At 48.7% G+C, this 115,659-nt stretch overlaps 3 protein-coding genes, 1 non-coding gene and 1 pseudogene across 4 annotated transcripts; 3 read left to right on the top strand and 2 right to left on the bottom strand.

Moving 5' to 3' along the window:
- Positions 1–5,725: 5,725 nt before the first annotated feature.
- On the bottom strand, positions 5,726–30,939 carry TTC22 (tetratricopeptide repeat domain 22). Its single transcript, XM_061411828.1, has 7 exons — positions 30,220–30,939; positions 13,814–13,869; positions 13,506–13,621; positions 12,771–12,889; positions 10,850–11,011; positions 8,350–8,502; positions 5,726–7,801 (listed from the first exon to the last, which is right to left on the bottom strand). The coding sequence occupies exons 1-7, from the start codon at positions 30,784–30,786 to the stop codon at positions 7,265–7,267; spliced, it is 1,710 nt and encodes a 569-aa protein (XP_061267812.1). The 5' UTR covers positions 30,787–30,939; the 3' UTR covers positions 5,726–7,264.
- Positions 30,940–35,260: 4,321 nt separating this feature from the next.
- On the top strand, positions 35,261–68,023 carry CIMAP2 (ciliary microtubule associated protein 2). The gene is made up of 10 exons (XM_061411822.1): positions 35,261–35,855; positions 37,977–38,064; positions 38,518–38,682; positions 38,872–38,994; positions 44,874–45,011; positions 45,149–45,292; positions 46,982–47,143; positions 48,177–48,284; positions 50,977–51,110; positions 66,387–68,023. The coding sequence occupies exons 1-10, from the start codon at positions 35,545–35,547 to the stop codon at positions 66,451–66,453; spliced, it is 1,440 nt and encodes a 479-aa protein (XP_061267806.1). The 5' UTR covers positions 35,261–35,544; the 3' UTR covers positions 66,454–68,023.
- A 6,386-nt stretch (positions 68,024–74,409) lies between these two features.
- On the bottom strand, positions 74,410–108,682 carry DHCR24 (24-dehydrocholesterol reductase). The gene is made up of 9 exons (XM_061411821.1): positions 108,306–108,682; positions 103,701–103,856; positions 94,561–94,666; positions 93,793–93,911; positions 92,366–92,629; positions 87,400–87,543; positions 79,087–79,284; positions 78,739–78,917; positions 74,410–77,246 (listed from the first exon to the last, which is right to left on the bottom strand). The coding sequence occupies exons 1-9, from the start codon at positions 108,534–108,536 to the stop codon at positions 77,093–77,095; spliced, it is 1,551 nt and encodes a 516-aa protein (XP_061267805.1). The 5' UTR covers positions 108,537–108,682; the 3' UTR covers positions 74,410–77,092.
- On the top strand, positions 95,154–95,304 carry LOC133245453 (small nucleolar RNA SNORA8). Its single transcript, XR_009735710.1, has one exon. It is a non-coding gene; the product is annotated as a small nucleolar RNA SNORA8 (small nucleolar RNA).
- On the top strand, positions 105,888–108,307 carry LOC133244536 (large ribosomal subunit protein uL22-like; annotated as a pseudogene).
- Positions 108,683–115,659: the final 6,977 nt, after the last annotated feature.

Genomic DNA, 115,659 nt, shown 5'->3' with positions numbered 1-115,659 from the left:
AAAGAATCTGCCTGCAGTGTGGGAGACCTGGGTTCAATCCCTGGGTTGGGAAGATTCCCTGGAGAAGGGAAAGGCTACCCACTCCAGTATTCTGGCCTGGAGAATTCCATTGACTGTATAGTCTGTATAGTCCATGGGATCGCAAAGAGTCAGACACAATTGAGCAACTTTCACTTGTACTTACTAGTTTATTTGGGAGATGATCTCAGGAAACACTGAGAAGAGAGTAGGGAAGTGAGAAGAAAGAGCTTGAAATGAAAACAGACTGTGATAAAAAATGAACAGCTTACTTCTATGGGCCACTGGGCCTTAATCTCACATTCCTCCAAATTATCCTATCCCCCCACCCACCCCGGCTTATGAGGCTTAGGTATTTATGCAATTCCCATGCCCCGCTGGTTGAAAGCTACTCCCGGGGTGTCAGCTACCCAGTGCTTCCAGACAGGTGGAGAGTGTCAGGAGCTTGCAGTAGGATGACCTTACTGGGTACCTGGTGGGTGAGCAGAGAGGGGACACTGAAGTAATACATGAGCTAGTATTGGAAGATAAACACACAGACTTGTTTAAGATACTATTTCAGATCTTTGATGGCCACAGTTCAGTTTAGTCGCTCAGTCACATCCGACTCTTTGTGACCCCAGGGACTGCAGCACACCAGGCCTCCCCGTCCATCACCAACTCCCGGAGTTTACTCAAACTTATGTCCATTGAGTCAGGGATGCCATCCACCCATCTCATCCTCTGTTGTCCCCTTCTCCTCCTGCCTTCAATCTTTCCCAGCATCAGGGTCTTTTCCAATGAGTAATCCTATCAGGGACAGTTGCTAATAGCTGTTCCAGCAGATAGACTGAGAGCATCTTCTGTCCTTTGCACCCAATTGGAAAACTCTCTGGGAAGGACTCTGATTGGCCCAACCTTGGTCACGGCAGCGTTTGCAGTCAGGGGTGGGGTATTATGGTTGAATGGTTAGTAGCCCAGGAAGGAGAGGTGTTACTCCCAGCAGGGAGGCACACTGGGCAGATGATGGAGGTAATCGCTCTCCACCACAGTAGGGGTTCTTCTGTTGGTTTCTTTGACTTTGTGGATTACAAATAAAACTCACAGAAGACCTGCAATTTAATGAAACAATTTACATGCTAAGATAGAACAAGTCCCAGCATAGAGCTATTGACTAGTTTGGAAACAAACATGAAAAGTGCATTCAGTTTTTTTTTAAGTGTGCAGTTAATAGAGCAACATATGTGATAGAAGAGAAAAAGTAATCTAAACTCAAAACAGTTAAAAAGTCATTCATTAGTACTCTTTAGCCTGCCTGCCTTGAGGGACCTCAGGAAAGTTATTGAACCTCTCTGAACCTCAGTTTCTTCATCTGTAAAATGCAGGCAGTGCTAATACATAGCTCCTGGGCTTGGGAAGGTTAAAATGAGGTGAGGTGTGTGAAACATGAGCCATGGGGACTGGCCAATGGAGAGTTCTCAGTAAATAATAGTTTTGATGATGACAAGGACAACTTTAAAATGTTATAAAAAATTATTTATTTATTATAATTGGAGGCTAATTACTTTACAACATTGTGGTGGTTTTTGCCATTCATTGACATGAATCAGCCACAGGGAACAACTTTTTTTTTAACCTCCCTGTGGGAACCTTCTGCGCTCAAATTGTTCTTCTGTGGCCACCTAGAGGCCAGCCGGAGCTTTTCCACAGCTCCGCAAGTTTTTACTCACCACTGGTGGCTCAGATGGTAAAGAATCCTCCTGCAACGCAGGAGATGTGGGTTCGATCCCTGGGTCAGGAAGATTCCCCTGGAGGAGAGCATGGCTGCCCACTCCAGTATTCTTGCCTGGAGGATTCTTGGACAGAGGAACCTGGCGAACTTCAGTCCATAGGGTCACAAAGAGTTGGTCACAACTGAATCGACTGAGCAAGCTCTCTAAGAACCCGCCCCTCCCACCTCTGCTCCTCCTACCTCTGCTCCTCGTCATCTCCAAACTGGAGAGGTCACATCCCAAACAGACCTGGTGTACAGGAACGGTGCTCCAGGTAGGTGGAACACAGTGACCAGAGACAAGAAGCAGGCAATGGGGGCCAGAACTACCAACGACGTGCAACCTGGAGGGGTTGCCTGTGGGAGGAGCCGGGGTGGGAGGGAGCAGGCGGTGTCTTTCACCCCATCAGCAAACCTTGCCAGTAACTTCGGCCCTATGGAGCCAGAGCTAGAGCCAGGGAGGGTTTCTTGCTGGAAGCATGCCCACGATGCTGGGGATCTGTTTCCATCTGCTCATTTTACTGCTGAGTTGTAAAGTGCTAAATGTCATTATCCTCCCCTTCCTTAAACAAGAAAAAAGTTAACAGCCTGAGAAAAGGAGATATTTCACTTCATTTGGCATCCAGCCACCATCATCCACACAGGGTGTTCCCTCGGGGCTTGATTAAGGTTGGGAGAAGCCCTGTTCTGTTCTGCTTTCAACTGCTAGCACCGCTCTGTGTCAGCTCCAGGCTGGGCACCGGCGGCTGGAGGCAGGTCAGAGCTGTGCCTGGCTGCCAGGAGAATAGGCAGCTCCCACCCTCTGAACACCTCAAACACCTTACAGAGAGAATGGGGGCAAGAGCAAAGTGACTTGTTCAAGGTCACAGACTGCTTTTTAGCATCTGCTCCTGGTTCGATTCCTGGGTCGGGAAGCTCCACTGGAGAAGGGATAGGCTACCCACTCCAGTATTCTTGGGCTTCCCTTGTGGCTCAGTTGGTAAAGAATCAGCCTGCAATGCAGGAGACCTGGGTTCAATCCCTGGGTTGGGAAGATCCCCTGGAGAAGGGAAAAGCTACCCACTCCAGTATTCTGGCCTAGAGAATTCCATGGACTGTATAGTCCATGGGGTCGCAAAGAGCTGGACACAACTGAGCAACTTTCACTTTCACTGTGTGGTGAAGGTGAAACTTGAATCAAGACATACAAATTACATAAAATAAGGGTTCAACGCAATAGAAAGACAAACTCAGAAGACTTAAAAAAAATGGACTGATGCCTTCAAGAGGTAGTGATCTGCCTGTCTACCAGAGGCATGCAAGTGGTTTAGATACTCTCTCAGAACACTCACTGTTGAGAGGAGTTCTGATTTAGATGGAGAGGCTGGAAGAGGTGATGGCTGAGATTATTTTCAATGTTGAGCTTCTAGAAACCTATAACTGAAAAATCTCACCTGTTTTCATGATCTTAAACATGCCTTGCTCATACTGACTCACAGGAGTTTCCAGCATCTGATGTTGGCTGCTAGACACAGAGGAAGGAATGGGCAGGCAGCACAAGGTGCGATTCATCTTCATTACTCTGATTATGGGGTCATTAAGGCTTTTACTCTGCAGTGCTCCCCTAAGGAGTGCCTGCTGCTTCAGCTACGTGACAGACAGTTGTCCTCCCAGCCGCCCAGTAGGCAGGGGTGTTTCACAGGACTTGAAGCTGTAATTGAATAAAGATCACCCACCCACTAGCCTCCCACTACAAGCCAGAGCTGTGATCCCAGGTGCCTGCTAGGCCTGGCCTCTGCAGTGCCTTGCTGAAGAGGGGTGGCCAAGGCCAGGTCCTGAGCCCCAGGGATAGCCACCCTCTCCTCCCCACTGGGCTGGGGGAAAGGCCAGTAACACAGAATGAACGTGCCCAGGGTGAAGGGTGGGACACACCTCTAGTTTACACCTCCGAGAGCATCACATTGGGTCTTCCACAGTCCCCACTGTGGCCCACAAGGCCCTGCACGACCCACTCTACATACTCCAGACTTTGAGCTCCCCGAAGGCGTGGGCAGGAGCTAGTCTGCTCTCCACTTAGCCCCAGAGCCTGGAGCTATGCTTGGCGCTTAACCAGTGCTTGATAAATGTTAAGTGAGTGACTCGAAGGCCTATAGTCTTTCTGAACTTGACAGAAGTAAACTTGACAAAGGAGGCAGCCCAAAGGGCAGAGGTCACTGGCCCGAGAGTCTGGAGGTGGGGTTCAAGTTAGTATCTGTCATTGATTCATGGTTTGACCTTGGACAACTCCTTGCTCCCTTGCCTCAGTTTCCTTATCTGGGCCTCGGCTTCCTGGCCACAAATTTGGGGATTTCGCCTAAAGCTGGAGAGGAGGTGGAAGGAAAGCCCATGCTTTCTCCTTGAGCTCTAGCCTGCAAAGGTCCCTAGGGGGTAGTCTTGGTCCCATCCTCAGCCCTTGTGGACCTGGTGATGGAGTCACCTGTTTGGGACTGAGGTAGCCACGTCCCTGCTGTGAGTTTACTCAGTACAGTAACCCAAACTGAGCCTATCTTATGTGCCAAGCTCAGTGCAGGGCCATGGGGCTGGATCAGATGTGGCCCTTGTTGAACAGAACCAGAGTCGAATGGGGACAACAGACATGGTGAGATCATTATGGTGCAAGGATAAAGCAATGTAAGCAACACAGTGAGATACGATGCCCTGAGAGTATACACAAAACGGAGAGGCGGATGAGAGCTGCAGGCTTTGGCAAGACTTCCTGGAAGAGGCAGGTTTGAACTGAGCACTAGAGATAAAAATGATAGGAAGAAAAGTCAGTGGAGGAATAGGATGTACAAGGATACAGAAGTAAGGCAGTTTGTGAGCAGGGAGACTAGTACACTGTGGGGAGGGAGCAGGGTAGTGACAGGTTGTGTTGGTGATCCCAGGCCCAACTCTAGACCACTCATGACACACCTCCCAGGAAGGGCTGTGTCCCAGGAAGCAGCATACAACGGGGTAAGTCTGGTTCAAAGCCTGGCTCTTCCCATGCTTATCTGCGACCTTGTTCAGTGTCTCTGTGTTCTCATCTGTAAAATGATGATTGCAATGCCTACTCTTCAGGACTGGCGAGAGAACTGAATGAGTTTATGTGTATGAAGTGCCTTGCACATAGGAGGCAGTCCTGGAAGTGGGGTTTCTTTTCTCTTTTCGGCTTTTGGCTAGTATGCAGATACTCCTGACAAAAGCTCTAGTGGGTATTTGTTAGTCATTTATATGATTAATGTGAATGAGATTACCAGAAAGAAAGTTTATTGAAGAGTTTTGGCAGGAGGAAGAGGCAATGGAGGGAGAAATGCATAACCTTGGGGACAGGAAAAGCAAGAAAGAAAACAAACTAGGAAGCCTGGGGGAGGCAACAAACCTCACCAGCTTCCCAGCTTTACCAGCAAACCACTTTGATTTCAGTTTGACTGTCTGGGAAGTAGGAGAAGAAAGAGATGGGTTCCTGTCTTCCCTAGTGGCTCAGTTGGTAAAGAATAGGCCTGCAATGCAGGACCCAGGTTCCATCCCTGGGTTGGGAAGATCTCCTGGAGAAGGAAATGGCAATCCATTCCAGTATTCTTGCCTGGAAAATCCCATGGACAGAGGAGCCTGGTGGACTACAATCCATGGGGTTGCAAGAATCAGACATGACTGAGCGACTAAACCACCACCATCTGTCCTAGGGAAGGTCACAGGTCACTGTCACGGGTAGACAAGGGATGCTGGAGAAGTGGGCAGGCTGCGTGTGCTGCCTGTTGTCCAGTCACCTCCCGGACTCTGCTGCAATGGAGAGGAAGGAAGGAGGGAAAGGAAGTCTTCATGAGTCCTGGGATGGAACTCAGAGGCCTTGGGTGGCCTTACTTTCCAGATTTCACAGGAACCTGGAATGACAGTATTATGCCAATGGATATCACCCAGAGGGCCCTGGGTGACAAGCGACACATAAACACTTAATGCTTCAGTGTTATCAGTTTATTAGTAGTTTTCCAAACCTGAAGAATGCTGTAAGTAAGTTGGAGGGACAGGATGAGGAGGCTAGGGAGTGTGACTCTGAGCAAGCCTCTTCCCTTCCAGGGCTCTCAGTCTTCCCAGAAAGAGAGATCTCTAGGGACCACACTTCTCAGTCTGTTCTGCATCTATCACTGGGGACATGAGAACTAAGGCAGGGGTGCTGGCCTACCCCTGGTACTGTCTAAGTGTCAGGAAAATGAGTGAAGCAGTGAGTAAAACTTTTTTTTTTTTAAGTGGGGGAAGGAAATGCAAAATAAATCACAAACCATTATGGACCGGTGTGGGGGTGGGGTGTCTTGCCACTTCGATTACATACAACCAACAGTCTTGCAGTCTGGAAAGAACTTGGTTTTTTAGAGTTTTAAGTTAAATTAGCAATGGCAACCCACTCCAGTACTCTTGCCTGGAGAATTCTATGGGCAGAGGAGCCTGGTAGGCTGCACTCCATGGGGTTTCGAAGAGTCTGACTTGACTGAGCAACTTCACTTTCACTTTTCACTTTTATGCACTGCAGAAGGAAATGGCAACCCACTCCAGGGTTCTTGCCTGGAGAATCCCAGGGATGGGGGAGCCTGGTGGGCTGCCATCTATGGGGTCGCACAGAGTCGGACACGACTGAAATGACAGCAGCAGCAGCAGCTCTTGTTAGTAAGACCATAAGAATCTAGCTTGATGGTTCCCAGATTTGCTAACAATCAAAGCTGAAGTCTTTGACAATAAAATTCTACATCTATGATTCTATAACTTCGATTTCAAGAGTGTAAAATTCCAAGATTTTCTTCAGTGTCTGGTAGAAGGTTTGAGACTGGGCACAGGGGGCACTTCCTTGAGTGGGGCCCTTACATTCCCCAAAGAATAGAGAAGTCAAGGGAAGATTCTACCAATGGGCCTTATTTCAGGGAGTTTGAGGGTCTTTCAGACCAAGTTGGCCAAGAATGAGGCCTGCTGGAAGACTGCTAAGAGGGCAGGAAAGAGCGCTGAGCAGCCAGGTGTAGGCTGCGGCCCTGCCCTTATCTGGCAGCTGTGCCCTCTGCTCTAGCCACGACTTCTCCCAGTGCCAGACCTGAGACCTACTCCGGTAGAGGAGGCCTTATTATAAGGATAGAGCGTGGCTCACGGGAGTCCAGTAACAGGCTCCTGGGTACTAGAGCACCTGCCCAAATGGAGGCAATTATCTTCTGCATCTCTTGGGAGACGCCATGTTACTTTTCTGCATATTTGCACAATTTGGGCCTTCCCATTGGCAGTTTCCCACTGGCCCCTCGCGTCTGCCCCCAGCCTCCCTTGTTCTCCTGGATCAGGCTCTTTTGCCTCCGTGTACACGTCCAACTGTCCTTGTGTCTCAAGGTCCCCATTCCAACTCCCGGAAGAGTCTGATGGGCTCCACTTACCCGCCAGCCTATGGCACAGCGAGCCGGTTTCCAGCGCCTGGACCAGGTCCAACCATCTCCGAGCGGTGGGGAGAGGGGGAAGACTCAGGGACCCTCAGACGGAGAACGCGCGGCGGTCCCGCAGGGAGCTCGCGCCCTCGCCCTTGCGCTCCATGGTCTCGAAGAGCAGCCGCACCAGCGCCGGCCGTCCCTGGGCCACCAAGGCCCGGGCCAGCCCCAGCACCTCGTCCGTGTGCGCGCGCCACACGCGCTGCAGCTCCTGCCGCAGGCGCGCCGCCGGGTACTTGTCCTGGGCGCGCCGCAGCCACACGTCCACCTCTCGGCCCACCTCGCCGTCGCTGAGCTGCGCCTGGCTCCACTGCGCCAGCAGCGCCTCGAGCAGGCAGCCGAAGCCCTCGGCGTGGCTGCAGCCCGCGTCGTCCAGCTCCACGGCGCGCTTGAAGCAAGCCGCCGCGTTGGCCTCCTCGCCCTTGATGCGCAGGCACTTGCCGCGCAGCAGCTGCAGCTCTGGCAGCGTGGCGCCCAGCTCCGACTCGCCGGCCTTGGCCAGGAAGACCAGCGCCTGGTTCAGCGCCGCCTCGTCCACCGCCAGCAGCTCCTGCACGGCGTCCACGCCCATGTAGTAGTAGACCTGGGGTGGGGGCGGCGGCGTGAGCCTTCCTCCCCGGCTCTCTCGCTGCTCCCCCTTCATTCCAGTCTCACTACTTACTGTTTTAAAAATTCCATGCATTCATTCCCACCCTCCCCGCCTTCAACAATTATTCATCGCGAAGTTTGGTCTCCCTCTCCTAGAGAAGGAGACAGTGCTCTCTCTGATTCCAGCTCCAGCCCCACGAATCTCGGCCATATAACCTTGAGCGGGACCCTCTCAGGGCCGCAGTTTTCTCTCACAAAAGATATTGTAATCTCTCGGTGATTATTCCCTGGGCACAGAAGGAATCAGAATAATGGCCCACGCTTTCCGAGCTCTTAGAAAGAACTGGGCCCTGTTCTGAATGCTACTGGTGCATCACCACCTATAACCCTCCCTGTAGCTGTAGGAGGCAGGTACTACAGGCAGGTTATCAGGCACAAGGATGCCCCCATATGCTTCTGTGTCCTCAGTGCCCTGGCGTGACATAGAGTTAATAGTTTTTGTTTAGTAAGCCATTGACTGCCCAAGCCAAGAGGCTGCCTTACCTGGCCGATGTCCAGGTAGGTCTTGAGGCCTGGGCACACCTTGACCACTTCCTCGAGGTCCGCCTTGGCGCAGGCCAGGTGGTTCCTGTCAGGCATGCCCCCAAGCCCCAGCTTGCCTCGCTCCAGGTCGTGCAGGTAGGCTCTGATGTGGATCTGCCCAGAGAGAGTCAGCTGAGGGAAGATGCTCCAAGCCAGGACCCCTGCCCTCCTTGCTGTTGTCAATAAAGCCTGTGTTTTTTTCCTCGACAGCAACTCAGGGAGTTTCTGTGGTGCAGTTGAAAGCCCCTGAGACTGGGACTCAGAAGTGCTAGATCCTGGTCCTGTGCCAGCTTGGACCAGCCTCTTTCTGGGCATTAGTTCCCCTCTCTGTGCAATAAAGGGGGTTGGATGAAGTAAGAGCCATTCATTCATTCTCTCACTCATTCATTCAACAAATACGTCCTGAGTGCCCACCATATACCAGGCCCTGTGCTAGGTACTAGAGTGCAGTGGTGATAAGACAGATGAAGTCCCTGCCCTGGCAGAACTTAACATTCTAGTAGGGATGATGATCATAAACAAGTAAACGGTACCACTTCAAGTGGCGACGAGTACAATGAAAAAATAAACAGGTGATGGGATACAGCTGACTAGGGGAGGGAGTTATTTGAGATGGGATGGCAGCACCGATTTTGTGAGGGTCTGTGTAAGCAAGTAGTGTGGGAAGAATGGCAGGTGGCCCCAGCTTACAAGCATCAAATTACAAATGATTCTAGACCCTTGCTTTCATCACCACTTCCTCCTTTTCCCCCCACATCTGTTTGGAGCATTTAGAAAATCTAGAGGTTCGGGAGAGGTAGGGAAGAGGTGGAGAAAGAGCAAGTAAGAAAAAGGGGTTGTTGTCATTGAAGGTATTAATACTTTATAGCCATCAGTAGGCTCTGGTTCTAAGGTAGCTTTAAGGTGGGGGTGGGGTGGGGGTGGGAATCTTTGGCTTTGGAGCCAGTTGAACTTGGCTGAATTCCAGCCCTTCCTCCTCTTCATTTACATGACCTCTGTGAGCCTCATTTTCCACATCTGAAAAATCAGTACACTAAGATCTTCCTTGGAGAGTTACCGTGACAATGGAGAGAACATGTTCTAGCCGGGACCTAGCTATGGTGGGTGCTCAGTTTATTCACTCATTCAAAAGATCGTCAGGAGCCTGCTATGTGCCAGGTACTGTTCTAGGATATATAGTTGAGAGCAAAATGGCAAATTCCCTGCCCTCGTGGAGCATGTATTTTACCTGGAGGGTGGGGGGAGAGAAATAAACATAAACCAGAAAATAGTATGTTAGGGAATGATAAATGCTAAGAAGAAAAAATAAACCAGCACAGGAGGACACGATGTGCTGGTGAGAGGCTGACATTTTCAGGAGGATGGCTGCTAGCAGCTACCTTTTCAAGCCCTCAGTGAAGTGAGGGAGGAAGCCAATGGGACATCTGGGAGAAGAGCCTTCTAGGCAGAGACCCTAACTAGTAACTGCTGGCAACATGATTATGTCATCAGGACCAAGACCCAGGGAGCAGATTTGCCCTCATGTCCCATGAAAGGTAATAGAGAAGGCTGTTTAGCCTGGAGCAAAGTAAACTCAGAGGTCCAGATCTCTGCCCCCAAGCAGTGCATTCTGTGGGGACTCCTGAGGGCAGATCTGAGACCAGTGTGGGGAAGCCAGAGGCAGGCAGCTCTTGGTTAAATTAGTAATCTGCGGAGCTGAATGACCATAGTGGACTGCCTTAAGAGACAGTGAGCCAGTTAAAAATATACCTAATAATAGTAATCAACCACTTATGAACTCTTACTATGTGCTCAGTACTGAGTTTTAAACACAGAATCTAATTTAAGCCTCATAACAACTCTGTGAGGCAGGTACAATTACCTTCAGCCTGTTTATAGATGAAGAAAGTGGGGCTCGGAATTTAGGCAAGAGTGTAAGTGATGATGTGGGATTTGAACCAAGGCTAGCTGTGTTGAGAGCCAGAGCTGTGCTTTACGACATTAGATTTCCTCCAGTATACCCTCTGCCTTCTACGAGCACCTCCCATACTCCTGGCATCTGCTTTAGATGTGACCTCACTTAGTCTTCTGACAACCTGTTAACACAGATGTTATGATCCGTATCTTCCAGGTTTGGGAATGTAGGTTTGGAGCGGTAAGTGGCTCACTTGTCCCAGGTCCCACAGTGATAAATGGAGAGGCCAGAATTCTACCCAGGTCAGTCTGACTGCCCGAGGTGCTAATCAGAGAGGGGGCTGGTAGGTAGCTGGCCAGGTCATTGTAAAAGGGATGAGCAGTGGGTGGTAAGCTCCTTCATTCTCTACCTTGATAATCTTAGAGAACACAAACTGCGAGCCTTGATGACACCTAAGCGCCCTTCTACCATGAAGGCGCCCTGACCTCTGGGCTCTGGCCACGGAGCCTTGGCCCTTGCTCTCTGATTCTCAATGGCAGAATGAGGCAGAGCTGCAGGCTGACTCACCTTGGCCCTCGTGCAGTATGCCTGCCAGTTGAGCTCTGGATCTCGTAGGACGTCCAGGGCCATGTTGCAGGTGCCAATGGCCATGTCCTGCTTTCCAAGGAAGTGGAAGATTTTGGCTAGGCGATTAAGGATGGGAAGTTGGTCCTTGGCAATCTCGATGGCCTGAGTAAGAGACAAGGGTTAGAGCAAACCATCTGTCTGGCTGTTTGCTAGAACTGGAATGTCATCTCTCAGTAGGGCCATATCACCCCAAAATTTTCATCCACCTTCCAGCTCTAAGTGCAATCATATCATGGGGCCCAACACTTTGGGGTACAACTCATTGACACTCAACTCCCAAGAGCCTAACTCACTGCCATGCTCTCTGCCATTTTCATGGACATGTCCGGTGAATCCCTCCAGACCCCAGGTCAACCCCTCTCACTCAGACATATCAATGTGTGCTCCCTCATTTTTCCAGGACAGGTGGGAAGAGGGGCCAGAATCAGCCTCTACATCCCCCAAACTCACACAATGTTTCTACCCGGGCCACAGCACTTGCCCCAATCCTAGTACAGTTACCGACAGCTCCTGCCTTGTGTTTGTTGCTGCCCCTGAGACAGTGAACTCCTGCAGGGCAAGGGCCCCATCTCTCCGCCTCTGTGCTTGGCACAGAGTAGGTTCCCAAGGAGGGTCAAAGGCAGTGTGTTAAATCAGACACAATTCTTGGAGCACACGTGAACTAGAGTTTATGCTCCACTCTGTTCTGAGATCTCTCACCAAGAAACTGCTCATCACCCATCAGCCAACACTGTGACCTGCCCCAGGGCATCATGCTGACTGTACAGGGGGATGAGAATCACAGGGTCCCTGTCCTCCAGGAAAATCTTAAAAAACTGAGCTCAGTGCGAAAATTGCCACCGAAACAAGGTATCAAGAATAAGGCTTGAACAGCACTTTAAAGTTTACGGTAGACAGTTTCATCCACTACCTTCTTTGAACCTCTAAATATCCTAGAAGGTGGACAGATCACATAATCAACATATAAGGAGGTTCAGGGATGGAAGTGACTTGTTTTAGGGTCACAGGGCCTGTGAGCAGAGCTGGCATCCACACTGTGCCAAGCTCATTTTCTCTCCACTGTGCCATGGGGCTGCAAAGGGGAAAAGCCTGAGGGTTCAGTTCAGTTCAGTTGCTCAGTTGTGTCTGACTCTTTGTGACCGCATGGACTGCAGCATGCCAGGCTTCCCTGTCCATCACCAACTCCCGGAGCTTGCTCAAACTCATGTCCATCGAGTTAGTGATGCCATCCAACCATCTCATTCTCTGTCGTCCCCTTCCCCTCCTGCCTTCAATCTTTCCCAGCATCAGGGTCTTTTCCAATGAGTCAATTCTTTGCACCAGGAAGCCAAAGCATTAGAAAATTGCAACTAGCTTAGAAGATAGGCCTGGAAAATGGGGTAGGCCAGACCAGGTGTCGGAGAAGGCAATGGCACCCGACTCCAGTACTCTTGCCTGGAAAATCCCATGGATGGAGGAGCCCGGTAGGCTGCAGTCCGTGGGGTCGCTAAGAGTCAGACACTTCTGAGCGACTTCACTTTCACTTTCCACTTTCGTGCATTGGAGAAGGAAATGGCAACCCACTCCAGTGTTCTTGCCTGGAGAATCCCAGGGACGGGGGAGCCTGGTGGGCCACCGTCTATGGGGTCGCACAGAGCCAGACACAACTGAAGCGACTTAGCAGCAGCAGACCAGGTGTTGGGAGGGTCTGACTCACTTTGCTTTTGTTTGGGATGGAGAGAAAGGTGTGGTGTAAGGGCACTTCCTGAGCAGGGCGGGGAGGTAGGGAGAAACCCGGAGAAGCAGTTGGTTCCAGGGAGAGGAGGCTGGGGTGTCAGGCTTTGTCCAGGTTTGGAGGGTGATTGTAACCAGGGGCACATACCTTGCCAAAGCAGTCCAGGGGATCGGTTCCCGAAAACCCGCAGTCATGGACACCCATGGGCGTGGTGGAGAAGGTGTCCTTCCTCTCCAGCAGCATTCCAAGGTAGCACCAGGCCAGAGCTGGGGGGCGGGGGGAGAGGCGTCTCAGGGAGTAGCATGTGGGGAAGGGGAGAGCAGGCAGGGGCCAGCACCACCCAGGTGTCAGCCCTGGGAGGACAAGGTCAGGGGCAGGGGCAGAAATCACTTCGGGCCACCCAGAGAGAAAGAGAAACAAAGGAGGGCAGAGGGGACTTGCGAGTGAAGGGGGAACGATTCCAGTGCTTGTTTTGTGTTTTCTACATCCCCTAGGGGCCCTCACGGAGGGTGCCTTCTGCTGTCTGACCCCAGCTCTCCCCCAGCTCTGGTCCCTGTGTGACAGTGACCCCTCCCTCCCGTCTCCAGAAGGGCCTTCATTCCCCCACCACAAAACGGGGATAAGAGGCTGAAATGGGGAGAGCTCTGTCTCTCACACTCTGGGTTGCAGACAGGCCTGGACACGTACCCTTGGAGTGATGTGCAGGCGCATATTCGCTGGGTGTGAGCTCCTTGAGGGGAACAGGGAGTGGAGGGGACAGGCTGAGGGGGAGAGAACCAGAACTGAGAGGCGGGGACAGTGACAAGACTGGCAGGGCTGCTGATGCGTGTAGGGAGAGCCCAACCCCTTCCCACTCCCCGCTGCCGCCCCCATGAGCCCGACCTCGGGGGTGGGGGTCTGAGGACTTGAGGACTTGCTGCAGCAGGGCCAGTGTGCGGTTGAAGGCTGGCAGCCTCTTCTGCTCCTTGCTGCCCAGCTCCAGGAATATGCCATCTAACCTGTGCCCGAGAAGGGGATGTGGCTGATCAGGACCCTCCCAGTGGTTCCCAGGTTGCCTCGAGTCCTCCCCAGGGTAGTGGCAGGGAGGGGAACTTGGAGCACCCTTGCCATGGAGATTTCCCCCCTGGGTTCCAGGCCCCACTTTTCCCCCTCGTCCCTCCCCACCATCCCATCCCCACCCCCAGCCTGACCTGATGAAGAGCGTTGCCATGGTGAAGTACCAGCCCCTTTTCTCCTCCATTGGGATCTAGGGAAGCAGAGAATGGCTTGTGCTGCTGCTATTGAGGCACTGGGGACATTGTTCATAGAGTCCCATGCTTTCCCTGAACCCAAAGAAGCAGCAAGTACACTCTTGATCATAATCCTGCCTGGTTCTGCCACTGGCTGGCTGGGTGAGCCTGGGCAAGTCACTTCACTTCTCTGACCACAGAGAATTTGACAAGATGACCTGAGTGAATGCCCCAAGCAAGGGGCCCATCACAGAGCAGGGACGGGATCCATTTCCTCCCCTCCCCTCCCCTAGGCTCCTGATCCCCCCACCGCAAGGCCCATACTCCACTGGTCACCTTCTCTCTTCCCCGCCATCTACCTGCATCTCCTCTTTGGCCCCATCTCTCGCCTTCCACCTTCCTGAGAAGCCCCTTTGGGCATGTGAGTGAGTTCAGCTGAAGCCCAGGAAGCCCCCCCCCCAACCCACCAAACTTATTTCCCATTATTATTCTTGCCAACTTTGCTGTGCATTTAGACTGACTTGGGCACCAGATAAAATATTTATGCCGTTATTTATGGGAGTAGCTGCTCCTGCCTCTGGAAGGAATTTTAATGAAAACCAATAAAACCCCCAGTGCATATCAGCAGCTCTGCCTCAGGCTCTGGCCCCTCCCTCCAGATTCATCTCCCGTGGTTGATTTCCAGGCTCCATTCTGCACTCCCCACCCCCCACCCACCATGGCCTTCTCAGCTTAGGGTCCCATTATGCCTCCACCCCCCACCCTCAGTAGTCAGAACCAAGTCTTCAGTCAAGCCAGCATTTCTGGGTATCTGTGGTGTGAGGCCCTGTGTTGGGTGCTTATGGGCTGTGGCACTGAATGGGACCCACACCCTGGATGGATCACAACCTGCCTGGGAAGACAGACTCAGGCATGAATAATAGGGCTTGAAGGGGCACCTGCCATGTGCCAGGATCTGACACCCATCATCTCAATCTCACAACCCTAAGAGGTAGGCATCACTCCCACTTTACCAAGGCACAGATTGAGGCTCAGAGAGGTAGAATGACTTGCCCAAGGTCACACAGCATGCAAGTGTCAGAGCTGGAATTTGAACCCCATTTGTTAGTCTCCAAAGCCCTTGCTCCTCTCATCACACTGGCTTACCAATAGCTATAATATGAAGCAGAGTTTGATCAAGACCAAGAGGTGGATCTAGACAAATGGAGCAGGAGGGGGATGCCATTTCCAGTCAGAAGACTCAGAAGGTCTCACAGAGGGCTCAGATAGTAAAGAATCTGCCTGCAATGCCGGAGACCCAGGTTCAATCCTGGATTGGGAAGATCCCCTGGAGAAGCGAATAGCAACCCATTCCGGTGTTCTTGCCTGGAGAATTCCATGGCCAGATGAGCCTGACCAGCTATAGTCCATGGAATCGCAAAGAGTTGAACGCGACTGAGTGACTAACACACACACCACACACACCACACACACACACACACACACACACACAGGGTGGGCTGTAAGGTGGGTCTTGAATTGGAGTGGTATTTCAGAGGGTGGGGTGGGGCACAAGGGCATTTCAGATGGAGGCTCAGCCTGGACATGTGTGAGCAGTTGAGGAGCATGAAGCACAGTGAGTAAGAATGGAGGCAGTGGGGAGCTAATGCTGGCAACTTAGGCTGTGGCTGTTCTGGGGTGGCCTGTTCAGAGGAAGAGAGGAAGGGGGACCTGTGAGTAAATCCCAGTGAGCTGTGTGACTGCTCATAGGAGAGAGGTGTGAGCCCAGGCCCAAGCCAGGTCTGGTGGGAAAGCCAGACTAAGACACAATGAGCAGAAGGAATACCAGGGGCTGTGGGAGGACGTTTCCTATATGATCCAGGGGGACCCCCAAGGCTTCCAAAGGAGGGCATGCTGGAGCAGGATTCTCAGGGACAAGTAGGAACCACCAAGGTGGATACAGCGAGAGAGGACATCAGATGGAGGGCACATTTGTGCACAAGCTCAGAGATGAGTGAGCAGGTGTGTCAGGGGCTGCATGCAGCCTGAAGTGACCAGCATCCCAGTTATAAGGGGCGAAGGGAGGAGCCAGCAGGGGCACATCAGGAGGGGCCCCTGAATGCCAGGCTCAGAACCTAGAAGTCATCTGCAAGGCAATGGGGAGCCATAGCAAAGGTTTGAGCTGGGGAGTACCAGGATCCCATGTGTTTTTACATCCACATCACCTTGGAAAGTTACCCTGTTACTTATGTGGGAATATGTGTATGGGGGTTTTGGCTGGGAACAGGGCTGTCTGGAAGGGAGAGCGGCAGGTCTAAGGATTAAGGGGCATCCATGAGAGCTCAGTGGAGAACACTGACCAAAGCAAAAAGCTGGGATAGGCTGCTGGATAAACTTAACCTGCTGTACCTACATAGGACCTGGGACATGGGAAGGGGACTCAGGTTCATAGGCCAAGCTGGCCAAGGACCTTGGCACAAGGTCAGCACCTGTCCACATGAAGGACCAAAGCATGTGTGCTTCAGGCTCCCTGGCTGCCTGTGGGTATGATCCCATGACCTCTGGTTTCATGCCCACTTTGAGGTTGGCTAGGCTGAGTCATGGTGGGGAGACACAGAACCCGCTCCCCTTTTGAGGCTCCTGACAAGGAAACATGACCATAGAGACAGCAGTTGTACTAGACAAGGAGAGGGCTGCAGTGCCCAGAGCAGAGGCTCAGTGGCTAACAGGCCTGGCCACAAGAGGAGGGTGGCCCTGGGTGGATGTGTTACCCCTTAGAGGCTATATCCCTATCTGCAAAAGGGCACTGTGAGGCAGTGCCCAGCCTTCCACAAATATCCATAAATATCTGCCCCCTTTCTCCTGGTTTGGGTTAGAGACGTGCAGGGTTAGGAGTGTCTGGGAGGCTTCTTTGCCCTATTTCACTTCTAGATGGAGCGTTGAGGTCTCAGGCTCTGGCATACAGTCATTCTGCCTTACCCACTTTCTAACAGCCCCACCACCACCACTGTGCTCCTGGGGCTTCAGACGCCCCGTAGGGTCCACAGGTTCCCAAGGTTGAAGAGCAATGTGCTATTCTCAGGCTCTGCCTGGGTCATAGCCACCCTCTTGTTTGGTATTCAAGATGCAAGAAATTAAGTTATGTGTCCAAATCACACAGTTAATAAATGACAGAGTTGGGACATAAACTCATGCCTTCATAGTTCTAGCCCCAATGCCCGTCAACAGCACTCAGTTGTTTTGATCTATCCCGTTATTATATCCCTGAGACCACAAAGGTGAAGCAGCTTGCTCAGGGTGACACACTGGTTTACTATCAAGACTTGAAACCCAGTGGTTTCACCACCATTCTGATAGTCTTTAAGCCTGGTAATCGTTTGCACTAAGTAAGCAATACTACCATCTAGTGGCAGACTGCCTGAATTGCCGGGGCAACTCCTGAATGTTAACTCTCTTCCCTTCTACTTGAAGACTAAAACTGATCTTCAGAGAAGTAGCTAGCTGAGTGACATCTCTCTGATAAATTCCAAATGGAGCCCCTCCTCAGATCCCACTTAAGGTACCATTTGAAGGAGGACTTATAGGGTTGCAAATTAGAAGTGGAGTTAATGGTATAAACAGGCCTGGCTTGAGGCCTCCCTGTGCTTGGGTTCCAACCTTCCATCCCTAGTACAGAGAGAGACCATTCACTCTGCTGTGCAATTCTGGTCCTAAAATGAGCTGTCTCTTTAAAAATCCTTCTGGTTGTAACTGAAGCAGCAGCTGAAGCTGTTACCAAGGGCAACCTGGCAAGCCATGGTGCGTTAAATTAAATTAAACAGGCCTCTGACTGCCCCCCGCCTCCCCTCCTGAAGAAGGGAGGGGGTGTTCTTCCTCTCTCCTGGAGAATGAAGTTGCTGTGAAACCTCTGATGGCTGCAAGGAATTCACTTCCAGAGTTGATGGCTCCCAGAGGCAATATATTTGGAGGCAGCCCCCTGGGAGGGGGCTGACAGGACCTCTGCCAGGAGAAGAATGTTGACTGAGGGCCGCCCCGGGTGAGCTGGGGCAGGACACCCCACCCTTTCTGTTGTTCATCCTCATCAGAACCCCATGAGCTGGGGGCTCCAGGGTCTACAGGGGGTGCTGGCCAGTGGGAGAGTCCGCCCAGGCTTCAAGCTGTACGGGCTCAAGTTTGGTGGCTGCTCCGTGGCAGACCTGTGGGAGGGGATGCAGCAGGGCCCCAGCTCCAGCGCTGCCCTGCAGTAGCTGGGTAGATCCTGGTACTAGCTGAGGGTGAGAGTGAGGCACAGGCAAGGGTTCTCAGGACGTTTCCCAGCTCCGCTGAGGCCCTCGCCAATATTTCCCTCACTTTAGAGATGGGCTCACAGAGGCGGAGTCTCCTGATATTTCATGCCAGGTCTCCCTCTTCAAATTCCTGTTGTTACCCCCAACACCTCGCTGCAACTCTGTATGGTGCTTACCGTTTACAAAGTGCACTCATTGCAGATGCCAAGTGATCCTCAGAAAGCCCTGTGTGGAATGTAAAGTGGGTCATCATCACCCTGTTAGTACATATGGGAACACTGAGGTAAGATGATGTCCTCAAAGACACACGACTAGTGTGACAGCCTGGACTGAAACCTGGAAATGCTGGTTTTTTTGCTATATGAATAAAAGTGCATTTTATTGAGCACTTACTATAAACGAGGCACATAATTTACATGGGTTATCAAGAATTATACAATTATCCCAATTTTACAGAAGAGGCACCTGTGGCCCTAAGTGGCCCTGCTAGACGGTAGCAGACCTGGGAACCCAGCAGCTTAGCCCCAGAGTCCCTGCACCTAACTACTCCAGATGCTGCTGCTGCTGCTGCTAAGTCCCTTCAGTCGTGTCTGACTCTGTGCGACCCTATAGACGGCAGCCCACCAGGCTCCCCTGTCCCTGGGATTCTCCAGGCAAGAACACTGGAGTGGGGTGCCATTGCCTTCTCCAAACTACCCCAGATGAGTGGTTCTCAAAGTGGGGTCTCGTGACAGTAGCATCAGCATCACCTGGGAACTTGATAGAAACACTGTACGAGACTCTCGCACTGTGGAGAGCGGAGGGAAAATGGCAGGCCAACGTATCTCTTTTTAACAGAGCCGAAGGATCAGCAGTTGTGATCCACAGGGTAGCCTGAAGATCCACGCTGCCACAGCTGGGTGGGTAATCGACAAAGGTGGGTGATCTGGCAGAACCTATAGTGAATATCAGGGTTAGGATGAGACCCTACAGAGCAGGTGTGTGCTAACTTGGCAGATACAAGGATGGGTCTCAGATGGCTAGTCCGTTTACTTCAAAAGGTGACCCTCAAAGAAGGAAATGGGCTCAGCTGGTAAAGAATCCGCCTGCAATGCGGGACACCTGGGTTCGATCCCTGGGTTGGGAAAATCCCCTGGAGAAGGGCAAGGCTACCCACTTCAGAATTCTGTACAGTCCATGGGGTTGCAGAGTCGGACGCGACTGAGCGACTTTCACTTTAGCTACTTTAGGGGATTTCAGCAGAAGCTCTCTTAATATGCCAATGGCTTATTAATCTACATGTGTCTGCACAGGCTCTGTGTGTGTGCACAGGCTCTGTGTGTGTGCACGTGTGCTCAGTTGCGTTCAGTTCTTTGTGACCATTGATTCTGAAGGAAAATGTCTGCCTTGCAGTTCAAACTTTGCCCCTGAGGACTTTGTAATCTGTGTTTCAGAGTCAGTTCCTGAGAGCTGACTAATTCTCTTTCAAGGGAGGGGCAATGAGGAGGAGGAAAGAGAATGAATATTTCTCGACCATTGACTGTCCACTGGGCACTTCCGTGCACTGTGGCCCTGAACCTGCAAAGCAGACTGAGAAGGTGGAACACATCCTCCTCCTTTTACTGGTGAGGAGAGAGAGACTACGAGAAGAGCTGCAGCCAGCCCCACAGGTCAGGGGGAAAGTACCAGGATTCAAGTTCAGATCTGCCTCCCTCCAGCGCCCCTGTTTTTTCCACCTCATCACACGGACCCTGTGGAGGCTGATGCTGCAGAAATAAAAGTCACCAGGTGGAAGGCCTCAGAAATAAGCTCTTCCTGCTCAACTGGAATGTCCTCAGTGATGACACAGAGCAAGCCTCTGGGCTCCGCACGCGGAGCCCCACCCCACCCCACCTGGCTCCCATGGGGGCCTGCCCCAGAAAGGCAGGGCAGGTGAGGTTCCTACTCACCCAGCTCCTGCCTCAGTGGGGGTAAACAGAGGGCTGGGATGGGAGTCGCCCCCCACTGCCTCTACCTCCCCCAGAGTTCCTGGAAAGCCTACTGGCCCAGCCTGGGCCTCAGTTTCCACGTCTACAAGCAGGGATGATCCACTGGTCTTACCTCTCACAGGTGTGTGGGTGAGAGTGGTCCAGCGTGACTGGGCAGAGGGGGCTGGGGGCTGGGTGCTGAGCCACGGAGGTGAGCTACCTGTTCAGCCCTGACTGGGTTCCCTGCATGGTCTTCATGGATTTTAAGATCAGAGCAGATGGACGGTAGCTCCCCATCGTCACCCCCTTTCTGGTCCTAGATCCAGAGCCATTTCTCTAGTCCCTGGTCCCTAGAGAAAAGGGGCTCTGTCTAGTCCCAGGTCCAAACCCGACTCTGGCGCTGGGTGGATCTGACGAAGTCTCCTGCCCTCTGTGGTAATAACAGTGATGCCTGCATTTTCTCAGCTCCTCCTGTGAGTCTGGGCTGTGTGCGCCCTTAACACACTTCTGTCTTTCCTCCTATAAAGAAGGCAGTTGGGTCAGAAGATGCTAAAGGCAGCTTTGGCTCTGGGGTCCTATAACAATGAGGAGGGGAGAACCAGTTTTCAAGATGGCCAGAAACAGAGGGAATGAAGCCAGCAGCAAACTCAGAAAGTGCTGTTATGGCACCGAGGCCATTAGAAGGCTGGGGCCAGAGCTCGGGAAAACTGTCCCTCAGCCAAGGCTTTGTGTCGGAGAGACCTGAGTCCATTTCCAGCCAGCCACTTATGACTGTGTGCCCTTGAGCAAGTTCCTACACATCCTGGAGCCTCAGTTTGCTCATCTGTAGAATGGCGTTAATAACAGTTCTGATTCCCCAGCATTTCTAGGAGGTGCAAGTGAGATAATCTGTGAAGAGCACACGGGTGCACAGTCTCTAGCTCATTGTCCAGTGTCAGTCATCCAGCTCCTTTTCTAGCGGAACCAAATCAAATCACTCAGATTTGTGGAGCCATGAATGTATGTATATGTGTGTGTGTGTGCGTGTGCACGCGTGTGCCTGTGTGTTTGCAAGCACCGTGGGAGGAGAAACCCTGCCCATGATCTCAAAAGTTGGAGATCAACTCTGAAGTCCTCAAAGCACCATTCCTGACGTTCCCCAAGCTGTGGTTTCCTCCCCCTCTGTGTGTTTATGTGTTTTCTTCTGCCAGGAGGTTTGTTTCTTCCCCCACCTCTTGCTCTCAAAGCCCTTCCTGTCCCTGAAATCAGCCCGGCCACCACTTCAGTCCACTGATGGAGGTCGACTTTCCTACCTCGCACAGCCACTCAGGCAGGGCTAAGCCAGGAACCCAAATCCTGAGCCCTGGCTCCCAGTGGGGTCTTCTCCCAATTTCATTGTTCTTTTCCCAAAGCTGGCTCTGGGCAGAGTTTAGGGCAAGCTCAGGGGCAGGAGGAAGCCTGAGGAGGCAGAGAGGAGGGTGGGTGCTCACTTAGAAGGAGTCTTGGCTGCCCCATCAGGGGTTGAGGATGAGCAGGCCACATCCAGCCAGGCTTGCTGGGGCTGGCCTTCCCTCTGCGACCCCGTTACCTCCTCCCACACCCCCCGTCAGGCTGGTACCACTGTCTCCATTTCACAGAGGGAGACACAGACACTTAGAGAGGTTGCACAGCCAGCCCAGGTCACTCAGGGTGTCCTGCAGCTGGCAGACTGTGGGATCCCAGCAGTGCCTCTGTGTGCACAGTGGGCCCAGTCGCCAGGGTCTTGGGCAGCTGCATTGCTGCGGGGATGACTGGGAGAGTGGGAAGGGAGGCTGGGGGAGACAGGGGTGTGGGGAGAAGAAATCTATTGAGAGGGCAGCTCCTTGAGGAGTTCTCTGGTCCTGGCCTCCCTGATGGCGGCAGAGGCGGGGGTGTGTGTGTGCCTCCCTGATGGTGGAAGAGGGGTGTGTGTGTGTGTGTGTGTGCGCCTCCCTGATGGTGGCAGGGGGTGTGTGTGTGTGTGTGCGTCTTCCTGATGGTGGCAGGGTGTGTGTGTGTGTGTGTGTGTGCGTCTTCCTGATGGTGGCAGAGGGGTGTGTGTGTGTGTGTGCCTCCGATGGTGGCAGAGGTGTGTGTGTGTGTGCGCCTCCCTGATGGTGTCAGAGGGGTGTGTGTGTGTGTGCCTCCCTGATGGCAGCAGAGGGGTGTGTGTGTGTGTGTGTGTGTGTGTGTGCACCTCCCTGATGGTGTCAGAGGGGTGTGTGTGTGTGTGCCTCCCTGATGGCGGCAGAGGAGGGTGTGTGTGTGTGCCTCCGTGATGGTGGCAGAGGTGTGTGTGTGTATCTCCCTGATGGCGGCAGAGGCGGGGGTGTGTGTGTGCCTCCCTGATGGTGGAAGAGGGGTGTGTGTGTGTGTGTGCGCCTCCCTGATGGTGGCAGGGTGTGTGTGTGTGTGTGTGCGTCTTCCTGATGGTGGCAGAGGAGTGTGTGTGTGTGTGTGCCTCCGATGGTGGCAGAGGTGTGTGTGTGTGTTGTGCGTCTTCCTGATGGTGGCAGAGGGGTGTGTGTGTGTGTGTGCCTCCGATGGTGGCAGAGGTGTGTGTGTGTGTGTGTGTGTGTGTGTGTGTGCGTCTTCCTGATGGTGGCAGAGGTGTGTGTGTGTATCTCCCTGATGGCAGCAGAGGGGGGTGTGTGTGTGTGTGTGCGTCTTCCTGATGGTGGCAGAGGTGTGTGTGTGTATCTCCCTGATGGCAGCAGAGGGGTGTGTGTGTGTGTGTGTGCCTCCCTGATGGTGGCAGAGGGGTGTGTGTGTGTGTGCCTCCCTGATGGTAGAAGAGGGGTGTGTGTGTGTGTGTGTGTGTGTGTGCGTGTGCCTCCCTGATGGTGGCAGGGTGTGTGTGTGTGTGTGTGTGCGTCTTCCTCATGGTGGCAGAGGGGTGTGTGTGTGTGTGTGACTCTCTGATGGTGGCAGAGGGGTCTGTGTGTGTGTGTGTGCGCCTCCCTGATGGTGGCAGAGGGGGGTGTGTGTGTGTGTGTGTGCGTCTTCCTGATGGTGGCAGAGGGGTGTGTGTGTGTATGTGTGTGTGGGTGTGTGCATACCAGGGACCCTGGATGTTGACCAGCAGTGACCTCTTGGCCCTTCCTGCTAGGTCCCAACCCGCTGGGTGCGGCGACAGTGTGGAATGCCCACACCTTTGTTTGTTAGGCTGGCTGTTGGGCCTCCCAGCACCGGCTCCGTCCTGCTCGCCCCAGCTGGCGAGGTGAAATCTGGATGGCCTGTGTGTCACCTTGAGCCTGTTCTGTCCTCTGTGCGACAGAGAATCACAGCACCCAGCAGCAGTGTGTGTGTGAGGTTTGATGTGCTAAAATGAAATGTGCTAATGAACGTAAAACTCAGCTCCGCGCTGGTTCCTATTACACCCAGAGCCAGCCCTGGTCCAGAAGCAGGGATGAAAGATCTGCATGAGCGTGTGTATGTGCATGTGGGTGAGTGTGTGAAGCCACCAATATTCTAGGAAAAGGGAGAGGAACTCACATAACCGAGTCAGCTTGGGACAGAGATTTTGTTTCCAGAGAAAAATAAGTTTGTTACCTTATTTTAGAAAAATAATAGGAATTTTAAGACTAAAAAACCAAATTAAATTTATCAACAGTCACAAATTCCTCTTAGGTCCAACCCTGTGCCAGACGCTGGGAGGCAGATAGAGACAGAAGGCTCACCCTCTTGGGGGCAAGAGAGAAACTGCTTGGTGATGAGTCAGAGGCTGAGAACAGCTCTCCTGTGGAGCAAAGCCCAGGGCCGTGGGGGCCCTGGATGGGGCGGGCAGGCAAGGGGCTGGGCCCCACCGTGATCTGCACTCCACCTGGAGCCCTGGGTAGTCTCTTTCTTACTCCTCACAGCAACCCTGTGAGATGATGTTAGAATCCCAGCTTGCAGATAAGGAAACTGAGGCTCAGAGAAGTGAAGTGACTTGCCCTTAACCACCTGGTAAAGGAGGAAGAATTTAAACTCTATCTGTCTAACTCCAAAGGGTTTGCTCTTAATACCTCTCAGCCTCAAGACTCCACCAAGAAACCATCTAGGACTGTGTGGAGGGCTGACGGGGGAGGAATGATGGATAAAACAATCTGCCTCATCATATTTTTGTAACTTGAAGATGAGGAAAGAGAGGGAACGAAGGGCTGAGAGGGAAGTCATAGACACCCACTCGCACACAGATACGCTGCTTGTTTTTGGATTATGGGCTGAATTACTAACTTTTATAACGTTTTCTCTTGTAATTTTAGTTAGCAGATGAGCAGCTGTCATTGATTCTTTGGCTGACCTTTATTCTTTGAGGTCTGGGGGTCTCCTCCCTGCCTGGGATAGTCCCAGCCCCCTCAGGATGAGGAACCTCTTAGAGCCGCTGTACTGGGCAGGTTGGACCCCCCGTCACGGCTCCTGTGGGTGGCAACCCTCTCAGTGATGGGTTCCTCAGCTGCTGCTCCACTGTCCCCGCTTCTTCACCAGCCCAGTGCTGACTTCACCTCTGCTCTCATCCTGCCTACCCCCCACCTGCACACATGGCAACCCTAGGTTTCCAGGAGGCAGCCCTGGCGGGGGGCTCCCCTCCCCACCCCACTGGCTATCTGCACTATCCTTATTGCACCCCACTTCTCCAACCTCTCCAGAAAGAGCAAAGGCTTTGGAATCAGACAGAGTGGCGTGAACCCAACTGCCCCTTACTAGCTCTGTAGTCTTGGGCAGGTTACTTAGACTTGCTATGCCTCAGTTCCCACACCTGTAGAATGGGATCAGAGGGATCTTGTGAAGACTAAGATGAAATCCGCAAGGCACCCGGAGAAGAATATTCTTCTGCATGCTGAATATGCTGAATATTCAAGCAGAATATTCATGAATATTAATTATTGTGTGAAAGTGTGCATTGTACGAAGGAAGGCTTCAACATAGAGGTGAAATTTGAGCTGGGTTTTGATGAATGGAGCTTGCTTTCTAGGCAAAGAGAACAGTTCCTGCTTTGGGAGGTGTGAAATAGCACAGCATGTTTGGAGAAGTATGAGTAGTTTAGAGTCCCTGGGAAGTAAGAGTAGGGATTCCCTGGCTGTCCAGGGGTTAGGACTTGGTGCTTTTTCTGCAGGGGCTCTGGGTTCAATCTCTGGTCTGGGAACTAACCTCCCACAAGCATGGCAGCCAAGGGGAGGGCGGGGACAGGAAATGCAGCTGAGGAGGGCAGGAATCAGGCTTCAGAGTCCATATCAGCAGGGCCACACTCTCCTCCCCCTGGGAAGCTTTCAGCCACCCTCTTTCCAGGCCTCACCCGGTGCTCCAGTTCAGCTGTCACCAAAGGACCTTTGCACATACCACGCCCCTGCCAGGAGTGCCCCCCCCCGCCCGCCCCAGATTCCTGCCAGGACACTCCTGCTTCTTCCTGAAGCCTCCCCCAGTCACCTGTACTGAAAGGAACTGCGCCCTCTCTGAAGCTCAGTTATTGTCACTCTATGCCCAGGACCTCAACTTGCCAGGTCCCCGTTGATTCCAACACAGGTCTTGATGTCCCCAAAGTGGATTTCCCTTGTAATCCTCTGGGGGGGGGGTGCGGGGCAGTGTCCTGTTTTTGGTTCAGAAACTATGGACTCTGGTGTACAGAGATGGAAATACCAGATCACCTGACCTGCCCCTTGAGAAATCTGTATGCAGGTCAGGAAGCAACAGTTAGAACTGGACTTGGACCAACACGTCCAGACTGGTTCCAAATAGGGAAAGCAGTACATCAAGGCTGTATATTGTCACCCTGCTTATTTAACTTTTACGCAGAGTACATCATGAGAAATGCTGGGCTGGAGGAAGCACAAACTGGAATCAAGATTGCCAGAAGAAATATCAATAACCTCAGATATGCAGATGACACCACCCTTATGGCAGAAAGCCAAGAAGAACTAGAGAGCCTCTTGATGGAAGTGAAAGAGGAGAGTGAAAAAGTTGGCTTAAAACTCAGCATTCAGAAAACTAAGATCATGGCATCTGGTCCCATCACTTCATCGCAAATAGATGGGGAAACAATGGAAACAGTGACAGACTTTATTTTCTTGGGCTCCAAAATCACTGCAGATGGTGACTGCAGCCATGAAATTAAAAGACGCTTGCTCCTTGGAAGGAAAGTTATGACCAACCTAGACAGCATACTAAAAAGCAGAGACATTACTTTGTCAACAAAGGTCCATCTAGTCAAAGCTATGGTTTTTCCAGTAGTCATGTATGGATGTGAGAGTTGGACTATAAAGAAAGCTGAGTGCTGAAGAACTAATGCTTTTGAACTGTGGTGTTAGAGAAGACTCTTGAGAGTCCCTTGGACCCAGGGACCCAACCAGTCCATCCTAAAGGAAATCAGTCCTGAATACTCATTGGACCCAGAGACCCAACCAGTCCATCCTAAAGGAAATCAGTCCTGAATACTCATTGGAAGGACTGATGCAGAGGCTGAAACTCCAATATTTTGGCCACCTGATGCAAAGAACTGACTCATTTGAAAAGACCCTGATGCTGGGAAATATTGAAGGCAGGGGGAGAAGGGGACGACAGAAGATGAGATGGGTGGATGGCATCACTGACTCAATGGGCATGAATTTGAATAAACTCTGGGAGTTGGCAATGGACAGGGAGGCCTGGCATGCTGCAGTCCATGGGGTCACAAAAGTCGGACACGACTGAGCAACTGAACTGAACTGGTGTACAGAGCTAAGAGATGATTGTCACCTGGCACAGGCTATGCAATAAATATCTGTGACCTCAGCCAGTCATAGGCACATCTGACTCATCCCTTTGCACCACTCCCCTAGAGATGGGACTCCAAGAGGTCTAGTTAATGAAGGAACAAATGTTTGCTCCTCCCTTTGTCCATGAGCTTCTGAAAGGCAGGAGTTCTTAAAGATAGGGCCTGGCACACAGTAGGTGCTCAATAAATGTTATGCTGAGCATGTGTCTCTCAGACTTGCCCATAATTTACCAGTTTACGGGCACCTTTACCCCACGATTTGATTGGATAATTACAGTAAACTATTGTTTAATGTTTATAAAGCAGACATGAGGCCAGAGATGAAAAGTGACTTGTCCAAAGTCACACAGCAAAATAATAAGAGCTGGGTGCTTTAACTCAAGCCTTCTGCTCTGACTACAAAATCATCATGGTCTTCCTGATTGTGACTATTTCTTGAGCATCTGCTCTGTGTAGATAGTTTATAAGCACACGCATGCGTGCGTGTTAAGTTGCTTCAGTCGTGTCCGACTCTTTGCAAACCTTTGGACTGTAGCCCACCAGACTCCTCTGTCCATGAGATTCTCCAGGCAAGAATATTGGAGTGGGTTACCATGCCCTCCTCCAGGGGATCTTCCTGACCCAGGGATGGAACCGGTGTCTCTTATGTCTCCTGCATTGGAAGGTGGGTTCTTTACCACTAGAGCCACCTGGAAAGCCTATTTATAAGCATGATCTCTCCTAATCCTCAGATGATGAAATGGAGGGAGGGCTCCAAATCCCCAGCTGTCTCCTGGGATTGATGGGGGCTGACCACAGCCACTCTGTGCAGACCTGAGGAGCTGCCACTGGGCCAGGCACAAGGATATGGCACAGGGCCTGGAGGCCACCTCCCACCTGAAGACATTAGTTCCCTCCCTGAAGCATTGGGCAGGGCCCCGATTGCCATTCTCTCTGGCGGTCCCTAAAGAGGAGGGTGTGAACACACCATGGTGGGGCAGACCAGCAGCAGGGAGGGAGGAGTCAGCCTTTATTCCATTTCTATGCCCAAACCACTGCCTCCCTCCCCACTTCCTCCGGGAAGCCTTCCTCCAGTGAGCCCCCTCCTGAGAGCAGGAAGGAACCTTGGAGACCATCCAGTGCCCCCTTTCCACTCCCCTTTCGCAGTGGGGAAACTGCAGCCCAGACAGGAGAAGGCCCCAAGGTGGGTGGCTGCAGCTGAGATGAGAACCCAGGCCTCCTGGTCCCCAGTCCAGGGCTCTTCAGGCCCCATTCTGAGACTGTGACCACAGTCAACATATACCGAGCTGGCCAAGTCTTCCCTGGAGAGCAGCTGACATTCAGGGCCTCAGACTCAGGCTTTAAAACAGATCTGGGGTCGTCTGTGATCCTGCTGTCCCTGTGCAAGCTCTATTCTAGGTGCTTTCCAAACATCAGCTCTTAGTTATGACATCTACCAAATGATGATGTCTCCATTTTACAGATGAGGAATCCTAGGATACAAGCGCCATTATTATCCCCACTTCATAGAATGGGAAGCCCAGTGATGCTAAGGACCAATTAGAGGTGAGAGCATGAAGGACTCGATTGGGACCTGGATTGTCTGACTCAGCGCCTACCGTCTTAACCTCCACCCTGCGCTACTCCCCTTAAGTCAAGCCCGTGCCTCCCACATAGCACTCCCTGAGGTCTTAACTCCACATTTCCTCTCAAGCTTTGGTGGAAAATGTTCCAAGGGGGTGTGCAGAGGCCTTGTGAATGCAGCCATCCTACTCATGTGAAAGCTTGTTGTCATTTAACTATCACAAACCTAAACCATGATAAAAAAAAAAAAGTCATCATTACCAACTCAATCCTGCCTGTGCTATGCCTTCAAGGAAAAGTCACAGTACCTCTCTGAACTGTGGTTTCCTCTTCTGTAACAGAAGGATAAGGCCCTCTATATCAGTGTCAGCCATCTAATGCAAACAGCCTTTGGGATGGCCCCCAGTGATCCTCATCACCTGGTATTCATGTCCCTGTGTAACCCCTTCTCTTTGCATGGGGGCTGGACCTAATGACTTGCTTCTAATGAAGGGAAAACTGATGGGATATCCATGAGAGAAGGACCTGTGGGAGGTCTCTGACCAATAGCCAGTGAGGAATTGAATTCTGCCAACAGCCAAGTGTGTGAACTTGGAAGGAGATCCCCTCAGCTCCCCCAGGCTGAGCAAGCCTTCAGATGAGACTGCAGCCTAGAGGCACCTACTGAACCATGCCTAGGTTCTTGAGCACACACACTCTGAGACCATCAGTGCTTGTTGTTTTCAAGCTGCTAAATTTCAAAGGGTGTTTGTTATACAACAATGGGTAACTCATATACCCAGGATTTGTCTGTTTAGTGCCAGGCCTACGCCACACGGACATTCACTCAAGAAAGCGCTGCTGTGTCCAGGTACCATGCCAGGTACTGAGTTTACAGACAGACATCTCTACTCTCAAAACCTCAAGGTTGAGCTGGGGAGACAGACTTGTAAACGGACAGTGTGAGCAACATTGTAGGAGCCCCAAGGATGTCCTAACCCAGCCTGGTGAAGTCAGTGGAGGGGATGTCTGAGAGCAAGGAGAACCTTCCAGGCAAGGGTGGAGCAAAGGGCACTTCAGAGAGAGGCCGAAGAAATGCCAAGGTGGACTGTAAGGAGACCTGGCCCACAGGAAGCAAGGGCAAAAGCTTGGCTGGAAGGGGGAACATGGAAGAGGGAAGGCAGACAGCAAGATCACAGAGGCTCTCCAGTGCCCACCAGAGAGCCTGAGACTTATCTGCTAGGCAGTGGGGAGTCACTGGGCGTTGTAAGCGGCTGAGGGATGTGACCAGAAAGGTTGAGCAACATGAACACTGGCAGCAGGGTTGGGGCAGAAGGGTCAGGGCAGAAACCCAGGCAGGATGATGGCAACCATATTGGTACAGGCAGGGAATGATGTCGGATGGGCTGGCGGAGGGAGGCATTAGAGGAGTGGATAGGCCACGGGTATATGAGGAGGTGGGATGGACGGAATCTGGGGTCTGAGTGGATGGAGATGGTGGGTGAGGAGGAGAAAGGAGTCAAGAATGCTGCCAGTTTCTGGCAGGATGCATAGCTGTGCCTTATAGCGAGGTGGGTGCACACAGATGCAGGGATAGGTACTTGGAGGAACAAGATGACAGGGGTGAGTTGGTGTGCTGAGTTTGCGGTACTGCCAGCAAAGAAACCTAGGCAGGCTAACCGGCTGGGATGTGGGTCCACTCCCTAGTCCAGCAGAGAAAAGCTACAAGCCCAGTCTGGGACTCAAGACGGGAGAGGCACACTGGAATGGTGTTCCGGAAGCCAGCGGGCCGGGGCCAGGGGAGAGTGTGGGGCCATGGGCGTCCCTGTGGACGTTAGGGGCCGCGACCCCAGCCAGCCCTCCCAACCTAGAGACGTCACCTACCTGCTGCGCGTAGCCCAGCGCCTTGTCGTAGAGCGCGATGCCAGCCTCCAGCACGCGAGCTCGCTCCTCCGGGCTGGCGCAGCCCACGTCGAAGCCGTGCGCGTAGCCCTGCTCCGCCAGGCAGCGCGCGGCGCGGAGCTGGGGGTCCTCGGCTGCCCCGCGGTCCCCCGCCAGGCCCATGAGGCTGGCCAGCTGCCCGGCGCACGCCTCCTCCTCTTCCTCCTGCCCCAGCCGCCCGTACACGTGCGCCAGATTGGCCCAGGCATTGAGGTTACCCGGATCCTCGCGGGCCACCTCGAGGAAGCGCTCGCGGGCCTCGTCCAGCTCCTCCAGGTAGAAGGCGAAGGCTGCCAGGAGGTGGCGCACGGCGGGGCGCTGCGGAGCGGATGCCAGCTCCAGCTCCTGCCGCAGTCCCTCCCGCTGCAGCTTCAGGTCCCGGGCGCGGAGCGAGACCGGCGAGCGCGGCTCGAAGTTCAGCTGCATCTCCAGGTGGAAGTGGCCCGGGAGGTAGTCCAGGTCGTCGATGAGGGCGTCCAGGTCCTCGGCCGCGACCTCGGGCTCCGCCATGGCTGCCCGGCGGCTCCCCGGGCCTGGCCCCCAAGGCTGCAGTGGAGGGGGGCGCCCCTCTAGCGAGCCCGGCGCGGGAGGCGCGGGTCAGCGCGCAGAAGCCTGGGGCACAGCCACCTCCCATCCCCGGCGCCGCCCGCCGGTGGGTGGGTCAGAGCCACTCAGGAGCGCCCTGTGGGTGTTTCCGCTTTCGCTGCTCAGCGGCTTTTAGACGCCTGCATTGCACAACCAGGTGTGCCTGATACACTGATGTAGTGCCAAATGCGGGGCGTGTAACGCCCAGTACCTGGCAAAAGGTGTGCTTTTACTTTCTCTGCTCAGCAGATGAGAAAAAGTGAAGCTCAGACGAGAAAAGTACTTGCCCAGGTCACAGAACTGGGTGTGCCCAAGCAGGCCTGGAACCCAGTCTGCTGAACCCCAAGCCAGTCCCTTCCTCCGTGAGCACTCCTCCACCCTGCGTGAGTTCACCTAGTCAGGCCTGGCCCTTCCAGTCGGCACCAAAGCTGCCCTCACTCCTGTAGCTGTCCCAGTTCCTCCACGCTCCTCAGTGTTTGCTTTACCTGTCCCCTTCTGCAGATCTTCCTTAGCTGTTATTCATCAGGCCTCCCCACTTGGGATTTCTCTGCCTCCTCTCTGCCCTGCAGTGGGGCCCCAGTGGAAAGACAGGGATTCCTGTGCTGCTTTTAATCCCTGATACCGTGTGAATGGGGCTTCCCTTGTGGCTCAGAGGTAAAGAATCTGCCTGCAATGCAGGAGTCGGAGGAGATGCAGGTTCGATCCCTAGTTCGGGAAGATCCCCTGGAGGAGGGCATGGCAACTCACTCCGATATTCTTGCTTGGAGAATTCCATGGACAGAGGAGCCTGGTGGGCTACAGTCCATAGGGACGCAAAGAGTTGGACACAACTGAAGTGACTTAGCACAGTGTGTGAATGAGTGACGCATCCAATGTGTGAATGAGGCTCTAGATTTTTTCACACTTTATTCTTCCCTCATCTGTGACATGAGGGTGATATTCCCTCCCCCAAGACCAGGGTAGATATCTGGGTAAACTTTGTAAACGTCACTCTGGATAGCTACCAGCGCCCACTCATTCTGCACTCTGGGTTTTCTTGCTCTTGCCAGTCTTCCCCCAGGCCTGGCATTAGCCCCTGTCCTCTAATAGAAGGGCTGTGCTCCCTGCTTCAAAGCTGCTAGTCCTCCAGGACTTGGATTTTTCACGTCTGAACTTCTGAGTTCCTCCTACCCTTCATTTCATCTGGGGCTGGGCTCCTAAGACCCTGTTACTTTATCTTCATGAAAAAAACTGATCAGCATTTTCAGAAGGGGAAATAGAGCCAATTTGTAAACTTGGAAAAAAATATTTGACTTGAGCAATAAAATGGCAAATTAAAACAGCATTCTGGAGATATTTTTCACCCATAATTTAAAATGTGAAATTTAATGATCTTAATGAAAAGTTGTTACTATAAATTGCTGGTGATCATGAGGTGAAACGTGGGCTCCTGCTCTGCTTGGGAAGATCAGAGATGGATTCCTGGGGTGTTTGACTTTTCCCCCCTCTTTTCATTGTCATAAAATTACCATTTTAACCATTACATAAAATTTACCATTTTAACCATTTTTAACTGTACAGTCAGTAGCACTAAGTATAGTCACATTGTGCAACCATCACTACCATCCACCTCCAGAACTTTTTCATCTTCCCAAACTGAAACTTTGATTCCATTAAACAACTCCCTATACCCGCTTCCTCAGCCTAGCAACCATCATTCTAGTTTCTATGAATTTGACTACTTTATAGTAGTCAAACTGACATAACTCAGGGTTCATCCATGTTGTAACTGCGTCAAAATTACCTTCCTTTTTAAGGCTGAATCATATTCCTTTGTATGTATATATTATATTTTGTTTATCCACTTGTCCATCAATGGCTATTTGGGTGGTTTCCACATTTTAGCTCTTGGGAATAATGTTGCTATGATCATGGGTGCACACATATCTTTTTGAGTCCCTGCTTTCACTTGTTTTGGGTATATGCCCAGAAGTGAAATTGCTGGGTCGTATGGTAATTCTATGTTTATTTTTCAGAAAAGCTGCTATACTTTTTTTCCCCCATGGAGCTTCACCATTTTATATCTCACCAACAATGCACACAGGTTTCAATTTCTCTATATCCTCACCAACATTCGTACTTTGTCTCTGTTTTTGCTTGTTTGTTTTATAATGGCCATTCTAATCGGTGGCTTTGGCATTGGATCTGACTCTGAGAAGATGAATAGTAGGTGAATGGGGAGGGTAGTTTGCTGGTGCATTTCAGCAGCAGCAAAGGCACATGAAAAGGCTAGAGCTTTGCCAGGGCCAGGTATGCCTAGGGACAGAGCATGGGAAAGAGACAGCAGCGGATGAGGACTGAAGGCAGCAGCCACAGCCCCGTCTCAGAGGCCTGAATCCTCTGGCTCAGAAGCTTGACTCACTCTGTTGACATAACTTATGGCACCGGAGGATGGGTTAGAAACTCTAGCACACTTTACTTATAAGCTTTGTATCTACTGTGTGATGCTCACTAGATGTGACCAGGACAAATTACTCTCTCTGGCTGATCCTCAGTTTCCTCTTCTGTTCCATATGGGTTGGAGAGGATTGCGATTGTACCTACAAGAGAGAGTTAATTGCTGTGATCAGGAAAGTGCTGTGATGGGGATGCTTTGGGCTGACTGGAGCCAGCTGCCTTGCTGCACCGCTGACTCACCCTGGCCTGCTCTGGCCTGCCTGGCAGCCAGAACTCCCAGCCCAATAGACCTTGGCTTATATCCTGTGGCTTCTCCTCCATGAGTCCCAGAGCCAAGGTGCTTAGGCTGGGAGAGAAAGAAAGTAACCCCAGGAAGGCTGGGCCCAAGAACACCTGAGCAGCCCTGGGTCTGGTTGCAGGGCCTCCCCAGCTCATAGAATGTGGTAGTGGACACAGCCACTTGTCACTCATTCCTCAAAACAGCTCCTCCAGAATGTTGCAGTCACATGTCACAGACAAGGAAATTGAAGCCAGGGTAACTCGTCCGAGGCCACCAGTTAGGAAGCAGCAGGGCTAGGATTTGAAAGCGATTCTCTGAGGATTTATGCATTTCTGGGAAGTTGGATTAGATTCATTTATTTGTTCACTAGTCATTCAAAAAATATTTGCTAAGCACATTCTCTGTGCCACATACTGCACCAGCAGTGAAGGACACACAGTCTCTGCCCCGGGCCTTCTGTAAGGTCCCTTTCCAAGGGCTAGGAATGACCTCTTATTATGCTTCTGCTATGGAGCGTACCTAAATGGCCCATTTAATCTTTATAGCAGTCTGGAGACACAGAGATTACTGGCTTTATTTTAAAGGTAAGAAAGGTGAGAAGCGGAGGAGGAAGTGACTTGCTCAAGATTGCACGTTGGGAAGGGGCAAAGTCAATGCTTGGATGACCTGGGGTGGCTGTCCTGTGTGTGTTCCTGCGTACTGATGCCTCCGACCTTCAGCTCAGCAGGGCAGCATGGATGCTCCAAGTGCTGTGGTCATGTGCCCGCCCGGCTTGGGGCCTGTGAGTCCAGCTCATGGATTAAATGCTATATTGGGATGGCAAAAGGGTATTGGGTGGGGCCTGGAAGGAGACCCACTGATCTGGTAACCCACTTCCACCACAGACTGGATGCAGGACCCCTAGGAAAGTTCTGCTTCTGGTTTCAGTCTTGTTTTCATCAAATGGTATATGACTCTTTGCCCTGCCTCAGCCTAAAACCCTTGGGAGGATCAAAGGCGATCACAGGAGATGATATTAGACAGTCTGTAGCATGACCCCAGGCCCTGGTGGAAGGTAAGGGAGGTTGAGAGGAGAGAGCTGATCATGCCTTAGGGGGGGCATATAACCTCAGTTCTTTTCTTTACCAAGCAAGATATACACACTCTTTAATGTTGAGTTTGAAATTCTTCTCCTCCTGGAAGAAATTCTTCTCCTCCTCCTCCTTCCCCAACCTACCCACCACCTGCAGTCTGGGTCAGAGACCTCCCTATCTTCTGGACCTGATCACACTGTGCAGTCACTGTTTCCCTCCACTAGACTGTCTGAGAAGGGGCCACATCTGGGTCCCAGACACCGTGCACAGTGTCTGCCCAGAGTGGGTGTCATGGTGGGGGTAGGGTGGGTAATGGGGAGGAACAGAGTCCTGACTCCACCCCTGAAACACCTCCCCCACCACCGATTTCATTCCTACCTTCCACGCTCTGGCTCCCCTTGCCTGCTCCCTCTTTCTCCTTCTCCTCACAGAGTGGAGAAGGAATGGGAGGCCCTTTGCCTAAGTCAAGACCTCCCCTGTGGGTCTCACTGGTCCCACCAGCATAAGGTGAACATTAAGAGGCCTTTGCTCTCCATCAGGCCCGGTGCAGGGTACTGGCATAAAGCAGGAAGTCAGAATCAGTTCCTCAATTTATGGGGCTTCCCTGATGGCTCAGATGGTAAAGCGTTTGCCTGCAACGCGGGAGACCAGGGTTCCATCCCTGGGTCGGGAAGATTCCCCTGGAGAAGGAAATGGTAACCCACTCCAGTATTCTTGCCTGGGAAATTCCATGGACGGAGAAGCCTGGTAGGCTACAGTTGATGGGGTCGCAAGGAGTCGGCTGAGCGACTTCACTTTATTTCCTCAACAAATGACTCTAAAACTCTACCAAATGGCATCCATATTAACCACCATGAGGGGCCATTAAATCTGCCGGGCTCGCCTGGAGGAAGGATGTCTGGCAAGGCAGCAGTGAAAATGTGCAGAGCCCAGTGGAAAAGTCGGGAGCCTCGCGGGCGTGCCTGCCGGGGCGCTGCGCGGGCAAAGACGCAACACACACAGCACACGGGTTCCGGCGGATCACAAATCACAAGGCCTGGGTTGCCGTGGCAGCGGTGGCTGCAGTCGGCGGCCAGCTCGCGAGGCTGGCGCCGCGGAGGAGTCCCACGGCCCGAGTCCTGCGAGGACTTCGCCGCGAGGGGGCAGGCTAGCATCATGGCCACCAAGTGGTTCACCGGCGCGCCCTTCGGGGTGCAGAGCCACAGGTGGGGTGGGGTCGGAGGGGAGGGGGGAGCGGGAAACAGGGCCTGTGACTGGAGGGCCTATGAAAGAGGGCTGGAGCCTGGGGACAGGGAGCGAAAAGGGGGGAGGGCTGGCAGTCAGGGGTGGGCCGGCGGGACTTCATATCCGCCTCCAGGCTCTGCGTTTCCCTGCCCAGAGTCCTTTAATTATCCTATTAAGTTGTTTAAAATCATTTCTGAAGGACCTACTATGTGCTGCTCAGAGAGACCAAGTGGCCTGGCCCATAGTAGGTCACTCAGCCCAAAAATCGTGCGTAGAATTTCAGCCCAGGTGTCTTTCTTCATTCATATGTATGATATGTATGTTGGGTATCAGTTCCGTTCAGTTCAGTGGCTCAGTCATGTCCGACTCTTTGCGACTCCATGGACTGCGGCACACCAGGCTTCCCTGTCCATCAACAACTCCTGGAGCTTACTCAAACTCATGTCCACGGAGTCACTGATGCCATCCAACCATCTCATCCTCTGTTGTCTCCTTCTCCTCCTGCCTTCAGTCTTCCCCAGCATCAGGGTCTTTTCCAATGAGTCAGTTCTTCACATCAGGTGGCCAAAGTATTGGAGTTTCAGCTTCAGTATCAGTCCTTCCAATGAATATTCAGGACTGATTTCCTTTAGGATGGACTGGTTGGATCTTCTTGCAGTCCAAGGGACTCTCAAGAGTCTTCTCCAACACCGCAGTTCAAAAGCATCAATTCTTTGGTGCTCAGCTTTTTTTATAGTCCAACGCTCACATCCATACATGACCACTGGAAAAACCATAGCTTTGACTAGATGGACCTCTGTTGGCAAAGTAATATCTCTGCTTATTAATATGCTGTCTAGGTTGGTCATAACTTTTCTTCCAAGGAGCAAGCGTCTTTTAATTTCATGGCTGCAGTCACCATCTGCAGTGATTTTGGAGCACCAAAAAATAAATAAATAAATAAAGTCAGCCACTGTTTCCAATGTTTCCCCATCTATTTGCCATGAAGTGATGGGACTGGATGCCATAATCTTAGTTTTCTGAATGTTGAGTTTTAAGCCAACTTTTTCACTCTCCTCTTTCACTTTCATCAAGAGGCTCTTTAGTTCTTCTTCACTTTCTGCCATAAGGGTGGTGTCATCTGCATATCTGAGGTTATTGATATTTCTCCTGGCAGTCTTGATTCCAGCTTGTGCTTCTTCCAGCCCAGCATTTCTCATGATGTACTCTGCATATAAGTTAAATAAGCAGGGTGACAGTATACAGCCTTGATGTACTCCTTTCCCTATTTGGAACCAGTCTGTTGTTCCATGTCCAGTTCTAACTGTTGCTTCTTGACCTGCATACAGATTTCTCAGGAGCATCTTGGTGTATATGTATATATATCTTGGGTATACCATATATATATATGCACTGTGCTGTGCTTAGTGGCTCAGTGGTGTCCAGTTCTTTGCGACCGCATGAACAGTAGCCTGCCCAGGCTTCTCTGTCCAGGGGATTTCCCAGGAAAGAATGCTGGAGTGGGTTGCCATTTTCTTTTCCAGTGGATATTCCTGACCCAGGGATGGAACATGCATCTCCTGCGTTAGCAGGTGGATTCTTCACTACTGCAGCTATTGGGAAGCCCCATCTATATCTATGTTTATATCTATATCTCTATATAAATGTCACCTACTATGTGCCAGGGTCAGTTCTAGCATCTGGGAATGAAACAACAAAACAGCAAAACCCTTGCTCATGAGCTTGCCTTCTTATGGGACAGGTGGCTGGAGTGGATAATAAGCAAAAAGAAAGAAAAATATATAAAGTACTAGATAGTGATAAGGGCTATGGAAAAACAGACAGTGGGGAGGATGAGCTGGTAGGTGCTGGAGCAGGGGTGGGGTTGCACTGAGAAGGTGACTTTTGAGTGAAGGTCCTCAGCAGGGGGTAGGTGACCAGACTAGGGTGGAGTCTAGGGAGAGGGAACAGAAGTACAAAGGCCTCGAGGAGGCAGCAGCCCTGTTCATCTCATCTTTCATGGGCCAGCTCCAAAGTCACCTCTCCTGGGACACCAACTCCCTTGCCCCCTAGTCTTCCCTCATCAGGGCTGGGCGCCTTTCACTGGGTGTCTGTCCTCCCAGGTTTGATGTCTCTGCTGTTTATCCCAACCAGAAGAAGCTAAGCACCTTCACGGAAGCTCCGTACTCCAGGGTTTACTCTGTGGACGTGGTAAGTTTGCCCAGCTTCCTGACTCTCCCACGTGGTCTGGGCACTGTCCCTCTGAGTCCCCCACCATGGCAGATGAGCTCAGCTGTGAAAGGGGCATGTCTCACACCCCTCTGTGCCTCAGCCTACAGCTCAGGGCTTGGCTCAGAGCTGGGCTTTCAAGGTGTTTGATAAACACAAGACTGTAATGAAAAGAGTGTGGGTTGGAACCACAGAGACAGTGGGTTCCACTGGCAGCTCTTGCACAGACTGGCCATGGGCCCTCTCTGAAGTGCAAGGGGGCTAGCGACAGAGGATGTCAGGGTCACACCTTGAGTGCCAGGCTGGGGGCTGCAGGAGGGGCCCCACAGGCATTGCCTGTCCATTCTCAGGTCAGGGTGACAGCATGGCAAGGACTTGCTCTGCGGATGGACTGGTGGGTGCGCCTGGCCCCGCTCTGACTCCATTCTGGCTCAGTCCCACATAGGACCTGGGACCTATGGCTTTAAGGAGACCTGCTTCAGCAACGAGAAACTGAAGAAAGAGGTGGGCACAGGCTGGGCCAAGGCCCAGGAAGCCACCCGGCTGACCCAGCTGCCCCACTTCCAGTACCAGGCCATCATGAAAGAGAAGCGGCAGCAGGTGAGGCCCCTGGGGCCCCATCCCACCCGTCCCGGGCACCGGGTCCTCCCGTGCAGCCCTAGGGTGGCCTGCAGTGTCCTTCCATGCCCAGGTAGAGCTCCTCCTTTAAGGAACACACCATCCCCTGGGCTCCTGCCCACATAGACACGGGTGTAAAGTTCTTACCTCTTCTCTGTTCTCCTGGGGCAGAAGGAAAAGCTGGGGCCTGGCTCCTACAACTTCAAAGACTTCCTAGAAGAGCTGCAGTCAAAACCAGGCAGCACTCGTGGGCTGCTCAGCTCTGGGGAGATTCGCTTCCGAGGACTCATTGGGGTAGGTGTTCTCATATGTGGAGTGGGAGCCCTCCCACTCTCTCCTCTGGAGCATGCACCTGGCTGGGGCTGGAAGCACACTTTCACCTATGGTCTCCTTGCCAGGCTTGGCTAGGCTCTCCTCTGAGACCCCACAGCCCCTCTGCTTCCAGCGCCACCTCTTTGAGCCCACTGGCTGTCGTAGGGTCCTATTGTCTCCCCCACCAGACCAGGAGCTCTCTGATGGCAAGAAAGGGTCTGGTTCATCTTTGAGTCACCAACACAAAGCCAGGCACACAGTAGGCGCGCAGCAAACTCATCCATCTCTATAGCCATCTATCCAGCAAATAATGATGGAGCGCCCTCTAGTGCCACATACTGTTCTAGGCCCTGGGGTTCCAGCAGTGACAATGACAAGGTCCCTGCCCCCATGGAGCTCTGGTCCTAGTGGTAGTAACAACAGTACAAAGAAGCAAATCACATATAATCTGAGCCATGAGGGAAAATGAGACAGGGAGAGATACAAGTGATGGAGGTGCCATTTATAGGGTAGGTCTTCCCTGACTACCCTATAAATGGCACCTGGCACCCCAGTCCAATACTCTTGCCTGGAAAATCCCATAGACGGAGGAGCCTGGAAGGCTGCAGTCCATGGGGTTGTGAAGAGTCGGACACGACTGAGCGACTTCACTTTCACTTTTCACTTTCATGCAATGGAGAAGGAAATGGCAACCCACTCCAGTGTTCTTGCCTGGAGAATCCCAGGCACGGGGAACCTGGTGAGCTGCCGTCTATGGGGTCACACAGAGTCGGACACGACTGAAGCGACTTAGCAGCAGCAGCAGCAGCAGCAGCAGGGAAGACCTCTGGAAGGAGGTGGCATTTGAGCCAAATCTGTGTAGGTGCTCAATGGAGACTCATGGAATCTGTGAGTCAGGGTGGAGGAGGCGAGAGCAGAGGGGTGAGGACCCAGACATGAGGACCTTTGACAAGGTGGAGGCCCCAGGTTTGATTCCAGGTGCTGCTGGAGGACAGTGGAGAAGGGTTTGATGTTGGGGGGGTGGTTGGAGGCATTCAGATAGGAGGTGATGGTGGTGAGAGGTGGGGGTGGCAGGAGGGCTGCATGGTGTCGTGTGGGTAGGGATGGCCATCTCATGGGGGGAGGACACTGAGTGGGCACCGCCTCTATAAGGCAGCAAGGGCAGAGATGGGGTCACACCCACACTGCCAGCACTGCCCCCCTCCCCGGCCCCCATGCTGTGCTGGACACCCCATCCTCCTCCCTCCTCTGTGTGCCATGAGCTCTCAGCACGGGGGCTTTGCTCCTGCTCTTGCCCTACCAGCAATGCTGTTCCTCCTCCCGCAGCCCCTTCACCTAAGGGCTCCCTCCACCCCCCTCAGCTCTCAGCTCCGAGGTCTGACCTGACCCTGTGAGATGCCACCCTGTCCCAGGAGCCCCGACTGTGGCTGTGTTCAGTGTGTCTTTCTCCCAGAGCACAGCAGCCCCCAAGGGTGGACACATCTGCCCGGTTGATTCGTTGCAGAATTCCCTGGTCCTGGCAGCACCTGGCACATAGTAGGCACGAGGTAGGTCTTTGTGTACTAAGGGCACACCTGCCTGCTAAGTACCCATTCTCTGAAACACTCTTGATTTTTTTTTTTTAATAACCACTCCAGACCAGTCCTTGGAGGCTCAGAGAAGATAACGTCTTGCCCCAGTGGGCCAAGCAGGCAAGGAGGGGGGATGTCCAACCACAAAGGCAGGGCCTTTCCTCCACACTTCTTCACCGTGAAAACTCCTATGGAGCCTGGAGATTATTCGTTGCCCCGTTCAGGGGATGTACACATGCATCCTCAGGTGCAGAAGCTGTAACTGCCCTGTAGGAGAGGGGCTGTCTGGAGGCATTGAAAAATGAGTCACTACCTTCAAATCTAAAGCAATAATAGCTGACACTAACACAGCACTCGACACGTGCCAGGCACCATTCTAGACCTGAGTATACTAATTAATGTAGTCCTCACAACAACCTATGAAGCAGGCACAATCATCTCCACTTTACAGACAGAAAATGAGCACAGAGATGTTAAGTGACTGCCCTCGGTCACAGAGCTACTCAGTGGCAGAGGCAGGATTGAATCCAAGGTCTCCACGTATAACCACTGCACTTGATTCACTTGCGTTGTCCCTTGACGATATGTGGAGGACAAGGTCTGATGTCAGAGCCCAGCCCTGTTGAAGGCAGAGGATTTGGGGGAACAGATCAGATGCTGGCTGTTTCCTCCTGGTCCTCAACACTGGGGCTTCTGGGAGGGCTGGCTGAGCAGGTGAAGGTCCCATGGCCTGTCCCTCCCTTCCGGCTGTCTCTCCTCCCCTCTGGTCCCCATATCTGCTGCTGCGGTAACTCACTAGGCCCTGCGGGATTTCTCTGAGCTGCCCTCCTGGGCTCAGGGCCAGACAGTGAGTTTCAAGGAGGGGGCACTGAGCAGGGGGAGCTCACATCCAAGGCCTGATTTTCTCACTGTCATCTTGCTGTGAGTCCTGGACTGGCCTCCTCTGGCCTCTGGTCCCTGCAGTCGTACCCCCACTGCTGGTGGGACAGGCCTACAGATGCCACCTGTACAGGCTGCTGACTTCCCTGTGGGGGCCTCCCCAGTGCCAAGGTCAAAGCTCTGGGTGCCTGCTTGAGGGCCTGTGAATCCTTCCCCAGAGAGGACGGGGCTGATGAGCCACACCCTGCAAAGTCAACGCCTTCTCTGCTAGCCTGGGATCTGCCTCCATCCCCCTCCTAGTACGCTCTGCATTCCCTGGGCTGTGGGGACACCAGGATTCCCAGCTTTGGAGTCCCTTCATCAGTTTCTCTCCTCGGCTCCTCTTTCCCAGGCCCCACGCTCCCACCACCCTCTTCCTTTTTTTTTCCTCCCTTGAGACAGCATCATGCTGCTGCTAAGTCACTTCAGTCGTGTCCGATTCTGTGCGACCCCATAGACGGCAGCCCACCAGGCTCCCCTGTCCCTGGGATTCTCCAGGCAAGAACACTGCAGTGGGCTGCCACTTCCTTCTCCAATGCATGAGAGTGAAAGATGAAAGTGAAGTTGCTCAGTCGTGTCCGACTCTTAGAGACCCCATGGACTGTGTAGCCCACCAGGCTCCTCCATCCATGGGATTTTCCAGGCAAGAGTACTGGAGTGGGGTGCCATTGCTTTCTCCGACAGCATCATACTTGTTTTTTATTTATTTATTTTTGCTGTGCACCTTCTTAAGCACCCCCCCCCCACCCCATACCTCAGAATCAAGTCTGGACACCCTGCTTGGCTTTCAGGGCCATCCCACTCTCTTCTAGCGTACCTCTCCCATTGTCTCAAAGGTGCTCTTCCTGCCGCCTCTACCTGGGGGACCTGTCCCTCCCCGTTCATCTTCTGGGATCCTTCTTTTTCACGGTCCAGCTGAAAAAAATTACAAGTGACAATTTCTCCATTCCCACACACCTCTCCCCCCAGAATTAATCACTCCTGCTTAGGTCCCCAAAGGCCTGAAACAACATTCTAGCTAAAATCAGGGGCGTTTACACCAGCCCACATGTGTTACTGCACCTCTGATCCTGAAGGGTCGAAGGGAGAGGTGGCGCTTTGTTGACAGAGTGCCAGCCCTGGGCTCTTCTTGGCCTCTGAGCTCCCTGAGCAGCTGCTCTTGCTGCTTTGTTATGACCCTCACGTCTAAGTTCTCCCCAGAGGTCATGATGCTCACTGTCTGGGAAACAGTAGAGGATCAGAAAGATCACACATGGATTTAGAAGGTAAAACCCTTGCACTGGCGCTAGTGGTAAAGAACTCACCAGCCAATGCTGGGGATGTAAGAGGCCTGGGCTTGATCCCTGGGTCGGGAAGATCCCCCGGAGAAAGAAATAGCAGGCCACCCCAGTATTCTTACCTTAGACAGGAAGAGTGGCAGTAAAGCACTCCCCACTCCCAGCAAGGGCAGGATAAGGCTCTTTGTGCTAGACGGGGACACTCAGGCTAGCCACGCAGCTGGAAGGGGCAGAGATGGGGTCTGAACTAGTCCCTTTTGTCAGCACCAAGGGACTGGTAGGTTGCAGTCCATGGGGCTGTACAGAGGTCAGACACGACTGCAGCGACTTAGCACGCACACACACCCCTTTCCAGAGGGGGGACCTTGGACACAAGGTTTCCCTCTCTGAGACTCAGTTTCCCCATCTGTTGATTGCAGTGGCACTGATCCGATCTCATCAGGTTGCTTCTAGGGCCAAGATGTTAAGGCTTGTAAAGCACCTAATACTTGATGCCAGGACCCACTTTCCTACTTTGGGGCTTTTCTCCTGAACACACCTGGAAACCCTGGGCCCTGGAAGAAGGCAAAGAGCAGTCTTGCTCCTCTGAGGGTGAACAAATCTGATGCCCTCTGTGGCCTGACTCTCCCAGCAAAGCTCCCTGTTCTCTCTGCCTGGCCTAATTCTGGGCTGCTTTCCGGGAGGTTCCAGGGCTGGAGGGAGGCAGGGCTGAGCCATCATCTGTGGAGCAGCAGCGACTCCATGTGGCTAAAAGATGCAATGCAGCAGCAAACATCCTGCCAGATCTTTACCCAAAGATGGCCCCTCTCCCACCCACCCACCCACCCGTCTACCCACCTACCCTGCAGGGTGGCTCTCTTCATTACACCTAGAAAGGCCATACCTCTGACCCTGGCAGTTGTTGCAGCCAGGGTCATTCCGACCCAGATGGTCATTCCACCCATGACCAGTTCTCAACCTCTCTTACCTCTTTCTCCACCACTTCCCACTCCCCCAACCCCCTCTGTCAAGATAGCTACCCGACTCTGACTACCAGATATTGGCATGTGCTATGGGCTGAGAATGTGCAGGAGGCTCTAATGACATTATTTCCTTTCATTTTCATTACCCTGGAAGAAAGTACCCCTGTCCCTGTGCTTACAATATGGACCATGAGGCTAAGGAGGGTCTTTAAGTGGCATGCCCAAGATCACTCAGCTAGGAAGCAGAGGGGCCAGGATTCGAACCTGGGACTCCAGATACCCCCAGGTCACAGCACTGTTCACAGAACAGTGGAAAACCCATTCGTGTTAACGCAGGGCCACGACACCAGGGTGTGTATAATGGATGGGATTTCTGAGATCACCAAAGCAAGTGGCTGTCTAGGGATCGGGGAAGGATAGCTTCATTCTCAAGAGAGATGACATTTGAGCTGACTTTGCAGGACTAGAATCTTCCAAGGTCAAGAAGACAGGAAGGGTGGCAGTAACGGCACAAGCAAGCAAAGGCAGGGAGTTTGGCAGACTGAGTATGTTTGAGGACCAGCAAGAACCTCACTTTAGCTGAAGTGTCAGACCTAGGAAGGGAGCTGTGAGGAATAAGCTGGACAGACTAGTGGGGCCGCAGGGAAGAATCTGAGCTTTTTTATTTCTTATTTTTTGTGGCTGTGCTGAGTCTTTGCTGTGTGCAGGCTCTCTGGTTGTGGTATTCAGGCCTCTCACTGCAGCGGTTTCTCTTGCCGTGGAGCGCAGGCTCCAGGTGCACGGGCTTCGGCAGTCGCAGCCCAAGGACTCAGTAGTTGCGGTGCACAGACTTAGTTGCTCCGCAGCATGTGGGATCTTCCGGGACCAGGGATGGAACCCGTGTCCCCTGCACTGGCAGGTGAATTCTCATCCGCTGTGCCACCAGGGAAGTCTCGAGAATCTGAATTTCGGAACTGAAGTCTTGAGCGGTGGCAGAGGCCCGCAGGCCCGCAGTGCTGTGTGTTTCTGGAAGGCAGTTAACATGCAGGGTCTCTGACAATCCCGTTCCCCTCTGGGGGGCATCTCTCCCTCAGGTGCACACAGTAGCACAAGGAGTGGGACTAATGGCCTTTGTATCCCTCCCCCACCCCCAGAACTACTATCCAGGGCCTGGAAATTATGGGGAGAAGGGCAACCCATTCACGAAGCTGGAGGAGAGTGCCTGGAACCGGTCTCACTCCGAGGGCCTCATGTGCAGAATGGCCAACAAGCCGCCCCCCTTGGCTCATCAGGTATCCCCCTCACCTGGCCAGGCCTCACCCAGCTTCCTGTACAGCCCTGGGTGGGGGGAGTCCCAGGGCAGATGGGGAACCTGAGGCCCCAAGAGGGTGATGTACCTGTAGGGATTGTCCTCTGTGTTCTGTTCCAGGGGAGTGGTCTGGCACCGGGCACGTACACCTTTAAAAGTGGCATCGAAGTGTGCCTGGCAAAAATCACGGGCACCCGTGGCCCCTACGACATTTTCTCTGGTGACCGAAGCAAGCCCCAGCCTTACGGACATTATTCTGTGCAGGTGTGTGCCAGACGGGCTGTGCCTTCCCCGGCGGGAAGACCAGCCTCGCTCATCCACAGCACCTTGTGTGCCAGGCTCTGCGAGGGGGAGGTGGGGGAACAGGGGGCCCTCCCCATATCCTGCTCACTCCCCACTCCCAGCAACGGAGGGATAAGGCTCTTTGTGCTAGATGGGGAGATTGAGGCTAGCCACGCAGCTGGAAGAGGCAGAGCCGGGATTTGAACCCCAGGACGCTGTCTGGCTTCACCACCAGTCCCTTCTTGTCTGCACCAGCGTGAACTACAGAGGAGGTGCAAGTGGTCACAGTGCCAGGCCTGGAGGCCACCAGGCTTGCTGAGACCTGGATGGTGCAGCCTGGGTGTCCTGCTGTTTTACAAACACTTGCAGCCACCGCAGACCCAGCTAAGCTGTCTGGGTTAGTGGCAGAGAACTGGAGGGTCAAGAGAAGAAACTGAGGTAGAATTTTAGCTTGGTGCAACCATTTCCTGCACCCACCAAATCCTGTTATGTGATTCCCTAGCACCCTGGGCTTTGCTTTCATAGCAACTGGAAGAATCTGCCTGCATTGCAGGAGACACAGCTTCTATCCTTGGGTTGGGAAGATCCTCTAGAGAAGGGAATGGCAACCCCCTCCAGTATTCTTGCCTGGAGAATTCCATGGACAGAGGGGCCTGGCGGGTTGCAGTCCATGGGATCACAAAGAGTTGGACACGACTAAGCGACTAACACTTTCACTTTATCTAACTCCCATTACGCATGTAACTCATGTGTACCTTGGTCCAGGTAATTGTCTAGCTGCAGGGGAACCTCCCCCTGTGGTACTTACATTTTAATGCAAAAAGAAACACAATCACAAGTGAAAACTAGGCAGAGTGTTAGCAGGAGGTGGAGCCTACGATCAAGGCCTCAGGAGCGCTAGGACATGAGGGGTGGTGGGTGGTGGTGAAATGCTGATATACTTTTGGCCCCGCCCTGCAATCTGGCTTCTCCCTGTGGCCTCCCAGTCCTCCTGATGACCAGCTGATAAGGTGTCCTGCACAGCATAGCAGGGTCCTTGGACCCTCCTCAGGCCCTACAGCCAATGCCCAGTCCACAGGATAAGATTTTGTGTTATCGAAAAAATAGGCATTTTCAAGAGCAGTTTTAGGTTCACAGCAAAACTGAGCAGAAAGTACAGGTTCTCATATGTCCTCTGCACCCCCTACATGCACAGCCCCCTACTATCAGTAATCCACACCAGAGGGGAATATTTGTTACAGACAATGAGTCTACATGGACACATTATCACCTGAAGTCCATAGCTTATGTTAGGGTTCACTCTTGGTGTTGTGTGTTCTATGGGTTTGGATAAATGTATAATAACACATATCCACCATTATAGTGTCATACAGAGTAGTTCCACTGCCCTAAGAATCCTGAGTGTTCCCCCATCACACTGGTTTGTATGTATTTGGACTATCGCTCCTGCTTAGAATAAATGTCAGTAAATGTCCACGAAGCAAGTGGAAGAAGTAGATGAAGGCAAGCTGGGCTGCAGGGTGTAGCACACAGGAGGGGCTGTTAGAGACCCCCACCTGCCTGCCCCGCCACCGGCTGGACCCCCTGCTTGTCTCTGTGGGGAGGCTCTGGAAACACAGACCTTGCTTTTCTTGGCATAACAGATCTCTTTTATCCCCCTCTGTTTCTCAGAAAAAAAGACCCAGGGAACTGACGAATTTCCAGAGCTTCGTGGAGGAGCTTAACCTGCATCACAATAAGAGGCGTGGAGTTTTTTCAAAAGTTCCTCGCAACCCGCAAACCCCTACAGAAAGAATCTACTGGACCACCCTTAGCCAGTGCCCCCGAAAACTAGTCAGTGTCCCCGCAGTGGCCTTCCTTCCCTCTTTTCTTGGAAGGGGACTCCCTATGCAGAGGCAGGGTGGGATGGAGGTGGCTGTTTCAGGGGAAAGCCCAGGTTTGGGTCCCAGACTCACCTAGTTCCCAATCCTGGTCTGGTACTCACTGGTCTCAATGGGTCAGTCTCTCTCACTCTCTGAGCTTTGGTTTACACACTTGTCCCGTGAGAGTGACCAGGTGGCTGTGAGAATTCAATGAGGTTAGTACTAGAGTCTCTAGCAAGGAGCCTGGCAGCCGGGAAGTGCTCAGCGGGCATTTCTGCCCCTCTCTCCCCTGCAGAGAGGATGAGGGGAAATCTGGAGGTGGGCTGAGTGTAAGAAGCACACACCTGTTCCGTTCAGAGGAGTGGTGGGCTCCTCTCTGAGGGCTCAGCAGCCAGTGATCTGAGTAGCTTCTGGACTTTAGTTGACCCCCACGCATGGTCTGCCCCCCATAGATCGCTGAGGGCTTGGGAAGGTGAGGGGGTGGAGAGGAATGAGCAAGGGTACCAATACTTCCTGAATACCTGCTCTGGGCCAGGCAACTTTCAGCCTCCTTGAGGAAGGGATTGTCTTTTACATTTCATGAAAGAAAACTGAGGCCCAGAGATCAGAAGGGATTTGCCCGGGCTCCCAGCAAAGGGGAAAAGGAGCTGGGAGTGGAGCCCAGCTCAACTAGCTCCAAAGTCTGAGTGGCTTCCGCTCCCCAGGCTGGGTTCTGGAACACCTCTCTGGACCCTGCCAGACCCGGAGGGCCCCCACCCCGGGAATCTGGAAAGAGGTGTCAGGCTGATGGGCAGGGACAGAGCGGGTAGCAGGGGTCATGAGGGCACCGCAGGGCCCCTTCACCCCTAGAGAATGGGCTCCAGGTGAGTTGGGGGTAGCTGGGTGCCTCCCAGTATTCTTGGCTCCAGGCCCAGGGCTGCCAGGTAGGTGAGGTCACCTGCCCTGGCCCCAGGCTGACCAGCGCCTGCCCTCTCAAGCTTCCGGCCTTCATTCCTCTCTCCTAGGCTACATCTGGTCCTGGTATGTGGCTTCCTCCAGAGAAGGAGTGCAAACGCACCAGCCAGCCTCCCTTCCTGCTGTCCTCCAAGCGGACAGGCTCGAAGGCCTACCAGGTGATCATGGGAAACTGGGCGAGTAGGTCTTTGTGGGGGGCACACGGTGAGGGGCAGGGAACCCTCTCCAGGCAGCCCTGGAAACTGATGCTCCGAGGGAGTGGATCCCACCTGCTTTTCCCACCAGGTTGGTGACTAACACGTACCCCCGCTGTCTCATTGCTCTAAGGCAGTGGTTTTTCAAACTTGGGTGGGCATTAGCATCACCTGGAGGGCTTCCTAAAATACAGATGGCTGGGCTGCAAACCAGAGCTTCTGATTCAGTAAGCCTGGAGCGGGGCCCAGGAACATGCATTTCTAATGAGTTCTCAGGCCATGCTGATAGTGCTTGTTCCAGGGACCAGTTGGAGAACCACTGTGCTAATGGACATCACCCAGAGCCATCACACTCTTATTTTCCAAGGGAATGCTCCCTCCATTCTCTTTGTGTTTGTCTTGGGGCCTCAGGGATACCTGAGGGAGTTGGCCCATTTCTCGTCTCCGGTTAAGCAAGGGCCCTCCTGACCCTTCTCCCCTCCCCACCAGTGGCAGCCGCCCCGCGTGTAAGATGTCATCGTCAGCTTGTTGGTGTTCCTGTAAGACAGCCACACTCTTGAGCTCGTGTGCCGGCCTTCTGCATTTGCTAGATGGCATTGAGTATTCTGTTTCTCATTCCTGCCCTTTACTTTCCAAGCCCGCCTTTTCCTGTGGTCTGATAACCATAAAGAAATGAGCATGAGTCCTAAATGAGTAGCTCCACGACAGGTCACAAAATGGACTCATTGTGCAATGGTCCCCCAGAGGGTTGAAGAACGTTTTCAGCCCCCCAGGGCCACCCCCTCAACCTCTGTCCCCATCAGGTGGTTCCTGTCCTGACTTCCATTAGCACAGGTTAGTTTTGCCTGTTTCCAAACAGCTGGATATTTTTTTTAAATCAGTCAAGATCTTTTAATAGACAGTGCAAACTATAATTTCCTCTGAATATAAATGTATGCACATGTTTCCAATAAATTACCTATCACTTATCACAAATGGCAACAAGGACCTTAGAGCCATGTTAGAAAAATGTCTAGCGGGAATTTAACAACCTCACGTGCTCTCAAGAGAACACTGTCCATTTCAAATTAGCGTCACAAACTCCAAAAAGACTGGGGGAGTGGGAGTGAGGAGTGGGCCAGAGTGGGAAACACAGGGGCCAGTACACAGGTGACGGACAGAAATATAGCTCTCGAGGAAACCAAAATCAGACGCATTATTACAGTTTAGGACAAGGAAAAGCCTTGGTTTTAGGGAAAAAAACAACAACCCAGGGCTTCTCTGGCCCAGAACAGCTTCCTGAAACTGACATGGTTGCTGCTCCCGTGTGGCTGGCGCCACCCCCTGCCCCTCCGCTCTCTGCAGCTGTGTATTTTTAAGCTGTGTATTTCTCCAGGTTTCCCTGGGAACATCTTGCCACTAAGCTCTTCCTGCCCCATCTCGCATCCCCAGACCCCAATTCTCCCCCTTCTGCTCCACCTTTTCATCTCCCAGTGATATCTCGGCCCCCGTGTGCCAGCACCCCCTGCCCTATTCTGTTCTTGTGAGGTCGAGCCAGTCAAGGCCCCACGTCTTCCTTTTCTCACCTCCAGCTTGCACCTCCTACAGGGGGAGGGTCATCACTTGGAGACCCAGTCTGACCTTGGGACAGATTCTGTACGGATAGCGGGTTCCTGTCCTGCCTTCCTCCTGCCCTCACTAGTCACAATGGACAGGCAACATCTCCCCTCTGAACCTCTCCACGAGGGCTTCTTATACCTACAACCCAAGTTTCTGGGTGGGATGGGGTATTCAGTTCAGTTCAGTTCAGTCACTCAGTCGTGTCCGACTCTTTGCGACCCCATGAATTGCAGCACGCCAGGCCTCCCTGTCCATCACCAACTCCCAGAGTTCACTCAAACTCACGTCCATCGAGTTGGTGATGCCATCCAGCCATCTCATCCTCTGTCGTCCCCTTCTCCTCCTGCCCCCAATCCCTCCCAGCATCAGAGTCTTTTCCAGTGAGTCAACTCTTCGCATCAGGTGGCCAAAGTACTCGAGTTTCAGCTTTAGCATCATTCCTTCCAAAGAACATCCAGGACTGATCTCCTTTAGAATGGACTGGTTGGATCTCCTTGCAGTCCAAGGGATGGGGTATTAACTTCCTACATAAGGTAGCAAAGCTGCCATAACAAAGTATCACAAACCAGATGGCTTGAAACAACAGAAATTTACCCTCTCACAGTTCTGGGAGCCAGAAGTCTGAAATCCAGGTATCGACAGAACCACATTTCCTCTGAAACCTGTAGGGGAGATCCTTCCTGCCCTCTTTCAAGCTGCTGGTGGTGGCTGGTGATGCTTGGAACTGCTTGGCTTGTAAATGCCTTGCTGCAGACCCTGCCTCCATTTTGAATGGCCATCTCCCCACTGTGTGTCCCTGCTTATGAGGACACTGGTCACATTGGAGGAAGGACACACCCTACTCCAGTATGAGCTCATCTTAGCCGGTAATACCTGTAGCTATTTCCAGAGAAGCTCACACTCTGAGGTACTGGGGGTTAGGACTCCACCTATCTCTTTGGGGAACATAATTCAATCTGTAACAGATGGAATAGGGAGATGGGGGGGGAGACTGGAGATTGAGTCTCCAGGCCAGGCATCCAGCTTGCTAATGTCCTGCCTCCTCTCTCTGGTGCAGAACCCCGTAGGGGTGGGTCGCTACCTCAACACTCAGCTGTTGGATACAAAGGACTGTCGGCAGCGATACCGGTCCCTGTTCATGGGTGGATCCAAGCGCTACCCCTCGGACCCAGTGCGGGAGATGATCATGCAGTGAGTGTCGCTGGAGCTCCAGCAGAGGGCCAGGGCACGGAGGGGCTTACTCTGGGCTGGGGGGGGGGGTGTGCTCATGCTTGGTTCCCATGGGAACACAGCTGCTGTCCCTAGGGCCAGCCAAACAGCTGTGGCAATGGAAAGAGTTCAGATGCCAGCTCTGATGCGTACTGGCTGTGGGAGGTAGGGCACATCGATCAACCTCTCTGAGCCTCATTTCCCTCAGCTGTCAAATGAGTGGAGGACTGTGAGATACTCTGTCCATAGCTGGTGGTAAGGAGGAAAGGAACTCGATGGACACGGACTCCCTCACCCACAACCCACACAGTCTAGGATTGCCTTGAGTGCTGTCACCATGGGGCGTCTATTTCTTGGTGTTGAAAATGGGGTTGGTAAAACTCATCTCAGGAAGTTGGGAAACCTAAGAAAAAATATGCATGAAATACCATGGCTGACTGTCAAACTGTGAATGTTAGCTGCCTCCATGTTTTACTAAACTAAGATGCTGTGCCACCAGTTGCCATGCAATCTCAACTTCAGGAATGTTAAAAGGTGAATAAACATGAACTTAAGAATTGGAAATTCCATTGCTGGAAATTCTCGTGTGGGCATGAAGACCATATTCCATGGGACCAGATCTCTCAGGGAAAACCAGCTTTTGTATATAGATATATATGTGTCTTTAATCAAAGTGGACCTATGTCTTCCTTCTTGATTGACACCCATGCTTTTATGGCTTCCTTAGAAAGGATAATGGGAGGTGACATTGTTGATAGGCTGCATGCCTGAAAAAGATTCTTTTTCCTCCCTGCACAGCTGATCAGTAGTTTGGTTGGAAATAAAATTTTAGTTGGAAATAATTTTCCCTGAGAATTTTGAAGGCTTTGCTCCATTGCCTTCGACCTTCAAGCGTGGTTGTTAACAATTTCAATGCCATCTTGGTTTTCCTGTCCTTTGTAGGCAACCTGCACCTTCCTATCTGGAAGTTTGTGGGATCCTCTTTCTGTCCCTCTGTCCCTTGTGTACTGAAATTTCATGATAACAGGTCTGAAAAAAGTGTGAAAGTGCTAGTTATTCAGTCGTGTCCGACTCTTTGTGATCCCATGGACTGTAGCCCGCCAGGCTCCTCTATCCATGGAACTCTCCCGGCAAGAATACTGGAGTGGATAGTCATTCCCTTCTCCAGGGGATCTTCCCAGCCCAGGGACTGAACCCAGGTCTCTTGCACTGCAGGCAGATTCTTTACCTTTTGAGCCATCAGGGAAGTCTTAGATGATGGGTCTAGTGTGAGTTTATTTTCATCCATTGTTTTGGGTCCTTGATGCGTTCCTTCCTTCTGGAAGCTTAGGACCTTCTATTCTGGGAGAATTTTTTGTGTTTTTGTCTTTGGTGATTTCCTGTCTTCTGTGTTCTCTCCTCTCTTTTTTAGATGAATGGTAGACATTCTGGCTTGATGCTCTGTTCTTTTTTTCCTTGTTTCTTATTTCTGCCTTTTTTGTCCTATTTTTTTTTTTAAAACATTTCAGACCCTGCTATTGCCTTTTGAAAATTTGAATCTCATCTTTTTAAGTTTCCGAGGGTTCTTTTGCAGTGTGGATTGCATTTTTATCTTCTACTAGCCCCTGGTTCTGCATGCAGGGCGTTCTTTGATTTAAGGACGACAATGACAGTCTTCTTTCCTTTTCCTTTTGCTCCCTGCATTGTCTCCACTTCTTCCCAGTTCCCCTTTTTTCTTTCACTTGTTCATATTTGAGAAGAAAGCACTAAGAAATGCTATGGATCTGGGTAGGGCTTCACTGGGAGCGAAGATGGGGATCTGGTCATTTCATTGGGAGACTCTGAAGTCAATATTTCTAGGCATTTTCAGTGGCACCTTTTAGCTTCTCTAGACAAGAATCCTATATCCTGAGGGGTAGGGATGGTGGTGAATGTGATTGCTGGTGTTTAAGGGAAGGAGGGTTGAGGAGTCCCAGTCAGTATATGGATTTCACCTACTCCCTCTGTTCTTACTATAGTGCCTGTCTGCCCACCATCCACTGAGATCCCCCACTGCCACCCTGACTCTCTGTCTCAGTAATAACCCTCCAGCCTCCTGCTGGGTGGGCGAAGTGTGTGTGGTGCAGAGGGTCTGACTTTCCTCTTGTTTTCAGCAGTTTCGCTCCTGCGTTTTGAGATACTTGTGGCTCTAATTTCCGGGCGTCTCTGGGGTTTGTGGCAGGAGCTGGCAAGCTTCTCATTGGCTTGCCTGCTGCAGGCAGCTTGCTCTTAGGCCCTCTCAGCTCTGCTCATGACTCCCTGCACTTTGCATTTCCTTGAAATTGTAAACATCCTTGTCCCCTGATACCTCTTCTCCCTTTCTTGCTCGTCTGTTTAAAAACAACTCCTTTATAGTTCATTCAGTGAATTGCAAGAAGGAATAGAGGTAAATGCACAGATTCATCTTCCTTGTTTAACTGAAAGCCACGCGGACTATTTTTGTGTGCAAAAGTATGTTGCCCTTTCTAAACAAGGTGGCTAGCCTTCTTCTACAGGTGTTGAACCAGGACCTGAGAGTGCAGCAACTTGCCCACGGTCACACAGCTGATGGTGATAGAGCTGGGGCTAGGCTCCAGGCCTTTCTTTCTAGTTCAGGGCCCTTTCCACACACCAGTGCCCATGTAAGGGTTTGGGGGATGGTGAGCTGGGAAGAGTGTGATGCTCTGATTCTGGCAAGGCCAACCCTCCCCTGCAACCTGTCAGCAAAGCCCCATCCTACATACTGTTTGCTCAGCAAAGGGCTCTAGAGGAGAGAAGGATGGCCCACTCCCACTGGACCTTCAACTTTCTCCCTGTGCACATCTGCCTCCCTTCCGGTACAAATTTTTCCCTTCACCACTGTTAAAACACCCAACATTTAGGCCTGTGCGAGTTATAGGATTTCCCTTTTAACCTGGCTCAGAATTCTGTGTCTCCTACACAGCTGTGTGGCATGAGACATGTTACTTGGAGACAGACTTTCATCTGAAAAGTGAGAGTGAACAAAATTACCACATTGTAGAGTCTGCGTTAAGTGTTAAAGAAGATCATGCATGTACATGCGCCCTGCCCTGTGGATGACACTCTGTAGGCATGTTTAAGTGCTGGCTTCCCTTGCCCTTAGCTTCTGCGGTACCTTGACAGAATTCTGTCTTGTTAATACAAGGGTTAAGTTTTTACAGAGGCTGGAAGTGCACATGATACAGGAAAAGAAACCACAACGGCTTAAACCACCCTCTGTTGTCTAAAGACCCAAGGAAAAGCTTCTACTCAGACAGATATTTGATACAGACTGTAGAGAAATAGGGAGACAGTTGAGTCCTGAGGGAGGGTGGGAGCTTTGAAAGAGGAGGTCAAAAACATTAAATGTGAGAGTAAAATACTAAAGATTTCTCCTGAAGTCAAGAACAAAACAGAGATGCTTATATCACTGGGAATGTTCAACATTGTTCTGGAGTTTCTAGCAAACATAGTAAGACAAGGAATAAAAATATTAATAAAGGAGCAAAATCATCACAATTTATAATGATATGTGTGTTTACCTAAATAAATCCGAGAGTTCATTTTAAAACGGTAACACCAGGGAAGCTAGTGCTGTAATGTGTATAAAGTTTCCTCTGATACCACAACAAATAGAAAACTTAATTGAGAAGAAGAACAGGATTCCATTCCTATTAGGCACGCGAACAATAAAATGCACTGGGATAAACTTAATAAGTATATTTAAGACTTAAATGAAAAAAAAAAATAGAAACCTTTACTAAAAGATATTGAAAAAAGGCCTGAATAACTGGAGAGAATACCATGTTCATGGGTGGAAAGATGATATTGGAAAAATAGTAATTCTTCCCATTGATGTACACATTTAATGCCATTTTTATCAAATTGTAAGGGGGTTGGTAGGGTGAATTGAATAAATTTATTATAAACTTTGTTTGAAAGAGTAAGTTTGTGTGAATATTTTAAAAAATAGAATAACAATCCATTAAAGACGCATTGCCAAAGTGAGAATTTTTGGCAAATGTTTTTAAAGTAGTGTCTTTAAAGGTAATGGCTCCTTTATTTGGAAATTCTTTGTTTATTAGACTTAAAGAAATCCTCATAACAGTGTGAATGCACTAAATGTGGTTAATTTTATGATATAATGATTGTACTGTAATAGAAAATTCTCCCCCACTCCAAGCAAATCATTTTTCTATACCTTGGAGATTCTGACTAGCTTGATATAACACCAGTTCCTTTTTGTGGATATTATTTAACATTCAATTATAGTGGCATATTAAATGTATAAAGGAAAGGGAGGAATTTCACCTTATTTTTTAAAAATGCACTGCCCTATGCATAGATAGCACTATGGAGGACTAGGCCCCAAAATGCTGACCATAGTTAAACCTGGAGGGTCTTTGGCATTCTGCCTTGTTTTATTTCTGAAATGTTTGAATTTTTCCAAATAAACGTGACTTTTATCATTAGAATAAACAACAACAACAACAACAAAAACAGGAACTCTTGAAGCTGACCACACAAATTATGGGTTCTCCTTGTAGACCTGTCTCCAGCCAAGAGTCACCTTTGTCTTTTAGACCTCAGGTTTTTCATCTGTAAAAGGGGAATGCTTTATACCCTGTAGGACATGGCCAGGTATAATTAAGGCTTATGAATGTTACTGAATGGGAGCTAATCAGCAGATACCTGTGAGAGTCTGATGGTCAGGCTGGTATATGATTCTCCCTGGGGCTCAAGTTCATTGTTCGTGAAGTCCTGACTCAGTTGGGCTCTTGGGTATGGAGGACTGTGCTATGCAGCACAGAAGGTAGGTCATACATTGGGAAGAAAGATTTCTTTATATGCTGTTTCATTTATTGGTTCATTTGAAAAGCCTAGTCTGTGCTTGGTTCTGCCCTGGGTACGACTGAGCTGTTTTCAGGTGACGAGAAATATTCTGTCATTCATTCATTGAGGTTTTCATTTCTGAGTTCATATTTGAATTTCTAAGAGTTATGTTTGTCTTCTGAATGTCCCTTTTAGTAACAGCATGCTTTTATTTCATGGACACAATGCTTTCTTATCCTTTGAAGATATTATTAAGACAAGTTTTCCTGTCATTGTCTCTCTCTCTCTTTTTTTCCCCGTGTGTTTGTTTTGGCCTCAGTCTTCCATACGAAAAAATGTTCTCAAATATCTGGTAATCACTTTTCTAATTCATTTATTTATTGGCTGCACTGGGTCTTCGTGGCTGCACATGGGCTTTCTCTAGTTGCGGAGGGTGGGGTCTAGTCTGTAGTTGCAGTGTGCGGTATTCTCATTGCAATGGCTTCTCTTGTTGCAGAGCATGGGCTCTGGGGTGCACAAACTTCAGTAGTTGTGGCTCAGGGGCTCTAGAGTGTGGGCTCAGTACTTGTGGCACACAGGCTTAGTTGCCTCAAGTCGTGTGGACTCTTTCAGGACCAGGGATTGAACCGGTGTCCCCTGCATTGCAAGGTGGACTCTTAACCGCTGGACCAGGGAAGCCCCTCTGGTGATCCTTAACTGTGCACTTATGTCCAAGTGAACATCCTGCTGAAGACTCTGAGGCACTTTTCGTTCTCTCCTGGAGCACCTGTTCGTGGGTTTAACCGTAACATGACCAAGCTGGGTATTTTCACTGGGGGAATTTCAATGTCAGTGATGTTAGATGTTTTCCTCTTGGCCTTGGCCAGAGAAAGTTCTGGGAGATGTAAACCTGGGTGCCAGAGCTTTATGCTGGGGAGAAGAACCTAGAGGTCTCAGTATTTAGTGACCGAACTCCCATTTGATTCCCTGTTTTATTAATAAATAGGATACTCATAACATTGACTCTGCCTGGTGTCATCCTGTACAGAGAACTTCTCTGTCTCCAGAGAATCAGTTCTGCAGTCTTCATTTAATAAGGGCTCTCCTCTGGCTGCAGAGAGTGGAGAGGGAAGCTGATATTACACAGACTTTCCATCAGTAGCCCTGTTTTGGTTCTGCTTTCACTCCCACTGCCAGAGGTACCAGGCGCTGCCAGTACCTGGGTTTTTGGAGTGAGGGAATTCTTAGCTTTAACTTCTGCTGCCTTGGGATTTAGCGTTCTTGAGTATGTTAACATAGTTACTGTTCTTCCATCTGCTTTTCAACTTCCAAAATATTCTTACTGCTGCTGCTTCTATTCTTTTTGTCCTTGTGGGTACATGATTTCAAATTTGTATTCCTTTACTCCTGTTTTAGTGAGATTTCAGGAGGGATGGGGGTTAATATATGCATTCAGTCCACTAAAAATGTAGTGAAATTTCTGAGTTTCAAAGGTAAAATAAAAATCTTACAAATATGAGACCTAAGAAGACAACCTACAATCTAAATAAAAGGCAATCAGACATATTTTGGGCCGCTCCTCTGAAACATGAATGATAGAAAACACTGTTTATACAACATGAAAAAAACTTGAGGCTGTAGAATTCTCTATGTAGCCAAACCATCATTCATGTGCAAATAGAGATGCACAGGGATTTGGGATGTATACCAAATATATCTTTTCTGAAAATATTACTGGGGGATATACTCCAATCAAGTGAAAAATGAATTAGCATAAGAGCCCAAGAAAGGAGAAGATGACATGAAATATAAGAATATATCTAGCTGTGATTTACCAGGATGGAGGCATTCTCATTCTCAAACAGCAAAAAGAAAAAGAGGTAATACAAAAACCAAGCAAAATAGAATTTAAGGCAAAATACTAAATGGGACAAAGATGAGCTCTGCTGCTGCTGCTAAGTCGCTTCAGTCGTGTCCGACTCTGTGCGACCCCATAGACGGCAGCCCACCAGGCTCCCCCGTCCCTGGGATTCTCCAGGCAAGGACACTGGAGTGGGTTGCCATTTCCTTCTCCAGTGCATGAAAGTGAAAAGTGAAAGTGAAGTCACTCAGTCGTGTCCGACTCCTAGTGACACCACAGACTGCAGCCTACCAGGCTCCTCCATCCATAGGATTTTCCAGGCAAGAGTACTGGAGTGGGGTGCCATCGCCTTCTCCTACAAAGACGAGTAGTTGCAGTTATAAACACAATGAACCTTCACACACCCAAAATACCAGTGACAAACTTGCACAGTCATAATGGGAATTCTTAATAGACCTGTCTGAAAATTTGACAGATAAGGACATAAATATTTATTTGGAGGATTTGAATAGGTATGTTTTACTCCACATTATTTTCAGATACTCATGGAACATTAATAAAAGTTGATCTTCTAAGAAGATCCCATTAAAAATATCTAAATTAAAAATACCCAAAAAAAAAAAATACCCTATATAGAAAATTTTAGGTTACTCTTTCTAAACAAAGTACAATAAAACAAGACTTAACAATAAAAGGATAACCCTCAAAAACACGTACTTGGAAAATAGTAAGAATTCTTCAAAGTTCTTGGGTCTAAGAGAAAATCTAGTTTGACATTATACTTCATTTAGAAGTCAATTGCAATGAAAACTCTGTATCAAAACCTATATAATATTGTCAAAATTCATAGTTTTAATTGCTTTTAGTATTAAATAAGAAAGATTGAAACCAACAGAAGCAATCATTTGATTCTAGAAGCTTAAAAAAATTAGAGTAAATTTAAGGCAGAAGAATTAATGAGAACAAATGGAGTCTGGAAGGATGCAGGCTTTCTCATTGCTGCTGCTGCTGCTGCTAAGTCCCTTCAGTCGTGTCCGACTCTGTGCGACCCCATAGACGGCAGCCCACCAGGCTCCCCCGTCCCTGGGATTCTCCAGGCAAGGACACTGGAGTGGGTTGCCATTTCCTTCTCCAGTGCATGAAAGTGAAAAGTGAAAGTGAAGTCGCTCAGTCGTGTCCAACTCCTAGCGACCCCGTGGACTGCAGCCCACCAGGCCCCTCTGTCCATGGAATTTTCCAGGCAAGAGTACTGGAGTGGGTTGCCAGGCTTTCTCATTGGATCCTCACAGCTCCTCTGTGTTGATGTGCTATTGTTAATCCCTGCCTTTGGCTCCAGAGTGGTAACCACAATCCAGTGTGTGTGGGTGGAGAAATGTAGAGTTCACAGACTATGGGGATTGTCAGGGCTATCTTTGCATGTGTGTGCATGCGTGCTCGGTTGCTTCAGTCATGTCCAGCTCTTAACAACCCCATGGACTGTAGCTCACTGGGTTTCTCTGTCCATGGGATTCTCTAGGCAAGAATACTGGAGTGGGTTCCCATGCCCTCCTCCTATCTTCCCATATAGGGAAAAATGAGGTGCAGAGGGGTAGAGGTGATGCAAATGGCTCAGAGGCCCGCAGCCAAATAGCAGGCAGGGTGGGGACCAGGGCTCTGAGTCAGACCCTGAACGTCAGCATCTCCTCCTTGGCAGGTTTCGAGAGGCCATGGGTGTGGCAACCCACTCCAGTATTCTTGCTAGAGAATCCCATGGACAGCGGAGCCTGGCAAGCTGTAATCCATAGGGTCGCAAAGAGTTGGACATGACTGAGCAACTTACGACTGGGTAGCAACACAACATGGCCTCGAACAGTTTGCTGTCTTCAGTCCAGGCGAGGGAGGGTGCATGTGTGCGGAAGAGTTGTAAAATCTCCTTCTGGAGTGTAGTGACAGCCAATCTTTCTCATCTGTCACTTCCAAGCCTCACCTGCTTCTTCCTGCCAAACCGCAGGTTCTGGGTTTCCAGCTAGGCAGCCTGGGATTTGACTCCTGTGTGGGAAAGGCAGCCTTTTGTTCTTCATTTTTTAGACCTGTGCACACCATAGCTGCTTCTAAAATGTGGTTGACCAACCAATGGACCAAGTTCCCCCCGACCCCCGGTCACCTTTCTGGCTCTTACAACCTGGTTGCCTTACTCCATCTGGCTACCCTCTGGCTGTGTGGACATGCCCACTTTGCACTCCGGCCAGGCCACGCTGTGTACCACTCTCTGTGCTTTAACCACACTGTGATCTGTTTTGAAACACTCTTCTCTTAGTTTCTATCTGGAAAATTCCTATTTATCTTCTACAACTTCACTTAAATATGAAGCCTTCCCTGATTTTTCCAGATGACGTCTCTTTATTTTCAGCCTCTTGAGCCTTCCCAGATCGGAGCATTTTCCCATCATATTTTAATTATTTATTCATATGCCTGTGGTCCCTACTGAACAGAACTTCTCTATTCTCCAACTCCAGTATCTAGCTGGCACGCGTAGAAGGAGCTCAATGCATATTTGTTAAAGGAATAGACTCTGATGAAATGGTTCAGAGTCTGGATAACTCTATGCGAGGAAATATCCAGTTCAATCTGTCAGAAGCTTATTTTTCTTAAGTTTTTCAGTTGATGTTCTATTATGAAAACTTTTAAACATACACCAAAATAGAAAGGATTTTACAGTGTACCCCTATACATGCATCACTTATATTCCAGTCATTAATGTTTCACTCTTCTTGCTTTCTGACATATCTTTCTATCTACCCATCTATTACTCACCTGTCTATTGTCTATCATCCTTTTGAAAAGTGAAGTCGCTCAGTCGTGTCCGACTCTTTGCGACCCCACAGACTGTAGCCTATCAGGCTCCTCCGTCCATGGGATTTTCCAGGCAAGAGTGCTGGAGTGGATTGCCATTTCCTTCTCCAGGGGATCTTCCCAACCCAGGAATCGAACCCAGGTCTCCCGCGTTGCAGGCAGACGCTTCACCATCTGAGCCACCAGGGAAGCCCAGGATGGGTATCATCCTTCTACCCATCTCTAATTATCTTCAGTTCAGTTCAGTCGCTCTGTTGTGTCCGATTCTGCGACCCCATGGACTGCAGAACGCCAGGTCTCCCTGTCCATCACCAAATCCCGGAGTTTACTCAAACTCATGCCCATTGAGTTGGTGATGCCATCCAACCAGCTCATCCTCTGTTGTCCCCTTCTCCTCCTGCCTTCAGTCTTTCCCAGCATCAGGGTCTTTTCCAATGAGTCAGTTCTTTGCATCAGGTGGCCAAAGTACTGGAGTTTCAGCTTCAACATCAGTCCTTCCATTGAATATTCAAGACTGATTTCCTTTAGGATGGACTGGTTGGATCTCCTTGCAGTCCAAGGGACTCTCAAGAGTCTTCTCCAACACCACAGTTCAAAAGCATCAATTCTTCGGTGCTCAACTTTCTTTATAGTCCAACTCTCACATCCATACATGACTACTGGAAAAACTATAGCTTTGAATAGACTGACCTTTGTTGGTAAAATAATGTCTCTACTTTTTAATATGCTGTTTAGGTTGATCATAGCTTTTCTTCCAAGGAGCAAGCGTCTTTTAATTTCATGGCTGCAGTCACCATCTGCAGTGATTTTGGAGGCCAAAAAAATAAAGTCTGTCACTGTTTCCATTGTTTCCCCATCTATTTGCCATAAAATGATGGGACCGGATGCCATGATCTTCGTTTTCTGAATGTTGAGTTTTAAGCCAACTTTTTCACTCTCCTCTTTCACTTTCATCAAGAGGCTCTTTAGTTCTTCTTAGCTTTCTGCCATAAAGGTGGTGTCATCTGCATATCTGAGGTTATTAATATTTCTCCTGGCAATCTCGATTCCAGCTTATGCTTCAACCAGCCCAGCATTTCTCATGATGTACTTACTCTGCATATAAGTTAAATAAGCAGGGTGACAATATATAGCCTTGACGTACTCCTTTCCCGATTCGGAACCAGTCTGTTGTTTCGTGTCCAGTTCTAACTATTGCTTCTTGACCTGCATACAGATTTCTCAGGTTGTCTGGAATTCCCATCTCTTGAAGAATTTTCCAAAGTTTGCTATGATCCACACAGTCAAAGGCTTTGGTGTAGTCAATAAAGCAGAAATAGATGTTTTTCCTGGAACTCATTTGCTTTTTCAATGATCCAGTGGATGTTGGAAATTTGATCTCTGGTTCCTCTGCCTTTTCTAAATCCAGCTTGAACATCTGGAAATTCACGATTCACATACTGTTGAAGCCTGGCTTGGAGAATTTTGATCATCACTTTGCTAGTGTGTGAGATGAGTGCAATTGTGCGGTAGTTTGAGCATTCTTTGGCATTGCCTTTCTTTGGGATTGGAATGAAAACTGATCTTTTCCAGTCCTGTGGCCACTGCTGAGTTTTCCATATTTGCTGGCACATTGAGTACAGCACTTTCACAGTATCATCTTTTAGGATTTGAAGTAGCTTACCTGGAATTCTGTCACCTCCACCAGCTTTGTTCATAGTGATGCTTCCTAAGGCCCACTTGACTTCACACTTCAGGATGTCTGGCTCTAGGTGAATGATCACACCATCGTGATTATCTGGGTCATGAAGATCTTTTTTGTAGAGTTCTTCTGTGTATTCTTGCCACCTCTTCTTAATATCTTCTGCTTCTGTTAGGTCCATACCATTTCTGTCCTTTATTGGGCTCATCTTTGCATAAAATGTTCCCTTGGTATCTCTACTTTTCTTGAAGAGATCTCTAATCTTTCCCATTCTGTTGTTTTCCTCTATTTCTTTGCACTGATCACTGAGGAAGGCTTTCTCATCTTTCCTTGCTATTCTTTGGAACTTTGCATTCAAATGGGTATATCTTTCCTTCTGTCCTTTGCCTTTAGCTTCTCTTCTTTTCTCAGCTATTTGTAAGCCCTCGTCAGACAACCATTTTGCCTTTTTGCGTTTCTTTTTCTGGGGGATGGTCTTGATCATTGCCTCCTGTACAATGTCACAAACCTCCATCCACAGTTCTTTAGGCACTCTTTCTATCGTATCTAATCCCTTGAATCTATTTGTCACTTCCACTATTGTGAGGGATTTGATTTAGGTCATACCTGAATGGCCTAGTGGTTTTCCTTTCTTTCTTCAATTTAAGTCTGAATTTGGCAATAAGGAGTTCATGAGCTGAGCCACAGTCAGCTCCCAGTTTTGTTTTTGCTGAGTGTGTAGAGCTTCTCCATCTTTGGCTGCAAAGAATATAATCAATCTGATTTCAGTATTGACAATCTTGTGATGTCCATGTGTAGAGTCTTCTCTTATGTTGCTGGAAGAGGGTGTTTGCTATGACCAGTGCCTTCTCTTGGCAGAACTCCGTTAGCCTTTGTTTTATACTCCAAGGCCAAATTTACATGTTACTCCCCATAATTATCTTACAATTTGGTAAAATTTGAAGTGAATGGCAGACATCAATACTTCCTCATGATTACTTGAGTAGGCATACTGACTTTTTAACAGTTTCAACTGAAGTCCCATTCCTTGTCCAGGAATCTGAAACTGAATCATAAATATCCATTTTTATAATAATAATAATAATAAATTCTTATATTATTGGAGTTTATAATATTGAAAGTGATTTTATATGTATTTACTGTACACAGTAGCTTTAAATATTTATTCATTATTTATGTGTCTGTGTTGGGTCTTAGTTGCAGCCTGCAAGATCTTTTGTTCAGCCATGTGGGTTCTTTCATGGCAGTGCACGGACTCTGTAGTTGTGGTGCATAGGCTTAGTTGCTCCTTGGCATTTGGGATCTTAGGTCCCCGACCAGGGATAAAACCCATGTCCCCTGCATTGCAAGGCAGATTCTTAATCACTGGACCAGGGAAGTCTATACAGTAACTTTAAAAGGTAGGAATTACTCTCAATATTTTTCAATTGGGTCCACTGAAATTCAGAGAGAGAGAAAGGGACTTCCTAAAGTTGCTGCTGGGCAATAGCATTCATGTGTGCAGTCTTCAAAAATTAATTGAGCACTTACTAAATGCCAGGTGTATCCTGGCTACTAGGACATTGTAGAATAGAATCAGAGAGACAGCAGTTCTGTCCTAGAGAGGCTCCCAGCTTTCTGGGGAGGGCACTCAACCCCTTCTCTAGAGTTATAGGGCAATATGAGGAGGAGGGTGAGGCAGGAGGGCCCAGGATTTTTCTACATCCAGGCTGTAGGGGAAGTTTGTTAAGCCTATAGCCTTCTGGAGGATGAGACCAGGAGGGAGGACCCTTTGAGCCTAGGAAGGCTAAGGCAACAAATAGCCTTCACCATGATCTGCATTCTCTTCCTCATCCCCCCTGTGCATACCTGGTCACTCCCTTTTACCTCCTAGGCCTCTGTGCATGCTATTTTGGTGGAGATTTGGAAGTTTGGACAGAGGACTCAGGAAGTTCAGTGCAGAGTCCCCTTTCCCCAGGGCTCCTAGCTATGTTCTTTGCACGAGGGTTCACTTCTTTCAGGGAAGAGGAAAAAAATTAGAGAGGAGGAAAGTGCATGAGCAAGGGAAAGGAAGCAAAAAATCTCAGGGCATGTCTGGAAAACACTAGACGGTTCATTTTGGATGATGTATGCAGTGTGTAAAGGGCAATTGTAGAGAATAAGCCTGGTGGGGTTGGCTAGGTCAGTTCTTAGAGGCCTTGATTCTGAAGCTAAGCTGCTCTGACTTTATCTGACCTGTGAGAAGCCACAGAAGAACTTCTGTAAAAGATTACCTACAGCCAGTAAAATTCATCCTTTTTAGGTATACAGCTGTATAAATGTTTTCCTGTTCAGTGAGTTTTGACAAATGCATATAGTCATATCAAAATAAGCGAGATATAGACTATGACCATCGCCCTCAAAAGTTTCCTTGTGCCATCTATAGTCAGTTTCCTCCCCCTTTCCTAGTTCCGAGCAATTGCTGATACGATTACCAACACTATAGTTCTGCCTTTTCCAGAGTGTCGTATAAATAGAATCATGCTGTATATAGAATTTTGTATGTTTCATTTTGCATTGTTCTTGAGATTCATCCATGTTGTTGCTTGGATCAGCAGTTTGTTCCTTTCTAATGCTGACTTATGTTCCATTGAATGGATGTACCACAGCTTATACACTTTCAAGGAGAGGGACATTTGGTTGTTCTCAGCTTGGGCAATTTTGGATAAAGTTCTACAAGCAGTCCCATATAGGTCTTCATGTAGACACATGCTTTCATTCTTCTTTGATGAATGTCTAGTGTAGAATATCTAGCTCACTTGGTAAATATATGTAAAACTTAATAAGAAGCTGCCAGACTATTTTCTGAAATGGTTGTACGAGTTTGTATTTCCACCAAAAATATATGTAGGATCTAATTGTCCTACATTTGATATTATAAGGCCCTTTTTGCTTCCAGCTTTAGACAGCCTAATAGAGGTATTTCCTTGTGGCTTGCATTTGCATTTCTTTAATGACGAGATGTTGGACATCTTTTCATGTACTTCCTCCATATCTCTTGCACATTTTAAAAAATGGTTGCTTATTTTCTCATATTAAGTTTTGAAAGTCCTTTATATATTCTAGGCATGCATCCTTTATCAGGTATGTGTTTTGCAAATATTTTCTTTTGGATATTCAAAAGGGGCTTAACAGGAAGTAGCTCTTGTGTTTTAAAGAGGTGCTCTGTGGCCTTGTGGGCGAAAAAGTGGGATGGGGCTGGACGGAGGCAAGGAGGCTGTCTTAGCGTCAGGTGAGAGCCGAGGCTCTGAACAGGCCAGGGCGGTAGACTGGGGAGGAGTTAAAAGCAGAAGGCCTGGAGACCCACCAGATGGCTGTAAAGGCCTCTGTGGCCCTCTGAGCCCTCCCTCCTGCCTTCCTTCCTCTGACAGATATTTGTGGACACCACCTTTCAAGGTGGACACTACCTGAAACAGTGTAGGCAATACAATACAGGAGAAATATCAGTAAAGAAATCGAAGTCTTGCCTTCATCAAGTTTACGTCTTGGTGGGGAAGACAGACAACGAGCAGACACACACACGTGTATGCTGTAATGGCTGGCAGACACTGTTAGACACACAAGGCAAGGAGTTGTTATGAAATGCCTCCTTCACAATGGTTACTGAGAGTGAACCAGAGAAGAGTCTTCATGTGTTCCACTCTCAGGAAAGAATCCGAGCAATAGGAAGAATGCTAGACTGTGGTCAGGGGCTCTGGGCTGGAATCCTGGGCATCAGGGTGACCTTAGGCAAATTCTTTCATTTTTCTGACCCTCAGTGTCCTTATTGGAATGATCTTTTAGGCACTAGGATTTTGTGTTTGAAGTTCTTACAAACCAGTTGAGGGTCTGATGAGCCAAAGTAGGTACCTAGCAGAGGACTGCCCTTAGAACCAGGCTGTTTTGTTGGAAAAACTCTAGAGGTCATCAGTTTGGCCTCTCACTCAGTGTAGGTTCCCCTGGGAAGTACAACCACTAGGTACCTGTTCCTCCTCTACAGGTGCCTCTCCATGGATGGGGGGCTCACATCCTTCCCAGGGACCAGTTTCATTTTCTCTTTCTCTGTGTCTTTTTAAAGGGAAAGAATCACACCTTTTACTAAGGGGAAGTGTGTGCCAACTGTGGATCATAATTCAGATCCTTAAAGCTGCCCAGGAAGGACAACCTGCAGTGACCGGAGGACCTGAAAGCCTGAAGACGAATCTGGGGGTGGGAGGGTAGGAGTGGGAATGGGGGTTCTTGGAGAAAGGACACATGGGGGTGCCTGGGAGAGGGGGAAGGGTGTGATGGGGTCACTTTTGCTGGAGACACCTACCAGAAGGTCACGGTGTCTTCTGGGACAGCAAGGCCAGATATCTTTTGATACCAGAGATCGATTATCCTGAGAATTCAAATTGGCCAGTGACATGAACACGGGAGCCAGATAGCAGATGGACTAAAGGAGTGGGATGTGGTTGACCCTCTTGGAACCCCTCCTATTCTAAAGCCAAAATGCTGACTCCCTGTTCAGTAAAATCCAAAGAGAGTTGGCAGAGTGTAGCATATGTCCTAAGGCAGCTGTATGCCCTCTCTGGGAATACTCCATCTCCATCCCAGGATGCTTCTGGAAGCTTGGCAGGGCCAAATGCCATAAGAAGTTGCTGACCTCCTGGGAACGTGCAGCCATTGGGAACAATCAGTTACACCCCTCAAGTCAGACCTCACGGGCATGCCAGTCCAGCCCAGTGGTAGGTCTGAACAAGTTGGTCACAGTATCCTGAGCTTCTGCCCTCACTGTTTTCGAACAGAGAGAGATTGGGTGGGATGGCAGGAGTGTGCTATTCTTAGGGAAAAGGAGACAGGCTCAAGGCTTCAGTCACAAAACCCACATCATGATAAAAATACTTCAGACACCTTAAGAGTATGGGTGCTTTATAGAAAAGCAGTTACTTCCTCGCTCATGTCAAAACGACTGTTTCGGAAGAAGTAAAACTGTTATTATTCACAGGTGCATTGTCTACGAAAAAAAAGTCCTGTTGAATCCTCAAAAAGGCTGATAAGCCAAACTAGGTGCACACCAGGTCTAATAAGTCAGCAGTGTTTCAGGAAATAAGATCAATATACTCAAATCAACAATTTCTGTACACTAGTAATAGAAATTGAAAATGCCATATATAATAACATCAAAATGTGAAATACCTAGGTATAAATCTGATGAAAGATGTGTAAGATTCATACAGTGAAAGCTTTAAAAAGCTTCTGAGAGAAATTAAAGAAGACCTAAATAAAAGGAGAGATATACCATAATCATGGATCAAAAACTCTGTTCTTAAGATGTCAGTTCCCCTATATCATCTATAGATGTAATTCAATACTGATCAGTCCCAGTAATATTTTTTAAACTGACAAGATGCTCCTAAAACTTATATGGAAAAACAACAGACAGAAAATAGCCAAAATAACTTTGAAAAAAATGAGTAAAGCTGGAGGACAAACATTACCTTACTCCTCCCTGGTGTGGAATGGGATCAGGATAGACAAATTAATAAAATGAAGAATCCAGGAACAGACCCACTTATCTATGGACAACTGATTCTCAACAAAGGTACAAAAACAATTCAGTGGTAAAAGAATAGTTTTTTCAACAAATGGTGCTATAACTATCAAATATCAATATGTAAAAAACAATGAATTGTAATCAGTGACTCACAGCATAGAAAAAAAAAAAAGTCAAAATGAATCACAGTCCTAAATGTAAAACCTAAACTATAAAACTTCCCGAAGAAAACATGGGAAGAAAACTTTTGGACTTCGGGTTAGGCAGAAATTTCTTAGATATAAATGAACAGTAGACCTTTGAACAACAAAGGTTGAGCTGTGTGGGTCCAGCAGTTCAAGTGTGAGCGATCTGTGGATACAGAGGACTGACTCTAAAGTTATACATCGTTTTGACTGCACAGAGGGTCAGAGACCCTAACTCCCATACTATTCAAGGGTCAACTGTATTTGTTCTTTTATAGATCCTACTTTGGTACGGTATGAACAAATAGTTAAATTGGACTTAATTAAATTTTTTAAAATTTATTCTTCAAAGACACTGTTAAGAAAATGGAAAGATAAGCCACAAAGTGGGAGAAAATATATCTGATAAAGGACTTTGCCATGAGATACCAAAGTAATATGTGTTATAAACCACTTTGGAAAAGTTTGGCAAGGGACTTCCCTGGTGAACCAGTGGTTAAGACTCCTCGTTTCAATTTCAAGGGGTGCAGGTTAGATCCCTGGTTGGGGAACTAAGAGCCACATGCCTTGCAGTGTGGCCCCCGCCCCCCAAAATCCACTAAGCTCAGGGATAGTTTTTTATCAAAGAAAAATGATGGAGCAAGATTAACCACGTGTGTGACCTTAACAATAGAATTAAGATTTAAAAAAATGAATAACTGTGTGTAATGGGGAACAGACCCCAAAATGAGATCTCAAGTTGCCCTACAACCAGCATGAAAGGAGAATCATAACCCCAGGAGAATAAGGAGAAACCACACCCAACTCTAAATTTTTAAAATGAGTTGTTGTTTTTTTTTTTTTAAACAGTTTGGCAAGTTAAAAAGTTAACCATATACCAACCACATGATCCAGTCATTCCTTTCCTGAGAGTTACCCAAGAGAAAGGAGAGCATGTGTCTGTACAAAGACTGTACAGAAATGTTCCTAGCCACTTCATTTGTGGTAGCCCCAAACTGGAAACAACCCAAATGCCCATCAATAAGCCAAGGAACAAACAGTTGTGTATATCCATACAAATGTCAAGACTAACCAAACTGCACACTTCTAATATGTGCAGTTGATTATGTGTTAATTGTATTTCAATAAACCCTTACAGCTTAGGAGAAACTAAGGAGCAAACTCTGGGAGATACTGAAGGGACGGGAAGCCTGGTGTCCTGCAGTCCATGGGGTCGCAGAGTTGACATGACTTAGTGACTGAACAACAGCAGCAACAAAGGAGAAAACAGCTAAATGCAATGTAGGAACCTAGACAGGATTTTGGAAAGAAAAGCAACATTAGTGTTAAAATTGGTGAAATTCAAGTAGGGTCTGTGGTTCAGTTAATATTATGCCAATATTAATTTCTTATTTTTGATCATTATACTATGGTTATGGGTCTTCCCTTGTGGCTCAGCTGGTAAAGAATCCACCTGCAATGTGGGAGACCTGGGTTTGATCCCTGGGTTGGGAAGATCCCCTGGAGAAGGGGAAGGCTACCCATTCTAGTATTCTGGCCTGGAGAATTCCATGGGCTGTATAGTCCATCAGGTCACAAGGAGTCAGACACAAGAGAGTGACTTTCACTTCACTTCGCTTCACTATGGTGATGTAGACGATATTAACAGAGGAAGTTGGGCGAAGGGGATATGAGAACTCTACTGTCATTGCAACTTTTCTGTAAATCAAAAATTAATACAAAATAAAAAAGTTAAAAAAATATACACAATAAAACTTGTTTGAAGACTGCTTTATCTTATAGAATAAATATAATTTAAAAATATATCTTTAACTTACCACACAACTCAGAGTCACTGTCACCATAGAGAAAGTCAGCAAGTTAGGAGTATAAGAAAAACCTGTGTACTACTTTAAATTGGGCAGTTCTCAAGTACTTTGCTGTGAGATACCAAAATACTGTGTGTTACCAACATCACATACACTGAAAAGGGACATCTACTTATGATGGAGCAGAAGGTTCTCTGGTGCCATGGAAGGCTTGCTTTCATGGAAGGTTGGAAGAGCCACGGAATTAACACCCTTCAGGAGCTGCTCTCAAGCTGTGGACCAATCAAAGTTGAAATATAGACACCCAGCTCCCTCACCCTCTGTGGGATATAACTTTGAGGGGCATGTCTTACACAGGCTTTCAGAGTTTTTTCCAGTGCAATTAAAGTCAAGTTGTCCACAGTGGTAAGCTTTTTTTTTTTTTTAAATATTGTTTATTTGGCTGTGCCAGATCTTAGTTATAGCACACAGGATCTTCGATTTTCATCGTGGCACGTAAGATCTTTAGTTGCAGCATCCGGGATCTTTAGTTATGCCTTGTGAACTCTTGGTTGCAGCATGTGGGATCCAGTTCCCTGACCAGGGATGGAACCCTGACCCCTGCACTGGGAGCAAGGAGCCTTAGCCACTGGGCCACCAGGGAAGTCCTGTAGCCTGCTGATAATGCCGACTTCATTGACTGTCATCCTTGCCCATCCCCCTCCCAGTGTTTTCTTCACCTTCCAAATAAAACTAGTCGCACCAAATCCTTGTCTCAGGGTCTACTAATGGGGATACCCTAACCCAAAGCACTTGTCAGTATTTTTCCAGCATCCCAGTATGTCACCTTGCCCACTCCTCCTCTTTGAGCACCACTGTGCCACTCCACACAACTCCCTGTCTGTCCAGTCTCTCCCTGCACACCCCAATAGGGGTTGACTGTGCAGTTGACAGCCTAAGCCCCGACTTACCAGGGAGCTCTCCGGCAGCAGTCCAGATAGTAAGTGCCTGCATTGAAAAACCCAATCTTTCCTCCTCAATGCCTCCTTTACTATCACTCATAATACTCACACTTCTGATACCAGATTGTGGGATTTTTCCCACACCAAGTGATTCTCTGTGACACCAGCTGAGTGTCCTACAATTTAACTGAATCCTGACAGTACCACATGGAGATAGCATCAGATCCCACAGGGTTAAGGGCTCAGTCCCACAAGGCTGCCCCCCACTTCAGATGCCAACTGCAAGTAGTATATCCCCTAGTTACTCACAGCTTCAAATTGGAGGCTCCCATGACCTCCTCCCTGCTTGGTTTCCATTATTTGCTAGAGTGGCTCATAGAATTCAGGAAAATACTTATATTCACATGTGTACTAAGCTTCCCCAGGTGGCTCAGATGGTAAAGAATCTGTCGGCAATGCAGGAGATCTGGGTTCGAACCCTGGGTTCAAAGATCCCCTGGAGAAGGGCATGGCAACCCACTCCAGAATTCTTGCCTGGAGAATCCCCATGGACAGAGGAGCCTGGTGGGCTATAGTCTAGAGAGTCACGAAGAGTTGGACATGACTCAACTGCTAAGCACAGCACAGCACATGTGTACTAAAGGATATGATGAAGGACACAGATGAAAAGATACATAAGGTGAGGTCTGGGACGGTCCTGAGCACAGGAGCTTCCATTCCTGTGGAGTTGGAGTGTGTCCTCCTCCCAGTACATGGGTGTATTCACCAACCCAAAAGCTCTCCAAAGCCCCATAATACTGGGATTTTTAGAGAGGTTTCCTCACATAGGCATGATCAATCATTAACTCCATTTGCAGTCCCTCTCCCCTCCCTGGAAGATGGGGGTGGTGGTGGCGGTGGTGGTGGTAGGGGCTGAAAGTTCCTAGTTTCTAATCATGGCTTGGTCTTTCTGGTGACCACCCGTATCCAAGAGCAATCCAGGTGCCCACCCAGAGTCATCTCATTAGAGCAAAAGACATGCCATCACCCAGGACATTCCAAGAGATTTAGGAGCTCAGTGTCAGGAACTGGGAGCAGATCTATCAATCTATCTCTTTATCTATATATGGATATAAATAGATATATATGGATTTATTTCTACCATCTTGCAGTGCCCCATTTTCCCCTTATCATTTCCTTGGATCTGCTTCCTAAAGGAAACCCCATGGGGAGGAGTGTGATGGGCAGAGAAGGATTCTGCTATTTCTGGGTTCCTTGTCTCAACTATCTTCAAACCATCTGTCTTCGGCAGTTCAGGCAGCTATAATAAATTACTATAGATTGGGTGGCTTGTACAACAATTTATTTCACATGGTTTTGGAGGCTGAGAAGTCCAAGACCAAGGTGCTGGAAGATCTAATGAAAGCACTCTTCCTGGTTTGCAGATGAACACCTTGTACCCTCAGAGAGGGCTAGCTAGTTCACGTGTTTTCTTAGGACACTACTCCTATCATGAGGGCTCCAACCTCACGGCCTAATTAACGTTCCAAAGGCCCCATCTCCCGATTCCACTATGTTAGAACATCAACATAGGAATTTGGGGTGGGGGGGACATAAACATTCAGTCCATAGCATCAAAATGCCACCTCCTAGACCTCATAAGGGCTTCCCAGGTGGCTCAGTGGTAAAGAATCTGCCGGCCAAGCGGGAGACACAAGTTTGATCCCTGGGTTGGGAGGATCCCCTGGAGGAGGAAATGGCAACCTACTCCAGTACTCTTGCCTAGGAAATCTCACGGACAGAGGACCCTGGCGGGCTACAGTCCACAGGGTTGCAAGAGTCAGACATGACTTAGAGACTACACAGCAGCAGACCTCAACAAAGCCTCCCAGTCTTTCCCAACATAGCATGCCAGGCAGTCACCTGCAGTAACTAGACTTGTCCCACAGGAAGAAACCTGTGGGCCGTCTTAACACCAGGACGCGACCAGAAAGCATAGTTTTGAAATACGTCTACATTCAACTTGGGTAGTGTGTGTGTATGTGTACATGCACACACACACGTGATCTTTCTTATATCAGCCAATTTTGGAGAACCAATTGTTGCAACTCTGGCATGAATGGTGTCAGGACACGGCCCATGTAGCTGAGGGCGTGGTCAGGCAAGATGGTTCCCTGGCAGAAGGAACTGCTCTGGGTCAAAGCAGAATCCTCTGCTGATTCCTAAGCGACTTCCTTTCTGAGCCGAGTTCATGCAGAGATCCCTGATTCCCCACCACGTCTGGGGCTCAGCTCAGGGTCTGCTTTCACTGTTTCTGGCCTGGAGCTACTCTCAGCTGGCTCCGGGTGAGGCTCGTGAAGCATTTTGTTGTTGTAAGACTAGATGCTGAGTCTGCATCCTTGTTTAACTCAGTAAAAAGCCTCGATGTGGCCTCCAAGCAAATCACTTGACCTTTCCTGAGCTTCACTTTCCTCATCTATAAAATGGGGATAAAACTGACCCGCTTTTGTTACAGGACTGTGAGGATTAAAGAAGATATTTTATGTTATATGCTATTCATATGTAAGGTGATATTTAAGGCTTCAACTACAAAATCTGTTTTTAGGACATGAAAAGATTTCTCTTCCTTCAAGGAGAATTTACAAATCCTGATTTGTGAAACTCAACACCTGGAAAAAGAATTTCCTAAACAGTTCCTCTCAAATGACTGTAGGATGGGACCCTGACATCACATATTTTAGGACAATGTCCATCAGGTACATCTAGGATTTGCATAAAGCTTTATTGCCCTAAACTCAACCCTTATATCTCTGTTCATGTAATGAGGGTGAGTGAATCTGTTCTAACAAGTAGTCCTGAATAGGCAGTGACACAGCTACAGTAAAAGTTTATTTCTTGTTCCCCTAACAGACCAGACCAAAGTCCAGGGTGGTGGGCAGTTTTCCAGACAGCGATTAGGGGATCCAGGCTCCTTCCCCATGTGACTTTGCCACCACCCATGGCTGGGTTGTCTCCAGCATAGAAGTACCAGAAGACAGGCGACCCTCACAGAGGGTTTTCCCACTGCAGCTCACATTCTCTTGCAGAGACTCTTAACACAAGAGCACACCCGAGGGCAAGGGAGGCTGGGGAGTGTGGGCCAGGGCTGTGCTCAGAGGGAGGAGTGGGTTTTAGTGGACAGTTAGTAGTCTCCACTGGTCTGTAGACGAGGAAATAGTCTCAACAGGACTAACTGATTTGCCAGAATTAGTCAGGTCATCCCAGTGACAAAGCCAGGACTGCAGCCCAGAGCTTCTGACAGTCATGTTTGATGCCTTAAAAAGCACAGCCCCACTTTGAGTCATCACCTCACCTATTCTCACTTGTCTCCTAGCTTCCCAGTTTCCCCCTGTAGTCTGTTCTCTACCCTGCAAATAGGAAGATATTATTAACATCCATGCCAGATCATTGTGACAAAGATAGAAATTCAAAAATGGGGAAGAAAATTACCCTGGCCCCTCTACCCTAATACACCTGTCCCTCCGCCATGCCATCATCCAGACCTGGGTGTGCAGGTTCAAAGGGAAACTGGCCCATTGAAGGGCAGAGCCTGTGCTTGAACCAGGACTACCTCCACATCGTGGTCCCCAGAGCAAGAAATGACAGAGGCTACTTTCCAGGTCACACTTTTATTTTTACAGAAGGAGCAGCCACACAGCCACAGGGACAGGAAGTGTTCCGGACAGCAGGCACAGCACCTGCAGCTGTAAGAGCCTGATAGAGGGACCACACCTTTCTCTGTGGTCCCCATGATTTAAGAAAAATACCACACATCACACACTGCCACCCCCATCCCCACCCCCTCCCTTCCCGTAACAGCTAATTATGCATCCTTCCAGCCAAAGAAACTGGCTAGAATCTGGATCTTACAGAAAAACTTTCATGCAGCCAAGAAACTCAGGGTTCTGGAAGGGAGAGGCCTCTTCTTATACTTTTCACACGTGCTCCCTGCACCCCACCACGTGCCAAGTTTAATTCCACCTGAAACCACCACCTGGCTGGATAGTGACAAGACTGGCTGCAAGAAAGAGCTGGCAACTCAGCTCGACATGCTTGGAAGACTGCCCCTTTCTAGGCAAGATATCACTGAAGCAAAACATGACCCTGAGGCTGGTGTGACCCCAAGACCCTCCCTCCCAGCCCCAGGTTCTGGGCAAGGTCTGTGAAGGGCAGGATTTTGGTTTGTAGGACTGAGGACAAGAGGCTGCTGGCATTTCTGGCTGCACTCCCAGGGGTCCAGGGACAGAGGCCCCACTGCTGAAAGGATGGGGCCTCATCTTGCTCGGGTTAACCCTTCCTCTACAGCAAGTAGGATCATCAGTTTACCGCTGAGCAAGAAGCCCACAGGCCTCACTGGGGGAGCTAGTGCCAGAGTTCACATGCTTTGCATACAAGCGAGAAAATGAGGTTTCTGATTTTATGCCCCCTCCAGAGGCCAAATGGGTAAGAGTGGTTCCTCCGCCTTCTGAGTGCCCCGAGTGCACCTGGCACTCCCAGGACCACATCAAGACACCATGGTGAGCCAAACCTGGGGTGCGTGGAGTGAGCCTTGGCAGCCAAAGTGTGACCCTGGGAGGCTTCTGGCAACCAGTGGTGACAATGACACTTCCTTGCAGGCCACAGATGTGCCTTTCTGAAAAGATGAGAGCTGGCCGTGGGCTGAAGGAAGTATCTGAAATGGCAGACAACCCCCACCTGGACCATTTACTTTCCCTCTGACTTTCCACGCAGACGAGGCTTTCTCGTGGGGTTCGCAATCACGGCTGTTTAAGATAGCCGTGCACTTCTAAAGCAGAAGAGCCTCGGGTAGTCTTGTGTACATGGATGTGACAGATGAGGAAACTGCAGCTCAGAGGGACAAATGACTTGTCCATGGAGGCAGAGCTTGTGAAGAATACAGCCAGGACTGAAACCCAGGCCTCCCAGCTCCCAGCCAGTGCTCTCCTCTATTCCAGAACATCACTGCCTGCCCCAGCTCACTTAATTCCCTTACATAATTCCCTCTCAGAGTCTGGGTTTTCAGCTGAGGCTGGGCAGTTCTTAAGATGGAGCTGCATAAACAACCAAGCTTTAACAGGTGGGCAGGGGCCTGGGAAGGTTTCCTTCCCTCTGGAATAGACACGAAGCTAACTTTTCTCTGAGCTTAGGATTTGTAAGGCACTAAAATTAACTACAGCTGGGGGTGGGGAGAGGAAGGAAAAAAAAAAAGGAGGGGATGAGTGGTTGGAGAAATCAAGTTGATGCTGTTTTCTTTCAGCGCCACAGTGAGGATCCCCACGAGACCTAAGGATGACAGGCTCCATTTTCCTGCTTGGTGTGGTCCCCCCACCCCCAGTCCCAGCCCCACTGCAGAGTGGAGGACACACCCCAGCAGGTTGAAGCAGGGTCTGGGGACAAGCGGCATGGAGGGTGGAGAGGCAAGAATGAGCCCAGGTCCTATGGATTCAATTCAGAGCCAAAACCACTCACCCCACCTGCCCCAGGCCCAGACAGGATTCCACCCTGAAGTGTCTTCTCCAAGCACACGGTCCTCTCTGAGTGGACTTGGGCAATGGTTGCGGTGGGCCTGCAAGCCTGAGCATGAAGGAAGAAGGGGCAGGGCGTCACCAAGGAAGACAGAGGGAACTTTGGAATCAGACCTGACTTTGGCACAGCACGTCTTGGGCCCGCCCACCCCATCTGTTGCCCTCCCAAGAGCCCAGCGATGGAAAGGAACTTTCTTTCCTTCCCTCCATGAGGAGCTCTTCTGGCTGACAAGTGATGGCAGAGCAACTCCAGGGCACCCCTTTCCACCAAACCTGAGCCGGGCAACCTGATGTGGAGCCTTCCCGGACTCAACCACGGAATTCAAAGCACTTTAGTCTGATGTCATGCTGAGCAGGAAGCTGCGCTAATAGTAGCTGTCAATTCTTTAGCACTTCTACTGCAATGGGTGCTTGACTTAGATGTCACAGCAGGCAGGGAGCATTACCCACCACAGCTTTCAACAGATGAGGAGTCGGGCTCAGAAGGGCTCAGTGACTCGCCTGGAGTCACACAGCTAATGAGTGGCTGAACTGGGAACTGGACTCAGGTTTGTCTGACTCCAAATCTCACATCCTTTCCACTCCACCCCGCCGCCCCTGGAAGCTGGGAGCAAGCCGTCAAGGCCATGTGGGTAGGGGGTGTCTCTGGAGGGGTTTCTTTCTCAAAGTGTGGATCTGGCAGAGCAGCCAAGCTTGAGTGAAGGGTAGATGCCTTCTGGCCCTGGGGACAGGGTCCCCCTCGCGTCTGCCTCCTCCTGGGCGGGCTCCGGCTCAGTGCCTGGCAGCCTTGCAGATCTTGTCGTAGACCTCAGGGAAGGCATCCTGGCAGCCGAGCTGCTTCCGCAGCCTGTGGTACAGGGAGCCGTCGAACATCTCCCAGAACTCCTCCCGGTCCATGTAGCAGTCGGCATACAGCATCTGGAACCTGCAGTGCAGACACAGGGGTGAGGGCTCAGGGGCGGAACACAGAGGCCCCAGGAGGGGAAAAGGGTGCAGAGAACTCCAGTCACCCCTAATGCGCCCCTAGTGCACTGCCTGCTCTGCAGGGCAGGACGAGCTTTTGGGGGATTTCTCTTGTTTGACCCCCCCACTAACAAGCTAGTGGTTGAGGTTGGGGCATGAATTTTAACCCCATTTTGCAGACGGGGAGTCTGGGCTCAGGGCGTTAAGTGGCAGCAGAGGAAGAGTTAGAAGGATGCAGTGTGCTGCATGTCTGCTCCCCTGATGCAGTTGCCAGGCCGCTTTCTTTCCCTTTTTTGACATTCAATAGGCTGCACGTGATGAAAGCATATAGCTCAAAGCTATACGGATACATTGTATAACACGGGAAACAGACCCACTATTTTATAATAACTATAAACAGGGCATGTGTTCATGCTAAGTTGCTTCAGTCCTGTCCAACTCTTTGGGACCCTATGGACTGTAGTAGCCCTCCAGGCTCCTCTGTCTGTGGGATTTTCCAGGCAAGAATACTGGTATGGGTTGCCATGCCCACTCCAGGGGATCTTTCCAACCCAGGGATCCAACTCATGGTTCTTATGACTCCTACATTAGCAGGCGGGTTCCTTACTACTAGGGCCACCTGGGAAGCCCATAAATAGAGCGTAACTTTTAAAAATTGTGAATCACTATATCGTATACCTGTAATATATAATATTGTACATCATCTAAACTTCAACAAAATAAATATAGACAATAAGCAAATTTTTAAAATACATTAAAAAGGAAAACCACAGCTTGATAAGTTCGATGTTACATAATGTCTATAACCTTGAAACAGTCACCTCAGTCCAGACAACAGCCATAGCCATCCTCACAGCCTGAATTCCCTGGTGCCATCCATCACCCTCCACAACCCCAGGCAGACCTGCCTTCTGTCACTATGGGTTCAACTGTGTTTTCCAGAATTTTATATAAACAGCATATATATATATATGTATATGAAAATAGAACCACAGAGTACTCTTTTTTCCTGGCTTCTTTCAGTCAGCATAACTATTTTGAGATTCGCCTACAGTCTGTTTCAGGACATTTCTGAACGATGCTCTGTCCAGGCCTCTGTGTGGCTTTCATGGTCCTGAGTCTTCCCTCCTCAGTTTTGGTCTCCAACCTGGAGCGGGAGCCCCTGGCTATGTCTAAAGCACTCCCATGGCCTGCCCTGCAGTGGGGAGCAGGGTAACTCCTGGGTTTCTGGCTCTAGCAGCTAGGGTATACTGTTGGGATACTCAGTGGAGGGGCGGGAGATGCAGGTATAAGGGAAGGCTAAGAACACCTGTAATCCCACCTCCTTAGAATCTCCCAACTCCCTTCCTGAATCTGAGGGGTCGTTCAGCACCCAAGGGTCTGGCCAGGAGCTGGCGTCTTGGCCTTCCCCGCACCCTCCCAGGACACTGTCCACACTCTGGGCACTTGCTCACCCGTGCACACTTCGGACAAACTTCTCCAACTGCCTCATGCAGGACCGGGCTTCAAAATGCTTCACACGTGGCTCCCCGTAGGCACCGATATCAACATAGAGCTCGGCCTCATCTCCCTTGGGGTGCACCAGGCCCGGCTGGCTGGGCAGGATGAATGGGCACAGCCAGATGGGGTAGACCTGGGGGCCGGAAGGGCAGGTCAGTGCTTTTCCTCCCACAGGTGGAAGGCTTGCAGCCAGTCCACCCCGCTCCTGACCAGAGGAGGGCTGCCTGGGGCCCCCCGCTGCCCAAACAGCCATCTCTCCCCTGCTCCCCGCAAGCCCCAGCTGAGTTCCCAGCCCCACTCACATGGATGTCGTTGTGGAAGGTGTGCAGGGCCTGCGGCAGGCACTTCATGGGCACCAGCATGTCCTGTACCACGTGGTGCTGCTCGTACAGCTTGCGCAGCGTCTCGCCCTGGGTCAGCTTCAGCAGGGAGATCTTGGGAGGCACCATCCAACCAAAGAGGTAGCGGAAGATGGGGTTGTTGCCAAAGGGGATGATGTCCTGAAAGATGAGGGTTGGGGATGGAGAGAAGGAGCCCAGCAGGGCCCAGTGTCCCCCTGGGCCAGGACCTCCCTGGGGGCTTCACAGAAGTATGACGGGTCCACTCCTATCTGCAGGGGCAGTGGTGGTACCCAAGGTTAACCCAGCTGGATCTGGGTTTGATTCCCGGCTCTGGCATTTACGAGTTGTGATATCCGTGGGCTGGTGACTTGACTTTTCTGAGCTCAGTTTCCTGATCTGTAATATGGGACTTGTGAGAGTGAACGGTGAATACCAAATGGAAGGCACTCAGCCTGGGGCAAGACGACAACGAAGCCATCGTTGCTGTTCTGGTTGTTGAGGTCACTGTGGCGGACACAGTGCGGGTGTTCCATAAATGCTTGGGAAATAAATGCTGTTGACTGCCGACAGATGGATACCCACAGAGCTTAAGCAACTTTCCCTAAGGTCACACAGCCAAGTGTGTGTGGCAAAGGTCTGGCGCAGGCCCCACGAGCCTTCGGTTGACAGCATCTCCTGAGGCTTTCTCTGACACCCCTATTAAACTGTCACTGCTCCCCATCCTTCCATACACACAACTGCAAGTTCTTGCTCACCTGTCAAGGCCAAGCTCAACAGCTATCTTCAACTCTAGGCAGAACTAGATGCTTCCTCTTGTTCCTGTGGCCCCTCATGGGGCCACCCGCCTGCCTCCCCCAAGCTGGCCTCTCAGGAAACCCCCCTGAGCAGGGCTGGCCTTCCTCTTCTGTGCCTCCAACTGCCATGCGGGAGGAGCCACTGCTCACGATTGTCCTCTCTGCTCCCAGCTTGCCATCTTCCTCAAGGTGACCAGCGTCCATCTGGCACCCCATCCTCACAGCTCCCGGGACCTTGAAGCCAAGGGATTCCTTCCTTCATTATGTAATGACGAGGTGCCTATGTGCTCAGGTGCAAGGTTCTGTGCTGGGTGCTGAAGATACCCAGGTCACCAAGACGTGGTCCCTGACCCCAGGTGTGGAAGAGGTGCAACAGAGAGAGGCAGCACATAAAAGGGTCCACGTCAGACTAGGGTCAGGGGCAGCTTCCCAAAGGAGCTACCATGCTAGGCTTCGGAGGCTGTGTGCCCCACCCCTCCCCTCCCCTTGAATCGCCTCCTCTGATTGCCAGCCCTCTTCCGCAAGGAAGGGAGGGGCCTGTCTGCTTTCTTCTCTGTTCGATTCCAGCTCCTACACCAGTTACTGGAATACAACAGGAGCTTAGCAAATAGCGTGGCCTTTACTGTTCTCTTGGTTGTCTTTGGAGAAGCCACACAGCAGAAACAGCAGAAACGCTCGGCAAAGGCCCAGCCTCTTTCCACAGCCCTGACCACTCATCATTCCTCCTCCATCCCAGTCTCATTCCCCTCCCCAGAGGCAGGCATTGTTAGGAATTATTTGTGTCCCTTCCTAGAGACATTGGTGCACAGACAAGTCTGTGGGCTTAAAAAACCTGCAACTCACAATTGGCAGCATCTGCTAGGCTCCTGCTTATCACTGGACCCTGAGCATCAGCACACAGGGTGCTACTGCGTTCTTTGTCCTGGCTTCCTGACCCTGTACAGACTGTCTTGTTTTACTGCACTTCTGATCTGTGACCAGTGGTCTCTGACATCATACTCTGACTCACTGACAGCTCAGATGATGGTTAGCATTTTTCAGCACCAAAGTATTTTTAAATTAAGGTATATCCTTTTTTTTTAAAGACACAATGCTGGTGCTCACTTAATAGACTATAGTATACTATAAACATAACTTTTCTATGCACTGGGAAACCAGAAAATTTGTGTCACTCACTTTAGTGTGATATTCGCTTTATTGCAATGGCCTGGAACCCAACATGCAATGTCTCCAAGGTGACCTTTCATGGGCTTGGGCTGCAAAGTCCTGGCTCCTGGCCTCAAGGGGAGACAACTTGGGAGGATTACACAGCTGCAGACCTCCCTGTGGCTTGGCTAAGGTCTTTGCTATGACTGTATCACACCTCGACTTGTCTCTCCACCCACCCCTACTTGCATTTTCTCTCGCAGCTGAGGATCACCAGAGTCCCCGCAAATAAACTCCCTGTGTGCACATCTCAGTAGTAATACACCCATCCTTTCAGATTCTTCCTTTAACTTCAGGCAGTAAAGGCTAGTGTTTAGCAGCAAGAGGTGGAGCTTAACTCCCCCAACCTTGAGTGACTGGAGACTCCACTCTAACAGGAGAATACGGAGGGAGTCGCAAGGTGATAAGACTGGGTCACGGAAGGCACTGAGGACCCCTCCATGGTCTCTCTGGATCACCTGCTCTGGGGGAAGTCTGCTGCCCTATGGTGAGGCACGTGAGCAGCCCAGGTGGCAATGAACAGAGGCTTCTCATTGACAGCCACCTTAGGGGGCCTTCCAGAATGCAGATTCTCGCCTTCCTAAAGACTCTAGCACACCAGCCTGACCGACACCTTGACTGCAACTCTGAGCCAGAATGACCCACATCATTGCTCTCCAATCTCTGACCCTCGAAACTGTGTGGTAACAGATGGCAGCTGCTTTCATCTTCAGAATGTGGGGTGAATTCATTATGCAGCAATAGATAACCCTTACTATTACACTCTATCCCTTACTGAGCTGTGTTAATTTAGACAACCTAAACCAGCTTCTTCATCTGTAGAAGGGAAATAACACCAGGACCTACCTTTCCAGGGTTGTCAGGAAGACGGAGAGAGCGGCATAAAGTGTTTGACATAAGAACACATAAGGAGGGATTAATGTTAACTACTGTGACTCTCATTCTGATGTGCTCTCATGTACTTTGCTGGCTCCTCTTGCCTTTCCTGTCTCTTAAATATTCCTGATCACACCTCCCACAACCTTAACACTGCTCTTGGCAGGGATAAAGGAGGAGTTGGGAGTTTTCTGCCTTTGGCAAAACTTTCCACCAAATGCTCTGGGCCTGGACACTCCTTGAAGCAGGACTAATAGGGATGGAGGAAGCCCAGGGCTCCCCAGGCCTTGAGGAACCAACCCTCTCTGCCCACTCCTGCACCCCTCACCACCGCCCCACATTCTGCCCAGAGACCTCGCCCATGTTTAGAACTGACCCGACACCCCCTTGTAGGACACCACCAGGTGTAAGTCTTTCGTGCCTGACTTTCCTGTTTATCTTAGCTGCTGTGGACTTCTGGGTATCTCTAACCAGCATCCTTGCTGTGCTGCAGCCACGCAGTATCTTTCCATCTGATCCCACCAGCCACTGTTCCCCATCTCCCAACCTCTCCCCTGTGCTCTCTCATGGTCTAACAGCAGCAAACCTGCTCCATCCTCAAGTTATTCTCTCGACCATCTACTTGTCTCCGTGCTCTTAGCTGATACCTGGCTGCAGCCCTCTGGCGTGGTGTCATTTTCTCTCCATGACCCTCTGGAGTAGATGGAGGTGAGGTGGGCTCCTCTTGGCCCCTCGTTACTGCTTCGAGGTCTCTGCCCCTCCTTTCTCCGGAAATCCTCAGCGACATCCCCACCACCTCCACCCCGACCAGCCCCCAAATGCCCGGATCACTGCCACCTTCCCCAACACTGATGCTATCACTGATATGGTTTAACACCTGCCCCCCCGATAATCCTGTTTGTCCTCCCTTTCGCCTGGCCTCTGCACTGACTTTCACATCACGCTCCTGAGCAGAGGATGACAAACTAGAGCATGTGGGGATCGGTCTGCAAGTGGATCCAGCCCACTGGCTAAATCCGGCCCCTGCCTGTGTTTATATATAGTTTCACTGGAGCACAGCCACACTCATCTGTTCAAGCGCTGCCCAGGGCTGCTCTTGGGCTACAAAGGCAGGGCCGAGCAGCTGTGACAGGAAGTTTGATCTGCAGAGCCTAAAGCCTTTGCTATTTGGCCCTTTAAAGAAGTTTGCTGACCTCTTGATGTTATATTCACTACCTCTGTTGACTTGGGGGGAAAGAAAAAAAATAATGTCAGAGCTATGAGTTGAGTTTATTCAGTATCTCACTGAGATTGTAGCCCAGAAGACCCACTCTCAGTGCTGTGAAACTGTTGTGAAGAGGTAAAGGTGAGGTCAAGATGTATGTGATTTTGGCAAAGGATACATGTCATCCAGAGCTTCTCTGGTGGCTCAGTGGTAAAGAAACTGCCTTTCAATGCAGAAGACTCAGGTTTGATCCCTGGGTCGGGAAGATACCTTGGAGAATGGAATGGCTATCTACTCCGGTGTTCTTGCCTGTGAAATCCCATGGACAGAAGGAGCCTGGTGGGCTACACTCCATGGGGTCACGAAGAGTCAGACATGACTCAGAGACTAAACAATTGTCATTAAGCACATCTCTTGGTTGAAGGTTGTTTGTAGTTATAAGGAACAGATGTCTTATTAATGGTTTTATTGCTTTACTAAGTACGTGAAGATGCAAGCGTTTTGGAAATTTTTCTCCTCAAAATATCTTCTAACTATGTGAAGGTCTGTTCTGGTAGTTTGCCCAGAGCACAGACAGCGTCATTCTTGATCTTTACCCTGAATTCCTTTCAGGGTGTGTTGAAGGTCAGCTTCTGCAGGGGCTAAGGACTTCATTCCTGCAGAACTGGATGTCGGGGAAAACACCACAGTTTCCATTTCACGCATTGGTCCTCTGGCCACCACTACCTCTCCCTTCCTGCTGCTTATGCCCTCCAGTGCTCTGACATCAACTCTTCACCCCAAGGGGCACCCAGGCCAGCATGTCAGTCCCATCAGCCCCGCATATCCTCACCACCCCCTCCCCCAAGCTGGCTCCGAATTCATCACGATCCTGTCCCAGCTTCTCCAACCCTGCCTCACTTGTCTTACTCATCCGCAAAATCTCAACCGTGGTTAAATCTAACTTTCTCCTTATTCTCTGTCCCATCTACACAACTGAATGTGTGAAAACCTACAGCCACCAGGGCCGGTCTCTGTAAATGCACGCTCAGGAATCTTTGGCAGGCCCACTATTGCCTGGCAACCTATGACATTTTCCCAGTCAACTCATTCCCACTCTCCAAGGGACAAGTTCCCAACTCCTCTCTTCTCGGTCCTTCAACAACCCCTCGCCCCCTCATCTTGGCTGAAGTCCTTGCTTCCTATTTCGCTGAGAAGCAACTGGAAGAGAAGGCCCACACCCCATAGCAACTGTTCCATTAACTGTCCAGGGGTGACTCTCCAGGCTGTCACTAAGGGCACCCTCTCCACCCAAGCGCAGGATCCACCATGCTCAAGGCTCACCCTGCGAGCACACCCTCTTTCCTGCACTGCCAGCACATCAACATGCAGTCATTTCTCCTTCTGTTGTCTCCTCTCGATCCCACATCCCCCTCCGGCTACCACCCTATTTCTCTGCTTCCCCTGATACTGAGCCTTCCTAGATCTCTGTTTTCACTGTCCCCACTTCCTTATCTCCGTTTTCTCTTTAACTCACATCAGGCTTTCAGCCCCATGACTCAAGGTCATCAGTGACCAGAGGTCAATTCTTTGTTCTCGTCTCACTCAGGGACATTTGACACAGTTGTTCATCTTCCTTCTTGTCACACTGTCCAGGTTGCCGGTTCTCCTGGGTTTCTCCTTCCCTCTGTCTGATGCCGCCTTCTCCTCTCCTGGCTGGTTTCTCCTCCCCTGACCTGTAGGGCTTGGCTCTGGGACTTGTCTTCTTTACCTTCCCTCACTTGTTTAGTCCCATGACTTTAATTAACATCTCTCTGCTGATAGTACCCACAGTGGTATGTGATCCTTCAGCCTTTGAAGATCTGACATTTGTGCCAACTGCCCACTTGACATCCCACCTGGATGTCTGAGAAGGATCTCACGCTGACATGTCCCAGACCAAACTTCTAATTTTCCTTCCCAGACCCCTCACCCACATTGTCCATGGCAGTCAGTGGCACCTCAGGTCACCCAGTTGCTTGGGTCCCTAACCTTGGAGTCATACTCTGTTGGAAATCCTGTTGGTTGGTTCAATCTTCGCAGTACCTCCCAGATCTGAGACTCCTTTCCTCCTCCACTGCTACCACTCCAGACAACAGAATCCTTCTTTCTTCTCTTCCAATCTAAGTCACCCTACCCCATCCACTCTCCATCCAGCTGTCAAAACTATTGTTTTAAAACAAAAATCAGGTCATGTCATTTTTCTGTACAAAGTCCTCCACTAGCTTTCTTATCACACAAAGCAAAACAGAAAGTCCTCCCCTGAACTACAAGGACCTACATGATCTAGGCTCTAGCTGCTATTCGACCTCATTCTCCACCATGGGTCTAGCTAAAGGGCCTTCTTGCTGTTTTTTAAAAACATGCAGACTTGCCGTGACAACTTGCATCCTGCCGTGATGTAAAAAAATGGAGTTGGACCCCACCTCTCACCAAATATACAAAACTTGAAATGGATCAAGAACCTAAATATAAGAGCTAAAACTATAAAGCTTTTAGAAGATAACACAGGAATGAATCTTCATGATTAATGCTAAATCTCCACTGGATTTAGCAATGGATTCTTACAGATACGACCCTTAAAAGCATGAGTAACGCAAGAAAAACTAAACTGGACATCATCAAAACCAAAAACTTTTGTAAATCAAAAGACATTATCAAGGCAGTGAAAGACCACCTACAGAATGCGGGGAAATATTTGCAATCATGTGTTTGATAAAGGTCTAATAATCCAGAATATATATAGAACTCTTAAAACAACAAAGATCAACAACAGTGTAATTAAAATTGGGCAAAGGATCTGAATAGATAGTTCTTCAAAAAATATACAAATGGCCAACGGGCACTGGAAGGATATTCAACATCATCAGTCATTTGGAAAATGCAGACCAAAATTACAGTAGGACTCTACTTCTCACCCACTAGGATGGCTACAGCAACACACCAGAAAACAGCAAGCACTGCTGAGAATGCAGATATTGGAACCCTTGCATGCTGCTGTCAGGAATGTAAAATGGCTCACCACCGTGAAAACGTCTGGCAGTTCCTCAGTAAGTTAGACGCAGAATTATCACACAGATCCAGCAGTCCCACTCCTAGGCAGAGACTGCCCCCAAACCAAAAACTAGTATCCAGATAAATTTGTGTACATGAATGTTTACAGCAGTGCTATTCACAAAGCCAACAGGCGGAAACAACTCAAATGTCCACCGGCAGATGAGTGGAAAAACAAACTGTGGTTCATCCATACAATGGGGTGTTTTTCAGCCACACAAAGGAATGATGTACGGATACATGCTACAGCGTAGATAAACCCTGAGAACAGCCTTAGTGAACAAGCCAGACACAAAAGGCCATGTGTTGCGTGATTCCATTTATATAAAATGTCTAGAATAGGTAAACCCGTAGAGATGGAACACGGACCACTGGTTGCCAGAGTCTGGGCAAAGAGAATGCGGAGTAACTGCTTAATGGGTACAGGGCTTCCTTTCGGGGCAATGAAAATATTTTAAAACTAGATAGAGGCAGTAGACACACGGTATCAGGAATGTACCAAATATACTGAATTGCATACTTTAAAATGGTTAAGTTTATGTTTTCACTTCAATTAAAAAAAAGGAAAACAGCAACTCAGCCAGCCCACTGAGGAGCCGTGCTCTGGTTCTTCCTCTGCCTGGAGCACTCTCTCAAGTTCTGCCTGGTGTGTCTTCCCCATGCTGGTCTCTGCTCATAAGGCAGCTCCTGAGAGGCCTTCCCTCACCCCCTATTTAAAATGTCACCACTCCCCATCTCTCATGGCACAGTAGCAAATTCTTACCCACAAGTCAAGGACACGCCTGACAGCAACCCCCAGCCCTGGGCAGGACCAGCTGCTTCCTGTGGCCCTTCTCAGGGCCGGCGGCTGGCCGCTTGGCCAGGCTACAGTGTCTCAAGGATGGGACAGGTCTGAGTTTCCCAGAGCACCCAGCCAGGGGACCCACTTTCTGGCTGGTACTCGGGGAAACTCTGCTGCTTTATGGAAGGCAGCCATTTCCACAGGAGACACTGCACTGCCCGGTGAGAGGCTGCTCCGGTTCCTGAGAACAAAACTACTCTTCTCCCCCAGGGGAGGGGAAACTGCGCCGGTTCCCAGCCTGGCCAGGAGGAGCCAGGACTACTGGGAAATCCGAGCCTCACCTGGAGCTCCCAGAAGATGCTGCGCGTGTGGCGGTGATAGTAGTGTCTCAAGGGGATGTACTCCAGGCCCTCTCGGTTTGTCTTCAGGTAGTTCTCCACGTGCTTGAAGAACCACGGCTTGTAGTAGTTGCCAATGCTGTTCAGCTGAAATGCCAGAGGGCACTGCTGTCAGGCTCCAGACAAGCCCCAGAGGCCACTGGGGTGTAACAGAGATGCCTGGCTTCTGTTTAGCACTCCTGGCCTCCCTAGAGCTCTTTCATGTCTGTTAATCACCTTGGAGGCTCTTGAAAGCTGGATGAGGTTAAGCACAGCGGGTTTTCTCTAGCAGAGAGAGCAGAAGCTCACGGAGGTTAATGGTGAGCCCAGGGCCCAATGGTGAGCTCCTGACAGTCTCGAGAGCTCAGCCCCCTCCTTCTCAGGGAGAGAACTGAACAGCTGATGCCTACTGAGGTCGGCCACAGTGCAGTGGTCTGCACAGACACGTTCCTCCCTGCCTGCCTCCCACGAGGCCAGTGTTGGCACAAACACAGTGGGGCTCACCCGTCCCACTGGCTCCTCGGCTGACAGTGTTTACTGACCAAAACGCTTTCCCTGCTGCCCTGGATCAAGCTCCACATCCTCTGGCCAAGGCATTCCCCCCCACAGACAGCCAACATCAGAGGGAGATGCTCACTGTAAAGCTATGGCTTCCTGGCATTGAGCCCCGCCGTCTCCAAGCCTCAATCTTACGTTTAGCTGGTGTCTTCTTCAGTCTTAAATGGTTCAGGACTTTACCTACTGTGTGCCCTGGGGTGACTTAGCTTCTCTGGGCCTTAGCTTATTCACCCATGAAAGGGACTGTGGGTCGATGTTTTCAGAGAGAGAGAGGCAGGGCAGCCACCCAGAAAGGTCACAGGCTCCAGGTTGGGTGGCTGAGGCCTGGCCCTCGCCTAGTAGCCCACTAGCTGTGTGACACTGAGCAGGTCACTCTGAGCTTGTTTCTTCACATGTTAAATGGCAGTAAAAATAGATACTTTGTGGGAGATCTTTGTGCCTGTTAGAAATTACATACATACACACTGCAGACGCTTGGGCCCATTCTCTGGGGGTGGGAGAGGCACCCAGGTTTTATGGGGCAGGTGAGATAACAGCCAGCTGGGGCTCAGCAAATGGACAGGAGGAAGCAGAGAGTGAAGGCCACATAGGAGAGGGGACCATTGGATAGGATAAGACAGGAACAGAAGCAAGAACAGAAGAACAGAAGCAAGGCCAGGGTCGCTGGAGAATAAGCCTAGCATGGGCTAAATGCCCACAAGGGAGGCGGCTCCAGCACCCAATGTGTTCATTCTTTACCCCCTCCATGACCTTGTAGACACGCATTATCTCCTCCAAAACCTCCCACAAAAGAGGTGTCCCTGTCTCACTAACCAGGAGAAAGAATCATCAAGGTTAAAGAGACTACCCAAGGCCACAAGGCTGGCAAGAGGCAAGGCAAGGACTCAAGCACATCCCCTGTTGCAAAAGAACGCCAGGGCTGGATGGCAGAGTACCTTGAATGGGAGGTTCTGGAATGTGGGCATTATTAAGAAAGAAACAGAAAAACAACTATTAATTTTTTTTCCTGAATCTAAAAGCAACACACGCTCCTGGTGAAAACCTTAGACACTGCAGAAATATGTAACCTGAAACAGAGACGCCCCTGTAGCCTCACCCTCCAGGGGGAACTACTGAAAGCTAATATGTGTTCATTAGGTTTTATTTTCATACACACACATGGGTTTATAGAAATGGGACTACCCTGTTCCTGCTGTTTGCCAGTTTGCTTTTTCCACTTTTGATGCACTAGGTTGATCCTGGCAGGTTACTTAACCTCTCCAAGCCTCATTTTCAGTACAAGCAAAATGGTTGGAAAGACTGAAACAGATAATATAGAAAGTGCAAAGCACAGTGACTGCCCACAGTAGGGGCACAGTATTCAGTTCCTGCGCCCTCTCAACGCCCTCAGCTCCTTGCCAGTTCCTTCCTCCCCAGAGCCAGGCAGCCTGTGCCTTCCATCTGTGGCAGCCAACACTTGCAGCCCATCTAGGTATCGCCCTGTGTGCAGGTCCACTCAGCTGAGAGGTCACTCTGCAGGGAGTAAACAGGACCACAAAGCACAGGCTTTGAGCCTGGGCTGAAATGCGCTAAAGAGCCTGTTGGTTCAAGTCAGTCAGAGCATGGAAGCAGAAGTCGCCATAGGCTGGCCTCCACCTGTGTATGCAAAGAGGAGTCAGGCCCAACAGGAACAGAGCAATCTGACCTAACCCCAGGCGGGCCTGGCCCACATACATGGCAGTGGCACCAGCTGCTTGATGAACCCGAGACTTGGAGGTACCTACACACAGGTGCTCATGACTCATCAGGAACTATTTGTGTCAGAGAAGCCCAGGATGGTACGAGTCTCCCAGGGCACATGGCAGCCCACTGGCAGCCGAGAGACCACAGGAGCTCCAGTACCAGCCCGAGCACTCAGATTACAAGCCACTTCCTATCTCTGGGCCTCCCCTGTAAAATGGGTGTGGACCGGCTCCTCTCAGGATCTGCGGGGTGGACAGGCCGCATCCTCACCGGGTGGGCAGTGCCTGGCACCCAGGGACAAATTCCTGAGCAGCCTGCTGAACAGGCATGTCGGGGGAATGCGCTCCTCAGATGACACGTGCACACGTCTCTGGCATCCACCACTCTCCCCCGGCCCAGTTCCCATGTGGAAACAGGGTCTTGTTCATGGGAACACTTTACAAAGGTCTGTGGCCTTAGGCCCAGGCCCTCTGCCACGGATACCAGGCAAGCCTCTGGAGAAGACCCTGGTCTTCTTGGGGAAGAAGAGAACTGGTCAGAGTGTTCAAACATTTTCAAAGCTAGGCAACCCCCTGGACACAATCTCAGCTTTAGGCATCTAACACATCAAAGAGATGACTTTTGGTGGGGAGATGGGAAATGATTCCCCTTGGTTCCTGCCCTCAGCTTATCACCACTGGCAGTCTCCAGGGGAGTGCCTCAGAGGAGAGAAAACCTCTGGATGAGACCTCCTTGCCAGGTGACTAGGTTCAGATTCCGAGTGACACGCTGCCTGGGCTTTGGCCCAACCTGAGCTCAGGCAGAGTGAGCGCGTGGGGGCACCAGAGCGTCTGCGCTTGGTGTCCGAAGTCCTGTTCCTGCTCCTGGATCCTCATCCTCCAGTGCTCACTAGTGTCTCACTAGTAGGAACGGTGCTCGATCAAAGTTTGCAGATGATGCTAAATTCTAGAAGCAGGTATGAGGGTAACAAACACTCAACCAGGAGTCAGGGACCCAAATTTAAATCTGTCCCAGGCCTGCTGTGTGTCCTCAGAGAAGCCTCTTTCCCTCTCTGGACCTTCATGCCTTATTTGGAGAGTGAATCGTATCTGATGATTTTTGAGTCCCTTTTGATTTTAAAATGCTTTAAGTACATAGGGACCGATAAGAGCCTTAAGATGGCCTATCATTTGATTCTACTTTAAGGCATTACTCAAATTACAGGCGAAAGATGTCCACTGCTACATTAATTAAAATAATGAAAAACTGGATGCAACTTTAATTCCAACTATGGGGCAGTGGTTTAGTAGATGACAGGGCATTTGCTCACTGCAACGTTTCTGCAGTCATTAAGTATGAAGGCAATGTAACTGACATGCAGAAATGCTTATCACACTAAACCAGAAAACTAACAATTTTATACCAGTGAGCACAGCTGAAGACAAACCGAAGCTCTACAAAGAGATGGTAACGTTGAAAGTACCCGAGGACCGCAAGATAAAACGAGCTACTATTTTTAACCTTATCAGATTGGCAAAAATGAAAGAGTGATGCTATCCAGCACTGGCAAGAACGTGGAAGAAAGGTGTCCTCACGCACCACTGTGTTGCTGGAAGTGGACAGAAACACATGTTTTCCTGGGGGGCCGCTGGTCGTATCTATCAACATTCAATGTGTTCAAACCCCTGGGTCAGAAATTCCTTTTCTTGGACTCAGTCCTTCAGAAATGCATGTACAAGAGGCCAAGGATAGATGCGAGAGAATCTTCAATGTAATCTTACTTGTAAGAGCAAAACATTTTAAGCAAAATACTCATTGGGAAGCAATGAGTTGGGTCAATTATTTGCAGGCAACAATGGAAATCACAGGACAATACGAGAGCGTGTGTTTGCACAAACACACATGCACACATACAGGCCTCAAAGAGTGGTGTTACAAGGGGTTACTCTGGGTGCATGCTTGGGTAAAGAGATGCACTTTAACTATTTCAACACTGTTACATGACTTTGTAAAGGCTTTAAAAAAATCTATATATTGAAAGAGAGGAAATAAATCCGTCAAACAGGTTAGCAAGAGCTGGCTTGGGTCATGTTTATGCATGGAGCCTTTCTTTTTACTTCTGTATACTTTCCAAGCCTCTCATCAGACACAAATACTTTCTTAATGGACAAAGATTGGCTATTAAAAAATACACAGCAGGGTCTTCCCTGGTGGTCCAGTGGTTAAGACTCTGCCCTTCTACTTCCAGGGGTGTGGGTTCAATCCCTGGTCAGGGAACTAAGATCCTGCATGTTGGGTGGTATGGCCAAAAATAAAATAATAAAACTTAAAAAAAAAAAAAAATTACACAGTGTCAATCTGGATTCTGAAGCATAAGATCAATTACTTTGTCATCTTGTGGAAGTTAACATGGCCTCTTGGAACCTCAGTTGCCTCATCTGTAAAATGGGGCTACTGCGAGGATCAAAGATTATGCCTGTCCCTGGCAGGTGGTAGGGACAGAGGAAGTGGATGCTTTGGTCGCTGCCGAAGATGGCCAACTACTGATGCTGCTGCCTGAACCCCAGGTGGGCTGACCCAGGTCACACCCTTGAAAAGGGTGGCTGCCAGGGTCAGGGTGGGGATCTGACTGTGCTCCCAGCCTGCCCGGGCCATCCTCCTTCTGTCCTACCTTGCTGGGCTCTGCCTCGTCCGTCATGACCCCCGTCATGATGACGGCCTCGTGCAGAGAGTACAGCAGCCCTTCCACGAAGTGGTTCTCCGGCTGCTGGGACTCGCGGGTGAACTTGTCACAGATGGCCTCCAGGCCTCGCACCGGCTCAAACCGCAGCTTGATGTACTTCTTGGCAGGGATGATGCGGATCTCGGCAGCCACCAGGAAGCCCAGAGTCCCGCAGGACCAGGGCACAGCGTAGAACAGGTCTGAGTTTTCCATCTGCGAAGCAGAGTGGACACATGCTGAACATCTGACCCCCAGACCCTGTACCACAGCGTGTCGTCAGCAGTGGGGTGCAGAGAACCCAGGGCCTGGGCTAAATCCCTGTCTTGGTACTACCTGTGTCAAGGGCAGGGAAGTAATTGAAGAATGTCTGTCTCCTCTCTCCGCTGGTAAACAGGTTAGAAGGCGGGGCCCAGGCGAGGGTTTAGGGAAATACACTGAACTGCTATGAATCCTCAAAGAGGTATACCTTGTTCAGACCAGAACTCTCAAGCCTGGAGTCCTGCTCTGGTCTCTGTGAGGTCAACAGAGTGACTCTCAGAAACATCTACTTCTAAGGGATCACTGTTCCTCCCATCCCAGGGGCCCCCTCATATGCTCAGAGAGATCTGAGCTGATTTAAAGTTTCGATCCTGTCCTGCTCCTTAACTGTTTCCATCCTACTTGGGGCAGTGGAATTGCCTCTTTTCTCCAAAGCAGCCCCTCTTATTTTTCTCTACAACTCACCTCAGCATAGAGTGTTGATGCTTGGGCCTGACTTCAAGACAGTACGGTGACCTGGATGGCTAAGGGCATTGACACGGGAGTCCAATAAGCAGGGTTTGAATCCCAGCCGTGTGGGATTTACTAGATATGTGATCTGGGGAAAGTTTATTAACCTCTCTGTGCTTTGGTTTCCTATCTGTAGAATGTGGCTAATAAAAGTTGTTGGTGTTGTTTAGTCACTAAGTCGTGTCTGACTCTTTTGCAACCCCATGGACTATAGCCCACCAGGCTCTTCTGTTCATGGGATTTCCCAGGCAAGAGTACTGGAGTAGGTTGCCATTTCCTTCTCCAGGGTATCTTCCCAACCTAGGAACAGAACCTGTGTCTCCTGCATTGGCAGGAGGATTCTTTACCACTGAGCCACCAGAGAAGCCTGGCTAATAACAGTACCCATCTCATAAGATGGCTTAACAACTAAATGCTTCAATATACATGAAGCATTTATAACAGTATCTGAACACACCTCAGGGGCTATAGAAATCTGTTATTATCACGAATACAGACCTAGACTGGACAGGTGTACTTTAAACGAAGCACCCCTGGGGGAGATACCTCCCAGGGGTCCTTAATGCCCAGGGCAGGCTGGTGGGGACATCTCCCACCTCTGAACTCACCGGTGTACATCGCACAAAGCTGCCATCAGCCAAGACCAGCTCATAGGCGGTGCAGATGTGCTGGAACAAGCCATACCTATGGGACGAAGACTCGATGCCTGTGCCCATGATCAGTCCTCCTGCAGAGACACGTGTGTTAGCCAGGCAGAGCTGGAGGGGGTTGGGGGAGAGCTAGGAAAAGACACCTCGCTAGAGCCCGGGACGCTCACAGCATGAGAGAGGCACCTTAGGGCTGGCATATCTTAGGAGAGATGTCCCATCTCTGCAGATGTGGAGAGCAGGAGAGAGGAGGAAGGACTGAGATGTGAGCGTGAGGGCTTGTTTAGAGGTGGGGGATGGGTGGGAGACACACCACCACCTCTGGCCAGACCCAACTTAAGGCACATTCATTTCAACAGGAACCTTGATGGAAGGGGGGTTGGTTGGGTGGGGGAAAGCCTTGCAAACAGCTAAAGGACCTGAAGGGGTTTCCTTGGAGAAGAAAAGACCCTGGGACCTGGAATCCTATGGAAGGAGACACTAGACTTGCTCTGTGTGTTCCACGGGGCAGACCTGGAGCAATGGGTGCATGTTACAGGGAAGCAGGTTTGAACCAGAGATTGAAACGTGCTGTCTGATAACACTTGGGGTTCAGACACATACTGGCAGGCAGTGTGCACCTGGACTTTGGAGCTGGGCAAGCTGAGACAGGGTGACTTCCGTCACAGGTGGTATGAAAGGTGGGCCGAGGTCCCTTGGCTCTGATGCTAGGACTGTCTGAGGGCTTACCCACTGTGAGGTCATCCAGCTCGGGCAACACAGGCAGAGTCCAGCCAATGGAGGTCAGCAGGGCAGTCACCTGACCCATGGTCACCAAGGGCTCCACTCGGACAATCTATTGACACAGAAAAGAGACCCTGGGTCACAAGGAAGCTGTCAGGCTGAATGAGGGATTCTGCCTGCAGAACGTGTTGTCCCAGACCTTCCCAAACAATCACCATGGGGATTCCTGGATGGCCTCTTACAGCCTCTTTCTAGAGCATTCCACAACCTCTAACTTCATTGAATGGGGCCTCTGGCACTGGGTTTGCTAGGGTTTAATTTTTATACTTCTATATTTATTTATAATTTAATCTTTATACTTAATACTTAGTTTATTTTTCTTCTAGAAGAAGAAATACTCATTTATTTGGAAGAAACAGCATACACAAAGAAGATAAAAATCATTAATCCTAGTTTTGTCAAGTATCAATTTTAATACTGACTATATCTCCTTTCAATATTTTTCCATGCATATCTATATTGCTATTTTTTGTTTTAATACAACACACACACAAACACACTTCTAACATGGACATTTTTGTCTTTTTCTAAAAAAATTCTATACTGTGACATCATTCCTTGTCATTAAATGCTCCTGGAAAACACGATTTTTGTTCAAAGGACAGTACAATATTAATTCAGTATCTGGCATCACTGATTTGTTTACTTGGCTCTGTTCATGTTAGACCTGGTATTTCCACTGATACAGTATTCCTGTAATTTTTTACACTGTTCAGTTTGATATAACCTTCGAGGCAGATCCATCTCTTCTGACCCTAAACATGGTCTTAAAGTAAGCTGCTTGAGGAAAGTGAAAAGTGAAAGTGAAGTCACTCAGTCGTGTCCAACTCTTTGCAACCCCATGGACTGTAGCTTACCAGGCTCCTCCGTCCATGGGATTTTCCAGGCAAGAGTACTGGAGTGGGGTGCTATTTCCTTCTCCAGGGTATCTTCCTGAACCAGGGATCAAACCCAGGTCTCCCGCATTATAGACACTTTACCATCTGAACCACCAGGGAAGTCAAGCTGCTTGAGGAAAGTGGATCACAAAGATTGCAGTAGGGGAATTCTGAAGTGTGTCCATATTCCCCTGGAGATCAAAGAAGCCCAACTAAAAGAATTGTGGACCGACTGACATGAAAACTGTGGGTTGAGCAAAAATTATTTTTGAAAGGTGTATCTTGAAGATTATGACTCAGACATTGGAGGAACCAAGATGATTGGCAGTAGAAAAAATCAGACCATGTGAAATTCCTTAAAAATTTGTTGACTTGAATAATTTTGCCTGTGTCACCATAAAAACAAACTTTTACACTAAAAAAAAACCAGACACATGAATGTGTCATCAAGTGGTCTTCTGCTTCCCGTCAAGATGGAGCAAAAAGAACTAGTTTAACCGTACTGCCTAGAAAAAAAAGGACAAAATAAATGAAACAGGAATTTTCAACATAGTGAACATCAGACAATGAAGTTAATGATCTCAAAGAGACAGAAAATAAACAGGGTGAGTTCTGTGGCTGCCCCAGCTAGCCACCTGGAGTTAGGCAGTATAGGAAGGGGAGTCCTGTGGACTCTGAGTTGAGGGCCCAATAAGACAAAGATGAGCAGAGTCTGCAGGACAGACTACTGGGGAAGAGAGAGCTGCAGAGAGAAAACTCTGAAGTACTGCCAAAGTGCCCACGTAATATTCTGCTGGGAACTGATGGGTACACAGGAGGAAATTACCCAAGGCTGAGGTCAGGGGAAGAGCCTGGAAGGTGACAGAGCCAGGGGCTCACACAGGGCAGGAAATACTATTCATTCCCACAATCCAGACTGGAAAACTTTATGACTCTTAGGGCAATGGGTAGAGTACTTCTAAGGGTCTTGCTCAGCAGCAGGGAATAATTGCCCCTAGATTACACGTCACTTCAACCCCACCTGAACACTCAATACCCAACTAGGTCAAACTCTTTCCCAGTAACTCAGCTATATCTCAGAACAAAGCTCAGGAAGATTTACAGGGGTACAGAAATATTCAGCACCTGACAAGGTAAAATCCATGATGTCTAGAATCCAATCAAAGTTCACTAGGCATGCAGAGAGGCAGGAAAATTCAACCCATCCTGAGGGGAATAATCAATCTGTCTTGATAAAACAAACCCCAAACTGATAGATATTAGAATCAGCAAATAAGAGCATTAAAATAATTATTACTAATAATCCTTATGTTCAAAAAGTTAAGCAGAGATATTTAAAAGGCAGTAAAAAGATCCAAATCAAACTTCTAGAAATGAAAACCACAATGTTGGAGATGAAAAATACACTGGTTAGGATTGATGGCAAATTAGACACAGCAGAAGAAGACACTGTGCATTCTAATACACAGCAATAGAAACTGTCCAAAATGAAATATACAGTGCGGTGGGCTGGGGGGGACTTTTATGAACAGCGTATCAGTGAGCTGAGCTATGAAACAACTTCAACTGGCCCAACTTATGTGTAATAGCAGTCCACAAGGAGAGAGGAAGAGAAAGAAAAACTACTTAAAGAAATAATGACCCTTGAATTTTAAAATACGATGAAAAATTATATGGCTCCCAAGCACAAGAATTATGAAGAAAACTATACCATGACACATCATAATAATTGCTTAAAACTAGTTACAAAGAGAAAATCTTAAAAGCAGTCAAAGGAAAAAGGTATGTTACATACAAAGCATGAGAGATTTCTTATTGGAAATAATGCAAGTAAGAAGATGCTGGAGCATCTTCAAAGTACTGAAGGAAAAAGACCCGTCACCCTGGAATTCCATACCCACTGAAGATATCTTTCAGAAATGAAGGCAACCTCATAGCCCTTAGGATGGCTATTATTAAACACAAAACAAAAACAGAAAATTACAAGTGCTGGTAAGGATTTAGAAAAATTAAAACCCTTGTGCATTCTTGGTAGGGATGTTAAATGGTGCAATCACTATGGAAAACAGTACAGCCATTCCTTAAAAAATTAAATAGAACTGCCAAGTGAGATAGCAATTCCACTTCTGGGTATATACCCAAAATAATCGAAAGTAGGGTCTTGAAATGATATTTCTACACCCATGCGCATAGCAGCATTATTCACAATAGCTAAAACATAGAAGCAACCCAAGTGTCCATGGATGAATGAAGGCATAAGCAAAATGTAGTACAATATACAATGGGATATTATCCAACCTTAAAAAAGGAAGAAAATTCTGCAATATGCTATAACATGAATAAACCTCAAAGACATTTTGCTAAGGAAAATAAGCTAGTCATAAAAGGACAAATACTGTATGATCCACTTACACGAGGTACTTGGAGTGGTCAAAATTATAGAGACAGATAGTAGGAAGTGGTTGCCAGGGTCTAGGGAGAGGGAAGATTAGGGAGTTACTATTTCACGGGTATAGAATTTCAGTTTTACAAGAGGAAAAGAGTTATGGCAACGGATGGTGGTAGTGACGGAATGACAGTCGCATGGATTTAATAGCACTGAATGACATGCTTAAAAATGACTAAGATGGCAGCTCCCTAGTGGTCCGGTGGCTAGGAATCTGCCTACCACTGAGGGAGACACGGGTCCGACCCCTTGTCTGGGAAGATTCTACCTGCCACACAGCAACTGAGTCCATGAGCCACAACTACTGAAGCCTGTGCTCTAGAGCCCGTGTGTCACAGTAAGAGAAGCCACCACAATGAGAAACCCACACATTGCAATGGAGAGTAACCCCCGCTCGCCGCAACTAGAAAAACCCCATACAAAGCAATGAAGACTCAGTGCAGCCAGAAATTAAGTAACTAAAATTTTTTTTTTTAAGTGTCAAAGGAGGTTCTTCAGGCCGAAGGAAAATGAAAAAGATGGAAACATAAATCTTCAAAATGAAGAAATGGTAACTATACAGGTAACTATATAAGATTTTTCTTATTTAAATTTCTTTAAAAGATAACTACTAGTAACAATAATAATGTAGTGTGGGGCTTATAACACACATAAAAGGATGACAATAATAGCACAAAGGAGGGAGGAGAGAAATGGAAGCATATTAAGGTTATTACAGTACACATCAAATGGGATACCATCACTTGAAATAGATAGTGACAAGGAAAGTATACGCCATAAATCCTAACACAACTGCTAAAATAACAAAGCAAAGAGTTACAGCTTTAAGTCAACAAGAGCTAAAACAATCATAAAAACGATTCACTCATCCAAAAAAACAGACAGAAAAAGAGAACACAGAACAAATGACACAAACAGAAAACAAAGGGCAAGGCAACAAATTTAAACTAACTCTTATCAATAATAACATTAAATGTAAGTAGCCTTAAATCTGAATTAAAAGGCAGAAATTCTCATGTTAGATAAAAAGCAAGACTTAATTATGTGCTATCTACAAGAAACTCTTTAAATATAAAGATACAAATAGATTAAAAGGAAAATGATGGAAAAAAAATACACCATGCTGCCACTTAGACAAAGTAGATTTCTGAACAAAGAATATGACCTAGGAATAAAACACGGCCATATGTTTACAGCAGCACTGTTTACAATAGTCAAAACACAGAAACAATTTAAATGTCCATTGACAGGTGAAAGGATAAAGAAGATGTGGTATATACATACCATGGAATACTGCTGCTGCTGCTGCTAAGTCGCTTCAGTCGTGTCTGACTCTGTGCGACCCCATAGATGGCAGCCCACCAGGCTCCCCCGTCCCTGGGACTCTCCAAGCAAGAACACTGGAGTGGGTTGCCATTTCCTTCTCCAACGCATGAAAGTGAAAAGTGAAAGTGAAGTCGCTCAGTCGTGTCTGACTCTTAGCGACCCCATGGACTGAAGCCCACCAGGCTCCTCCATCCATGGGATTCTCCAGGCAAGGGTACTGGAGTGGGGTGCCATTGCCATGGAATACTACTCAGCCATAAAAAAGAGTGAAATAATTCCATTTGTAGCAATATAGATGGACACGCTGCTGCTGCTCTGCTAAGTCACTTCAGTCGTGTCCGACTCTGTGCGACCCCATAGACAGCAACCCACGAGGCTCCCCCGTCCCTGGGATTCTCTAGGCAAGAACACTGGAGTGGGTTGCCATTTCCTTCTCCAATAGATGGACATAGAGATTATCATATTAAGTGAAGGGAGTCAGAAAAATACCATATGATATCACTTATATGTGGAATCTAAATTATGACACAAATAAACATATCTATGAAACAGAAAACAGACCCACAGACACAGAGAACAGACTTGTGGTTGCGACAGGGGAGGGAAGGATTGGGAGCTTGGGATTAGCATATGCAAACTATTATACACAGAATAGATAAATAAGGTCCTATGGTACAGCACAGGGGACTACATTCAATATCCTGTGATAAACCATAATGGAAAGGAATATGAAAAAGAATACATATATATTTATATAGAGACACACAGCTTGACTTCCCTGGTGGCTCAGATGGTAAAGCGTCTGCCTATAATGCGGGAGACCTGGGTTCGATCCCTGGGTCAGGAAGATCTCCTGGAGAAGGAAATGGCAACCCACTCCAGTACTCTTGCCTGGAAAATTCCGTGGACAGAGGAGCCTGGTAGGCTACAGTCCATGGGGTCGCAAAGAATCGGACACGACTAAGTGACTTCACTTTCACAGAGACACACACAACTGAATCATTTTGTTGTACAGCAGAAATTAACACATTGGAAATCAATTATACTTTAAATTTAAAAATGACACATATATACTTATCTATGAAACAAAAACACTCACAGACAGAGAGGACAGACTTGTGGTTGCCAAACCGAGTGGCAGGGCAGATGGATGGATTGAGAGTTTGGAATTAGTAGATGCAAACTATTATATTTAGAAAGGATAAACAACAAGGTCCTACTGTATAGCATAGGGAACTATATTCAGTATCCCGTAATAAATCACAATGAAAAAGAATATATACATATAGTTGGGTCACTTTGCTGTACAGCAGAAATTAATACGACACTGTAAACAACTGGTCTTCGATAAAAGAAATTTTTTAAAAAAGGTAATTCACAATGATAAAGGGATCAATTAATCAAGAGGAAATAAAAATCCCAAGCATTTGTATACCTAATAACAGAGCTTCAAATTATATAAGCAAAGCTGTAAGAAGTGCAAGAGATAAAAACAAATCTATAATCACAGAGATTGCAATATCGCCCTTTCAATAACTGATAGAATAAGTAGAGAGAAAATTTCATAAGGATATAGAAAACTTGAACAACACTATCAACCAACTTGACCTAATTGAGACTTATAGTACACATCATCCCCAAACAGAATATACATTCAAAAATGAAAAAAAAAAGGTTCAAAGACAAAAAAAAGGTACAAGGAACATTTATCAAGTAGACTGTATTCTAGCCCATACAGTAAGTCTCAGTAAGCCAAAAAGCATTTTAATCATATAAAGTATGTTTTCTGACAACTGTATTAAATTAGAAATCAGTAATAGTAAGATCTCTGGAAAATTCCTAAGTATTTAGAGACTAAATAACATGCTTCTAAAAAACCTCTGGGTCAAAGCAGATATCAAAAACGAAACTAGAAAGTAATTTGAATTGAATGAAAATGAAAAGGTAAGATATCCGATTTGGGGACAGCTCTAAAACAGTGCTTAGGGGGAAATTTATAGCACTAAACATCCATAATAGAAATAAAGAAATGTCTAAGTCAATGACCTCAGCTGTTACCTTAAAAAAATAGACAAAGAAGAGTAAAATTAAACCCAAAGTCAGCATAAGAAATTAGCAAAGATCAAAGTGGAAGTCAATGAAATAGAAAACCAAAAAAAAGAGAGAGAGAAAAATCAATGAAACCAAAAGCTGGTTCTTTGAGAAGATCAGTAAAATTGATTAACTTCTAGTCAGATTGCTAAGGAAGAAAAGGAAGCAGACACAAATGATCAGTATCAGAAATGAAAGACACGACATCACCACAGATTCTATACATGTCCACAAGGCAGTAAGGGGATATTACGAATAACCTTACGTCAATCAACTATACAACTCAATGAAATGGACAAATGCCTTCAGAGACACAAACTGCCAAAGCTCACCAAGAAGAAACAAATAAATTGAAGAGCCCTATATTTATTTTTAAAAAACTTAATTTGTAGTTAAAAACTTGCTTGCAAAGAGAACTCCAGGTTCAGAGGGCTTCCCTGGTTAATTCCACTGACTTTTAAATAAACAAAACCAATTCTATACAAACTCCTCCGGAAAAGTGAAAAGGAAGGAAAAATTCCCAACTCATTATTTTGGACTTACTAATATAAAGCTATAGTATTCAAGACAATGTGTTCTTGGCATACAGACAGGCAAACAGATCAACAGAACAGCAGAGTCCTGAAAAAGACCTGAAAATACGGACAAGTGATTTCAGCAAAGGTGCAAATGCAATTTAGCGGAGAAAGGATTGTCTTTTCAACAAAAGAAGCTGGAACAATTGGAAATCCACATGCAAAAAAAAATTCTGGACCCATATCTCATATCAAATGCAAACTCAAAATGAATCATAGTTCTAAGTGTAAACCCTAAAAGTATAATACTTCTGGAAGAAAACAGAAGAGAAAACCTTTAAGACATGGAGTAGGGCAAGATTTTTTAAATAAAACATTAAAAGCACAATCTATAAAAGAAATTACTAAACTGGACTTCGTCAAAATTAAAACAACTTCTGGTTTTCAAAAGACAAGCCAAAAACACCAGGGGAAAATATATGCAAACCGCATATCTGATGAAGGTCTTGTTTCTAGAATACACAGCGAGAAAACAAACAACCCAATTAAAAATTTTTAGCAAAAGACTTGAACAAGTACTTCACCACAGGCATAAAAACAGCAAATATGCACATGAAGAGATGCCCAACATCATTCATTAGTCATTAACAGTTAAAAATCACACTGAGATACCTACAACAATTGAATGGCTAAAATTAACTATACCAAGTTTACAATGATATGGAGCAACTAGAACACTTGTGGAGATGTACATGTTACAACTACTTTAGAAAATAATTTGGCGGTTTCTTCGAAAGTTAAACATACACCTACCATATGACCCAGGGGCTCCACTGCCGGGTATTTACCTCAAAAAAGGGCAAATGTCCACACAACAGTTTGGACTATATCCAAATGTTCCTCACCCTTTTACTTGTAATAGACCCAAACTGGAAACAACCCAAATGTCCATCAATAAGTGAAAGGATAAACAAGCTGTGATTGGAATACCACACAGCAATAAAACAGTGTACTTCTAATACATGGATGAATCTCAGAATAATTATGCTGAGTGAAAGAAGCCATACAAAAGAAGAGAGGGTACATGGTACATGTTCTATGTATAAAAACTCTATGTACAGTTTATTATATGTCAAGTATATGCCAATAAAGCTGTTAAGGGGGAGGAAAAGGCACAGGGAAATTAAGTAACTTGGATAAGGCGTCACAACAAAATGCTATCATGTGGATATACCATATATAACAACTCCCTACTATTGAATATCATATTGTCTTTGATTAAAAATAAAGTTGTAATATAATATCCCTCTCTTTTTCTGTTGTCTTTATTTCCCTTTTCTGAGAGCCCGGTTTCAAGTAGTAGAAATACTAGATAGACCAAAGAGGATGCACACATTTAGGGCTATTAACAAGTGGGTCCCCAGAAAGCTTGGAATGAGGCCTATCCTCTGAGCTACCTCCACAGTCCCATTTTCACCAGCACACTTCCTTACTGGGAAGAGGTAAACAGGTTCATTCTTGCCCATGATTTCCCCATCCCTGTCTTCTGTGGAGTGGCAGATAAACAAAGAATCACCCTGAGCTCTCAGTCTGCCCGCCTGTGAGATGGGGCTATGACCAATCTCTTCCAAAGCTGTGACCAATCTCTTCCCAAAGCTGTGAGGCTCTGCAGGATGACAATGGTGGGCAGAGCCTTCTATGATGACCGAGGGCCTTGGTCCTGTTCACTCTGGGATGCCTTTGGTTAAAATTATCTCCCTGTGAGTCATTTGCACCAGGGGCAGTGCCCCACCCACTCCCAGAGCCAGAGAACCATGCCACTTCTCTCACCTGTTTCTTGGTGTCCACCTCCAGAATGTCCATCAGGTTGATCATTATGTTTTTGTGTGTCTTCTTGTACTTCCCAACCCGCAGTGAAACAGTGAGCCAGCCAGGCCGCCCCGTGCACATGAAGGTCTTGCTGCCCTGCTCCTTCCATTCCCGCACCTGCAGACACGAGCAGAGGCTGAGCTGGCACCCGGAGGGATCCTCTGGCAGCTTATAGCCCTGCCTTCAGGAGAAGGGGCGGGGAACAGTGCCTTCACTTGTCAGCAACCATTTACAGAGGCCTGAATCCTTCCAGACACCTGGGGGAGTGGGATGATGAAAGGCCCACTGGCCTTACCCTCTGGACTCTCCTTGGCTAGTGAGGCCGACAGATAAGTCAAAGTATTGCCACACCACAAAGCAAAATGAAGAAAGAGCTGGAAAGCAGGATCAAAGTGCTTTGAAAACATTTATTCTAACTGCAAAGTTCAGGGCAGGTGTTATATTGGAAATAATAACAACCACACAGGGACAGAGGAGCCTAGTGGGCTGCCGTCTATGGGGTCGCACAGAGTCGGACACAACTGAAGCGACTTAGCAGCAGCAGCAGCACACAAATGGTAACTATTGGGTTGGCTGCAAAGTTCGTTCAGGCTTTCACATAAACCCAGCAAATTTTTTGTTCAACCCAGTATCTACTAGCTGCGCCCCCTGCGCCAGGCACCTGTTGTGTCTTGTTTCGTTTAATTCTCACAACAACCCAGGTGTTTGGGATGATCCGCTTCCTTTTGCAGATGAAGAAAATGAGAGGCAAAATAACTTGCCCAACATTACGCAACTGCTGAAGGGCAAAGCCCAGATTCACCATCAGATCAGATCAGATCAGTCGCTCAGTCGTATCCGACTCTTTGCGACCCCATGAATTGCAGCACGCCAGGCCTCCCTGTCCATCACAAACTCAGGACTACCCAACTTCAGGCCTGGAAGGATAAACGGGCTTATATTAATTGGCAACAGAGTAACAGCTAACACTTACTGAAGCTGATTATGTGCCAAGCCCTGTTCTAAGCATCTGTGCATATTAACTCATGTATCACTCTGAGCAGGAGGAAACCAGCAAAGGAGGCCAGACTCACCATCAGACATGGAAGGAAGAACTTTTGCTAAAGCTCTGCTATAAGTGACCCGAGCACAAAACACACAGAACAAACGGCTCAGGAGGAACATGGGAGGAAGCAAACCCTTCTTGCTGATGGAAAATGGCAGGGAGGTGGACATCTGCTGCTGTGACCTGCGACCATCCATGTCCTCTTCATCTGCTTCTAACAGTCCCATCTTTCTTTGGTCCGGGTGATGCTGATTGCCCCCAGAGATGGGCATGTGACTGAGGTCTGACTCCATTCCCCTGGCCACAGTGACCAGTTCAGGGACAGGCCTATGATCCAAGTTAAGCCAATGAAGACCAATTCCAGAAGAGGGCCTCTCACTTTACAGGAGTTGCTAGGCTGGCTGGATATAAGCCAGACACTGCTGGGGCCCCTGCAGGGAGACAGCCTCCCTGAGAATGAAGTCAACTCAGAACAAAAAAGAGCCAAGAATGACAGCTGGGTGGAAAGACAGAGACTGATGCTGGATCCAGTGAGGTCTGAGCCGCTTTTTTTCCTGGACTTTTCTCTCTTTTTTTGGCCAGACCCTGTGGCAGGTGGGAATCTTAGTTCCCAGACCAGGGGTCGAACTCGTGCCTCCTGCATTAAAAACTCAGAGTAAGGGCAGAGTCTTAACCATTGGATTCCCCGGCAAGTCCTACTTCGGGACTTTTCAAGACCTGGGTCAATAAATCCCCTTTTGCTCAAGCCAGTTGGAGCTGAGTTTCTGTCACTTGCAATCGAGAGTCCTAGAATAGGCTGCACTGAAACTCATCAGGCAACATGGGGAAACTCAACATGGGGAAGAACTGTTCTGCGATCAGAGAGGCCAGAGTCCCATGTGAAGCAGAGGTTTTGCACAGAGGGGTGTAACTGAGGAAGGGATTCCTATGAGTAGGGTGTGTGACCAAGCAGACTTTGCCCCTGCCCAACTCTGCAGTCCCAGGACTTAATACAAACCTGGAGGTGGGCAGGATGCATTGGGAGAGCTGCATGCAGCCAGGAATGGGAACTGGGGGTGGAGGACGGGACTGGAACATGAGGTGAATGTGGAGTTCATCAAGCTGGAAACACTGGTTGGGATGGATTCTGATGGGAGCCAACCAAGATTTTGGGCAGGGAGGTAATCCTGTGGCACCATGCCCTTATGGCAGGGCAAGCAGAGAAAGGTGGGCAGGGCCCAGGAAATGGGCAACTGGTCAGGTAGCTATCACCACTTTCTAGGAGTGAGGCAACAGAACCAGACCTCCAGGGTAGAATGGAAAGGATTGGGAAAGAAGCAACGTCAAGAGTTCAGGTTCAGAGATTGCGCTGACCTGGCTTCCAGACCCATTTACTAGCTATACCATCTTAGGCACATGACTCACAGTTTGAGTCTCAATATATTCTCCATCTGTAGAACAGGTGCAAGATCTCCCAGAGTGGTCCTTTTCTGGTAAGTGGCCAGAGGTGACCTCTGAAAATGGTTTACTATTTACTTGACTCAGAAAACTCCACAAAATCATGCAACTCAAGAGGTTTGAACCTTCGTGTTCACTTTAAGAACACCCGTGAAACTGCCCAGGCCATTAAGAGTATACATATCCGAAAAGCCACCAAGGATGTCACTCTACAGAAGCAATGTATGCTATTCTGCCGTTACAATGGTGGAGCTTGTAGGTGGGCCCAGGCCAAACAGTGGGGCTGGATGCAGGATTGGTAGCCCAAAAAAGAGTGCTGAATCCTTACTGCACATGCTCAAAAGTGCAGAGAGTAATGGTGAATTTAAGGGCTTAGATGTAGCTTTTCTGGTCATTGAGCCTCAAGACGCAGCTCAGGACTTACAGAGCTCTTGGTTGGATCAACCTGTACATGAACTCTCTCTGCCATACTGGGATGATCCTTACTGATAAAGAGCAGATCGTTCTTCAACCAGAAGAGGATGTTGCATGAAAGAAGAGGATACCCCAGAAGAAACTGAAGAAACAAAAACTTATAGTCCAGGAAGAAGTGCCACCAAAAAAGTAATAAATGCAAAAAACCCCCACAAAGACCTATCAGCAATGCGGTGAGGATGAAAAATAATGAACATCAGTGGCACAGAGTGTGGCACAGGGTAGGGCCACAGCAGTGGGTTGGTCTGGCAAGACCCCTTGTCTTCCTGTCCCTAATGTTGCTGTTTAGTCGCTCAGTCGTGTCCAACTCTGTGACTCCAGGGACTGACTGTTGTAGCCTGCCAGGCTCCTCTGTCCATGGGATTCCCTAGGAAAAAAATACTGGAGTGGGTTGCCATTTCCTTCTCCAGGGGACCTTCCTGACCCAGGGATTCTGCATTGCAGGAAGATTTTCTACCACTGAGCCACTGAGGAAGCCCTTTGGTTTAGCTTAGGTTCAGAAGTGCTCACTGCGCTGCTTTGGGCCAGGACTCATTGGACAGAGAGGAGTCAGCAGTCTGCCTTCATGGAGCTCACACTCTGATAGGGAAGATAAGCAGGGAAATTGAGAATCTGAGCACATAGAAAGAACTAGGAAACAGGACTGAAAGTCGGGAGGGCTCTGGAGCTGTGACTGTGACTAGCACAATCCATGGCAGCCTGAGTAAAGGACTTCCAGATGCTGCCTGCTCCCACGGGGTCCAAGGTCTATCCCTCCCATCGGTGGCTCTCCGCATTCGTCTTCACGCTCTTATCGGCAGCACTCAGCCAGCAGCAAACAGAACATGGAGGCTGCAACACCTGTGGTGAGGGTGGCTGCAGGAAACAGAAGCTCTGTGCAACCCGAGGCCAGTAAGAAAGGAACATACGGAGGGGCAGAGGGCGCCAAGAAACTGCCCAGGCCTGATGTTCATGCCTGATGTCCATTCTGGCGATGGCACAGAAGGAAAAGGCTCGGCTGTGAGCTGCAGCAGGCGTACGGGTTCTGTGAGCGCTGACATAGGGAAGGACACTGCCTTCTTGAGTGAGCGCCTGGCGCAGGGTCTGCGAGGCTCCCCACCCTGGTGTGGTGCTACCTTCTTTAGTCACTTTAGTCCTCTAATCTAAGCGCGTGAAAAGCTCCTTGCTACAGAGTAAACTCCAAACTGAAGCCCCCGCCCGCAACCTAGCTTCAAACTGACTTTCGGACCTTCAGCCCCTCCCCTTATATGCTCACGCGTTCCCCGGATCATTCCCGCTACTTCCCAGTCACCAGCGCCAAGTGCACTTCCTTGAAGCCCGGCTCCTCCTCTGAAACCATCTGGGCCTGGTGAGAGCTACCTAAGTACGATTCTTTACATCTCGCCAGATAACCCGCCCGTACTCTGCACACAGTAGGCACTCCATAAATGTCGGAGCAATGTTCTATTCAACGCCTTTGCTTACTCCGTTCCCTCTCAGGAAGCACCCCCGCCCCCATCACATTTCTGTTGAGTTCAAATCTCGCTCAAATGCCACCTCTTCAAGGAAGCCCTTGCTCCGCGCCGCGCACCACTTCGCGCCTGGCTCCCGCCCCACCCGGCGCCGCTCACCTGTTTCTGGATGTCCCGCACGCGCTGTTCGTGCAGCCGCGGTGCGCTGCTGAGCTTGAACACCACCCAGGCGCGCACGTAGTAGTAGATGTCGAAGATGAGCGAGAGAGGTAGGAGGAAGAGGCACACAAACACCCAGCGCTGGTGGATGAGAACGAACTCCAGCCCCTTCACCCGAACCCAGAGCAGGAAGAGCAGCGCGCACACGGCCAGCGACACAGCGGGCTCCATGGTGGAGCCGGTGGCACGCCGCACGCGGGAGGCGGTTTGCGGGCTCGCGCCGCTTGTCACCGCCACCGGCTCCTCGCCTGCTTGCACTCGCAGCCGCCCGCCTCCGGCTCCCCGCGAGCCTAAGGACCCCTCGCCGTCTAGCGATTGGCTCGGGTCGCAAAGGTTCGGTGGGCCGAGACCCTGGTGGCGACCAATGGCGAGCCGCGCCGGGGATCGGACCAGGAACCCGCTGATTTTATTGGCTGCGGGAGCCTGTCCGCTCCACCCTCTTCTCCTCTCGGACACGCTGGGAGGGGGTGGTCGGGGACCAGCGTGCTGGAGGGGTCTGCTGCGCTCTGGTCTGCGGGGGTCTTCGGGGAGCGGGCTGCGGGATTCGGATGTCCAGGCCCTGGAAACTGAGGAGTAGCCCCAAACCGAGGGGAGCGGTTGCAACCTCCACCCCTCCTCCTTAGGTGGCGCCTCTTCGAGAGCCGCGTTAAGCAGTCATGCGTAGGGTTACCTCCCAGGGTGTCGGTTCTGGGCGTCCCACGCTCTGGGATCGATCACCCTGCACTTTGGCCGAGGATGCCCATCTGGGCCAGGGAGGGTGGAAACCTGGCCTTGAAGTCCACGGGTCAAGTCAGTCTACCCTCAAGGCCAAGAAGCGCACCTTTTCATTTTTCCAGGCGCTTTCTCTAATTCGAGTTACGCAACAGTTCGGCGCGGCGGGTAGTTGTGAACCCATTTTATGGACGAGGAAACATCCTAGAAGGATGAGGCCTGCCTCTGGAGGACTTTCGAAGCGCAGGCTAGGGCTGGCGCCCTTCCCCCTCTCCCGCTGGACAGAGCGGAAGGGGAAGACTTGAGGAAAGGACTAAAGGAAGGAACCGGCTCTGTAAACTTCTAGCGCCCTCTCTACCAGGCAGTGTTGCAGACACTGGGGCAGGGTGGTGAGCATAGCAGATGGCCCTGCCCTCTTGGAGGAGCTAATCCAGAGGAGCACGACTGTTACCAGCAAAAGCTTAAATCCAGTATCATTTGCATTCCACAGGATCCTGCAGAGAGACAATTATTTCTGAAATTTTAGGAAGTGTAGTTTTTTTTTTTTTTAATTTCAGAAGCCTAGCATGACTCACTAGGCCTTTCACTGGCTCTGCTTACCTCCCCACTTTCCTTTTTCACCTTTGCCCTAACAGGCACTCTTTAGCGGTTGCTGGGGACCCCCATCCCTCATTTCAGGCCTTTGATCAAGCTGACACCTCTGGCATGCCCTTTGCCATTCTATTCGTAGCTAACATTACAGGTCCTTGAAGTCAGCTCAGGGCCACCTCTAAAACTACATGTCCTTCCCCTTTCAGGTGCCCATAAAATAGAGTGCGTCTATTCTGTGTCATGGGGCTTCCCTGGTTGGTTCAGTGGTAAAGAACACCTGCCAATGCAGGAGACATGGATTTGATCCCTGGGTGGGGAAGATTCTCCTGGAGGAGGAAATGGCAATCCACTCCAGTATTCTTACCTGGGAAATCCTGTGAACAGAGGAGCCTGGTGAGCTACAGTTCATGGGGTTGCAAAAGAGTTGTATTCTGACTTAAGAGACTCAGTAACAACAATATTCTATGTTACAATTCTTTTATATTATTTCATAGCCATCTCTGGGTGTTTCTCACCATCACAGACTGTATTTCCACTTTCTAGCATAATACTTAGTGCACAGTGGACATCCCAGTGTTTGCTGACCAATGAATGAGTGAAGAATGTAGATAGAGGCTTGAACATTCAAAGATCAAAATCAAATAGTGAGAGGGTGTTTGCACTGGGTTTCAAAAATGAATCATCTAGACCTGTACAGTCTTAACACAAGAGCTACCAGCTACTGGTATGCGGCTGGTCCAGACTGAGACATTTTCAGTGTAAAACACGAACTGGATTTCAAAGACAGTACAAAAAAGAGAATGCAAAATACCTCGTTATTAATTTTGACTTTGATTATTTTCCTTTTTAAGACTGAATAATATTCCATTTTTTAAGGTACCACAGTTTGCTTATCTGTTTATCCATTCATGGACACTTGGGTTGCTTCTGTGTTTTAACTCTTGTGAATAATTTTGCTATAAACATGGATGTGCAAATATCTTTCTGAAACCTTGCTTTTAATTCTTCTGGCATGTATCCAGAAGTGGAATTGCTGGATTGTATGGTAATTGTGTGTTTAATTTTTCAGCTGCCGTATTGCTCCACTGTTGCTGTCCCAATATTTGTTGCTTTCTATTTTTTTTTTTTTGACAGTAGTCATCCTAATGTTTGTGAGGTAGTATCTCATTGTGATTTTGATTTGCATTTCCCTATTGATTAATGATGTTAAATGTTTTTTTCATGTGCTTTTTGGCTATCCCTATGTCTTCTTTAGAGAAATGTCTATGAAATCCTTTGCCTATTTTGAATGGGTTTTTTGTTGTTGTTGTTGAGTTTTAGGAGTTCTCTATGTACTTTAGATATTATCCTTTATCAGATATACGATTTCTCCAGTTCTGTGAGTTGTTGGGCCCATTAATTTTTGCCCAAATCAAGGAAGCTGTCTTTGATAAGGAGTCTACTCACAAATTGTTGTTAATAAATGTGTATTATTTTCATGGAAACCTAGTTATAATGCTTAGGAATAGGATGTTCTGGTTAACAAGTACTCAGGTTAACCGGGAATCAAGCAAAATCCCTTTTACAGTTTGGCCATGTAACACTCTTTTTAAAATGTGAATGAATAGACCCTAAACAACACAAATAATTTTACTTATTAAGGAGGTCAGTAAACACCAGAGTTCTAACAAAGAGCATTTTATTATATTTTTACAGAACAGCTACTGAGATCATTCTGGTCTTTATAACCAGTCTGAGGACTGGCAATGCAGAGAACTGTTAATCTGAGTTTTTAATAAATGGGGACATTTAGACATAGAGATCTTAAGAGACTTGCCTGATCAGTGTCTTAGTCTAGTGAATAGAGAAGTCCAGATATGGCTCCCATCTTGTGGATCTTTCCATCACTTGAATCTGCTCCCTTGATTATTATGTGAAACATCATTTCTTATGGTTAGGATCTAGATATACAAAGTGGAAGCTTTAGAATAGAGTTTCTTGAAATGTATTCTGAGACAATCCACATCAGATTACTGGCTAAAATGCAGATTCCTGAATCCCACCACACCCCACTGAATCAAAATCTCCCTAGGTGAGGCCCAAGAGTCAGCTTTTAAAAAAAGTCTCCAAGTTATGCTTACATGTGCTAACATTTAGGAGATTGGATTAAATATGTATTGACTCTGAAATGTCTCTAAGAATATTTATCTTTGGTTTTAAATGAAGCCCTAGTGAGATTGTTTTTCCTTGCAAAGTGCAGTTTTTGCCTAAAAGTCCAGTTTATCTAGAAAACTATAATAAGAAATAAGAAAACTGTAATCTCGCATCTAGATTATCAAGACTTTGCTTGTTTTATCACCTTGAGTGTCTTAAGAACAGTAAGCAGTTTTTGAAGTCTCCAGGACAAGACTTTAACTCCATTCTAGGGGAGCTGGCTTTCTTATGCTAGTGGTCAGAGTCATTCATTCTTTGATTTACTCAGTTTCTCACTGGTCATGCTTTCTAACTCAAACACCAGCAACAACAAGGGTGTTTATTTTCTCATATAGCCAAAAGTCCTAGTGTAGATTGACCCAGAGTTGGTTAAGTCATTGGCTCAATGACAGCTTGAAAGACATTATTCTTCCTGTTCTGCTTACTCTGTCTTTCCTGGGTTAGCTTCCCAGATAATGGCCAGAGTGATCACGGTTCCAGGAGATCCATCAGATACAGCAACATCCTGGGGGAAAAAGGGGGATCATTCTTAGATGGATATTAACCATATATTCAGTAATTGTTGACATGCAATAATTGTGCAATGTACTGGGGATACTGTAGCGAACTAGATACAGCCATTGCCCTGACAGATCATTGTGAAGGACCTGGACAGATGAATAGGCAATTGTGAAACAGTGTGTTAAGTACTATGGTAAGGAATTATAGGGTTCTATGAAAGCACATGAAGAGTTGTATTTTATATGTATGTGTGTATATACAGATGACCCTTGAACAACATGGGTTTGAACTGTGTGAGTCTACTTATATGTGGATTTCTTTCATTAAATATATACTATAGAACTATCTGATTCCCAGTGGATTGAATCTTGTACTTCCCTCAAATGGCTTATCATCAAAAGACAACTAAAGTTCCCATATTCATAAACATCTTCCTAGATATAACTCTGGCCCCATATACATATACATACATACATAATTCCCTGAAGGTCAATTCAATGAGAGCTTTACAATTTGCTTTATAAAAAATTAACCATAAGCTATAGACATTTAAAATGGTTTTCTTATATTCCAAAGTATGTGTGTGTGTATGTGTACAGGTGTGTGTGTGTGGCTTAACTTATTTAATCAATCCTCTGTTGAAGGATCTTTATTTTGTCATGACAGGCAAAGTTCCAGTGAATTTCGTTATCATCCATGTTTTTGAACACAGTACACAAGTTGCACATTCAAGGAACAAGGGACTTCATGAGGTCCAAAGCCTCCTACTCAAAATGTGGTTGTTGGATTGACCGCATTGGAATCACCTGGGAGATTGGTAGAAATGCAGAACCTTAGACTCCACCCTGGACTGACAGAATCAGAATCTTCATTTTAACAAGATCTTGTCTGGGGGAGAAGGGGACAGTTTCCCTGACAAACCTGAAAAGTGAACAGATACAACGCAGGCAACAATTTGGGGTGAGACTGGTCAAGATGGAGGATATAGCCTCTTGGAAGGAAGGCCTTGGGCCTGGGAGGACACATAGGAAGAAATCCTGTGTGGCTGGAGCTTAAGGAAAGAAGAGTGGAGGAGGCAGGCAGGAGCCAGACCATGGTACTGACTCTGCACTTCACTTGGGAGCCAGAAAAACTATTAAAAATTTCAGAGTAATATACTCAGAATTTTATTTTAACAAGCAACCTGTATAAACAACAGTATTTCCAGGTTTCGTTGCATCTAAGTTTTCTCTTTTTTGGCTGTGCCACACAGCTTGCAGACTCTTAGCTCCCTGACCAGGACTGAATCCATGAGTGAACCTCATGAGTGGTCCAATTACACAGAACACTTAAAAAGGAGAGAAAATGTTTCTGGCAGAACAGAAGAGAAAAAGGAGAGGAATTGAGCACTGTTGAATCAGGTCAGGCATGACATCCATCATCTTAATATAACTTTCAAAACAATACTGTAAATTAGGCCTTGATGTGCCCTTGATGTGTCAGTGTTTGGAGAGGTAAGGGAGCTGGACAAGGAAAATAAGGTGCTGGGCACTTGACCTTCTAGGAAAACTATCATGAACCAGGCACACTCAACTGGTGTGGGTCCTGGCTTTGTTCAATTTCAAACAAAGACCACAAGCATATAGTTCAACAGGCCAAAGCACAGTAAAAGTTTTTAACAGAATAAGCAGTTTCCTGCTTCTCCCGTCCCATACCCAGACCTGCTTTCCTCTCTTTCCTCTCTTGCAGCTGGACTGTGAGCTCCTGGGGACAACAGGGCTGTCTCCTAGTTGCCCAGTGCCACAGAGCCAGTGTCTCCAAGTCAGCTGTTGGAGACACAGAGCCAGTGTCTCCAAGTCAGCTGTCCCCCAGCTTGATTCTTGAATCAGAATCATTTCCGTTTCTCCCAACAAAATCAGAACGTCTCTTAAAACCTATCAGCAAATTAAGTATCACTACAACAACTAACATCTATGAATCTTCATTTATTCAGTGCTCAGATCTCCAGTCACTCAACATTGGAAAAAACCCCTAAAGGCAGGTGGATGTGTTAGTTGCTCAGTTGTGCCTGACTCTTTGTGACCCCATGGACTGCCAGGCTCCTCTATCCATGGAATTCTCCAGGCAAGAATACTGGAGTGGGTAGCCATTCCTTTCTCCAGGGGATCTTCCCAACCCAGGGATCAAATTTGTGTCTCCCACATTGTGGGCAGATTCTTTACTGTCTGAGCCACCAGGGAAGCCTGGAGTAGAAGTTAACAGTACCAACCTCATTTCCATAGTTCTGACTCCTCCATATATTAACCTTGGGCTAGTCACTTGACCACTTGAGATAAGTCCTGATATGTGGTAAATTCCCAGTGAATATTATCTGTCATCATCTTCCAGAAGATAGGGGTAAATCTCTTTGACTGTGTTCTAGGCCTATGGCTTCATTCCTTGGCAGAGATAAATGGTCCCAAAGTCACAGTCACCAATTTAATGTGTAAAGTGAAACCACTGATTTCATAAGCGTGGTGGCATGGCATTGTGTGGGCAATAGGTGGAAGCACAGGCAACAGCGAGATGGCATGAGAGTGAATTGCAGAGGGAGCAGGACAGCTCACAGGCAACAGAAAAACAATGTGGGTGGTTTAATGAGGGCTAAACGGTCCTTCGCTAAGCAGCCTTCCTGAGGGCAAGGTTGTGGGCTTGACAGCTCTTTATAGGAATAGATTGCATAATAATCACTTGAAGCATCAATAAAAGGTCAATTATGTTCTGAGTAAGCTGTTCAGCCAGGCAAGGAGGCGTGTAATGCCTTTTTAAAAGACCCCTGAGCTTAACGTTGGATGGCACCTCTTAGAGAAACTCAGTCTAAGTTCTTATATGCACAGGAGCAGTATGTCCTGGATTTTAGAAGTACACAGACCAAAAAGATGTTTTTAAAAACTGAAGACCATGACCAGGGCTGCCAACTTGTTATTTTGTGGTGTTGGAGAAGACTCTTGAGAGTCCCTCAGACAGCATGGAGATCAAACCAGTCAGTCCTAAAGAAAATCAGTCCTGAATATTCGTTGGAAGGACTGATGCTGAAGCTGAAGCTCCAGTACTTTGGCCACCTGTTGTGAAGAACTGACTCATTGGAAAAGACCCTGATGCTGGGAAAGATTGAAGGCGGGAGGAGCAGGGGACAACAGAGGATGAGATGGTGGGTTGGATGGCATCACTGACTCGATGAACATGAGTTTGAGCAAGCTCTGGGAGTTGGTGATGGACAGGGAAGCCTGGCATGCTGCAGTCCATGGGGTCACAAAGAGCCGGACAGGACTGAGTGACT

The sequence above is a fragment of the Bos javanicus genome, chromosome 3 (assembly GCF_032452875.1).
Source record: "Bos javanicus breed banteng chromosome 3, ARS-OSU_banteng_1.0, whole genome shotgun sequence".
Lineage (NCBI taxonomy): Eukaryota > Metazoa > Chordata > Mammalia > Artiodactyla > Bovidae > Bos > Bos javanicus.
Note: the sequence above shows the minus strand (reverse complement) of the source record. Positions and strands in the feature narration are given on the sequence as shown.

What these genes read in the sequence shown, in the direction of transcription:
- TTC22 (XM_061411828.1), bottom strand. Translation starts at nt 30,786, where the DNA reads ATGGCGGAGCCCGAGGTCGCGGCCGAGGACCTGGACGCCCTCATCGAC. An exon ending in CGCTGGGCTACGCGCAGCAG is followed by an intron (nt 13,870 to 30,219) that starts GTAGGTGACGTC and finishes CTGCTTCCCTAG; the next exon opens with ATCCCAATGGAGGAGAAAAG. An exon ending in CCTACCTGGACATCGGCCAG is followed by an intron (nt 7,802 to 8,349) that starts GTAAGGCAGCCT and finishes CCCCCACCCCAG; the next exon opens with GTCTACTACTACATGGGCGT.
- CIMAP2 (XM_061411822.1), top strand. Translation starts at nt 35,545, where the DNA reads ATGTCTGGCAAGGCAGCAGTGAAAATGTGCAGAGCCCAGTGGAAAAGT. An exon ending in CAGGCTCGAAGGCCTACCAG is followed by an intron (nt 48,285 to 50,976) that starts GTGATCATGGGA and finishes TCTCTGGTGCAG; the next exon opens with AACCCCGTAGGGGTGGGTCG. An exon ending in GTGCGGGAGATGATCATGCA is followed by an intron (nt 51,111 to 66,386) that starts GTGAGTGTCGCT and finishes GTCTTTTTAAAG; the next exon opens with GGAAAGAATCACACCTTTTA.
- DHCR24 (XM_061411821.1), bottom strand. Translation starts at nt 108,536, where the DNA reads ATGGAGCCCGCTGTGTCGCTGGCCGTGTGCGCGCTGCTCTTCCTGCTC. An exon ending in TGCGGGACATCCAGAAACAG is followed by an intron (nt 103,857 to 108,305) that starts GTGAGCGGCGCC and finishes TCGTGTCTGCAG; the next exon opens with GTGCGGGAATGGAAGGAGCA. An exon ending in GCATCTTCTGGGAGCTCCAG is followed by an intron (nt 79,285 to 87,399) that starts GTGAGGCTCGGA and finishes CTCATCTTTCAG; the next exon opens with GACATCATCCCCTTTGGCAA.